At 41.7% G+C, this 144,179-nt stretch overlaps 2 protein-coding genes, 1 long non-coding RNA gene and 1 pseudogene across 4 annotated transcripts; 2 read left to right on the forward strand and 2 right to left on the reverse strand.

The window, feature by feature from the left end:
• Nucleotides 1–39,997: 39,997 nt before the first annotated feature.
• Nucleotides 39,998–93,476, forward strand: LOC148117202 (uncharacterized). Of its 2 annotated transcripts, XR_015737001.1 has the most exons (3): nucleotides 39,998–40,296; nucleotides 53,718–53,859; nucleotides 92,821–93,476. It is a non-coding gene; the product is annotated as an uncharacterized LOC148117202 (long non-coding RNA). The 2 variants fall into 2 exon arrangements; XR_015737000.1 differs by lacking the exon at nucleotides 92,821–93,476 and having other exon boundaries at nucleotides 53,718–54,681.
• LOC148117203 (heat shock protein HSP 90-alpha pseudogene) lies at nucleotides 57,006–58,433 on the forward strand (annotated as a pseudogene).
• On the reverse strand, nucleotides 75,827–77,552 carry Hsfx4 (heat shock transcription factor family, X-linked member 4). The gene is made up of 2 exons (XM_048457656.3): nucleotides 76,947–77,552; nucleotides 75,827–76,500 (listed from the first exon to the last, which is right to left on the reverse strand). Exons 1-2 carry the CDS (start codon nucleotides 77,463–77,465, stop codon nucleotides 75,898–75,900), a joined length of 1,122 nt encoding a protein of 373 aa, XP_048313613.1. The 5' UTR covers nucleotides 77,466–77,552; the 3' UTR covers nucleotides 75,827–75,897.
• A 12,986-nt stretch (nucleotides 93,477–106,462) lies between the features above and the next one.
• Nucleotides 106,463–111,949, reverse strand: LOC148117204 (melanoma-associated antigen 10-like). The gene is made up of 5 exons (XM_087902620.1): nucleotides 111,892–111,949; nucleotides 110,683–110,771; nucleotides 110,351–110,467; nucleotides 109,612–109,684; nucleotides 106,463–109,270 (listed from the first exon to the last, which is right to left on the reverse strand). Exon 5 carries the CDS (start codon nucleotides 109,201–109,203, stop codon nucleotides 108,199–108,201), a length of 1,005 nt encoding a protein of 334 aa, XP_087758746.1. The 5' UTR covers nucleotides 109,204–109,270; nucleotides 109,612–109,684; nucleotides 110,351–110,467; nucleotides 110,683–110,771; nucleotides 111,892–111,949; the 3' UTR covers nucleotides 106,463–108,198.
• Nucleotides 111,950–144,179: the final 32,230 nt, after the last annotated feature.

Consider the following 144,179-nt stretch of genomic DNA (forward strand, 5'->3'; position numbering starts at 1 on the left):
CAGGTTAATTTAACTGATAAGAGCTAGTTGGAGAAAAACCTTAGCTAAGACCAAGCTTTCATAATTAATAATAAGTCTTTGTGTCATTATTTGCAGATTGGCATTCCTATTAAAAAAAAAAGTACTACTACAAATGGCATCTAACATTCAGCATATAAATCCACATAGGGTTTTAAAAAGCTCAAAATAAAGTTTTTCGTTTTTTTTTTTACTAAATACAGAAGCTGATGTATTTATAATCTCTCAAGAATCTTTAAATCACACCTGGCTTTTATTTTTTTTAAGTTTATTAAATTATGAAAGTTTTCATTTCCGCCCCTCCTCCCAACACCCTCCCACTCCCCTCTCCCCCTCCTCCTCCCTCTTCATCCCTAAGAGAAGTCAGGGCTTCCAGCCCTGTGGGAAGTTCAAGTTCCTCCCCACTCCTTCCAGGTCCCTGAAGGTGAGTATCCGAACAGACTGGATCCCAAAAATCCAGCATATGCAGAGGAAACAAGTCCCAGTGTCATTGTCAGTGGCTTTTCAGAAAGGCTCCGGACCAGCCACATTCAGAGATCCGGCCACATTCAGAAAATCTGGTTGGATCACATGCTCGTTCAGTCCCAGTCCAACTGGCCTTGGTGAACTCTCATTAGATCAGTCCCCTTGTATCAGTGGGTGATCGCACCCCTCGCGGTCCTGAGTTTTTTTCATGTTCTTCCTTTTTCTGCCCCTCATTTGGACCATGGGTGGCTCAGTCCGGTGCTCCAATGTGGGGATCCATCTGTATCGCCATCCATCGTCAGATGAAGGATTTATAGTGATAAGCAAAATCTTCATCAGTATGGTTATAGGCCAAGGCCGATTCAGGCATCTTCTCCTCTGTCTAGAGAACAGTCTGGGGATCTCTCCTTGGACCTGGGATCCCATTTATAATCAAGTCTCCTGTAAACCCTAAAATGACTCCCTTAGTTGAGATATATTCTTCCCTGATCCCATATCCATCTTTCCTCCCTCCCCCCATTCCGGTCCACCTAGCTTTCACCATGCCTCCCCTACTCCCTTCTCTCTAACACTCTCCCCTTCCAACAACCCTCCCACCCCCACCCCATGCACCCGAGGTTACCTGGGACTCTTGTCTATTTCCAATCTCCAGGCAGATAGCTACATGATTTTCAACAGGTTCACCTTCTTATTTAGCTTCTCTAGGGTCACGAATAACAGGCTCAAAGACATTAAATTATGGTTAGAATCCACATATGAGTGAATACATACCATATTCCTCTTTTTGGGTCTGGCTTACGTCACTCAGTAAGGCGTTTTCTATTTCCATCCATTTGCATGCAAAATTCAAGATGTCATTGTTTTTTACCGCTGAGTAAAACTCTAGTGTATATATGTTCCACACCTTCTTTATTAATTCTTCTATTGACGGGCACCTAGGTTGTTTCCAGGTTCTGGCTATTACAAATAGTGCTGCTATGAACATAGTTGAACAAATGCTTTTGTGGTATGATAGGGCATCACTTGGGTATATTCCCAAGAGTGGAATTGCTGGGCCCTGAGGGAGGTTGACTCCCAGTTTCCTGAGAAACCGCCCCACTGATTTCCACAGTGGCTGCACAAGTTTGCATTCCCACCAACAATGGATGAGTGTTCCCCTCATTCCACATCCTCTACAGCATAGGCTATCATTGGTGTTTTTGAGTTTGGCTATTCTGACAGGTGTAAGATGATATCTCAAAGTTGTTTTGATTTGCATTTCCCTGATCGCTAATGAGGTTGAGCATGACCTTAAGTGCCTTTTGGCCATTCGGAGTTCATTTGTTGTGAATTCTCTGTTCAGATCAGTACCCCATTTTTTAATTGGGTTAGTTAGAGTTTTAGTGTCTAGTTTCTTGAGTTCTTTGTATATTTTGGAGATCAGACCTTTGTCTGATGAGGGATTTGTGAAGATCTTCTCCCAGTCAGAAGGTAGCCTTTTGGTCTTACTGACAGTGTCCTTTGCTTTACAGAAGCTTCTCAGTTTCAGGAGGTCCCATTTATTCATTGATTCTCTTATTGTCTGAGCTCCTGGGGTTCTGCTTAGGAACTGGTCTCCTGTTCCTATATCTTGTAGACTACTTCCCACTTTCTCTTCTATCAGGTTCAAAGTGGTCAGATTAATGTTGAGGTCTTTAATTCATTTGGACTTGAGTTTTGTGCATGGTGATAGATAGGGATCTATTTTCATTCTTCTACAGGTTGACATCCAGTTATGCCAGCACCATTTGTTAAAGATGCTTTCCTTCTTCCATTGTATGCCTTTAGCTCCCTTGTCAAATATCAGGTGTTCATATGTTTGTGGGTTAATACCCGGGTCTTCTATTCGATTCCATAGGTCGACTTCTCTGTTGTTATGCCAATACCCAGTTGTTTTCAATACTGTAGCTGTGTAATATAGTTTGAAGTCAGGGGTGGTAATGCCTCCAGAAGTTCCTTTATTGTATAAGATTGTTTTGGCTATCCTGGGTTTTTTGTTTTTCCATATAAACTTGATTATTGTTTTCTCAAGGTCTGTGAAGAAGTTTGATGGGATTTTGATGGGAATTGCATTGAATCTATAGATCGCTTTTGGTAGAATTGCCATTTTTACTATGTTGATTCTCCCAATCCAAGAACAGGGGAGATCTTTCCATTTTCTGGTATCCTCCTCAATTTCTTTCTTCAAGGACTTAAAGTTCTTGTCAAATAGGTCTTTCACTTCCTTGGTTAGGGTTACCCCAAGATATTTTATGCTATTTGTGGCTATCATGAAAGGTGATGTTTCTCTGATTTCCCTCTCTGCTTCTTTATCCTTTGTGTATAGGAGGGCAACCAATTTTTTGGAGTTGATCTTGTATCCTGCCACAGTCCTAAAGGTGTTTATCAGCTATAGGAGTTCTTTGGTAGAGTTTTTGGGGTCGCTTATATACACTATCATATCGTCTGCAAATAACGAAAGTTTAACTTCATCCTTTCCAATTTGAATCCCCTTGATCCCCTTATGTTGTCTTATTGCTATTGCTAGGACTTCAAGCACTATGTTGAAGAGGTATGGAGAGAGTGGACAGCCTTGTCGTGTTCCTGATTTTAGTGGAATGGCTTTGAGATTCTCTCCATTCAATCTGATGTTAGCTGTCGGCTTACTATATATATTGCTTTTATTATATTTAGGTATGATCCTTGTATCCCCAATCTTCCCAACACCTTTATCATAAAGGGGTGTTGAATTTTGTCAAATGCTTTTTCAGCATCCAATGAAATGATCATATGGTTTTTTTCTTTCAATTTATTTATATGATGGATTACATTGATAGATTTGCGCATGTTGAACCAGCCCTGCATCTCTGGGATGAAGCCCACTTGATCATAATGGATAATTTTTCTAATGTATTCTTGGATTCGGTTTGCCAGTATTTTATTGAGTATTTTGGCGTCAATGTTCATGAGTGAGATTGGTCTGTAATTCTCTTTCTTGGTTGTGTCTTTGTGTGGTTTTGGTATCATGGTAACTGTAGCTTCATAAAAAGAGTTTGGCAATGATTCTTCTGTTTCTATATTGTGAAATACATTAAGGAGTATAGTTATTAGCTCTTCCTGGAAGTTCTGTTAGAATTCTGCATTGAAACCATCTGGACCTGGGCATTTTTTGGTGGGGAGGTTTTTGATAACAGCTTCTAATTCTTCGCGACTAACAGGTCTATTTAGATTGTTCACTTGCTCTTGATTTAACTTTGGTAAATGTTATTTATCTAAAAACCAATCCATTTTTTGTACATTTTCCAACTTTGTGGCATATAAACTCTCGTAGTAAGATCTAATGATTCTCTGAATTTCCACTGTGTCTGTGGTTATGTCCCCCTTTTCATTTCTGATCTTATTAATTTGAGTGTTCTCTCTCTGCCGTTTGATTAGTTTGGCTAGGGGTTTTTCAATCTTGTTGATTCTCTCCAAGAACCAACTTTTTGTTTCGTTGATTTTTTGGATTGTTTTCTGTGTTTCTATTTTGTTGATTTCAGCCCTCAGTTTGATTATTTCCAATCTTCTACTCCTCCTGGGAGAGTCTGCTTCTTTTTTTTCCAGAGCTTTTAGGTGTGCTGTTAAGTCTCCAATATATGCTTTCTCCATTTTCTTTAATTGGGCACTTAGTGCTATAAACTTTCCTCTTAGAACTGCTTTCATTGTGTCCCATAGGTTTGAGTATGTTGTGTCTTCATTTTCATTAAATTCAAGGAAGACTTTAATTTCTTTCTTTATTTCGTCCTTGACCCAAGGATGATTCAGTAGTTGACTGTTCAACTTCCACACATTTGTAGGCTTTCTGGAATTCGAATTGTTATTGAGTTCCAACTTTATTCCGTGGTGATCCGACAAGACACAGGTGATTACTAATATTTTTTGTATCTGTGTAAGTTTGCTTTGTTACCGAGTATGTGGTCAATTTTCGAGAAGGTTCCATGAGCTGCAGAGAAGAAGGTATATTCTTTCCTTTTTGGGTAGAATGTTCTATAGATATCTGTTAAGTCCATTTGATTCATTACCTCTAGCAATTCTCTTATTTCTCTGTTGAGTTTCTGTTTGATTGATCTGTCCATTGGTGAGAGAGGTGTGTTGAAGTCTCCTACAATTAGTGTGTGTGGTTTGATGACTGCCTTGAGTTCTAAAAGTTTTTCTTTTACATAAGTGGTTGCTTTTATATTAGGGGCGTAGATATTCAGGATTGAGACTTCCTCCTGATTAATTGTTCCTGTTAAGATATGAAATGTCCATCTCCATCTCTTCTGATTGATTTTAGTTTGAAGTCAATTTTGTTAGATATTAGAATGGCCACACCAGCTTGTTTCTTAGGTCCGTTTGCTTGGAAAACCTTTTCCCAACCCTTTACTCTGAGTAGATGTCTATCTCTGTGGTTGAGGTGTGTTTCTTGTAAACAGCAGAATGTTGGATTCTGTTTTCTTATCCATTCTCTAAGTCTGTGCCTTTTTATAGGTGAGTTGAGTCCATTAATATTAAGTGATATTAATGACCAGTGGTTGTTGATTCCGGTTATTATTTTTATGTGTGTGTGTGTAGTAGAGTTTGTGTGTTTCTCTTTTTTGAGTTGTGGTTGTGAAGGGTCGCTATATGTCTGGGTTATTGTAGGCAGTGATGGCAATGTTGGATTCCTTGGGTTGCGATTTTCCTTCTATTACTTTCTGTAGGGATGGATTTGTGGCTACAAATTGTTTAAATTTATTTTTATCCTGGAATATTTTGTTTTCTCCGTTGATAGTGAATGATAGCTTGGCTGGGAATAGTAGTCTGGGTTTGCATCCATGATCTCTTAGTTTCTTCAGTACCTCTATCCAGGATCTTCTGGCTTTCATGGTTTCCATAGAGAAGTCTGGTGTAAGCCTGATAGGTTTACCTTTATAAGTCACTTGACCTTTTTCCTTTGCAGCTCTTAATATTCTTTATTTAATCTGGATGTTTTGTGTTTTGATTATTATATGGCGAGAGGACGTTTTTTTTTTTTTGATCCAGTCTCTTCGGCGTTCTGTATGCTTCTTGAACCTTCATAGGAATATCGTTCTTTAGATTGGGAAAGTTTTCTTCTATAATTTTGTTAAATATATTTTCTGGTCCTTTGATCTGCAGTTCTTCTCCTTCTTCAATCCCTATTATTCTTAGATTTGGTTTTTTTATTGTGTCCCAGATTTCCTGAATGTTTTGTGAAGAGAATTTGTTGAATTTGCTGTTTTCTTTGATCAGAGCATTTATTTTCTCTATGGTATCTTCAGAATCTGAGATTCGTTCTTCTATCTCTTGTATTCTATTGGTTATGCTTGATTCTGTAGTCTCTGCTCGTTTACCTAGGTTTTCCATATCCAGCCGGTTCTCGTTTTGTGTTTTCTTCATTGCCTCTATTTCAGTTTTAAATTCTTGGACTGTTTCCTTTACTTGTTTGTTTTTTCTTGGTTTCTCAGGGTATCATTCACGGATTTACTTATTTCTTCAAACTTTTTGTTATATTTCTCATCCATTTCTATACTCATTTCTTCAAACTTTTTGTTATACTTCTCGACCAGTTCCTTAAGGGAGTTATTCATATCCTGTTTAAGGGACTCTATTGCTTTCATAATGGCACTTTTTTCCACTTCATCTGGGTTAGAGTGTTCAAATCCTTCTGTTGTAGGGTCGTTGGGATCTGGTGTTTTCATGTTGTTTTTCAGATTGTTGGAGGAGGTCTTGCCTTGGCATCTGCCCATCTCTTCGTTCAAATGCTCTCTATTGGAACTTCTGGTAGCAGGTCAGGTTCCCTTGTTGGGCAGGGAGTTCACTGATAGAATGCCTACCTTTCCTCAGGCAGGCTATTGAAGCACAGGCACTCCCTCTTTCCGGTATGTGTCTACAGAGCAGGCCCAGTGTGCAAGGAAGCTGAGCTGGGGAAATTTTATGGCCCCAGTGGGAGGGGAGAAATATATAAATTTGTACCTGGATGGAAGCTGGGATGGCAGGTGGGAGAGCTTAGCAGGGTGGAACCAGCACTGCAGGTTGACCTGGGAGTCTATGGGGTCGGGGAAAGTCCGAGCTCCTCCTCGCCAGGCCCCTGCCGCTGGCCTGAAGCAAACTCACCCCTCCTATGGCCCACTGGCTGGAGGCTGGGATGGCTGGCGGGGGCGCTAGCAGGGTGGAGCCAGCAGAGCAGGCTGACCTGGGAGCCTATGGGGTCGGGGAAAGTCCTAGCTCCTCCTCACCGGGCCTCTGCCGCAGGCCCGAAGCAAACTCACCCCTCTGATGGCCCTCTGGATGGAAGCTGGGATGGCTGGCGTAGGCGCTAGCAGGGTGGAGCCAGCAGAGCAGGCTGACCTGGGAGTCTATGGGGTTGGGGAAAGTCCTAGCTCCTCCTTGCCGGGCCCATGCTGCGGGCCCGGAGCACACTCACCCCTCCGATGGCCCTCTGGATGGAAGCTGGGATCTCAAAATAAAGTTTTAATTAGGCTCGGTGCTTGCAGTGTACAGAGGCACAACTTCTTTATGTGACCCTGCTACTAAGTGTTAGGAATAAGCTAGCACAAGCTCTTTGCCAATGCAAAATCCCAATCAAGTCAAATCAAAACAAACCAAATTAAAGGATATCCAGGTTTAATCGGACTCTTGTGTTTTCCAGTGATCCCAAGGGAAATGGGAAAGCTGCCAATATGACCACGGTGGGGGGGAACCACATGTTTATTTTGGGAGGAACACTTTAAATAGCCTAGGGGAGTGGCCTTGACCTTTCCCGGGGAGGGGTCAAGGTTTGGCCTTGACCCTCCTTGGGGAAGAATTAAGGTTCAAGGGGCACAGGGGTGGAGCATCCAAAGATGGAGGCTGGAAACCAAGATTTCACTAAGCACTTGAATGGGATTTATGAGCAAGGGCAATAACTACTCTTGGCAGGAAGGTAAAAATACCTAGCAGTTTAAGATGTGCCTCATGCATCAGAGAACACTGCAAGTGCATGACTGCAGGATCTTGGTAGTCAGATTCAGGCTGAGAAAGCCTCTAGACAGGTTATGATGTACTTAAAATGTGCTTAGATGCTTAAGAGAAAAGAAAATGGGAACAAACATTCATAGAAAAATAAATAATTTAAAAATAATAGTATAAAATCTTTAAAGAGAGAGTAAAGCAATATAAAAGGAAAAGGCCATGTAAACATGAAAAATATACAGGGTATCTGGAGCCTGTATAATGCTTTGTTGACTTTGAATTTTTTAAATGCTAACGAATATAAAAAACAATAGCTGCTGGGATACATTGGATTATGGAAACTGTTAAATTAAACCAACACATATATTTTTAAGAATATCTTAAATTTAAAATGGAAGTCAGAAAATATGTTGTATTGGGAGAAGGATAAAGCCTTTGTTTCTTCAGAAAACAAAAAGCTATAGATGTCTTCAAAATTACTGAAGAACAGATTTGATTGGTGGAGAACTTCTGAGGTTCCTGACTACAGACATGAGGGAAGAAACCAAAAAAGACTACAGGACAGGTGACATTGTATGCTGATCCCTTTACATGGGAGCAGCTCTCAGACTGGATGAGTGGTGAGGGATATTCAATTACACTGTGAACCCCGCAAGCATTTGTGTTGATTAAATAAAATTAACCTTGGGTCAGGAGGTTGAGTTAATAATTACTTGACACAAAGTAATCATAGAGCATCAAAGGGCATCTGGGGGAGATAGAGAAACACAGGAAGTAGTAGGGAGGGATTTGGAATGGCACAGGTTTTTCTGGTTTGACAAAGCAGAAGCAAGGGTTTTTCAGAGATACCAACAAGGAAAGATGGATAGCTTGTTGCTGTCAGCCTCTCTGAACTAGCAGGTTTTCACCTCAGCCTTTTTAATCTTGAGTCTTATTTATAAATAGAATGATAGAGATTTAGTTAAACCTACCTTCAGTGTCAGCAACAGAGGTGGTGCCTGTGGGAAAAGAATACCCACAAGGCTACAGACTGAGCAGCCAGGCCACTGCTAGAGAGCAGAGACACTGCAGAAACACAATTGCTGGCTTAGATAGCAGTAGACTAAACTTTGGCAGCCATTCTGCCAAGGTTAAAACAACAGATGAGACATGATAAATCTTGTTGGCTATAGAATCCTCATGACAGTTTGGTTATACAGTCCAAATGGACTTATAAAGTTGACAGATGTCCTTTACCTGTTCAAACATAGAACAGAAAATCACCTTTAGCTGATTTGTATACACTGCACATTCCATACTTTTATTAATATAGATATGTCTGCTATTTTTAAAAGTTTGTATGTTTTCAGAACAAAAGAACCAAATGTGAATAAAGACAAGTAACCCATATGATCCAGCCTCTCAGAATTCCTCAGTTACAGTATCCTCAAAATTCTACATCCAGAACAACTTCAAAGCTGCTAGCTGAGATGGTTTGCCTCACACACTACTCCAGCCAGGACTTCAGATAAGCGCTACACTTTCCCATAACACAAAAACTAAACAAAAATAATACAGCTAGCACTCTCAGGACTCAACTATTATCCCAATTTTCTCAGCTTCTCCTAAGAATTCCATTGTCCCCAAACAAGGGAAAACAGTCTAGAAAATACAATGCCCATATTCCCAAGAGTTGGGATGAGTATTTTTTGGTTGGTCAATGGATTATGGATGTTTGCCATCATTTAGGAGGTTGTTTGCAAGTTATTGTTGATCATGGTCAGGGAGAAAGCTAAGCAAAGGAGATTAGATTCAGGTATTTCTTTCTGAGGGGAAGAAAGGGAAATACAGTGTACAAATGATAGGATGAATGGTAGAGTATTTAATCAACTTTAAACTAAAAAGAAACTATTAATCTTTTAGTAAATATTTTATATAGGTATGAATTTTTGTATCTTGACATAAATTTAAGGTTATTTTTGCTAAAACATTATATATGTTTTTTGTTTAGTGTATTTTTGTACATTAACACAAATTTAAGGTTATTTTTATTATACTGTATATATGTTTCTACTCTTGTTTAAGGTATTGTACCTCTGCACATCATTTAACAATGTAATATAAATTTTCAGTCCTTAAAAGCTATTATTATAAACTATTTAGGATAATTAAGTAATACAGGTTAGTAGTTAGTCATCTATAACAATCAAACTTGTAGTCACATTACATATGTTTTGAAGGGAAAACATATTTTACATAGATAGTTGGTCTTCAAACACGTCAGAGATCTACAGAATATGGCATTTAAGATGTTTTAATAATATGAAGTTTTACATGATAGTGAGACATGTCTCTTCCTGGCAGCACCAATTTATTTCAAAACAGGATGATGGGCATTAAAGAACATTCCTATGGAGTTTACTTTTATTGTAGCAAACTTAGCCACAGGACGAGAAACTGCTCTTGCCTCAAGTGTTGACAATATGTTGTCCAAATTGAATAAGCAGGGCACAAAAGAAGGTGACTGCCAAATATTGCCAAGAGAAGGTAGGACAGTCATTCAAAAAATTCCTGCTCCACAGAAAAGAATGTCAGATATTCTAGGCCCATAGGTCAAAGACAGCCCAATGTTGCAGAGGAACCTTGGGTAATTGTCCAGGCATCTAGATGTCTCTGTCATTACTCACATTTTCTGGAAGTATCTTGCAACAGGATATAATATTACCATAATTTTGGAAGATGTTTGCTCTGCACTTACTATTTACTCAGGTAATATTATATCTTTCTCAGGTCTTTGTTGGGATTGAAGAACAGATAATTATAGATACAGTTTTCCTTGTTACTAAATTCAAAAAAGAAACTAAAAAAAAGTAAAGTGCATAAGGTTGAAAGACATAAAAGCTTAAGTTTTATCTAAGAAAATATTTCTATAAAGGTATTTTTAGGTTGGTAATACAAGTTATGGTAGAAAGTGATTTAGGTATAAAATTTTGGACTCACCAAGATAGAATAGATTAAAGAGTATTTTCTCCAAAATTGCCAAGTACAAATGGACTGGACATTATGAAATTCTTACCTAACAATTATTCTTACTGTATTTAGTTTTACTGTGTTTGGAGTTAAACCCTTTCCTTTTTATTTAGACAAAAGGGGGAAATATTGTGGAATATTTGTTTACACTGTGTGACGATGTGGCACTGTTATTGGTTTAATAAAGTGCTAAATTGCCAATAACTAGTCAGGAGAGAAGAGACAGACCTTCTGAGCACAGAAAGAGATACTGGGAGGGGTAATCTAGGCTTGTGGTTTTGCCAGCAGGCTTGGAGCAAGTCAGATTGCATACTAAGAAGAGGTAAGTGAGTCACATGGAAGAACATAGATTAAAATATATGGGTTAATTAAGTTATAATAGCTAGTTGTGGAAAAGCCTAAGCTAAGGTCAAGCTTTCATAATTAATAGTCTCTGAGTCATTATTTATGGGCTGGTGGTCCTAATCAAAAAAGTACTAGTACAACTCTCTGAGTAGTACTGCCAAGAACTTCATGTCATCTATCAATACTTCCTCCAATCTTCCTAGGTTCTACAACTTTGATGCTATAACTTTTATTGGGATGGTCAACCTATGAAATGAATGGCATTGGTAACTCCAACAATGGGAAATGTGACACTATCTGTATCTACTTTGCTATGGTAACCCACAAGGCTCAGAATCTCTAGGTGATGAATAAATGACTGAAAATGAAGTGAAATTACCAGCTTCCATTTAGGGATGATAGAGTATCCCTATCTCAGAAACAAGGGATCAGAAGAAGCTAAAGAGAAAACACAGCTTAGTTAAGGTATTTGAAGTCCAAACCCAATCAGGGTCACTAGGGCATATATTCTTCCTATCTATGAAGATAAAGCCAGCAATAAACATGAATCTATATTCCAGGAGCCTCAAGGAAAAAGAGAGAAAGGTGGGGAATCTGGGAGACAGGTCAGCTCAGCATTTAGAGGAGAGAGTCAAAATGGGGAGCATCTGGGAAAGATAAAACAAGGCACAGCTGAACAGAGGCCTATAGTTTCTTCAAGCTGAGTTCACATGGCCCTGAGTCTGGCTGGAGACAAAACCAAAGATGGGGTTAGTAAGGAGACAATTCAAGAGTGCACAGATCACTCCTCGAAAGAAAGAGTGCTGGATGCCTGAGTGCCTCCCTCTAGGAGAACACACATCAGAAATGAGGGTCCCAGGCTCCAGAAGGATGGATGGTAGGGAACTCCAGGGTATTTGAGGCTAATTAAAATTCCCAACACCTACATGAATATTGAGTCAAAAGTAGCCCTACAGGACAGGCACTAAGACGTTCTAGGGACTAAGGGTAGAGACTGAAACAAGACTGAAATACAAATACACATAATGGGACTTGTGCACTGTCTGGTTTCATGTGTCATCAGAGAACAAGGAACCTCAGTTGAGGAAATGCCTCCATGAGATCCAAGTGTAAGGCATTTTGTCAATTAGTGATTGATACAGGAGGGCACAGCCGATTGTGGATGGCATCATCCTCAGTTTGGTAGTGGTTGGTTACTAAGAAAGCAGGCTGAGTAAGTTAGTAAACAGCACCTCTCCATGGCCTCTGCATCAGTTCCTGCCTCCTGTTTGAGTACTTGTCCTAACTTCCTTCAACGATGAACTATGATATGGAACTGTAAGCCAAATAAACCCTTTCATCCATAACTTGCTGTTTGGTCACAGTGTTTCATCACAGCAATAGAAACACTAACTAAAAACCCGAAGAGAATTTGGTACCAGTATACTTGGGTATTTCTGTGACAGACCTGACCATGTTTTGGAAAGGAGTGTGGAAGAACTTTGGAAGTTTGAGCTAGAAAAGCCATTGAGTGTTTAGAGCTCAGTGGGAAATTCTTGGGGACCTTGGAAGATATGAATGTTGAAAGCAGTGCAGACGATAGACCTGGCTTGGGACATTTCAGAGGGAAATTTAAAGACTCTATGAGGGCTGATTGCTGTTTTGAATTGAGATTCTGTAGTTCTGGTCAGCTGGGGCTGAAGAGTCAACTGTGATTAACAAGAAACCAGCACCATTGAAGTAAAATCTTTGAGTTACTGGGACAATTGATGTTGGTAAGCTGAAACTGAGAAATTATCTGTGATTTTAAAAAGACCAGTATCACTGAGATGAAATCGTCTGGGAACTGTTTCCTGAGAGCACAGAAAAGGTATGTTCCAGAGGCTTCCAGGTCATGGTTGTACCTCATTTTGGCAGCTGGACTTGTTAATGTGTAAAAGTCACCCAGGTGGTACTTGTTTTTGAAGGCATGAAGGGGTCATTCAGAGAAGTTGAGGCTTGGAACCATGAGGAGAGCCTATGATAGGCTGCTGGTGAAAATACAGCCAAGCTGCAGCAAGGGAAACCAGCGTTTTGGAGATTCCAGTTCCAAGGAATGACTATCAAGAACAGCAGTAGCAGTGTACTGGAGCCAGCTGGAGCTCAGAAGATAGCAGTGTGGGCTACAAAGGGCAGAGCTGGAGAAGTGACCCAAGCCATTTGGAGGAATCCAGATGATTGTGAGTGGATCCCAGACAGTGGATGAATTGAATTTGATTTCGCTTTGATTTGATTGTGACTGTGCCCTAATTTTTCCCCCTTGAAGTAAGAAGGTTATTTGACTTGTTTTTATTTTGCTGGATTTCAAAGGACTGAATTTTAAAAGAAATTGGCTATTTTAAAGGGACTAAAATTTTAATGTTTTAATTTATAAAGACTGTAGTACTTTCAAGGTTATTTATATTTTTAATGTGATATCTTGGGGATGAATAAGAAAGAAAGAGTTTGGCTTATGTAGTGATTTGTTTGTGTATCAAGTTGAGAAGGGGTCAGTTGTACTGACTGGTTTTGTGTCAACTTGACAGAAGAAGCTAGAGTCATCAGGGAAGAAGGAGCCTCAGTTGATGAATTGTCTCCATGAGATACAGCTGTAAGAAATTTTTTCAACTGGTGATCAATGGGGAGGGCCCAGCCCACAGTGGGTGGTGCTGTCCCTGGGCTGGTGGTCCTGGCTTCTACAAGAAAGCAGGCGGAACAAGATAAGGGAGCAAGCCAATAAGCAGCATCCCTCTATGGCCTCTGGATCAACTCCTGCCTTCAGGATCCTGCCTGTTTGAGTTTTGTCAATGATTAACAATGCCATGGAAGTGTAAGCTGAACACTTTTCCTCCCCCAAGTAGCTTTTTGGTCATGGTGTTTCATCATAGCAATAGAAACCCTAACTATGACAATTTGTTACATAGAATTCAAACACCACCCATTCCACTCAACAAGACAAGGGACTCCACCGAAAATGGGACAAAGCCATATCTCAAAGGAGGAAACTGGACTGAGCAAGAAGTATGTAAGGTAAGAACAGAGAAGTCGACCTATGGAATTGAATAGAAGACCCAGATATTAACCCACAAACCTATGAACACCTGATTTTCGACAGGGGAGCTATAGGTATACAATAAAAGAAGGAAAGCATCTTTGACAAATGGTCAAAAGATTTGACCTATAGAAGAATGAAAGTAGATCCATATCTATCACCATGCACAAAACTCAAGTCCAAATGGATTAAAGACATCAACATTAACCTGACCACTTTGAACCTGATAGAAGAGAAAGTGGGAAGTAGTCTACAAGACATAGGCACAGGAGACCACTTCCTAAGTAGAACCCCAGTAGCACAGACAATAAGAGAATCAATGAATAAATGGGACCTCCTGAAACTGAGAAGCTTCTGTAAAGCAAAGGACACTGTCAGTAAGACAAAAAGGCTACCTTCTGACTGGGAGAAGATCTTCACCAACCCCTCATCAGACAAAGGTCTGATCTCCAAAATATACAAAGAACTCAAGAAACTAGACACTAAAACTCTAATTAACCCAATTAAAAAATGGGGTACTGAACTGAACAGAGAATTCACAACAGATGAACTTCGAATGACCAAAAGACACTTAAGGTCATGCTCAACCTCCTTAGCGATCAGGGAAATGCAAATCAAAACCACTTTGAGATACCACCTTACACTTGTCAGAATAGCTAAACTCAAAAACACCCTTGATAACCTATGCTGGAGAGGATGTGGAGTGAGGGGAACACTCATCCATTGTTGGTGGGAATGCAAACTTGTGCAGCCACTTTGGAAATCAGTGGGGCGGTTTCTCAGGAAACTGGGAGTCAACCTCCCTCAGGGCCCAGCAATTCCACTCTTGGAAATATACTCAAGAAAGGCCCTATCATACTACAAAAGCATTTGTTCAACTATGTTCATAGCTGCACTATTTGTAATAGCCAGAACCTGGAAACAACCTTGGTGCCCCTCAATAGAAGAATGGTTAAAGAAGGTGTAGAACATTTACACATTAGAGTTCTACTCAGCGGTAAAAAACAATGACATCTTGAATTTTGCATGCAAATGGATGGAAATAGAAAACGCTTTACTGAGTGAGGTAACCCAGACCCAAAAAGAGGAATATGGTATGTACTCACTCATAAGTGGATTCTAGCCTTAATTAAAGGTCTTTGAACCTATAATTCGTGATCCTAGAGAAGCTAAATAAGAAGGTAAACCTGAAGAAAATCATATGGTTATCCTCCTGGATATTGGAAGTAGACAAGATTGCCAGGCAAACTTGGGTGCACGGGGTGGGGGTGGGGTGGAAGTAAGGGGAGATGGTTAGAGAGAAGAAAAAGGGGGAGGATTGGGGATGGCTTGGGGGAATGGAATGGTGGAAGGGAGGAAGGATGGATATGGAAGCAGGGAGGTATATATCTCAACTAAGGGAGCCATTTTAGGGTTTGCAAGAGACTTGATTCTGGAGGAGTTCCCAGGCCCAAGGAGAGGTTCCCAGATTGTTCCCCGGGCAGCAGAGGAGAGGGTGCCTGAACTGGCCTTGGCCCATAACCATACTGATGAATATTTTGCATATCACCATAGAACCTTCATCCGACGATGGATGGAGATAGAGACGGAGACCCACATTGGAGCTCACTGGACTGAGCCCCCAAGGTCCAAATGAGGAGCAGAAGGAGGGAGAACATGAACAAGGAAGTCAGGACCGCGAGGGGTGCGTTCACCCACTGATACAAGGGGACTGATCTAATGAGAGCTCACCAAGGGCAGCTGGACTGGGACTGAACGAGCATGTGATCAAACCGGATTCTCTGAATGTGGCCTGACATGGGGGCTGACTGAGACGCCATTGACAATGGCACTGGGTCTTGTTTTGTCTGTATGTACTGGCTTTTTGGTATCCTAGTCTGTTTGGATGCTCACCTTGCTAGACCTGGAGGGAGGGGGGAGGAACTTGAACTTCCCACAGGGCAGGAAACCCTGACTACTCTTAGGACTGGAGAGGGAGGAGGAGAGGGAGTGGGGGGGGGAATGGGAGGATATGGGGAGGAGGGGAGGAAGTGGAAATTTTTTATAAATAAATGAATAAATAAATAATAATAAAAAATTAAATAATCAAAAAGAAGAAGTATGTAAGGGAAACTATCAATCTGGATCAAGGTACTATAAAGTGCTGGAGCTAGATCACAAGGCAGGGTCAAAGGTGAAACCTCTGCAGAGGATGACATGTTATTGATTTCTCTCTTGAAGAAAAAATGAGAAGAGGGTGGCATTCTCCAAATTGTACAAGGAGACAAGAAGAGCAGGCACAGAGGAAGGAGGAACGATGGAAAACACAAAACCCAGAGCCTGAGATCTCCACAGCAACGTGCAAGGACAGTGAAGTGGGAGGTGAGAGAAGGAGTGATTGTGGAGATAAAAGCTGACCTTTTGAGAGACGAGCACAGAAGATGTGCATTCTTTCAAGACTCGGTCAGTGAGAGCAGCTGTGGAAGCATCTGTGAAAGAGAATATGAACCGAGGGTTAGAAAGCAGATCATTTCCAAGATTATCACTTTGTAATTCCAAATGAAAATAAAGATAGTGGAGGAATTCTAGAGTTTTCTCAAGGGCACCTATGGTAATGTTTTGTTTGTGCTTTAACAAAGTTTACATGAAGAGTAGAGCAAGTCACTAGTTAGCCATAGAGGCAAGGCAGTGGTGGAACACACCTTTAATCCTAGTACTCAGGAGACAGAGGCAGATGGATCGCTGCGAGTTCAAGGCCACCCTAGGCTAAAGGAGATCGAATCTAAGAGAGAAACAGAACTCATACAAAGGTGATTCCAGCACTTGGGATCACATGCCTTCAATCCCAGCATTAGGAAAGGGAGATAGGAGTGATATGGCTGGGCAGAGAGGGGACTATAAGGCAGGAGGAGATGGGAGCTCAGAGCATTCATTCTGAGGATTCATGGAAACAAGATCTTGTCCACTTTGGTTTGAGAATTCAGTAAAGGTAAAAGGTCTCTCTAGTGCCTGGCTTTTTAAAATTTCCTGATCTTTCAGCTCTCACCCTGATATCTGACTCTGGGTTTTTAATATTAAGACCAATTAGAATTTGAGCTACAGGTTCCCAAATGTCACTCCACCCTATCTAGAACTTGGTAAGATGATACTTTTCCAAGTCCTGCCCACCAATTCAACAGAATTGGCTTTGCCTTATTAGATGACAGAACAGTCTTCTGATGCCTGACAAGGCCAATAGGGAGTTTGTGTTACATTTTGCACCCTACTCCTAAGGGTACCCAGAGAGATCAGGGACAGCTTGGTAAAACAGAGAAGGAGACCCTCTTCAGTGCCTCCACACAGTTCCTCACTTATGATTCCCACACTGTAAGAATCTGGATCCTCGAGTACGTCCAAATTCTTCAACATTGCAGAAAACAGGAAGAGGAGTATTCCACATTCAGGGGGTGTTCCCTCACATTCATGAATTAAAATTGTTCTGTGGAAGGTATTGAGGTATTTGGCAGAAGGCAGTAGCCTTCCAAAGTAGGAGCCAAGGCATAAACAGTAGCATAAATGAAAAACAGGTCCAGTGACTTCTAAAGACTTGGTGGCTTTCACAGAATCTCCCACTCCCATGATGAAGGCCCCTCCATATGGCCTATTACCTGGAATTTTTAAACAATGATAATATTTGCACCTCACTGAAGATGAGATGGCAGTCCCTTGTGGACCCAATATTTTTTAAGAAGTTATTGTTTTCAAGGAAGCCTCCTTATAGAAATGAGTAAAAATGCACAGATTCTGAGAAAGCAGTTACAGCCTCAGGTAGGTTTCAAGTATATATTGCAAAGAACATGGGGATGGAGGACAAAATACTACCAAAGCAACGAGATAAAAGTGCCTAAATATCAGGGTTCAGACAGTGAAGGTTTATGAACAAAGGTAGCTTGGTCATGAATGGGGCAGAGATGCCTGGATTCCAGGCTAGAGTTCCTGGCCTTCTTGCAGCCTCCTCGCACTTGCCATTTTGAATTTTACCTAAGGATATGACTCACAAGTTCTGAATGCACATCTCAGGTTCTGCCCTTCTCTTTCCAAAAGATCTTCCCCACTTGAAGAACACACAGTACCATGCTGCTCCTCCTACAGCCTGATTCCCAATTCTCCCTCACCACCCACAGCCCCCACGTCCAACTCAACCTCATACCCTCAGTCTAACTGTTCCCTAGACCTTCATTCACCCATCCTATTCTAGGAATATACAGGCCCATCCTGTTCACTGACAAAACAGAAGTATTCAAAGTATTCCCCTCAATGCCTACCTCAGAACTCATAGCCCTGCCAGGTTCTGGCTTCTGCAGCCCCAGTGGCAGCTTGCACAGCAGCTGGAAAACTTTTAGATGTTGTTGACCATTCTCAGGAACTGCTTTGCATAATGACAGTAACCTTTATCACGGTCATATCTGTTGTGCTAGTTTGACTGCAATTGAGCCACACAAGCTCATAAGGAATAGCAATATTGGGAGGTGTGGTTTTGTTGGAATAGGTATGGACTTGTTGGAAGAAGTATGTCACTGTGGAGGCTGGCTTTAAGGTCTCATACATAAATAAGCTAAACACAGTATGGGGAGACAGTTCATTTCCTGTTGCCTGTGAATCAAAGATGTAGAATTCTCAGCTCCTTCTCCAGCACCATGTCTGCCTGCACAGCACCATGTCCCACTGTTTACTTTTATAAGAGTTGCTGTGGTCATGGTGTTTCTTCAGAGCAATAGAAACCTTAACTAAGACAGAAGTTGGTACCAGAGACTGAAGTATTGCTGTGATAGGCCTGACCATGTTTTTGTTCAGAGGAATTTGGACTTTGGTACTTTGGGTTAGAAAAGCAGGGGAATGCTCTAAGTATGGAATACTGAGTCATACTAGTAGGAACATGGAAGACAATGGTGCTGAGAATGACTTGAACTGTATGGGGGAGGCTAGCTCAAGTGGTTTCAGAAGAAAAGAATATTAGCATGTGGCCTAGAGACCAGTCTTGTGATATTTTGGTGAAGAATGTGACTGCCTTTTGCACTTGTCTGGAGTTTGCCTAAAAGGAAGAGATTCGGATTCCTCTGTAGGCAGAGCAAATCTCAAAACAACCTAGTATAGACATTGTTATATGGTTATTAGTAGTAACTCTAATGAAAAGGAGCAAGTTAAGCAGGGTAAATTACAAAATGTAAAATTTGAGGAGAAAAGGAGTACCAGAAAGTAGATGGAGCTAAGTCCTGTATTTAAGGAGATAAATAGGTTAAGAAATGGAATAAAGGGAAAATTCAGTCCCAGATCCCACCCACCAAAGCTTCCAACTTGTGAAAAGGAATTAAAGAAAAACTTAGAGCTGGGTGTGTTAGCAGAGGCTGCTCATTCATTTCCTTGCCACTCAGATCCAAAATAATCACACAGAAACTATATTAATTGCAATACCATTTGGCCAATAGCTTAAGCATATTTCTAGCTAGCTCTTACTTCTTAAATTAACCCATTTCTATTATTTTATATTTTACCACAAGGCTCTTGGTTTACCAGTATCGGTGCACAGAGTCTTTCCTTTCCAGTGGCTAAATGATGTCTCTTTTACTCTTCCTACTCTCTCCTCTTTTATCTGCTTGGAATTCTCACTTTGCCCTATTCTATGCTACAATAGACCCAAAGCATCTTCTTTATTAACCAAAGGTATTCACATAATACAGAGGGGAATCCCAGCATTTCAGAAGCAGAGGCTGTTGGATCTCTGAGTTTGAGGCCAGCCTGGTGTAAAGAGCAAGTTTCAGGACAATCAAACTTAGGCAGTGAAGGAAACAATTGAAAGCAGAAAATTGGTGAAAATGGAATTGAACAAGAGGAGCATGTTCTAGTCCCAGTAAGGAGCAGAACTTGGAAGCTTTGGCCTTGCGGTTATGGCTTTAAGAATAAAAGAAATGGGGGCTGGAGAGATGGCTCAGAGGTTAAGAGCACTGCCTGCTCTTCCAAAGGTCCTGAGTTCAATTCCCAGCAACCACATGGTGGCTCACAACCATCTGTAATGAGGTCTGGTGCCCTCTTCTGGCCTTCAGGCATACATGCAGACAGAATATTGTATACGTAATAAATAAATAAATATTTTTTTTAAAAAAAGAATAAAAGAAATGAATTATGGAATTTGCCTCTGTTAATAAGGAAAGTCACTGAGGCCAGGCATGTGTCAGTGGTGTCCCTAAATGGAGGCTTAATGGAAGCTTTGTGAAGTTGAAGCCTAGATTGCCTTGGAGACCCCAAAATGTTGGAGATGCAAGAGTCAAAGAATACCTCCCAAGGAGAGCAGCTCCTGGGGAGTGGAAATACTCCAAGAGAAAGAGTATGTTGCAATCAACAAAGCTGAAAGGAGTTGGAGATCTGAAGAGCATTTTGACATCAGACATGGAAATGCAGAGTTTGGAGTCTGCTGAGATGATTTTCAGTCTTGCTTTGGTCTTGTATTTCCTCACTGTGCTCCTTTCCCTGTGTTTTGGAATGGTAATGGATATCCTATAGCATTATATGTTGGAAGTATATGATCTGTTTTTAGGATTTTGATTTTACAGGGGATAATAGTTAAGAGACTGGATGAATCTCAGAAATAAAATAGACTTTTAAATAAGTTTGAGACTACTATAAATCACAGGGACTTTTGTTGTTTGCTTTTGACTCCTTGTTCTTTGACTTTCGGAGGCTCTTCCACCAACCAGCTCCCATATAAATCACAGAGAGTCCTGTTACTACTTGTAAGTGCCCCTTTTGGCTTGTTCCTAGCCAACGTTTTATCTTAAATTATCTCATCTACTTTTTGCCTCTCAGCTTTTTACTTTTCTTATTACTGTAATTTTACTTTGACTCTTACTCTGTGGCTGGTTCCTGACATCCTCCTCTCCTTTTTCTATCTTGCTCCCTCTTTTCCTCCCATATTTCTCCTTCTATTTATTTTCTCTGACTGCTAGCCCTACTCATCCTTTCTTCCACCTCACTATTGGTCATTCAACTCTTTATTAGACCATCAGGTATTTTAGACAGGCAAAGAATCACAGCTTCACAGAGTTTTAAACAAATGCAACATTAAAGAATGAATCATATGTTTGCATCATCAAAACAAATGTTCCACAGCATAAAAAATGTAACATATTTTAAAATAATATTCTACAGCAGACTTTTAACATTGAACTGAATGCATTTTTGCACTAGGATATTGCTACTAGCCTATGGGGACCAGGGAGTGGATTGTGGTAGTTTGAATGAAATTGTCCCCGATAGAGAATGGCACTATTAGGAGGTGTGGCTTTGTTGGAGTACTTATGGTCTTGTTGGAGGAAGTGTGTCACTGTGGGACTGGGGTTTGAGGTCTCCTATGCTCAAGCTATGCCTAGTGACACACTTCACTTCTCATTGCCTGTGTATCAAAATGTAGAACTCTCAGCTCCTTCTCCAGCACTATGTCTGCCTGAATGATGATGTGCCCTGCCATGATAATGGATTAAACTTATGAAACTGTAAACCAGCCCGAATTAAATGTTTTCCTTTATAAGAGTTGCCATGGCCATGGTGTCTCTTCGTGGCAATAGAACAGTGACAAAGACATCTGTTTTCAGGAAGCCTATATCCAAGGCTTAAATTTTAAGCCTTTACATCCAATGCTTAAACTCGAAGCCATAATGGTCCAGCTCCATACTCAAAGTTGGGACATCTCTGAAAGGCCATCTTGCTTCAGAACTGTTTGAGGGTTGTCTGAAGCCCTTTTGGAGTTTACATTGAGGACTGCTTTCTCTATTTTACTAATCCTGATCTCTTCCCATCCTTCTTTTCTCCCTTCTCCCCTTCCCTTTCACTAGCGTTGATTCTAGGAGCTCTAAAATACTTTCTATGCATTAATGTATTTTAGAGTCTGCTTCCCAGGGATCCTAGATCGTAGCAACAACTGACAGAAAGTTGAGAAGAAGAAAATAAAAAAAGTAGAGGAAAGTATAGGCATATTACTACCTATTGCAATGAATAAAGTAGAAGCTAGGTTTGTGGGCGGTAGTGGCATAGACTTGTAATCTCAGCACTTGAGAAGTGGGAAAATGATGAACAGCAGTTCAAGGACACCATAGTAAGCTTACAGCCAGACTGAACTATTTGAAATTCTGTCTTAACACCATCCTGCCTGCAAGAGAGAGGGAAAGAAAGAGACAATGGAGGAAGGTCAGAGAGAAAAAAAGAAGAAAAGATGGACAGACCAACAGATAAAAAAAACCAAACTGGTAGAGAGAGAAACTAAAACCAGGCATGGCAATTCACATTATAGTATCAGAACTAGGAAAGATTGGGTAGAAGGACTGATGTGAGCTTAGGGTTACTCTGAGCTGTACTGTAAGACCCTATATCAAAATAAAACAAAGAAGTAAGTAAATAATTGCTATACAGAGTTGAAATAATCAAGGTTCAGAAACATTTAAAAGATGTGGGTGTGATATACAACTGTAATTTGAGCAGTTAGAGGTAGAGATAGGAGAATTGGGAATTCAAGGTCAGGAACCACTACAGAGCAAGTATGGGGCCAAATTGGAATAGATAAGACTATATATCAAAAATGAAATAAAACAGAAAATGAATATTAAAGATATAAAGATATGCAATAAAATATTTAAGTAGTACTGTATATCTACAGAAAAACACAAAGCAAAATGACAGATGAAATAGAATTGGCCACTAGATGAGATGGTGACATTCAGTGAAAACAAAATCGGGTTTAGCCAGGCAGTGGTGACTCACGCCTTTACCACCAACACTCAGGAGGCAGAGGCAGGCAGATCTCTGTGAAAGAAAGAAAGAAGAGAAAGTGGAGTATATTCTCTGGACTAGCTGAGTGGAGATGCACAAGGAAGCGTGGGACTCTGCTCTCCTGCTGTCTGGAAACTGTGGATCTGTGCATGGACACAGCCATATCTGGGTCACATGGTTTGTGGCAGATCAGGCTGCCCTTGGCTTCAGAGGACAGTGAAAGTAAACTGTATCAGGACCAGACTTTGACCCTGTCTTCCTTCCCGAAAGGTGCATGTGCAACACATGGAACAGGAGCAGACAGACTAGGGCTGCACGGCTCAGCAGTCCTGACCTTTGCCTAGGGACCACTCCCATTCACACGTGGTGTCAAGTAGCTTCTGAGATGAGCAGCTCATGCAAAAGGCCGCACACACCCTTGCTTGCTTCTGGCGTGCACATCACCTTCCCAGTGGCCCTTCATTTGACTCTCCCCACATTCAGTACAGATCTCACCACTCTCCTCCCTCCTCCTTTCTGAGCCCACTTTTCCCTCAGGCCATTCATTGGTTCAGGAGCCAGTTGAGCTCCTAGTGGGCCAGCTGTTTGGAGCAGGCAAGCCCAGGTCTGCCAGACTAAAGCAGAGATTCTAAATGTATCCACCAGAGGACGCCAACGGACAGATGTTCAACTATTAACACTGAAAGGCAACAGATTTCCTTACTTTGTAAAACATAAGCTCAAAACCAAATATTTAAGCCGCAAATGCCTCACCAGATCTTTTGAAGTATGTCACTGTCACTAAGTGAGCAGGCTCCCTCTGTCGCCATTGCATTCTATTTTGTCTGAATGGAGGGGCTTTTCTGGTCACCTCCCTTTACTCTCTAACGTTGACCCAGGAAGGGTTCTGAATGTCCAAACTGACCTGTCTTCCTAAAGCTTCTCAGGTAAGGGCAGACACGAAGAAACTGTTGTGGAATGTGATCCTCTGGACAAAGCACGGCTTTCATATCCCCTTCACCACTGCAACTGTGTCTGTTTGCCAAAAGTTGGGATTATGAGCACACCTCTCTGTGCTGGCCTCCAAGGAGAGCCACACACCTGTGACATACACTCACAAAACATGCACACACACACACACACACACACACACACACACACACACACACAAAGTACAAATCGACCTTTAAAGAAGAGAAAGTTAGTACCTGTGAGCTTTCCCCTCTTCCTCAAGTGAATGAAGGCTATGTCCTGACACTGACACACTCAAGATGGGCCTGCTCAGGTTTCTCCCAAAAGTGGGTTTGCTGACTGACCTGTGATGGGTGAAAATGAGCTGCATGGGCCATAGTGCCCTTCCTCGCTGAGCTCAGGCTGACTCTCAAGACCACCGGCCTCTGAGCACACCTTGGGACAGCATCACTTAGCAGGGTTCAGCATGTGCTGGTTAAAGAGACTGCTTTCTGCCTTCCCTTTGCAACATGCAGCAAGTAGATGAAGCCCACATCCCTCCATTTGGCTTTAATATCTGCATGGCTGAGCTGCCAGGTTGTTGCTGAGGACATGTGAAAGTTGCTTGGTTGCATTCAAGGCTGCAGATGTATTTTTCTGTGGTGACATTCACCCACTTCTGTTCCCTAACAATTAGCAGTATGTACACTATGCCACGTATCCCTCCTCCCCCATAGGCAGCTGACCCCATGTGCCTCCTGGAGGTGAGTGTAGGAAAAACCTCTATGCCACCCTGCAGCTCAGGTGGATTCACTAAGTGACTGTGTGGGTTGAAAAATATCTCCCTGATGCTGTTCTATACCCAAAGTCTCTGTTTCTGGTTTTTGTGACTGAGTACTATGATCCTTTGCTGGTTATAACCCTGTTTGCAGCAACCTCTTTCATCCAGCTGGATGCCTTTCTGTTCAGTGATGTTCTTTAAAAAAGAAAGAAAAGAAAAAACTACCACTTTTCCACCTGACATTTTGTTCACCGTGAAAGCGCCAAGAGGTAGGAAGGGCTTAGACTCCTGTAGAAGCTCGTAGTGGTGCTTTAGGGTCCTTCTGCTTTTTGGTTGCACAGGGGAGGGCTCTAGTTTTAGGAAGAAATGTTGGATGTAAGTTCAGTTTGGGGGCCTGACTCTTTGCCATGTTTATGCTCTATCTGTAAAGTATGGGTGAGGTGGACACATGTGAGGACCTCACATGGGGCCCAAAATATTGTGCGTACTTGATGTCCAGTGAAAGGGCTAAGTTTGTGGTGCTAAGATCAGAAAGTGGAGTGTGTGTGTGTGTGTGTGTGTGTGTGTGTGTGTGTGTGTGTGTGTGTGTGAGAGAGAGAGAGAGAGAGAGAGAGAGAGAGAGAGAGAGAGAGTGCTCAAGTAGTCACAAATGTAGGCACAAGAGAAAAGCCCTTTTACAATCACCTCTGGTGGCTCAAGCTTCCTATTCCCTGGCTCTTTAACCTATGCTCCTTTGGTCATCCTGGGCTGCCTATCCTTACTCCAGGACTCTGGCGCAGGAGCCAGCAAACTTGGGAACTTCCTGCCCAGGAATTCCAGCTTTCCACCTTCCTGCTCTTTAGTCAGCTTGTTTAGGAGCTCAGGAACCCGGGATCTTACTCACATATTTGCTCTGAGCTCAAACAGCCTACATGATGAGTGAAAATACTGCTGCAGCCAAGAGCTATGAACAGCAGCTGTCTACTAAATGTTTGCTGTGTGCCAGCATTTGTGTTGGGCTCAGGATTTGGTTTTGCATGACGCCAGGCACCGCACCAGAACTGGCCAAGTCATGCAGGCTGAGTGGCACTGGCAGCTTGGCTGATGTACTTTATGAACCTGTCCATGCACCTCACTCCTGAATTCCAGTATTAACTCCCATGCTCCCATGCTGGCATCCCTTACTTTTCTGAACCCTGGGCTTTTCAACTCACACCTCTTAGCTTCCTGCCAGATGAGAATAAATCTAATCCTCTGCTAATGCCCCAGGACCCCACTGAAAACGTGTTCAACTTTGTGGTTCAGTACTGCCTTACTCTCCTGGAGAGAGAGAGAGAGAGAGAGAGAGAGAGAGAGAGAGAGAGAGAGAGAGAGAGAGAGAGAGAGAGAGAGAGAGAGACAGAGACAGAGACAGAGACAGACAGACAGAGACAGACAGAGACAGAGAGACAGAGAGAGACAGAGAGAGACAGAGAGAGAGAGACAGAGAGAGGACTGCCCCTCACCCAGTCTGCTTGACTGATCTATGGACACTACCTCAGTTAACACCCCTTTTCCAAACACAGCTTACAAGAACCTTCAAATATCCACAAAGTCACGACCTCTGATCTGATCGCTGATTGCTCAGAGGGTCATTTCAGTTTCAAGTCTTCAGAGGGGAGCTGTGTCAGCTATGATCAGATTCCAATCCTGTTTAGAGACCACCATGCTAGGTCACCCCTTATCCATCTGTATGGTGTCAAGAGGATTAGCAGATAGCTAATTATATATTATATATTGGTCAAATATATAAACTATATAGTTATAATCACATATATTATATATTGGTCAAACACTATGTACCTATAACATATATAATATATAAGACCAATCCTCCAGGATGTCATAGCAGGCTACATACACAGGAGAGGGTGATAATGAGGCATCATTAACCTTCCCAGGCCAGAAGGTAACAATGAAGTCCTGCTCAGAACCCAAATTCCAGTCTTGACCAGAAATCACATGACGTTTCCCTGGAGATTCAGAGAATCGTGGAGGCCAAGTACAGCGATGAAGGTGTAAAGCCACCATTCACTCATGAGGCAATTCCCTCCTCTTTCCTCTGATGTGGCAGTGCCACAGGACTGCAGTTACAACCCAGTTTCAATAAGATCCCGAGACAGACAATATGACCATGTGCGGATTTCAACAGAAAATCACGTAGCATCAAAGGGCAGCAGTGTCTACACTGGAGATACATATTAGCACTGTCTGTCATGTGAACTGTCAGAAAAATGCTTCACTGAGCAACAGAATCTCACTTTTAAAGAAAGTAAGACGGGGGGCAGGAGAGACGGCACAGTAGTTAGCAGTACTCAGTGCTCTTCCACAGGACTCAGGTTTGATCCCCACACCCACCAGTTAGCTCAAAACAGTCTGTAACTCCGGTTCCAGGGACTCTGACACCCTCTTCTTGCCTCTGGGGGAACTGCAAGCATGAGCTGAATATACTGATATGCAGGCACAACATTCATACATATAAAATAAAAATATACAAATAAATCTTTTTGGAGAAATAAAAACTAAAAGACCTAGTCTCAGTAAATACTAGAATGTACAGAGAACACAACTGAAAATTTAAACTTAAAAGTATGACAGCTGGGGGCTGGAGAGATGGCTCAGTGGTTAAGCGCATTGCCTGCTCTACCAAAGGTCCTGAGTTCAATTCCTGGCAACCACATGGTGGCTCACAACCATCTTTAATGAGGTCATCTTTAATGAGTGCCCTCTTCTGGCCTGCAGGCATACACACAGACAGAATTTTGTATACATAATAAAATAAATACTATATTAAAAAATTAAAAAATAAAAAAATATGACAGCTGAAGTGTGAAGACATCATCAGGAGAGGCGTCAGTAGCAGCAATGGGTAAGCAGAGTGAAGACCCAGAGAAAATATACCGAGAAAACAAGAAGGAATTTCAACAAAGTTTGGCAGTATCTCAATAATCAAATGTATACCTAATAACCCTAGAAATCCCACACTAAATGATTCACCCTAAAAGAATGAGATTGAATGGTCACATACACTAAATAATAGGGCAGAGCTTCAGAGACATGTACATTAACTATAGAGATAAATCTAATGTCTCTGTCACAGGGTCTCCAGAAGCTGAGGGTGGCAGTACTTAGCACACTGCATGGAGCAAGAACAGGAAAAAGTACAAACATTGTCCAAAGACACCTTTCAGAAGCCGAGCCAGTCTGTAGCAGATCAAACCCAAATAAACCTATAGCAAAACTACACCAGAACACTAAGAACAAAGGAAAACAACCTTCGGAGCAGCAAAAGAGGAATGATCCTATACTGACATGTCTGAAACAATTAGAGATGGGCTTCTCATCAGAAAACATGGAGTCCAGAAGGAAGGTGGAAGAGGGAAGACCCTGAGGGGAGTGGGGAAGAAGTGTCTCCCAAGTTATCCACCCAGAAGGCAAAGCACCCTTGGTGTAGGAGTTCCTTCTGTCTCTGTGTTGCTTTCACTGGTTAATAAATAAACTTCATTGGTCTCTTGATAGGGCAGAATTTAGGTAGGCAGGGAAGATGGAACTGAATTCTGGGAGGAAGAGAGCAGAGTCTGAGAGAAGCCATAGATCTGCCACCAGAGTCAGATGCAGAACCTTGCTGGTAAGCCACAATCATGTGGTGATACACAGATTAGTAGAAATGGGTTAAATTAAGATGTAAGAGTTAGCCAATAAGAAGGTAGAGCTAATGGGGCACAGAAGGTGCTCTCTTAACATGCCTCTGATCACCCACTCACCCCATCTTTAATTCTTCACAGTGAAGTTGGAGGATTAGACCAGCAGATGGCGCTATGAGGAAATGTCCTGCTCAAGACAGTGGAAAAACACTAAGTACTGGCATTTCATCCAGCAAGAGGGCCTTTCTCCCATAGCTTTCTGCGAACATCATTTCCACACAATCAAGGCCACCCTTCCTTATCATCTTGTATCCACCCTGCCGCTCCTTCTGTTTAGAGGCAGTGGGTGAGGAGACTCTGATTAAATTTAACCTTGCCTTGGATACAGTGGCAGCTCAGGCCATGCAGTAGATGCCTTCTGACTTTGCAGTAGCAGCAGCAGCAGCAGCAGCAACAGCTACTCTGGCATGTTCTGAACGCAGCAGGAGGTGAAATTAGCAGAGTCTCTTGCCCACACATTGTCGTGGGGCTGCAGCTTATCATCTCCGTGGCTCTAGCGTCATGCTCAGGGTGCATCTGAAGCACACAAAGTTCTGTCAGAGGCTGACCAGCCAAATGAGCCCAGCATCAAAATCTCATCAAGGAAACAAGTGACTATTCACCTGTACCCAATGATCGCTGTGAAACCCAAGGACGGACCTTAGTCTGGCCCACACTTCTGCAGGAATTGAAGCCCATCCGATATTCTGGCCCTCTCTGCCACCACCTTGCTTCACACATGCGTCTATTCCATCCTTGTTCCTCTCTCAGCCTCTCAAAACCATGTTGGGTTGGGCCTCCTGAAGCCTCACCTAACAAAATCCTCTAGACCTCACAAGCCAGCTGCAGTGGCCTCTCTTCTGTGAGGTCTTAGGAGCTCTCTGCCCATGAATCAGGCTCTTCTTTCTTCCATTCCTAACTCCTGCTCCCTCTGCTCAAGTCACATTATTGACAGATCAGGAGGACAACACAGTCGGCAGCCCTGTGGGCAGTGGGCAATGGAGGGGACGGTATGTACCTGCAGGGAGCATCAGACAGGATAGTGCCCACTCATCTCTCTCTGTGTTGTGTCTTGATGCTGGAAGACATGCGCTCTTCCAGCAGGCTGTGCACATCCATGCTAACAGCTCTCCAGATGTGCTGCCTTGGAAGGAGTTCCCGTCCAGACAGCTCACTAACGCACAAGGGGAGGTGGAAGCATCTTCTAGGAAGTGTGGTCTGGGGGAAAGGGCACCATGGGGAAAAGCTGAACATGGTGTATGAAGAGTGCTGCTGCGTCCTTGTGCTTCTCAGCCAACACTGACTCTCCTGTGTCCAAGCATCCCGTGAATCAGCCAGTGAGTCAGCAGTCAGTCATATGGACCCCGTGGCCTGCTTGTTTCATGTGCTAGAAGGATGTGACATCACCATCCAGGCTCAACACAGTAAGATTTGTTCTCACCTGCCTGATTGACTGGTCAAGACTGTCATGCTGGGTCCCACCCTTTTCAATTCTTCCACTTCCTGTTATATCTGTGGGAGGAGGATCTAAATAAAAACATTGCTCTAGCTCCCGAGTCCTGGACTTTCTGGATGACCCAAGGTGACACACCTGCTACCAGAGGTCTCTAGGCAAGAAGGGGTCAATTAAGGATTACTAGAGATCACCACTGAATCTACACAGGAAGCCATGAGGATTAAATGGCATGCAATTAGGCACAGGCACAACGTGGCTGCCTGGTAGCTGTACATTTTGCATTAGAAATTGGCTGTCCTGTGGAGAGGCAGAACATTTGCTGTTGAGGACATCTGGATACCTGGGACATTTCGAAATGCTATCTCCAATGACACTGGATAAGGGTGCTTTTAACATGAGGGGCCGGCTTGTTGGGGTTTCTGTCCCACCCGGTACCCCCACAACCAGCATGCCCCAAAGAGAAAATCACACACAGGACTCCATAAGGTTATAAACTGACTAACCCATTAGGTCAGGCTACTTATTAGCTCTTATAACTTATGTTACCCCATTATCCTTATCTACATTAGCCATATGGCTCCATACCTTTCTCAGCTGGGCAAGTTACATGCTGCCTCTTCGGTGGTCTGCACAGGAGTGGCAGAGGGAGCTTCTGCTTCCAGAATACTCCCAGTCTCTTTGCTCCACCCCTACTTCTTGTCTGGCTTCCCGCCTATCCTGCCTGCCTGACCAATCAGCATTTTATTAAAATATGATTGACAGAATACAGACAATTCTCCCACACCATTTCCCTCTTTTTTTTAAACAAAGGAAAATACCCATAGTCCATTTGTTGGGAATGTGGGCGTAGTATTTCAGACTACTTCCTGCTGGTTGGGGGCGCTGATGATCTTATGGGGACCTAAAGAAAATTTAGAGTTATAATCAAGTCCTGACTGGAGTACCCTGTGAGTCTTGATCATCCAGCAGTTTTGAATCTATTCTGGATGTAGAACTCTGTCATCTAGGCCATCTGTTCCTATCAGAGATTTCTCAGGTGGTCTTCTTTTTTCAAACCTGATTTTTCTTAACTCAGAATGAATCCACAGCCTCTCATTTTCTGTGGAAACAAAAGCAAAATCTCTTCTCCAAAGTAACATACCTTTTGACTTCAGTTTTGAAGCCAAGGTATTTTCAAAATACCTATCTTGGGTTAGTTCAGCATCATTTATAAACAAAAGTCCTTTAGCAGCTGTTGCTCCTTCCTCAGCATTCAAACAATTCAAAGAGAGCATAATACCACACAGTATCAAGATTCTCTGTGTATTTTCCATCTTTACGTGGCTTTATTTCAACATGTATTTCTTTTATTTTTACTTTTACTTTTTGAGACAGGTTCTCTGTATATCTTTGTCCTGGAATAACTCTGTAGACCAGGCTGTCCTTGAACTCACAGAGATCCTTCTGTCTCTGCCTCCCCAGTGCTGGGCTCAAAGGTATATGCTACCACACCTTGAATTCAGAGATCCTTCTGTCTCTGCCTCCCAGGCACTGGATTAAAGGCGTGTACTACCACACCTTGAGGTCACAGAGGTCAATCTACCTCTGTCCCTTGAAGTCACAGAGGTCAATATGCCTCTGCCTCCCAGACATTGGGATTAAAGATGTGTACCACCATACCCAACTACTCCCTTTTTTTTCCTTTTTTCCTTTTAAGAACTCTAACCTTTAGCCTTCATATATTTTTAACATACTGTAAACCATTTAGAGGTTTTCTTCCTTTTTGAATCTCTCTTTACTGTATATCTCTCTTTTTCTGACCACATGAGCCTTTAATTTACAAAGCAATATGGAAAGCCGTGGCTTTGACAGCTAGATCCAGCCCATTCCTTAGCTTTCCAGACTCATGGCAGAGGTACTGCTGGAGCCATTTTTACTGCCACAACTCTATGGCGTTTCAAGGTCCTTGCCAGCAAGCAGAGAACACACTCAGTCGGACCGCCTGCCTGAAAGAGTCAGAATTTGCCCTGGCAGGACGGCCGGCATTTTTAAAATAGCACAGCATTTTTCCTGCTATGGCTGAAAGCCGAAAAGCACGCGTTCAGCTTTTCACCAACACCGTTTAAGTGTTTTGTGGCAGGACCTGTTAATGAGCTGCAGGGTTTTGCAGCTAAAGCTGAGTTAGGAAGCCTCTCTTAGATGAGAGCATTTGCTTGCCTCTAGCAAGCAGAGCAGACCCGAGAAATTGCTGCTACCAAGAAAACATGCTTTACTCTATTCTTTCCCAAGCTTTCTCAGGCTTTCTGTGGATTCAGTTATCCATGTGGGTGCCATATGTAACATGAAGGGCCGGCTTGTTGGGGTTTCCATCCCACCCGGTACCCCACAACCAGCATGCCCCAAAGAGAAAATCACACACAGGACTCCATAAGGTTATAAACTGACTGACCCATTAGGTCAGGCTACTTATTAGCTCTTATAACTTATGTTACCCCATTATCCTTATCTACATTAGCCACATGGCTCCATACCTTTCTCAGCTGGGCAAGTTACATGCTGCCTCTTCGGTGGTCTGCACAGGAGTGGCAGAGGGAGCTTCTGCTTCCAGAATACTCCCAGTCTCTTTGCTCCACCCCTACTTCCTGTCTGACTTTCCCGCCTATACTGCCTGCCTGGCCAATCAGCGTTTTATTAAAATATGATTGACAGAATACAGACAATTCTCCCACACCAGGTGCTGGTGTCTGTGTTGCTATGGTGACCCACAGGAGATGAGTCAGGGGCTTTGGTAAGGAATTGTCACTTCTGGCCTACAGTGGTCCACATCTCAGGGATGGGCATGCAGCAGAAGCTGAAACAAATCATGCATCTATAAGGTAAATGTAGTCTTGATTTCAAACCCCTGTTAGGAAACCTGTGTCCTAGATGGAGAAGGTGTGAGTACTGCACTCCATAGGTTTCTCTGAAGCTTCTGAGCCTGTAGAAGTTGTCCTCATTTGTGGCACGATTGAGCATCCTTTGGATATATACCCAAAAGTGTTATTATTAGGTCTTGAGGAAGGCTGTTTCCTAATTTTCTGAGAAATCACCACACTGACATCCAAAGGGACTGTACCACCTTCCATTCCCACCAGTAATGCAGAAGTGTTCCCTTTACCTCACAACCTCTCTAGCATAAGTTGTCATCAGTGTTTTTGATCTTTGCCATTCCTACAGGTGTAAGATGGAATCTCAGAATTGTTTTGATTTGCATTTCTCTGATGACTAAGGATGGTGAACATTTCCTTAAGTGTCTTTCAGCCATTTTAGATTCCTCTGTTGAGAGGTCTCTCTTTAAGTCTGTACTCCATTTTTTATTGGATTATTTGTTCTTTTGATGACCAATTTATTGAGTTCTTTGTATATTTTGGAGATCAGACCTATGTCTGATGTGGGGTTAGTGAAGATCTTTACTTATTCTGTAGGCTGTCATTTTGTCTTGTTGACCGTGTCCTTTGCTTTACGGAAACTTTTAAGTTTCAAGAGGTCCCATTTATTAATTTTTTCTCTCAGTGTCTGTACTGCTGTGGTTGTATTTAGGAAGTGGTCTACTGTGCCAATGCGTTCAAGTATACTTCCCAATTTCACTTCTATAATGTCCATAGCAGCATTGTTTGTCATAGCCAGAAAATGGAAACAACATTAATGCCCTTGGACCAAGGAATAGATAAGTAAAATGTGGTACATTTACACAATGGAGTACTACACAGCAGAAAAAAATAAGAACATCCTGAATTTTGCAGGCAAATGGATGGAGCTAGAAAACATCATTTTGAGTGAGGCAACCCAGACACAGAAAGACAATTATCACATGTACTCACATATAAATGGTTTTTAAACATAAAGCAAAGAAAACCAGCCTACAAAACACAATCCCAGAGAACCTAGACAACAATGAGGACTTTAAGAGAGATATACATGGATATAATCTACATGGGAAGTAGAAAAAGACAATATTTCCTGAGTAGATTGGGAGCTTGGGGACCTTAGGAGAGGGTTGAAGGGGGGGAGCAGTAGGAAAAGGAGCAGAGAAAAATGTAGAGCTCAATAAAAATAACAAAAAAAGGGGGAAAAAAGAGAAGTTGTTTTTCTTTTACAAGAAGATTCAGTGCTTCCCTGCCCATGCTCCTGGAGGAGACAGAACTGCCTAAGTCTGATCTATACAGGGGCTTTCACTCCCAGGATTTGCCCTCCCTTTTCTCAGATTGCAGTCAACAGTGCATATTGGCTACAGAACTCGCAATGCTAAAGTCAGGAGAGTAAACAGAAAGGGGGAAAAATTCATGAAGCTATTGGAAAATCCTAGCCAGAGTGAAGTTCCAGTTCTGCAAGAGCCAAGCAGACTGGGCTGGACCTGATAGACAGGAGAAGGGAGCCAGTCAAGGGAGAAGTTGGAACAACATGCTCCTACATCTGTAGAGAGGGACCTCTACCTTGCCACACACTTGAAGAGTGCATCTGGAGATTCAGAATGCACAAGGACTGCAAGAGCCTGCTGGGATACAGGACTCCATGCTATAGGAAGGCCCTCTAGAGATCATGCAGAGTTGCTGATAGCCAGGATCTGTAAGAGTGGAGGCAACAGTGATTCTCATCAGCATTCTTGAGAGTATGTTTGGCAGATGGGAATGGAGGGGGAACATCAAGGCAACGTGATATAGTGTGCTGGAAGTTGATACAGGAGGTAAATAAAGAAGCACCAGCAGAGGAGATTTCTTTGTGGACACAAAGGGCATGTCATCAGGACCAACTAAGGAATAAGGACTGTGCAGGAGAAAGGAAACTAGCATCACTCAGCAGCTCAGCTCTCTGGTCTGTAGACCATGATGACTAGAAGGGAGTCTATTACAGAACTGACTCAGTGTGAACAAAGACAGGTCAGGATGTTGTGTCTTCTTTTTCCTCCTCTTGTCCTTTCTCCCTCTGCAGCATCAAATCCTTGAGTAAATGTCTAGGGAAACAGATTACACTGAACAGTCAGGAGGCAGGGCTTTGGAGTATACAGCACTGAGGGTAGAAGCTATATGCACATTACCCTGAAGGGAACAAGGAATGCATGGCCAGCACAGCTCCATTGCACAGTGGCCAGTGTGAAAGAGCAGAGATTCATGAGAAGGAACTTGAGCTATTGGAAAATCCTACAAGCCAGTTCTTATTCCTATTCACTTTCAGTCCATTTATCCCATTTTCTTACCTGTTACTCAGTGAGTAGAAGGGTGGCCAAGTCCCCAGGGGGATGTATGACCAACATGTCTGTGAACAATGAATGAAAAATGCTCCTGGATATTTGAAAACAAAAGTTTTTTCAGAGGAGGTCTTGGAGTAAACTGAAACCCAGGAAACATCATGGATTTACTTACACTGTATTTGAAAATGACACCCCCTTCTGCCCCAAAAGAAGACAAAACAATGTACAAAATTATAGGACAGATATATTTTCAGGAAGACAAGCTGGACAAGCAGAGACAAAGGGGTGTTGTGAGTGTAAGTAGTACCAAACTAGTTGAATGTCAGAAGGTTGGGCAGAAGCTGTGTTATTTTACCTGTCAAGAACATCTGATTAGCCTCATAAAGAGCTGGTCAGTTAATAGATGAGTAAGAGTAGATATGGTCTTGTTGGAAGAAGGGTGTCACTATGGAGGCGGGCTTTGAGGTCCCATATATGCTCAAGCCATGCACAGTGAGATAGTTTGCTTCCTATTGCTTTCAGAACAAAATGTAAGAACTCTCAGCTTCTTCTCTAGCACTATGTCTTCCTGCATGCTGCCTTGCTTCCCCCCATGACCACAATGGACTAAACCTCTGAAGTGTAAGTGAGCCACGCCAATTTAATGTTTCCCTCTACAACAGTTTTCTTTATAGCTGAAAAAATATGCCAAGTTGTATGTATATATACACATACATATACATGATATTTTCATTATTTCATTATTATTTCAGCAGTTTTGAAGACACTGAGTTGTTTCCATTTCCTAGCTGTTGTGTATAGGCCAATAATGAACATGGCTGAGCAAGCATTTTTGGAATAGAATATCTAATCCTTTGGGCAGATGCCAATGAGTGATATAGCTGTATCATATGATAATTTTAGTTTTAGTTCTTTTGAGAATTTTGTATTTTGATTTCCAAAGTGGCTACACCTGTGTACAATCTCACAAACAGCAACATCTTCTATTGGTTGTTCTGTTGATCTTAGTCACTCTGACTGCATCATATGTAAATTAGTTTGAAACTATCATATATCCTAGGAAATACAAATTTTACAGAATTTAAACACATGGTTTAAGTAAGAGTATGTGAGATCCTTGAAAGTTATCCTTGTGTGTTTTGCTCTTAGGGGCACAATACCTTGGACTGTTGAAAAAAAAAAGAAATCCAATAGTGAAATAAATGAAAAGAAAAATACTGTAAGATTGTAACTACCCAGTCCCAACATTGTCAAAGAAAAATAAAGAAGACCAAAACACAAAATAAGCTTGAAACTACTGATAAGTTTAGAAATGTAAATTTCCCTTGCATTGGAGTTTGGGTGGCTTTAGTTACTGTACCTGCCATCATGTCAGTAGTCTTTCCTCTGGATTTAATGGGAAGGCCTATAAGACCAGAATCATTGTCCCTTCTAAAATTCTAGTCTATGTTTCTGGCGCTGGAGAGATGCCTCAGCTGTTAGGAGCGTGTAATATTCCTGCAAAATAATCTTAGAACCTATGCCAGACAGCTCACAACTATCTTTAACTCCAGTTTGAGGGGATATATTTAAGATCTTCTGACCTCTGCAGATACTGCACCCATGTAGTGCACAGTCATGAACGCAAAACACCCAGACATAGAGAATAAATGTAAATAAGTCTTAAAAAAGAAATCTCTATTACAAACTCTATAGTTTGTGCTTAGAATGTTTTGCTTTTTTTTCTTGAAGAGCAACTAACACTCTTAACTGCTGAGCTAGCCCCCAAATCCTGAACATTTAAGGTACAGCTTTCAATATGAGTAAAACACTTTAGATATCAAAGAGAAAAATGCTTAACTGTTTTTTGATGAGATTATGGGGCTTTAAAGGGATTTTTTAAGTTTAAATTAGGCATAAGAACTTTGAAAAACCCTGGTTTTTGAAGAGATCATAGCTGTATAAGCACTAGCTTTGTATTTTAATGTGGCAAATAGAGTAGATTTATCTTAAAATTTAAGATGTTGGTTATTATTATTAAAGACTTAATGACATAGTTGTTTTATTATAGAAAGAGTGAGGTTACCTCAATTTTGGATGTTATTTCTTGAGATTTTATGTCTTGTACTTTTGAAAACAAAAAAGAAATTTAACATAAAAATGTTATGTTTAACATAAATGTTATGTTACATATATGCTCATCATTTTATTCATATAATGGGTTTAATTAAAAATGTTTAGACTTAACACTTGCATATGAATGTTCTTGAAAATATATCCATTGCACTTATTCCAATAAAATATTTTAGTGAAGGTTAATTTTTTTGTTATTAAAGTAAGAGAAAATTAAGAATCTTTCCCAAGTGCTGGGTGAACTCTCCCCTGAGGAGTAGAACCGACTGACATGCTGCAATATCCAGCAAGAGATAGGACCAGCCATCCCAGATCCAGTGAAGGACGATTATTTTAGGAGTCTGGGTGACCTGAAAATGAACAAGCAGCCTCCCCCAACAAATTGGTGCTCCAACGTGTGCTAGCTAAATCCACATAAAACCTAAGAGGGCTTGGAAATAAATTCTAGAGACTAAAAAGCAAAGTTTGGCCACAATTTTTTGGATGGGCTCTGCTTGCTAGCATACCACAACTTCTTTAAAAGAGGTCTCCCTGATTTAGCGTTAGAAAAAAGAAAGCTGCTCAGTTTCAAAATGGTGGTTTCCTGGTTCTCCAGCACAAATGGCTCTGACTCTTTTAGGAGGTCCGCCTATGGAGCATTTGAATGGGGTCTGTGAGCTGCATATTACAAACTGCTTAATGACTCGACATAGACCTGCTGCATACTTGGAACTAGGGCAGTGTGAGCGGCTTAAGAGAGAGACATTTGATTCTGGGGACTACTAAGCTAAACCAACATATATATGTTAAAGATTTCTTGACTTCAAAATTTGAGTCTAAGAATATGTTGACTTGGAAAAGAAATTCTTCTTTTGTTTCCACAGAAGATGAGAACCTGTAGGTCTCTCCCAGACTAATGTGCTTTGATTGACCAAGACCCCCCCCGAAGGTTGCCATGAACACCCCCTAAAATTACTTTGCCCCCCAAAAAGCAGGAAGCAGTTTGGAAAGAACTATGTCCAAATTCCCTAAATGACTATTTATAAATGTTTGTTTACATTTAAAGGGAGATATGATATAAATATGAATGCTTTGCATTGGTATGGATCTTGGTCTACTGATTCAAATTTAAGGTCAATTTTGTTACACATATAATTCTTTATTTGATGAAGGTATTGGGCTTGTGCAGCTCATTTGAAATGTAATATAGAAAGTAAGCCTGAGACAGCAAACTGTAAGTGAGCAGAGCAAGGCACAGGAGCAATGAGCTACCTCCAGGAACACCAAGTAACTAATGGGGTAACTAGAACTGTGACACTGAATGTGCCACAAGGAATAACCATTGGAGCTTTGGATTCACTGGCACCTTGAAGATTATTTAACAGAATCTCAGACAGTCCCAACCACACCTATTAGAGAAAAAGATGAATAGAAAAGGTAATATCACATGCTACACCACAAAGAGCAACACAACATCAGTAAATCCTAAAGAACCTATAACAGCAAGACCTGAACAACCAAATATGGTTGAACTAGAAGAAAATGATCTAAAAAATAACTTCAAGAGAATGTTTGAAATTCTTAAAGATGAAATGCAAAATTCCTTTTAAAAAATTGAGGAAAAGACAAACAAAGAATTAGAAGATATCAGCAAATCACTTAAAGAAAACAAAGAAAAAGAAATCAAGCATATAAAAAAACTATTCAGGACTTGAAGACTAAAATAGAAACAATAAAGAAAACACAAGCCCAAGGAATTATAGAAAGAGAAATCATGAGAAAAAGATCAGAAACCACAAACATAAGCATGATCAACAGAATACAAGAGGTGGAAGAGTGAATCTCAAGCACTGAAGATACAATAGAGGAAATAGGCTCATCAGTTAAAGAAAACATTAAATCTAACAAAAGCTTAACTGAAAATATCCAGGAAATATGGGACACCATTAAAAGGACAAATTGTAGAATAATAGGTATAGAAGAAGGAGAAGAAGTTCAACTCAAAGGCACAGAAAATTTAACAAAATCATAGAAGAAAACTTTCCCTGCCTAAAGAAAGATATGCCTATGAAGCTACAAGAAGCTTACAGAACACCAAACAGACTGGATCCAGAAAAAGTCCTTTCACCACATAATAATCAAAACACCAAATATACAGAGTAAAAATAAAGAATATTAAGAGCTGTAAAGGAAAAAGGCCAAGTAACATATAAAGGTAGACCTATACCAGATTCTCATTGGAGACAATGAAAGCCAGAAGGTCATGGTCAAGCATTATGCAGACATTAAGAGACCACAGGTGACAGCCCAGACTACTATACCCAGCAAAACTGTAAATCACCATAGAAGGCCAAAACAAGATATTCCTTGACAAATCTAGATTTCACCAATACCTAGCCACAAACATATCCCTACACAAAATACTAGAAGGAAAACTCCATCACAAGGAAGATGGCTACACCAACAAAAACACAAATAATTGATGGTCTCATAACAGCAAATCCCAAAGAAAAAATGCACAAATATCATCAATGATAAAAACTAAATTAACAGGAGATAGCAATCACTGGATCACTGGTCATTACTATCTCTTAATGTAAATGGACTCAACTCAGTGATAAAAGGTCACAGGCTAACAGATTGGATAAGAAAACAGAATTCATCCTTCTTCTGCATACAAGAAACACGTCTCAATCTCAAAGACAGACATCGTCTCAGAGTAAAGGGTTGGGAAAAAAAATATGCCAATCAAATGGACTTAAGAAATAAGCGGGTGTAGCTATCCTAATATTGAACAAAATAGACTTCAAACTAAAATCAGTCAAAAGAGACAAAGAAGTTCCTTTTATACTAGTCACAGGAAAAAATCCATCAAGAGGAAATTTCAATACTGAACGACTATGCCCCAAATACAAGGGCACCCTCATATGTGAAAGAAACACTTCTAAAGCTTGAATCATACATTAAACCCCACACACTAATAATGGGAGACTTCAACACTCCCCTCTCACCACTGGATAGGTCAATCAGACAAAAAAAAATGAACAGAGATGTAAGGAGCCGTCAGGACATTGACATTACGAAATGGCACTGGCAGTCCAGCAGCTTGGAGGTAAACAAATCCTTTTGATGTTGTCGCATGGGGTTGAGCACCCTTTGCCTGCATTTGCACAACTGAGACTTGTCCTTAGTCAATCCTGAAGCCCTGGGCTTCAGCGGACTGGTATTCACCAATCAGGACAGTATCCGACTCCCTCCACCCTAGAAAAGCAACTGCAGCTTGGCTTTCATTCCCTCTCGTTCTCCGCTCTCCCTTCAACCAAGAGGCTCCAATAAAGTGTGATCAGAGAAGAATCCTCAACTCATGGTCGTTCTTGCTTGCTGGTCAAGGGACACCCCACAACTGGTGCCAAAACCCGAGACAACATATCGGTCACCCAGAAGAGGGCAGAGAATTAAGAACTCTATACACGGAGCGGCGATGTCGGAAAAATCCTCCAGGTATGCTGATTGCTGGCATTGGTCCAGAGTGGTTTGACCTTGCATTAGAGTTAACAGTTGTGTTCGTTCTTCTCTGCTGCTTTTGGCTGCGCTGCTATTAACCAGGTTGTGAGTGTCTTTGCTGCTGCAACTGCATCTAATCAAAAGTGAAAGTAAGTCCGCAGTAGATCAAGTGGCGTTTCTCTGAAAAGAACGTAACTCCCTTATAAATAAAAAGGGGGGTTCTTTAGCCCAGGGGACCATGGGCAATTCTTATGGAACCACCTCGAGACCCACCAAAATCTACGGCTCAATCCAGGCGCTTTTACAGCAGCACGGTTTAAAGATCTCTTCCGGGACAGTCGCTATGATTGTTAAGGATATCGATAAGATCTCACCCTGGTTTGCAGCTTCAGGTGATTTAACCTTGCAGTCATGGGACAGATTAGGCAGGGATTTGGAACAAGCTGAGAGAGAAGGAAAAATTGGAAGGGGCACACTTCCTCTTTGGAGGATGGTGTGGAGTTGTTTAAAGGATGAACGTAATACTGATATATCAAAGCAGGGTCGCAAGGCATTACAGAAACATCAAGACAGCTTTTCAGAATCAGATCATAAGGAGGAAGGTAAAGATAGGCCTAAAAAGAAAAAGTAAAAATCAAAGGAACAGGATCCGGAAATAGTAACAAGAGAAAAGGGGAAGAAAAGCCCCATAAGTTTAGTGCTGAAGGAGTTTATAAATCTAGATTTATCAGAGGAGGAGGAGCTTGAAGACGCAGCCACTAGGTTTGAGAAAGAGTGAGATAACTGAAGGCGGGGCAATGATGACATGTTTGCAAAGGGGAACGGAAGACACATGGCGCCCGCCCGTAGCTTCCACCCCTCCCCCACCAATGTACTCACCGATGGTGACTGAGGGCTGCAGTTTCATAGGGAGGCAGACTTGGTCGCATCTGGTGACTGCCTTCCCTGTTTTTTTTTCTTTTTTGGAAAGTAATTTTATTAAATTATAAAAGTTTCCATTTCCGCCCCTCCTCCCACCACCCTCCCACTCCCCCCACTCCCTCTCCTCCTCCCTCTCCATTCCTTAGAGCAGTCAGGGTTTCCTGCCCTGTGGGAAGTTCAAGTTCCTCCCCCCTCCCTCCAGGTCAAGGAAGGTGAGCGTCCAGACAGACTGGATCCGCAAAATCCAGTATATGCAGAGGAAACAAGTCCCAGTGTCATTGTCAATGGCTTTTCAGAAAGACTCCGGGACAGCCACATTCAGAAAATCCGGCCACATTCAGAGAATCTGGTTGGATCGCATCCTCATTCAGTCCCAGTCCAACTGGCCTTGGTAAACTCTCATTAGATCCGTCCCCTTGTATCAGTGGGTGATCGCATCCCTCGCAGTTCTTATTTCCTTTTTCATTTTCTTCATCCTTCTGCTCCTCATTTGGACCTTGGGGGGCTCAGTCCGGTGCTACGGACCGGCTCAAGGGAGCCACTCAGACCGTAAGGGAATCAGGGCGAAGGCACAGGAGAAATCAGGATACGGCAAGGAAATTGACAGACAGTCATTCTCAATGAAACATACTGCTGCGTCTTTATTCTCTTAGTGTGAGGTATTTATATTTTTACAGACAAAGAACTTGGTAAAGGCATACATCATCAGATTATAAAATAGAAAAGATCAGCACAAAACAGTTTTACAAAGAGAATCTTTGAAGATGCTTTGGCATGGATACAAGGACTTTTGTTTCCTCATATACTGTTAAGTCAGCCCTTTTTTCTTGTTATTAGAGAGACCACTGTTCTTGAGTTAGCCCACCTTTATCAGCTTGTACCAGGTGGCTGGCTGGGCTTAGCTAAGTGACCTTGTGTGTCTGGGTGAGAAAGAAGAAGGCTACTATCTTCCTGGAAAAACTTTCTGAGACTCATTTTGTACCATTAATCTCAACTCCTTTCCCTTCCCAACTCTCAGGATCAGATGTTGTAATTAGCCTAGGTTTTCTGGCCATAAGGAAGGTTGCATAGGCCTCCTGTTAAGTTGTACATAAATGCCTAATGCTGTTTTCCTGTAGAAGGCTTCTAAGGTTTTTCTGCTAAGATTAACTCCTTTTATTTTACATCATCAAGGAATTGTCCTAACGATGATTCTGGCAATTCCCAGAACTGGCTACTTTTTAAGGCTTTAATTAATAGTGGAGCAGAATTCAAAAATGTCCTCAGCAGTCTTGTTTATATCCACAACTGCCTGGAATAGTCTGATCTGTTAGTAATATGTAAGGATCACAAAGAACACACAGACAAGGGAAAAGACACACATATGGCTCCAAGGACACCCAGGTCGAGTCAATACTAATGGCAACTCAAGTAGCATTACACCACAACTGGTTGCCAGAGACCCGCCTGGAACACACAGCTCCTAGAAGCACAAATCCCACTCCTACTGGCAATATTTGCCCATCCAGTCAGCATTTCTGCTACACTGGCGAGACAGCCGTGGATGTAGCAGTCCGGTGCTCCAATGTGGGTCTCCATCTGTATCGCCATCCATCGTCGGATGAAGGTTCCCTCTGGTCTTGCCTTCTTTACTCACGTTCTCTTTCCTTCTGCTTCTCGTTTGGACCTAGGGAGTTAAGTCCAGTGTTCCCATGTGGGTCTCTGTCTCTATCTCCATCCATCGCCAGATGAAGTTTCTATGGTGATAAGCAAAATATTCATCAGTATGGTTATGGGGCTAGGCCGTTTCAGGCACCCTCTCTTCTGTCCAGAGAACAATCTGGGGATCTCTCCTTGGACCTGGGATCCCATTTATAATCAAGTCTCCTGTAAACCCTAAAATGACTCCCTTAGTTGAAATATATTCTTCCCTGATCCCATATATATCCTTCCTCCCTCCCCCACATCCCAGTCCACCGAGCTTTCCCCATGCCTCCCCTACTCCCTTCTCTCTAGCCCCTCCCCTTTCAAAAACCCTCCCACCCCCCCATGCACCCGAGGTTACCTGGGACTCTTGTCTATTTCCAATCTCCAGGCGGATAGCTACATGATTTTCACCAGGTTCACCTTCTTATTTAGCTTCTCTAGGATCACGAATAATCAACTCAAAGACCTCTAATTATGGTTAGAATCCACATATGAGTGAATACATACCATATTCCTCTTTTTGGGTCTTGCTTACCTCACTCAGTAAAGCGTTTTCTATTTCCATCCATTTGCATGCAAAATTCAAGATGTCATTGTTTTTTTACCGCTGAGTAGAACTCTAATGTGTATATGTTCCACACCTTTTTTAACCATTCTTCTATTGAGGGGCACCTAGGTTGTTTCCAGGTTCTGGCTATTACAAATAGTGCTGCTATGAACATAGTTGAACAAAAGCTTTTGTAGTATGTTAGGGCATCTCTTGGGTATATTCCCAAGAGTGGAATTGCTGGGTCCTGAGGGAGGTTGACTCCCAGTTTCCTGAGAAACCACCACACTGATTTCCAAAGTGGCTGCACAGGTTTGCATTCCCACCAAGAATGGATGAGTGTTCCCCTCACTCCACATCCTCTCCAGCATAGGTTATCATTGGTGTTTTTGAGTTTGGCCATTCTGACAGGTGTAAGATGGTATCTCAAAGTGGTTTTGATTTGCATTTCCCTGATCGCTAAGGAGGTTGAGCATGACCTTAAGTGTCTTTTGGTCATTCGAAGTTCATCTGTTGTGAATTCTCTGTTCAGTTCAGTACCCCATTTTTTAATTGGGTTAATTAGAATTTTAGTGTCTAGTTTCTTGAGTTCTTTGTATATTTTGGAGATCAGACCTTTGTCTGATGAGGGGTTTGTGAAGATCTTCTCCCAGTCGGAAGGTAGCCTTTTTGTCTTACTGACAGTGTCCTTTGCTTTACAGAAGCTTCTCAGTTTCAGTAGGTCCCATTTATTCATTGTTTCTCTTATTGTCTGCGCTCCTGGAGTTCTGCTGAGGAAGTGGTCTCCTGTGCCTATATCTTGTAGACTACTTCCGACTTTCTCTTCTATCAGGTTCAAAGTGGTCTGATTAATGTTGATGTCTTTAATCCATTTGGACCTGAGTTTTGTGCATGGCGATAGATATGGATCAATTTTCATTCTTCTACAGGTTGACATCCAGTTATGCCAGCACCATTTGTTAAAGATGCTTTCCTTCTTCCATTGTATACCTTTAGCTCCCTTGTCAAATATCAGGTGTTCATACGTTTGTGGGTTAATACCCGGGTCTTCTATTCGATTCCATAGGTCGACTTATCTGTTGTTATGCCTATACCAAGCTGTTTTCAATACTGTAGCTGTGTAATATAGTTTGAAGTCAGGGGTGGTAATGCCTCCAGAAGTTCCTTTATTGTATAAGATTGTTTTGGCTATCCTGGGTTTTTTGTTTTTCCATATAAACTTGATTATTGTTCTCTCAAGGTCTGTGAAGAAATTTGATAGGATTTTAATGGGAATTGCATTGAATCTATAGATTGCTTTTGGTAGAATTGCCATTTTTACTATGTTGATTCTCCCAATCCAAGAGCAGGGGAGGTCTTTCCATTTTCTGGTATCCTCCTCAATTTCTTTCTTCAAGGACTTAAAGTTCTTGTCAAATAGGTCTTTCACTTCCTTGGTTAGAATTACCCCAAGATATTTTATGCTATTTGTGGCTATCATGAAAGGTGATGTTTCTCTGATTTCCCTCTCTGCTTCTTTATCCTTTGTGTATAGGAGGGCAACTGATGTTTTGGAGTTAATCTTGTATCCTGCCACATTACTAAAGGTGTTTATCAACTGTAGGAGTTCCTTGGTAGAGCTTTTGGGGTCACTTATGTACACTATCATATCGTCTGCAAATTATGAAAGTTTAACTTCATCCTTTCCAATTCGAATCCCCTTGATCCCCTTATGTTGTCTTATTGCTATTGCTAGAACTTCCAGCACTATAATGAAGAGGTATGGAGAGAGTGGACAGCCTTGTCGTGTTCCTGATTTTAGTGGAATGGCTTTGAGTTTTTCTCCGTTCAATTTGATGTTAGCTGTCGGCTTGCTATATATTGCTTTTATTATATTTAGGTATGATCCTTGTATCCCCAATCTCTCCAACACCTTTATCATAAAGGTGTGTTGAATTTTGTCAAATGCTTTTTCAGCATCCAATGAAATGATCATATGGTTTTTTTCTTTCAGTTTATTTATATGATGGATTACATTGATAGATTTGTGTATGTTGAACCAACCCTGCATCTCTGGGATGAAGCCCACTTGATCATAATGGATAATTTTTCTATTGTGTTCTTGGATTCGGTTTGCCAGTATTTTATTGAGTATTTTAGCATCAATATTCATGAGTGAGATTGGTCTGTAATTCTTTTTCTTGGTTGTGCCTTTATGTGGTTTTGGTATCAGGGTCACTGTAGCTTCATAAAAAGAGTTTGGCAATGATTCTTCTGTTTCTATATTGTGAAATACGTTAAGGAGTATAGTTATTAGCTCTTCCTGGAAGTTCTGGTAGAATTCTGCATTGAAACCATCTAATCCTGGGCTTTTTTTGGTGGGGAGGTTTTTGATAACAGCTTCTAATTCTTCACGACTGACAGGTCTATTTAGATTGTTCACCTGGTCTTGGTTCAACTTTGGTATATGGTCCTTATCTAAAAAAATGTCCATTTCTTGAACATTTTTCCAACTTTGTGGCATATAAACTTTCGTAGTAAGATCTAATGATTCTCTGAGTTTCCTCTGTGTCTGTGGTTATGTCCCCCTTTTCATTTCTGATCTTATTAATTTGCATGTTCTCTCTCTGCCCTTTGATTAATTTGGATAGGGGTTTGTCAATCTTGTTGATTTTCTCCAAGAACCAGCTTTTTGATTCATTGATTCTTTGGATTGCTTTCTGTGTTTCTATTTTGTTGATTTCAGCCCTCAGTTTGATTATTTACAGTCTTCTAGACCTCCTGGGTGAATCAGCTTCCTTTTTTTCTAGGGCTTTCAGGTGTGCTGTTAAGTCTCCAATGTGTGCTTTCTCCGTTTTCTTTAATTGGGCACTTAGTGCTATGAACTTTCCTCTTAGCACTGCTTTCATAGTGTCCCATAGGTTTGAGTATGTTGTGTCTTTATTTTTATTAAATTCAAGGAAGACTTTAATTTCTTTCTTTATTTCTTCCTTGACCCAGGGGTGATTCAGTAGTTGACTGTTCAACTTCCATGAGTTTGTTGGTTTCCTGGGGGTAGCACTGTTCTTGAATTCCAACTTTAATCCATGGTGGTCTGACAAGACACAGGTGGTTACTAATATTTTTTTTGTATCTGTGGAAGTTTGCTTTGTTACCCAGTATGTGGTCAATTTTCGAGAAGAGAAAATTGCTGCAGAGAAGAAGGTATATTCTTTCCTATTTGGGTGGAATGTTCTATAGATGTCTGTTAAGTCCATTTGATGCAATACCTCCAATAATTCTCTTATTTCTCTGTTAGGTTTCTGTCTGATTGACCTGTCCATTGGTGAGAGAGGAGTGTTGAAGTCTCCTACTATTAGTGTGTGTGGTTTGATGACTGCCTTGAGTTCTAGAAGTGTTTCTTTTACATAAGTAGGAGGCTTTATATTAGGGGCATAGATATTCAGGATTGAGACTTCCTCCTGATTAATTGTTCCTGTTATGAGTATGAAATGTCCGTCTCCATCTCTTCTGATTGATTTTAGTTTGAAGTCAATTTTGTTGGAAATTAGAATGGCCACTCCCGCTTGTTTCTTAGGTCCGTTTGCTTGAAAAACCTTTTCCCAACCCTCTACTCTGAGTAGATGTCTGTCTTTGTGGTTGAGGTGTGTTTCTTGTAAACAGCAGAATGTTGGATCCTGTTTTCGTATCCAGTCTCTTAGTCTGTGCCTTTTTATAGGTGAATTGAGTCCATTAATATTAAGTGATATTAATGACCAGTGGTTGTTGACTCCAGTTATTATTATTTTTTGTTTGTTTGTTTAATAGAGTTTGTATGTGTCCCTTCTTTGAGTTAAGCTCGTGAAGGGTCGCTAGATGTCTGAGTTATTGTAGGCAGTGTTGGCAATGTTGGATTTCTTGGGTTGCGATTTTCCTTCTATTACTTTCTGTAAGGCTGGGTTTGTGGCTACGAATTGTTTAAATTTGTTCTTATCCTGGAATATTTTGTTTTCTCCATTGATAGTGAACGATAGCTTGGCTGGGTATAGTCGTCTGGGTTTGCATCCATGGTCTCTTAGTTTCTGCAGTACCTCTATCTAGGACCTTCTGGCTTTCATGGTTTCCATAGAGAAGTCCGGTGTAAGTCTGATATGTTTACCTTTATAAGTTACTTGACCTTTTTCCTTTGCAGCTCTTAATATTCTTTCTTTAATCTGTATGTTTTGTGCTTTGATTATTATATGGCGAGGGGATTTTTTTTTTATCAAGTCTATTCGGTGTTCTGTATGCTTCTTGAACCTTCATAGGAATATCATTCTTTAGGTTGGGAAAGTTTTTCTTCTATTATTTTGTTGAATATATTTTCTGGTCCTTTGATCTGCAGTTCTTCTCCTTCTTCAATCCCTATTATTCTTAGATTTGGTTTTTTTATTGTGTCCCAGATTTCTTGAAAGTTTTGTGATGAGAATTTGTTGGATTTGCTGTTTTCTTTGATCAGAGCATTTATTTTCTCTATGGTGTCTTCAGAATCTGAGATTCGTTCTTCCATCTCTTGTATCCTTGTGGTTATGCTTGATTCTGTAGTCTCTGTTCGTTTACCTAGATTTTCCATATCCAGACAGCCCTCGTTTTGTGTTTTCTTCATTGCCTCCATTTCAGTTTTCAATTCTTGAACTGTTTCTATTACCTGTTTGATTGATTTTTCTTGGTTTCCCAGTGTATCATTCACGGATTTTCTCATTTCTTCGAACTTTTTGTTATACTTCTTATCCATTTCTTTACTCATTTCTTCAATCTTTTTGTTGTATTTCTCATCCAGTTCTTTAAGTGAGTTATTCATATCCTGTTTAAGGGACTCTATTGCTTTCATAATGGCACTTTTTTCCACTTCTTCTGAATTAAGAGGTTCAGGTCCTTCTATTGTAGGGTCGTTGGGATCTGGTGATTTCATGTTGTTTTTTAGATTGTTGGAGGAGTTCTTGCCTTGGCGTCTGCCCATTTCTTCCTTCAAATGCTCTATATTGGATCTTCTGGTACCAGGTCAGGTTCCCTTGTTGGGCAGGGACTTCACTGACAGAAGGTCTACCTTTCCTTAGGCAGTCTATTGAAACACAGGCACTCCCTCCTGCCAGGTTGCACTCACAGCCCAGGCCCAGCATGCAAGGGAGCTGCTCTGGGGAAATCTTGTGACCGGGGGAAGGGGGGAAGAGAGGAAGGTGTGCCTGGATGAAAGCTGGGATGGGATTCGGGAGAGCTCCGCAGGATGGAGCCACCACTGCAGGGTGACCAGAAAGTCGAGGGGGGCAGGGATAGTCTGAATTCCTCCTAGCAGAAGCCCTTGGGCCAGGAGCAAACTCACCCCTCCTCCAATGAATGTCTGCTAGAAGTTCACTGTCTCTTGCTGGCCAGGAATATGGCTGAGCTGACACAGGGCCTGCCTTTGCTCAGGCAGGCTATTAAAGCACAGGAACTGCCCCTGCCAGGCTGAGCCCACAGCCCAGGCCCAGTGTGCAAGGGAGCAGCTCTGGGGAGATCTTGTGGCCCCAGGGGGAAGGGGGGAAGAGAGGAAGGTGTACCTGGATGAAGGCTGGGATGGGATTCGGGAGAGCTCCTCGGGGTGGAGCCACCACTGCAGGGTGACCAGAAAGTCGAGGGGGGGCGGGGAAAGTCTGAATTCCTCCTAGCCGAAGCCCTCGGGCCAGGAGCAAACTCACCCCTTCTCCAATGGATGTCTGTTAGAAGTTCACTGTCTCTTGCTGGCCAGTAATGTGGCTGAGCTGACACAGGGCCTGCCTGTCCTCAGGCAGGCTCTCAAAGCACAGGAACTGCCCCTGCCAGGCTGAGCCCACAGCCCAGGCTCAGCGTGCAAGGGAGCAGCTCTTGGGAGATCTTGTGACTCCAGGGGGAGGGGGGAAGAGAGGAAGGTGTGCCTGGATGAAGGCTGGGATGGGATTCCTGCCTTCCCTGTTTTTGAAGAGCCACAGAATCATAATAGGTGGTATGAAGCAGTACCTTATAAACAACTTAAGGATTTGGTTGAGGCTGCAAAAAATTATGGAGTAACTGCCAATTATACCATTACCCTATTGAGAAGGATTGCTGCAGTAGCGCTGATCCCCACAGACTGGCAGGAGATTGCGAGAGCAGCTCTTCCGCCGGGGCAGTTCCTGGATTTTAAATCTATTATCCAGGACAGAGCTCAGGTCCAAGCGCGCATAAACATCCAAGGTGGCCACCCAGAGTGGACAGCCAATATGCTTCTTGGACAGGGACCATTTGCTGGAAATCAGGTTAATTATCCTTTTGAAGTTTATCAGCAGGTTAATGAGATTCATTATAGAGCATGGAAATCCCTCCCTAATAAGGGTGAAACGGCTGGTAACTTAACCAAGATTATTCAAGGTGCTGCAGAGCCATTCTCTGATTATGTGGCTAGAATGATAGAGGCAGCTGAAAGAATGTTTAGAAATTTGGACACGTCCATGCCTTTTGTCCAGCAGATAATTTTTGAACAAAGCACCAAAGAATGTCAAAGAGCAATAGTTCCAGTAAAGGGAAAAGGATTAGAAGCCTGGATCAGAGCCTGCCATGGAGTTGGGGGGCCTCTAACCAATGCAGGGTTGGCGGCTGCTGTACTTGCTGCCACTAGAGGTGCCAGGGGAGATAGGGGAAAGGCATGCTTTAAATGCGGACAGTTGGAACATTTTAAAAAACAATATTCCAATAATAATAATGCCTCAGATTCTTCAGGACCCTCAGCAGTAACATCGCAGAGGCAGCCAGGCACTTGCCCCAGGTGCAAAAAAGGGATGCACTGGGCTAATGAGTGCAGATCAGTTAAGAATATAAATGGACAACTTATTCCTCAGGCTGTTCAGTCATTGTCAAAAAACGGATTGAGGGGCCCTTGTCACCAGGGCCCGAAAATATTTGGGGCAATTCAGAGCTCGATGGCAGTTCCCAATATGACTCCATCGTCCCAACAAGAAGGGCAGCCAAAGGCTCTGCAGGGCTGGACCTCTATGCCACCTCTGGACTGGTATTAACTCAGGATATGGGAGTTCAGGTCATAGAGACAGACATGTCCGGACCATTAGAACAAGGCACTGTTGGCATAGTCCTGGGACACTCATCCTCAATTATGAAGGGCCTAATAGTCCATCCTGGAGTCATAGACCCTGCTTATGAAGGCTGCATTAAGATTCTTTGCCATTCTCCATATGGGGTAGTTTCCATTGCCCCGGGAGACAGAGTGGCTCAACTCTTGGTTCTGCCCTCGGGGCATAATCAACTTCCAGCAGAAGGGTTTGTCCTAAAGGATAAAAGCCTTGCTTCTGTGGGAGTGGATTTGGCTTGTTTATCCTTGGAGCTTGATCAGCGGCCAATTTTAAATTTGGAAATAGAAGGAAAGGTTTTTTTCAGGCCTGGTGAATACTGGGGCGGATCGTAGTATTATCAGATCCCAGGCATGGCCAAAACGTTGGCCCTTACAACAAGCCTCCCAGTCCCTTCAAGGTCTGGGATATGCACATATGCCGCACATAAGTGCTAAAGAGTTGGTCTGGAGAACAGAGGATCAAAAGGGGACTATTCAGCCCTTTGTAGTTGATTTGCCCATTAACCTGTGGGGCCGGGATGTGCAGTCCCAAATGAGACTGAGACTTACAAATGATTACTCTGATGCCAGTAAACAAATGATGGCACGTCAGGGCTATGTTCCCAATAAAGGACTTGGGAAATGTCTTCAAGGTAGACAAGATCCTGTGGAGCCCGTCTCCAAATTGGATAGGAAAGGCTTGGGTTTTTCATAGGGGCCACTGAAGTCGTAGCTTCCAGACAAAAGATATTGCCCATCCCTTGGCTAATAGATAAGCCGGTGTGGGTCCCTCAGTGGCCCCTTTCCTTGAAAAAGTTGGAAGCTGTAAAACAATTAGTACAAGAACAGTTGGAATTAGGACATTTAGAACATTCTGTATCGCGTTGGAATACGCCTATTTTTGTAATCAAAAAGGCTTCTGGAGGTTGGAGGTTGTTGCATGACCTTAGGGCGGTCAATGCTCAGATGCAAGTTATGGGCCCAGTCCAACAGGGCCTCCCATTGCTTTTGACAATACCAAAGAATTGGCCGGTAATGTCCTTGGACATTAAGGACTGTTTCTTTTCAATTCCCCTGTGCCCTCAGGACCGGGAAAGGTTTGCATTTACTCTTCATTCTGTTAATAATGAACAACCCAATGCTCGCTTTCAATGGAAAACCCTCCCTCAGGGGATGGCCAATAGCGCCCTCATGTGTCAACTGTATGTGGACGCAGAATTGAGTCCTGTTAGGAAACAATTTCCTACCGTCAAGGTCATCCATTACATGGATGACATATTGTTACCTGCCCCCCAGCAGGGAATCCTGCAGGAAGTTTTCCAAAAGGTTACATCCCTTTTGGAGGACCAGGGACTCTACATAGCCTCAAATAAAGTGCAAACATCTTCAATGGTAAAGTTTTTGGGGATGATCATCACCCCTGAAAGTGTCAGGCCTCAGAAAGTGCTTATTCACACCTATCACCTTAAAACCCTTAATGATTTTCAGCAGTTGCTGGGGGATATAAATTGGACTAGAGAATATTTAAATGTACCTCGGTCCAAGCTTTTGCCTCTATTTTCCATCTTAGAGGGCAATCCTGATATCTGTTCACCTAGAGTCGTGACCCCGGCTGCATTGCAGGCACTTAAAAGGGTAGAGTCTGCTATTACCACAGCCCAGTTACAGCGGGTGAATCCATCCTTACCAATCCTGCTGTGTATTCTCAAAACAAAGAATTATCCCACTGGAGTGTTATGGCAGGATGGGCCCCTCTGGTGGATACATGGAAATTCCATGGGAGCAAGATCTGTCCAATATTATCCAGAATTGGTAGCTGGCTAAGCATTAATGGGAATAAAGCTTTGCTTAGCCTACTTCGCGGGGATGCCAGACAAGTTGGTAGTTCCCTATACAAGGGAACAGGTAGAGGATTTGACAGCCACGGTAGATGGCTGGGCTATCCTGCTTTGTGCATTCCCAACTGTTATTGACAATCATGTGCCAAGACACCCCTTGATAAATTTTGTGGAGAAAAATTTGGTGTATTTCCCCAGGATTACCTCGCCTCGCCCGTTGGTGGGAGCTCTAACGATCTATACAGATGGCTCCAAGATGGGCAAGGGGGCTTTGGTGGCGGGAAATGCTAAACCTGTGGTTTTTCAATTTCGGCCTGATTCCCCCCAAGTCACTGAGTGCTTGGTGGTTTTGGAGGTGTTTCAGAGATTTCTTGAGCCATTTAATTTAATTTCAGATTCACAATATGTGGTCAATGCTGTGGCCTCTCTTGAAGTTGCAGCCTCAATTCGCAGCTCAAGTACAGTGTCCAATATTCTTTTACAAATACAAGAACATATTCTAAAAGGAGAAAATCCCTTTTATATTGCTCATATTCGAGCCCATTCCCTTTTGCCAGGACCTATGGCAGAGGCCAATGCTCAAGCTGATGGTGCTACTCGAGCTATAGCCCTTGTGGCTACAGATTCACTCCAGCTAGCTAGAGATTTCCATCAGCTCTATCATGTCCCAGCGAATACACTTCGCTTAAGGTTCAAGATCTCTAGGGATAATGCCAGGAGAATAGTAAAAGCCTGTCCCTCCTGCGTGACCATGCTACATCCCCCACATATTGGAGTAAATCCCAGGGGGCTAAAGCCAAACTCACTCTGGCAAATGGATGTGACTCATATCTCGGAATTTGGCAGGCAAAAATATGTTCATGTGTCGGTGGACACATGCTCTGGGATAATTCATGCCACCCCCCTAGTGGGGGAAAAGTTAACTCATGTAAAAATGCATTGCTTAGAGGCCTGGGTGGCTTGGGGAAAGCCAACCTGTCTTAAAACTGATAATGGCCCGGCATATGCCTCACAGGGCTTTAAAGCCTTTTGCAAGCAATTGCAAGTTGAACACACCACTGGCCTACCATACAATCTGCAAAGTCAAGGTATTGTAGAGAGGGCAAATATAAACCTAAAGGAAATTCTCCAAAAACAAAAAGGGGGAACAGCTGAAGCAGCGTCCCCCAGAGAAAGGATCTCCCTTGCACTCTTTACACTTAATTTTTTAATTCAAAACAATGCTGGAAAAACAGCAGCAGACAGGCATGTCCTGCATGAAAGCTCTACGGAGCAAGATTTGGTCATGTGGAAAGATGTACTGGATAACAAATGGTAAGGACCAGATCCGGTGATTACCAGATCCAGGGGAACTATTTGTGTTTTCCCCCAGAATCGAGAGGATCCAATCTGGGTGCCAGCAAGACTGATCAGAGAAGTGATGGGTGCTGCAAAGGATGAAGATGATCCAGTGGATGCTGAATGCCCTACTGTGGACAATTCATGCGGAAGCAGCAAGGATGACCCTCTGGGTGGTAACAAGAGCATCTGTTTCGCATTATCACCTTAAGCAGCACCCGTGTGCAGCCTCTCACCTTTGAGCACTGCCTTTTCCTTTCTTAAGGAATGGGTGAGAGTAGGAATATTTTTGGTATGCTGCCTAGGTGGATGTGCGGTATGTCTGTGGTTGGTGTGCCGTCTGCAAGCCCAAATGTGGAGGGACAAGGTCGTTGTAGCACAGGCCTTGGCTGTCTTGAAATGTGGATCCTCACCCCAGATTTGGCTTTCAGCCTTAAAGAGCTCGTAGGCAATATGCCATGCATAGCCTTTGCACCCTCTAGGGACCAGATAGTCCCATTGCACAGAGGAAGGTATGCATAGGCGAGAGTGTGTAGATACAGCCCTTGCACTCCCAGGGAACAATTTGTCTCATTGCACGGGAAGGGTGTATCTTGCTTTTTCCTTTCCCTCAATCGATCCACATATCGTGAGGTGGGGACTTGATTGGGAAATAGGTTTTGCCTTATTGCTCTACAAAAACAAAAAGGGGGAGCTGTAAGGAGCTGTCAGGATATCACCATTACAAAATGGTGCTGGCGGTCCTGCAGGTTGGAGGTAAACAAATCCTTTTGATGTTTCTGTGTGGGGCTGAGCACCCTTTGCCTGCATTTGCACAACTGAGACTTGTCCCTAGCCAATCCCAAAGCCCCGGGCTTCAGCAGAATGGTATTCACCAATCAGGACAGTATCCGACTCCCTCCACCCTAGAAAAGCAACTGCCACTTGGCTTTCGTTCCCTCTCATTCCCCGCTCTCCCTTCAAACAAGAGGCTCCAATAAAGTGTGATCAGAGAAGAATCCTCAACTCGTGGTCATTCTTGCTTGCTGGTCAAGGGGAGCCCCACACAGAAAAATAAGAGAACTAACAGATTTTATGACTCAAATGGACTTAACAGACATCTATAGAATATTCTATCCAAACAGAACAGAATATACCTTCTTCTCAGCCCCTCAGGGAACCTTCTCAAAAATTGACCACATTCTCGGTAACAACACAAACTTCAACAAATACAAAAAAATTGGAATAACCCAATGTATCTTATCAGATCACCATGGCATAAAACTAGAAGTCAATAGCAATACTAATTCCAGAAAACCCACAAACACATGGAAATTAAACAATGCTCACCTGAATCATCAATGGGTCAAGGAAGAAATAAAGGGAGAAATTAAAGACTTCCTAAAATTCAATGATAATGACCACACAACATACCCAAATTTATGGGACACAATGAAAGCAGTGTTAAAAGGAAAGTTCATGGCACTAAATGCCTACATAAAGAAGCTGGAAAAATCCCACACCTGTGAATTTACAGAACATTTGAAAACTTCATAACAAAAAGAAGCAAACTCACCTAAGAGAACTAGATGACAGGAAATAAAGTGGGAGCTGAAATCAACAAAATAGAAACAAAGAAAACAATACAAAGAATCAATCAGACAAAGAGATTTTCTTTGAGAAAAATCAACAAATAGACAAACCTTTATCCAAACTAACAAAAAGACAGAGAAAGAATATCCAAATTAACAAAATCAGAAATGAAAAGGGGGATATAACAACAGACTTGGAGGAAATACAGAGAATCATCAGGTTGTATTTCTAAAACCTGTACTCCATAAAATTGGAAAACTTAAGGGAAATGGACAACTTTCTGGATAAATATCACTTACCAAAATAAAATAGAGACCAGATAAGCAAATTAAACAGACCTATAACTGCTGAAGAAATAGAAAGAGTCATCAAAAGTCTCCCAACCAAAAAAAAAAGCCCAAGACCAGATGGTTTCAGCTCAGAATTCTACAAGACTTTCAAAGAAGAACTAATACCAATATTCCTCAAATTATTCCACACAATAGAAACAGAAGGAACATTGTCAAACTCTTTTTATGAGGCTAAATTACCCTGATACTCAAACCACAGAAAGACATTACTAAGAAAGAGAGTTCCAGGTCAATCTCACTCAAGAACTTTGATGCAAAACTACTAAATAAAATACTGGCAAATTGAATCCAAGAGCACATCAGAAACATCATCCACGATGATCAAGTCAGCTTCATCACAGAGATGCAGGAATGGTTCAACATACAAAAATCTGTCAATGTAATTCACCATATAAAGAAGCTTGAAAATAAAAACCACATGATCATCTCATTAGATGATCAAAAAAACATTTGACAAAATATGAAATCCCTTCATGATAAAGGTCTTGGAGAGAACAGGAATATAAGGAACATACCTAAACATAATTAAGGCATTGTGCAGCAAGCCAACAGCCAACATCAAACTAAATGGAGAGAAACTCCCGGAGATTCCACTGAAATCAGGAACAAGATAAGGTTGTCCACTCTCTCCATATCTATTCAATATAGTTCTTGAGGTCCTAGCTAGAGCAATGAGACACAAAAAGGAACTCAAGGAGATACAAATTGGAAAAGAAGTCAAACTTTCACTGTTTGCTGATGATATGATAGTTTACATAAGTAATCCCAAAAAATGTACCAAGGGACTTCTACAACTCATAAACACTTTCAGAAATGTAGCAGGATACAAGATTAACTAAAAAAAATAATCAGTAGCCCTCCTGTACACAGATGATAAAAGGTCTGGGGAAGAAATAAGAAAATCAACACCCTTCACAATAGCCACAAATAGCATAAAACATCTCAGAGTTACTCTAACCAAACAAGTAGAAGACTTGTATAACAAGAACTTTAAATCTATGAAGAAAGAAATTGTAGAAGACAATTTTATGAGGTGGAAAGATCCACCATGCTCTTGGGTAGGCAGAATTAACATAGTAAAAACGGCAATCTTACTAAAATCAATCTACAGATTCAATGTAATGCCCATCAAAATCCCAGCAAAATTCGTCAAAGACCTCAAAAGAGCAGTAGTCAAGATCATATGGAAAAGCAAAAAACCCAGGATAGCCAAAACTATCCTGTACAATAAAAGAACTTCTGGGGCATCACAATCCCTGACTTCAAACTGTACTACAGAGCTACAGTACTGATTAACAGCCTGGTGTTGGCATAAGAACAGACAGGAGGACCAGTGAAGCCGAATAGAAGACCTGGATATCAATCCACACATTTTCGAACACCTAATTTTTGACAAGGAAGCAAAAAAATATCAAATGGAAAAAGAAAGCATATTTAACAAGTGGTGCTCGCATAACTGGATATCAACATGTTCTGTTGAAGGGCAATTGGAATTCCGGGCCCTCCTTTTTGTCCCAAGGCATGCTCCTTTTGACCTGTTTGAAAACAGAAAGAAAAAGAACAACATCAAGTTGTATGTGCGCAGAGTTTTCATCATGGATAACTGTGAAGAGTTAATTCCTGAGTATCTGAATTTCATTAGAGGAGTGGTGGATTCTGAGGATCTTCCTCTAAATATCTCCCGAGAAATGTTGCAGCAAAGCAAAATTTTGAAAGTTATCAGAAAGAATTTGGTCAAGAAATGCTTAGAACTATTCACTGAGCTGGCAGAAGATAAAGAAAACTACAAAAAGTTTTATGAGCAGTTCTCAAAAAATATAAAGCTTGGAATTCACGAAGACTCTCAAAATCGGAAGAAGCTTTCAGAGCTGTTGTGATACTACACATCTGCCTCTGGAGATGAGATGGTTTCTCTCAAAGATTATTGCACCCGAATGAAGGAAAACCAGAAGCACATCTACTTTATTACAGGTGAGACCAAGGACCAAGTCGCTAATTCGGCTTTTGTGGAACGCCTCCGAAAGCATGGCTTAGAAGTAATCTATATGATTGAGCCCATTGATGAATATTGTGTGCAACAACTGAAGGAATTTGAAGGCAAGACCTTGGTGTCAGTTACCAAAGAAGGACTGGAGCTTCCAGAAGATGAAGAGGAGAAAAAGAAGCAGGAAGAAAAAAAGACAAAATTCGAAAACCTCTGCAAAATTATGAAAGATATTTTGGAGAAAAAGGTTGAAAAGGTGGTTGTATCAAACCAATTGGTGACATCCCCATTCTGTATTGTCACAAGCACATATGGGTGGACAGCAAACATGGAAAGAATCATGAAAGCTCAAGCCCTCAGAGACAACTCAACGATGGGTTACATGGCAGCAAAGAAGCACCTGGAGATAAACCCTGATCACTCCATTATTGAAACCCTCCGGCAAAAGGCAGAGGCCGACAAGAACGACAAATCTGTGAAGGATCTGGTCATCTTTCTGTATGAAACTGCACTCCTGTCTTCTGGTTTCAGTCTGGAAGATCCCCAGACACACGCTAACAGGATCTACAGGATGATCAAGCTTGGTCTAGGTATTGATGAAGATGATCCTACTGTGGATGATACCAGTGCTGATGTAACTGAAGAAATGCCACCCCTGGAAGGAGATGACAACACATCACGCATGGAAGAAGTAGACTAAGCTTCACCAGAACTATATGTTTGCTTACTATCATTCCTTCTGATAATATATTTCCCAGGATTTTTGTTTATTTTTGTTAACATTTAAAGCATCTGTGTGGCATGAAAACTAAGGGGAAGATAAAATTTCTTTCTACTTGTGTGATACTATAGGTTTGATTCAATAGGTTGGTAGAACGTTTGTTGTAAGACGTAATGTAACCTATTAACTTTGTGGTCTGAAGTGTTTAGCTGTCAAGCTGGATCCCTTATTAGACCAAATAATTTCACTTGGAAGTGTTCTGAAATAGCATCATGTTTAAAAGAAAAAAATTAAGATGGCTTAAGTTTCATCTTAAAATTTTTCATCCCCTATAGTTCTGCATGTACTAATCTTAGAAGTAAGAACACAAGCTAAAACAGGAACCCCATGTGGCTTGTTTTCCAAAGTACCAAGAACAAAAACCTAAGCTTCCCTAGGTCTTGTAACTCAGCAAGGCTTGTGAGTGGAAATACAGTGCCCAATCACATTCTGCTTTAAAAGGTAAATACAGATGAGAAAAAAAAAGAATGAAAATAGACCCATATCTATCACCATGCACAAAACTCAATTCCAAATGGATCAAAGACCTCAACATAAAGCCAACCACACTGGAATGCAAACTCGTGCAGCCACTGTGGAAATCAGTGTGGCGGTTTCTCAGGAAACTGGGAGTCAACCTCCCTCAGGACCCAGCAATTCCACTCTTGGGAATATACCCTAAAGATTCCCTAACATACTACAAAAGCATTTGTTCTACTATGTTCATAGCAGCACTATTTGTAATAGCCAGAACCTGGAAACAGCCTAGGTGCCCCTCAATAGAAGAATGGTTAAAAAAGGTGTGGAACATATACACATTAGAGTTTTACTCAGCGGTAAAAAAACAATGACATCTTGAATTTTGCATGCAAATGGATGGAAATAGAAAACGCTTTACTGAGTGAGGTAAGCCAGACCCAAAAAGAGGAACACGGTATGTATTCACTCATAAGTGGATTCTAACCATAGTTAAAGGTCTTTGAGCCTATTATTCGTGACCCTTGAGAAGCTAAATAAGAAGATGAACCTGATGAAGATTATTTAGCTATCCACCAGGAGGTAGGAAATAGACAAGAGTCCCAGGTAACCTCGGGTGCATGGGGGGGTGGGAGGGTCGATGGAAGGGGAGAGGTTTAGAGAGAAGGGAGTAGGGGAGGATTGGGGAAAACTCGGTGGCCTGGGATGGGGGGGAGGGAGGAAGGATGAATATGGGATCAGGGAAGAATATATTTCAAATAAGGGAGTCATTTTAGGGTTTACAGGAGACTTGATTATATATGGGATCCCAGGTCCAAGGAGAGATCCCCCAGATTGTTCTCTGGACAGAGGAGAGGGTGTCTGATTCGGCCGTGGCCCATAACCATACTGATGTATATTTTGCTTATCACCATAGATCCTTCATCTGGCAAAGGACGGCGATACAGTCGGAGACCCACATTGGAGCACCGGATTGAGCCCCCCGAGGTCCAAATGAGGAGCAGACGGAGGAAGAACATGAAAAACGAAATCAGTACTGCGAGGGATGCTATCACCCACTGATACAAGGGAACGGATCTAATGAGAGTTTACCAAGGCCAGTTGGACTGGGACTGAACGAGGAGGTGATCTAACCAGATTCTCGGAATTTGGCCGGATTCTCTGACTGTGGCTGGCCCGAAGTCTTTCTGAAAAGCCATTGACTATGATACTGGGACCTGTTTCCTCTGCATATACTGGATTTTAGGGATCCAGTCTGTTTGGACACTCACCTTCCTGGACCTGGAGGGAGGGGGGAGGAACTTGAACTTCCCACAGGGCAGGAAACCCTGACTGCTCTAAGGAATGGAGAGGGAGGAGGAGAGGGAGTGGGGGGAGTGGGAGGGTGGTGGGAGGAGGGGCGGAAATGGAAACTTTTATAATTTAATAAAATTTACTTTAAAAAAAAAAGCCAGCCACACTGAAACTCATAGAAGAGAAAGTGGTAAGTACACTTGAACACATTGGCACAGGGAAACACTTCCTAAATGTAAGCCTAGCAGCACAGACACTGAGAGAAACAATTAATAACAATTAATAAATGGGATCTTCTGAATCTGAAAAGCTTCTGTAAAGTAAAGGACACAATCAACTAGACAAAATGACAACCTACAGAATGGGAAAAGATCTTCACTAACCCCACATCAGAAAGAGATATACAAAAAACTCAAGAAATTCAACACCAAAAGAACACATAATCCAATAAAAAATAGAGTACAGACCTAAACAGAGAACTCTCAATAGAGGAATCTAAAATGGCTGAAACACATTTAAGGAAATGTTCACCATCCTTAGTCATCAGAGAAATGCAAATCAAAACAATTCTGAGATTCCATCTTACACCTGTAGGAAAGGCCAAGATCAAAAACACTACTGACAACTTACACTGGAGAAGTTGTGGGGAACAGGGAACACTTCTGCATTGCTGGTGGGAATGCAAGGTGGTACGGTCCCTTTGGATGTCAGTGTGGCAATTTCTCAGAAAATTAGGAAACAACCTTCCTTAAGACCCAGTAATACCACTTTTGGGTATATATCCAAAGGATGCTCAATTGTGCCATAAGGACATGTGGTCAACTACGTTCCTAACAGCTTTGTCATAGCCAGAACCTGGAAATGACCTAAATGGCTCTCAATCGATGAATGGATAAGGAAAATGTGGTATATTTACACAATGGAGTACTACACAGCAGAAAAAATTAATGACATCTTGAATTTTGAGGGCAAATGGATAGAGCTAGAAAAAAATATTTTGAGTGAGGTAACCCAGACCCAGAACGACAGTTATCAGTGTACTCACTCATAGGTGGTTTTTAAACATAAAGCAAAGAAAACCAGCCTATAAACCATAATCCCAGAGAACTTAGATGACAATGAGGACACTAAGAGAGACTTATATAGATATAATCTACATGAGAAGTAGAAAGTAGAAAAAGAGAAGATCTCCTGAGTAAATTGGCAGCATGGGGTCCTTGGGGGAGTATTGAAGGGGAAAGAGAGGCAGGGAGGGGAACAGAGCAAAATTTTAAAAAAAAGAAAAAAGGAAGAAAAAATTAATATATCATTAAAATTATAGGTTAATAGATAATCATCTATAATAGTCAAGCTTCTTGTCATGTTAGTTTTTCTTGATATATAGAGATATATTTCAGTTATACAGATATTCTTCAAATCTTTCAAAGACTAAAGAATTGGAAATTAAAATGTTTTAAGAACTTAGACTTTTCATGACAGCAAGATACATCTGTTCCTGGCAGCACCAATTACTTCAAAAAGATGATGGGGCATCAAAGAGGCTTTTTATGGACTTTGTTAGTCATTTGTGCAAGAAACTGCTCTTTCCTGGACTGTTTGATTTTATGCTGTATGAGATGAACATACAGGACCCACAGAGAAATGACTGCTGAACATGCCTTAAGGTGAGACAATTCTTCAGAGTTCCTGCTTTATGAAAGAGTCTGCCAGAAATTCTACAGCACACAGAAGAAAGTTACTGACAAACTGCCAATAGATGAAAATGTCTTTGAAATTTCCTGCTTCACAGAAAAGTCTGATTGATACTATGGGCCTGTAGGCTGAAGATGGATGCCCCAATGGTACAAAAGAACTTTGGGTGACTGTCAAGGCAGCAAGATGTTCCTGCCAATTCTAGAGTTTTTGGAAGTTGCTTGCAATGCACTTCCTGTTTACTTAGATGATATTATATCCTTCTGGAGTCTTTAGTGGAGTTGAAGAATACATAGTAATAATTATAGTTTTCCTTAGTTATGATGAAAGATAAAGTAGATATAAATATTGTAACTGTGATTCTTGCTTGATACCTGTTTTGCTATATCTAACTTTACTATGTTAAAGTCAAAACTTCCCTTTCTATTTAGATAGAAAAGGAAAGATAATGGAGGAAGTCCTTCTGTAAATGTGTTGCTTTTATTGGTTAATGAATAAAGAAACTACTTTGAGCCTATAGCAGGATAGAAAAGAGCTAAGTGAGAAGAACTAAATTGAATGCTGGGAAAAAAAGCAGAGTCAGGAATATGTCATGGAGCCTTCAGAGGAGAAAGACACAAACTGACAGCTGAAACCTTGCTAGTAGGCCACAAGCCTTGTGGTAAAATATAAAATAATAGAAATTGGTTAACCACAGTATAAGTGTTAGCTAGCAATATGCTTAAGCTTTTGGCAAAGCAGAATTTTAATTAATATAGTTTCTAAGTGATTATTTTGAGAGTCTGGGCACCCGGAAAATGAACAAGCATTCTTCCCCAACATGAAGCCTTCTCCAATTTGACCCACCTACTCCACAAGCCTTTTTGAGTCATCTAAGAAATCTCCATCCTGTCATGCATCCCACAGCCCTGTCCCTATTTATACAAAACTACACATGGTCTACCCACAAATCCTACCTGTGCTCAAATATTCTAAATCCCTTCCCTTTTTCTGCAACCCAACTCCAAATGCCTTAAGATAAAAAGCTCTCTCCTGAACTTCTCTCAGGGCCACCCTACTCTGGCACTAGCAGCTTTGCTTTTCCTCATCTGGAAACCCTGAGAACTCTTGCCAACTTCTACCTCAGCACACACTCCTACTCAACTCCTCCAGCAGACACCTTCTATCTATGTCAGAAATCTTAGCAATGAAGTCCAACACCTCCAGCAGTTCCTCTCCATATTATATCAGAATTCTATGCAAGGTTCACTCACACTTCCTAGGTCCCATCCTGGTGCTCCCTAGATTTTGCCCACTAGGTCAGTATTCATAATGCTACCTTCAAATCCTACCTCACCACTACAGCTCTAACCCCAGTTTGGTACTCTATGTGTCTGCCTACCTAGGACAGGATTCACAGCTGTGACTCCAATTCTTACCTCAGAACTCAGGGCCCAGCTCTACTTGTTCCTCAGCTCTTTCAATTCTACTTTCGTACCCTCAGTCCCAGCCACATCCTAGCTTTGCTATTTCTATCTCTCTGCCTACCAATGTCAGTGTCTATTGCAGGAGAGAGCTGCTTGTTCACCCTGCTGCCCAGTTCCCAGCCCCAAAATAATCACACAGAAACTGTATTAATTAAAACACTGATTGGCCCATTAGCTTTAACTTCTTATTGACTACTCTTACATCTTAATTTAACCCGTATCCATTAATCTGTGTATCACCATGAGGTCATGGCCTACCAGCAAAGTTCTGGCATGTCTGGCTCTGGTGACAGCTCCACAACGTCTCTCTGACTCCACCATTACTTCTCCTAGCATTCAGTCCAGTTTTGCCCACCAACCTAAGTTCTTCCCTATCAACAGGCCAAGGCAGTTTCTTTATTCATTAACCAAGGAAAGCAATACACAGACAGAAAGACCTCCCACACTATTTCCCCTTTTCTGTTTAAACAAAAAAGAAGGCTTTAACATAGTAAAATTCTAGCAAGAATTACAGTTACAATATTTATATCTCCTTTATCTTTTATCATAACTAAGGAAAACTATAATAATAACTATCTATTCTTCAACTCCATAAAAAACTAAGTAAATAGGAAGGGTATTGTAAACAACTTCCAAAATTCTAGAATTGAAAGAGACATTTTGCTACCTGGACAGTCACCCAAAGTTCTTCTGTACCATTGGGGCATCCATCTTCAGCCTACAGGCCCATATTATCCAGCAGAATTTTCCACAAAGGATGAAATTTCAAAGACTGTTATGCCTATATTGCAGTTTGCCAGTCACTTTCTTTTGTATCCTGCAGAATGTCTAGTAGAGTTTTTTCTGAATCAGGAACCCTGAAGGATCATCTCACCTTTAGGCAAGTCCAGCAGTCATTTCTCTGTGGGTCTACATGTCCAGTTAAGCAGTCCAGGCAGGAATAGTTTCTTGCCCAAATGGCTAACTAATTCCATAAGGAGCCTCTTAAGTGCCCATCTACCTCTTGAAGTAGCTTGGTGCTGCCAGGAACAGATGTGTCTCACTGTCATGAAAAGTCCTAAATTTTTAAAACATTTAATTGCCATATTCAGAAGGTCTCTGAAAGATTTGAAGAAAACCTAACTGACTGAAATATATTTCTATACATCTAGAAAATCTAACTAACATGACTAAAAACTTGACTATTATAGATGATTATATATTAACTTATATTTCTTAATTATACATTGCATTTTAAAATAAACTAGACAAACACGATACCATAGTCAAGGGTAGAAATATACATATATGGTATAACAAAATTTACCTTAAATTTATATCAATAAACCAAGATCCATACCAATGCAAATTATTCATCTCTATAGCATATCCACCTTTCAGTGTAAACAAACATCTATAAGCAATATTTGGAAATATGGGCATAGCTTTGTCCATACCGCTTCCTGTTGACTGGGGGCACTGTTAATCAGGTCTTTTATGGTGTATCCTGTGTGCTAGTTTCTTCTCAGTCAGCAGTTGGGCATAGTAATTTTTGAGGAGTGTTCAAGACAACCTTTCAGGAGGTCTTATTCCATGAGACCACATCAGTCTGGAAGCAATCCACAGGTTCTTATCTTCTGAGGAAACAAAAGAAGAACCTTTTTTTCAAAGCAACATAATCTTAGACCTAAATTTGAAAGTCATGATTCCTTTACAAGATACATGCTGGTTTAGCTTAGCAGCCCATACATTAAAATGTCTCTGTGTAGTTAGGTTCTTTACAGTCAAATAATTTAAAGATAACACAATAATATACTTAATCCAGCCTCTCTGTGAATTTTCCATATTTATGTGGCTTATTTTTCCTTACTCCTTTTAATCTATGGCTATCTGTACTCTGTCTCTTTAAAGATTTTACCCCCTATTTTAAAAAACCATTTACTTCTTTTCCTACTCTCTATACTCTTTTTCATATCTCTTTCAAGCCTATGTACCACACCAGTGCGGGCTGGAACCAAGAGTCTCGGTGGAGGGTGTCCAGGTTGAATGAATTCACAGAGCACGAGGTTGAGGTGGAACAGCTTCTTTATTGTTCTGCTGGGGCTAGCTTTTACACCACGGCACCAAAAGAGGAGGGGGCTGCAAAGGGACTGTCACCTGACCCCAGCAGGGACTGTCACCTGATCCCAGCAGGGATCAAGGAATGATCACATGCACTCAAACTTCCTTTCCCAACTCCAGGAGCAGAGGGAAGTTATTATGTTTTCTTTGCAGATAAGCACCTCAAATGGGGGCAGAGATATGTAACTCGGGGCTGCAATTCCCACAATTCCCCCTACTTTATTTTATGATGAGGGTTCCTGTTTTAGGTCCTGCGAGGGAAGTACTTTCCCTTACCCGTCATAGGGCCCCCAATGCCCTGTCTTAGGTGGGGGGTCTCCTCACAGGTTGCCCGTCCTTGAAGACCCTCATTTTTTCAGCATCTGCAGTCATACCTCATGACTTCTGGGAGAGTCATGGGTCGAACTGAGTAACACCTGACGGTGGACAAGCTCAGTCATGTTTAGGACTCGTTTTAAGAGGAGCAGGCCTACTGCCACCCCTACTAGTCCCAAGATCCCCAGGGACAAGGCACCTCCCCATCACTGTGCCCAGCCCCCAATCTGGGTCATGGTATTCCATCATCCCTCAGCAGATACAGGTTCAACACTAGTTTCATTAATTGCAATAATTTGATGTACCAAAGAGTGGGTAAAGTTTACAAAGGAATCATTCCAAGGCCCCCTAAGGTAAGCGTTAAGGCGTTGCACTTCAAAGGACATATTTTTCACGTCCATAAGGGTCACACAGGCAGAATGATAAAAATGAGAACAAGAGGCTTGTTGCACCATCCACAACACATTAATCTGTTCCTGCAATAAGGCTGTTTGCTGATTTAAATTTAACATCCCCAATTGAATATGTGAGTCAATGGTATTTTGAGTCTCTAAGGCCTGGGTAACACGAGCAGCAAGATTGTTAACAGTCTCTGCAGTAGCTGCATTCTGGGACATGGTGATTCCCGCAATGGTGGCGGCTATGGCTGGTATGGCAATAGCTGCGATGACTGCGGCGGTGATTCCAAAGTCTCTTCTCTCTCGATACAATATAAGACCCATCATGTGGGTCTTCTACCACCAGGGGAACCAGGACAGGAATTCTCACCATCAGTACAGATTCATTTGTCGGGGACCAGTAGTTGCTCAAAAAGCAGGAGCTAGAAGAACAATTAAGGACACCATCCTCCCTGACCGACCCATTAAAGGAGACAAACATAAAGGGAGGTAGAACACAAGCTAGGCTGACAATAGAGAAATTCATTCCCGCTGCATAATTAATCTGGAGGGATGTTTCAAAGATGTCTGATGTATTCCATTCAGTTGTAGCATTGAAAGCTAAGCCCCTTTGAAGGGCTAAAGGCCTAATATCTGTACATACACGAGGGCCGCAGAGAAATATGCCTGTGAACGTAGGTGAAACTCCTGCCATATTTGGATTTCTATAGGAATAATCAAAGGTCCCTCTCAAGGAGTTTTTAAAGGTAGGTCGGTGACCAAACCACCATAAATATTTATCTCCCTCCAATTTCCATGGTTCCTTAGGAGCACAATTTTCCCAAGTTAACGGTAAGTACAATCTGAAGGATTGTGGCATCTTCCAACATAAGGGAGCTAGTCTTGGAGGGGTTGGAAGTCCAGAAACATTTCTTTTAAAATTTATTGGGTAAAAGATATCTCTCAATCCATGTAACATGAGGGGCCGGCTTGTTGGGGTTTCTGTCTCGCCCGGTACCTTACAACCGGCATGCCCCAAAAGGAAAATCACACAAAGTCTACATTAGGTTATAAACTGATTGGCCCATTAGGTCAGGCTTCTGGTTAACTCTTATAACTTATATTAACCCATTGTTCTCATCTATGTTAGCCATAATGGCTCCGTACCTTTCTCAGCTGGGCAAATTACATGCTGCCTCTTCGGTGGTCTGCACAGGAGTGACTGAGGAACCTCTCTGCTTCCCAGAATTCTCCTGTTCTCATTGCTCCACCCTTACTTCCTGTCTGGCTTTCCCGCCTATACTGCCTGTCTGGCCAATCAGCGTTTTATTAAAATATGATTGAGAGATACAGACAATTCTCCCACACCAAATGCAAAACAGGGATGTCCAGAAGAATTAGAAGAAAAGTCTCTCAGAGAATAATTACTAAGGACCACGCATGGTCCAGAAAGAGAGATACTAGGCATCTCTGAAATACTGCTAATCCTTCAGAAGCAGAGGGCATGGGATATATCAAACGTTAAATTACCCAATGAAGATCTTTCTAATGCTGTATTTGCTGCAGGAACCCCCAAGGTATAATTAGTAGAATAAAAGGATGGAAAAACAGAGCTTATTTTACTTACTGGCATCAGTATGGGTGGATTCCTCGCCAGTGCCCATCTCAGGCCTCCCTCGATGTTCTTCAATTGAATCCATATTATCAGAGCCAGTAGGGCCTAGCTCCACTGGCCGAACATTCCGCTCCGGCACCCAGATGGGTTTTTTGGTTCCTGTTTGGAAGACACAAATGGCTCCCCTCACCCTAGCCAACATGGGTGTGGGTGATTGCCATTGTCCCATGATACTATCCTTCCATATAACTCAACCCAGAGATTGAGAAGGTTTCTGCCAATGTCTCTCCATTGCTGATAGACCTTATTTATCTATTGTTAAAAAATTTAAAATGTATAAAATTGTAGATAACTGGGTATTTGGGGAGGTGATATACTCCCCATTCTTTATTTTACAAAAAAAAATTGTTTAAGGGTAGCATGTGTGTGCTCCACTATGGCCTGTCCTGTGGGATTATGTGGAATTCCAAAGGTATGTGTAATTTGATGTTCTTGGCAAAATTTTGCAAACCATTGGCTAGTATAAGCCGGTCCGTTGTCTGTTTTGAGAAAATCTGGGATGCTCATATAGGCAAAAGCCTGTAGACAATGGGCAATAACGTCCTTAATCTTTTCTCCTGAATGTAGGGAGGCATAAATTACCTTGAAATAAGTGTCTACAGAGACATGTAAAAATTTAAGTCTGCCAGCTTGAGACAAATGGGTAACAACCATCTGCCAAAGTTGGTTAGGACAGAGGCCTCAAGGATTAACACCTTCATTGGGGTCATTCTGCACTGGAGCACAAGCTGGACATTGGGATATGATTTGAGTAGCTGTGGCTAGAGAACAGCCAGAGTGAAACTTTAGAGAAGAGGCATTTAAATGATACTTTTCTTGAAGATGATGGGCTTGTTGTTCCTCAGAAAGGAACAATGCCATTGGGTGGGTGAGGGAATCTGTAAACTTATTTCCCTCTGCCAAAGGCCCTGGCAGATCAGTATGGGCCCGAATATGGCCAACAAAGGCAGTAAACACTCTTTGGCATATAAGACTTTGCAGCTGAACCAAAAGGTGGAAAACCTGAGAGATAGGTAATATGTATGGCGAGGTTTCCAATGGACCAACAATCCTTGCCACATATATACTATCAGTATACAAATTGAAGGGTTGATCCTTGAAAAGAGAAAAGGCCATAAGGCAGGCCATGAGTTCTGCAGCTTGGGCAGAAATTGGACCTAGGGGCTGCTTTTCTTTAATTGAACCAGAGACCACCACTGCATAGCCCTTGGAAGAACCATCAGTAAACAGCGCACTCCCTTAAGGGGGGAAGTTTTAGTAATTCTTGGAAAGATAACAGGATTATTCTTAAAAAGGGAAATTAAATGGGAATCAGGATAATGGTTATCAAAAATGGCTCCAGTGGTTGTGATGAACAAGGTCCATCCATCTTGAACCCTCTGTAGCCTTGTTATTTCCTCTTTTTGATAAGGGATTAGAAATTTATTTGAGATCCTGCCAAAGACTTGTAAACTAAAATCATATGCCTTCCATAGGAGTTGTAGCACCATTTCATAATATGGGGTCACTACCTTCTTAGGGGAAGCAGGTAAATGTAGCCAATAAATGGGTCTGGCTTGCCAAAAAAACGCCAGTAGGTAAAAATTGTGAAAAAAAGACAATGAAACAAAAAGGGCGGGCATAATCGAGGCAGCAGAGATGTGCTTGCTCAAGAGCATTAAGCAAGGCATCTAGGGTTTCTTTCGCTGCTGGATTCATGATCCTGGAGGACACAGGGGAAGGGTCCCCAGGCAACATGTCATAAAGGGGCTTAAGAGCTCCTGTAGTAATGGAAAAGGAAGAATGGATCCACTGAACATCTCCCAATAATTTCTGCCAGATTGTACTGAATTTGTTGTTGGATGGTCCCAAAAGCACCTGTCCCTGCCAGCATGTCCGTATTTCTTTGGAGTTGCCCATGCAGCGCATTCTGAGCAGCAGTCTGGGTACATCTATCCTGAAACTCTCCTCTCCATATAAGAAAGTCTCCCCCACTAAGTGCAACGTGGCAGAGCTGCTACCAATCACTTGGGGTGATATTAAGAGCCCGAAAAGACTCCATAAGAGATAACGTAAATGGGGCTTGGGTGCTGTAAAGGCTGGCAGCTTCCTTTAATTGTTTTAAGTCCTTAAAGGCCAGAGGTTCCTGATGGCGGAAAAACCTGCCCTGGATTGTTGGAATCTGGAATTTCCATAACAGGGGCAATAACTGGGTAGCACTTAATGCCTCTGCAGGGAGCCTCCTCCCAGCCCAACCAAATGGAAGGAGCCAGAGAGGTCCTGATTGCAACAGAAAGAGGATAGGGAGGGGGCTTGTCCTTCTCCCCAGAGGTCCCTTTTGTCTTTTCTTTTAAACAGGCCCTGCGTAATTCCCGCTGCAGTGCTGAGATTTCTCCCTCTAAAGTTTCTTCTTCTGAGTCTGTTGATTCCTCCAAGCTCTCTTCAAAATCAGATAAAGAGGGATAGAGGCATGTTTGCACCGAAGAATTTTGCTTGGGATGAGCCCCTAAATTCTGAGAGGAAACTCTGTCCCGTGACTCATTTCCCTCCCCTCTGTCTGGAGGTTTTTTCTTTTTAGTCTTACTCCCCTCTACCTTAGCAGGCTGAGAGAGCGGTTCCGCCTCCGTGTCGGAGTCAATATCAGAGCAAAGGGAAGCCTTAATCTCACTATCTTGAATCTCAGATAACACCTCTTTTGTTGCTTCCAAAGCCTGCTTAACCCGGACTTTCTCTTTAAGCAAAGCATCCCTGATCAGTCTCCAAAGGGAGAACACAGCGATTGGCAGGACTTAAAGCCCCTCCTTTCTCAAAATTTTTTGAAGATCCCCACTTACCTGTTCCCATTCAGAAATATTGAGGGCTCCACTGGTGACAAACCAGGGACTCCACATTTCTATAGCTTTAAGAAAATCTTCTAAAGTCTTAATTTTTACAGTTGTTCCCTGTTCTTTCAACAATCTCTTTAACTGAAACTTTAACTCTGATTTACCCGGGATATTCTCCATTTCTTAATTATCTCTTATAATTATCTCTTAATCCCCAATGCGTCATGGCTGGACTACAGGATGACCCGGTCCACTAACCTCTCTTTCTGATCTCAGCTATCTCAGTGGAGACCTCCAGTTACCACGCCAGAGCAGGCTGGAACCAAGAGTCTCGGCGGAGGGTGTCCAGGTTGAATGAATTCACAGAGCACAAGGTTGAGGTGGAACAGCTTCTTTATTGTTCTGCTGGGGCTAGCTTTTATACCATGGCACCAAAAGAGGAGGAGGCTGCAAAGGGACTGTCACCTGACCCCAGCAGGGATCAAGGAATGATCACGTGCACGCAAACTTCCTTTCCCAACTCCAGGAGCAGAGGGAAGTTATTATGTTTTCTTTGCAGATAAGCACCTCAAATGGGGGCAGGGATATGTAACTCGGGACTGCAATTACCATACCTATGTACATTTATCTAACACTGTGACCCATTTATATATCTTTTTATCTTGATTTGTCTTTATTGCCTATTTGTAATTATTTTTTGACCAGAAGCACTTTTTAAAATGCTAAGTGCTTAAGAATCTAGGCTGTGACATTACTAGGTCAAATATGGTACTACCTGCTTGCCCTGCCCAGTCTAAAACTTAAACAGTGCCATTACTATGATATATATAGTACTGCCTGCTCACTCAGCACAATCGCTCAACACAGTCCAGCATGGCAGAGCTACTGCTGCCTCTGAGGCAGTACCCCATCTCTAGGTACACAGCTGGTCCATCCCCCAAAAAATGAACTATGGATATTTTCCTTTGCTTAGAATCTTGGTTAGAAGTTATTATGCATAATTGTTAGGAGAAAAGCTAAACAAAGGATATTAGATTCAGAGTTCTTGTTTTTTTTATTTTTAAAGGGGGGAAGAAGTGCTGTGGGGCAATGTCACTTATATTTTAAATATAAGTACCCTGTCACTGGTATTTTAAATAAATGCCGATTGGCCAGTAGCCAGGCAGGAAGTATAGGCAGGATGATGATGCAGGAAGTAGAGGTGGGGCAATGAGAATTCTGGGAAGAAGGAAGCACATTCTGAAGTCATGATCCAAACACAGTGCAAGCAAGATGTGACTGCCCCACTGAAAACGGTACCGAGCTGTTTGGCTAACATAGACAAGAATAATGTGCTAATGCAAGTTATAAGAGTTAATAAGAAATCTGAGCTATTAGACCAATCAGTTTATAACTAATATAGACCTCTGTGTGATTTCTTTGGGGCTGAATGACTGTGGGACCAGGCAGGACAAAAACTCAGACAACAAGTGTCAGTTCCCCACCACAAGTTTTTATGTCATTACTCAGAGATCCACCTTTACTTTATTTCAACAAATCTTACAGGGCTAGTACTCCTATAGGACCCCAACTGTTCTGAGCACTCATTGGCCTGCCTAGCTCCTTCCCACCTCCCAACTCATTACTTAAGTCTCACAACTTTCCTTTGTTCTTTTCCAGGCTTTTCATCAAGGCCTCAACACTCTAAGTCCAACTGGTGCATGGCCTCACTCCAACCAGTTAGTCCTCTTATTTTTTTTCTCAATTTATCTGCTTCCTGGTCCTGTGCCTGAGACCTTACTCTAGCATTGATTAATCAGAGCTCCTCAGATTCTGATGAGTTCAACAGTGTCTTCTAGTGGCTAACCCAGTTTAGTGCATGGTTACACACATGACTTTCCAGTCCTTGATGCAGCAGTGGTGGGTTGGGGCCTAATTGGCTTCATACATTGCTGTGGTGGGCATGAACTTATGTGTAGGTACAGATGTGGCTGTATGTCAGTTTATACCTCTTGTATAAGAGACACCAGAGTTTGGGCAAAAGCCTTGGAGATTAAGCCTAGGAATAGCAGACAACTGGGAGTAGCCTCAGAAATCCACATCAACAGTAGTACAATGTGGACTGAACTTCACCATATATTCTCACCAATAGCTCTGAACATTCACTTACCTGGGTGTGAGAGACAGCTATCCTTGTATTGAAGATCTGACTGGGAAGCCTGGAGGTGGAAGACTGTGATGTCCATGACCAAAGAGAGCTTGATTCCCCCATAAACTTGCCTCTTGCTTTAGTTCTTACTATTGTGTAACTCAGTATCCATGGATGACGGGTCAGAGGCCACCCTTGCCAACCCAAGCCTCCTGCCAGCCTATTATGGCCTGTCTCCTTCTAAGTGTGGATGTACACAGATAGAAAGCCTGGACCCTTCTCCACTTAAACCAGGCTCTCTTTGCCCTTAGGTTGTGAACTCACCAAGACACAAGGCTGTGAGGAATGAAGGTCTGTGATCTGTGATACCATGTTGTGTGTGGTTTGCCAATTACATGAAGGACAGTGGGATTCAATACACCCAAACCCTTGTCTGCAACTATATTGGAAGAGATGTCATTAATCTGGGAAGATGTAATCTTTTGCCTGTTAGATCCTACCTACTTTGTATAATAGTTCAGTCTACTAACTAAACATATTTTCTGATCCACTGATTGTTGTCTCTTGTGGTTCTTGAGCCAGATAAGCAAGAAACTTCCCCTGACCATGATGAACAGAAGCAAGTCATGAGTGAGGCTTTCATTTTTGTTCCTCAAGGAGTATGCTTTTATATCTCTTCTGGTGAGCTAAGAGTATTGGTGGCAGTGACAAAGACAAGTATGAGACACAGAGGATCCAAGAATGTCCCTCTATACTAAGTACCAACTCACTCAGAAAAAAAAACCCTAATTAGGCCCAGGGGGGCCTCTGTCCTGTGTATTCCTCTAGGGAATGGTGACCTCTTTCAGCACTGACAACACATTGTACTCTTGATAACTGTCTCTACAAATCTATCCTATTCTGAGAGGTTCTCCAAAATTCCACAGATTGATACCAGTTATCTCAATCACAGCCCTTAGCATTGAATTTGTCACTGAATAGGTAGGTAACCTTTGAAAAGGAGAGGCAGTAGGCCAAGTTCAATGGAGTTTCAGATGACATAGAAAATGTTTCTGAAACTGAAGGGCTGGGCTGTGATGTGTTTCTCTGTTTGGAGCCTGAGAAAGTATCCGAGAAAGATAAGGTTTGCTTGCCCCTCTTTCCAGCAGTTTTATGGTTTTATGTTGTTTGTCTTATAATGGGCCAAACTGTGACTTGTGTTTGTGTTCTATGCTCAGTACCTACCAGAAATGTACCATCAGCAATCACGATGAACACTATGAAAAATGGTGTAGAAGAATGGTGCTGTGGGAGCTCCTTCAGGCAATAGCTTTTAAGATACCAGACCACTTGGGTGTGGTCTCTTACAATATAAATGCCAAGGTAAAGTGCAGGCTCACTCTCTCTCTTCCAGCTGATGGATTCAGTTCTTGTTTCCCATTCGTGCAGAAGACTGTGATCTATGGGTCTACCCCTAAATAAATAACCCTTTATTATACTCTATTATAAGCTAGTGTGATATTTGTTTATAGTGTCCATCTTCAGAACATGCTGTGAATGACACCAAGGAAATTAAGGCCTTGCCTTGGCAAGGATACAGACTTGACAGAGCAGTGACAGGTGTTTCATGAAGGTATGTAGAATATGGTGCTGACACATTAGAGAAGAGACCTTAGGATGCCACTCAGTACATTGGTATTTGTTTTGGTGTGAGCTGAAGGATGAATGCTGAACTTTCTTGAAACAGCACTCTGTCTTTAGGCTCACCAGAGGAACTGGGATATGGTAAATAGGACAGGGTTCCTCAGACTCAGGTAGTTACTTCTCCACTCTAGTTCTCTGGTCCTATTTATGGTCTGAGAGCCAATGTCAGGAAAGAGTCTGTTTGTAGCATTGCTCTGTGTGTTTCTGATTGTGTACAAATGGCAATGCTTGTGACAGGCAGCACGGATACCAAGTGACTGACATGGTTTCTAGAGCTCAATCCCTGGCAAAGGAGGGTGTGACCACTATAGGCTCTGGGGGTGGGGTGTAATGGTGCTGAGAAGGTATCTAAATAACACCTCATCAACTCACCAACTCACCATCACAGTGTAGACTCTAAAGTCAAAACAACATTGAGCCACCAATGGCTTGCTGAGTGAGCAAGATGCACTATGGGCTGTCCCCAGCTCCACCCAGACTGCTATGCTCTCATGAATGGGACGTCAGTGAGGACTTTCCTGTCGCTGTGCTTCTGTAGCCTTAGTACCTTGGCCTTCAGGGGAAAAGAAAACTACCAGGAAAAGACTCTATTACTTTGGTTGCCTGCTGTTGCCTGGATTGCACATAAATGGTGTTTAGTGTCCTGGGGCCCCCATGTGCTTTCCCATGGTGTCCTTTCTGTCAAAACCTAGGAAGTTCATGCACAGCATCCTGGGGACCAGGTGGCAAGCCTGGGGCCAGGCACTGAGTTGCCACCAATGCCCTGGGAAATCTGTGATGAAGAGGGAAATCAAAAGAAAAGCCCAACGATGTCGGGTCCTCCCATGGTGCAAGAGCTCTCTGGAGAGGTTCCTCCAGGCAAGGAAGGGTGACTCTCACCCAGCCATTTCTTATCTTAAATGTCCTAAATCTAGCTCTGACTCTTTGAGGTTGATTAAGAAAGGATAAGTGGGGGACATTTTGTAGCAACATTTTGCAGGTTCTGTTGCAAAGTTTCTAGTATCTGTCTTCCTTTTGTATCAGGTAGTTTCCCACCCCCATGTGCTGAGAGGAATGGTCTGTATCTCAGGGACCAAGGCATAGTAGTGCTCACCCCTTAGCAGATGGGCATCTAGTTGAAGGCATGCTCATACAGGGCTAATGGGTTCTTGATAGTAACCCTCAGCTCCTGATCAGAAATTTCCTGATGACCTCTGTTGGGGGTGCAGACACAGGACAATGGAATATCCTGAACAATGTGAGGTGATGCTAGTAGCCAATAGGCAAGTGCCAGGGGAGCATATATTTTCAGGCTTGCTTTCCACCCTCCTGGGAAGAATGCTTTGCTGAGATCTCAAAAATATTGCTGGTTCTCCTAAAAAGACAAAGTGAATCCAAGATTGGGGAAGCCAAGCATACAGGATGGTACAGAGGGTAAGATATGATTCTGGCGTCTAGTTTAGATTATTTATTTGCCATCATGGTATTTACATTTTTGATGCCAAAAGTTGATATATTCTTAGGAGAAATTTTCTACTGGTCTTCAGGGACCTGCGAGTTCATAAGCGTGGACTATTCTTTATGGGTTCACAGATTACACACTTGTAATCTGAGGAGCCCTCCTGCTCCTCATCGGGAGATTCATTTGTTGGCCTTCCTAAGAGGGTAGACAACAGGGCAGAACAAGAACTGTTGTACAGAGACATCATAGAACCTAAAATGGGTTGCTCTGATGAACTAGCACTTAGATTTTCTTCTGTGCCTTGAATTCCAGGAGCATTTGGAGGCACACATATAACAGTACCTGAGGTATCATCTGCAGTTGGATTACTTGACTCCCTAGGAGGCTGCATTTTTAGGGAACATGGAGGAATAAATTTCATAGCCCATACAGCAGAGAATACAAAGCCTTGATTTCCTTTGTGTGCCTGATCATTGGAGCTTTTCTTCTTGGCATCTTCACAATCTTCCTCAGGTTTGCAGTAGAATCGTGGAGAATATCTGGTAGGTGACTTCTTCTTTTTTGAAGTTGGCTCTTGAGAAGATCTAAGTGGAATGGGTACAGAGAGAGCTTGGTGGGCAAAATTTTTTAAGTCTTCTTTGCCCCAGATATACTCAACAAGTCCAGGCTTATCTCTCTGAAAGTTGAAGTGACGGTACATCTGAAACAAAATGAACAGTTTAACTATCCTGAGATGAAATATGTATTGATCCCCATAGCCCCTTTCACCACCAGTCACATTGTCCTAGTTTGTGATTTAAAAATAACAAGCTGGCAATGATCCTTAAACAGTATGTAAGTTAAGATTATAATACATATATACATATAGACACACAGACACAGACACACAGACAGACACACACACACATACACACTGGTGTACATGCATGCACCACTATATGGCTTTTCATAGCCATCCTTCTTGTTTGATTACTTTTAGGTGGACCCTATGTAATTTACAAACAAAGCCACTACATTCAAAATCTACTTTTTGACACTTTTGTGACCTCCTGCTAAAATAGAACTGACATCATTTATGGCATAGATTGGGGGAGATATGCGTGTGCTTCTGTTGTTAAATTAGGACAAAAATACTTTGTACATTACCATTATTCTCTTGTACTCTTTAGAGAAAGCCACAGATGTCTCAGGGTATAACTTTCTGAATCCATACATGTTGAGCTGGCGAATAAAAGTCTTCAAACTGTCTGTTTCAAAAATCTTCTTTGCCCCCTTTAGATGAAGGACCTCTTTCTGGAAAAGGTCTACCTCAATCATTATGGCGTCTCCTTCCTTAGTCCACTTCATTGACTTGAATGCCTCATTCTGCACAATGGACCAAAGCTTCCTGGGGAAGGGCAGACTGAAGAGGTTGGTGTTATCTTCCTCACTGGCTAGAGGTTGGCTCTGGTCTTCAGGTAGTGCGCTCTCTTCATAGGCTTGATCTTGTATGACATCTTGATCATCTTGTCTCACCAGACCCTCTCTTGAATCTGTTTCTGAATCATGTGAAGAATTATATATATCAAGAGCCTCGCTTTCAGGTTCTTGATTAACAACTGGGCTCACATTGATTTCACAATTCTCTTCTACACTCTGACTAGCCATGATGCTATATACATCCATCAGGAATATTCTGAATAGCAGACCACAAGTCCCTGTCCTAGTAAGTCAGAGTGTTGGTTCCAGTGGGAACACCCAATAAATAGTGACTATAAAATTCTAGATTCTCAGAAGGCATCTGTTGAAGTCATTATTCTCTTTGTTTGTCATGTAATGTCACTAAGATGGCTCATAGTCAGTCTGGAGAGGGAGGTCAGACCAAGTATATGTGATAAGCAGATATATAGGTAGGAAGGCTCAAGTTCTTCTCTTTCCTATTCTAAGATATAGTGTAAATTCTCAGAAAAAGAGTCCTATATGATGAGACATATCTTGCCATGGGACCTATATGAGTTGAAAAGCACAAGCACCTTTGACTCTCTCAGTCCTCAAGATTGGGAATGGTTGTTACTACTCTCTCTGTTTAGCTCAAGGACCAGCCCTTAGTTAATACAATCTTGGGTCTTGGGTATTAGGATGAATGTATATATATATATATATATATATATATATATATATATATATATATATATATGTGTGTGTGTGTGTGTGTGTGTGTGTGTGTGTGTGTGTGTGTGTGTGTGTGTGTTTGTATACTCATATATACTTATATATACTTATATATCATCTTAGGCAAAGTAGTCTAGCTTTGCTTATACCTTATACTTGCACCCATCCCACCCCATCTTATTCTTGCATTGATTTCTTCCAACCACTCCTCTGATCTTCATATAGATCCTGATAAGTAACTCATTTTCCTAAAATCTAATCAGCTTGTCCCCCTAAGTCATGTTGTGTGCCCAAGTAGGATGAGATGAGCATACTCCTCTGATTAATTGATGGTAAGATTTTTCTGAGCAGTGTTGTTTGGCCACATCCTCATTGGTACTTTGAATTTCCATGTACACCTAGACTTGCCACCAAATCACTTTGTTCTTTGGGTCAAAACAGAATTACTAGTCACTTCTGTTTATTTCCTTTCTTTCTGTGCCTTTCCTTTCTCCAACCCCCTTGTTCCCTCTCAAATTGTGGCCCCTTTTTCTTTGATTGTTACTATTACTATGCACAAATTATTTCATATACATAAATAAATATACAAATAAAACCATATAAGTCCATTTAGTGTTGCTTGCATGTATATGCTTTTAGGCTGACTGACTTCTTATTGGGTAATCAATTGGGGGCTAATCCCTGAAGAATGGTAACTCTCCCATTGCCAGCATTCCTTAGTTGCCTATAGTTCTTTGTCTATGGATATGGATCTGGTGAAATTTTCCCATTCCATGTATTGGTATTGTCCTTGTGCTTGGTTTCATTGAAACCTATCTTAAGGAAAGTTTCAATCCGTTTATCTAGACACAACTGAAATAAGTCAAACTGATATATCCTACTGTGTATTTGAAAATCATTTACACAGTTGTAGTGCTTTAGCTGTGGTAGAAGGTGAATTTCTTCTTTAATTTTAATGATATATAACTTATATAAATATATAAATAATTATATAATGAGTATAAATATTTGTAATATTTATAATTATATATCCACATTTAAATACAATCTTATGAGTTCTTTTAATGTTTGTCATATGGATTTGTGTTTAGGGCTTACTACTTGGGATTAGAGAACCTATCATGGGTCTTGTCCATGGAGAAGACTGAATCTTCCTCTCTCAGAAGTCTTTGATTGCCTGTAGTTTTTAATCTAAGTATGGAGCCTTGTGCGATTTCCCCATGTTGTTATTGTGCTAATCTTATTTAGATAACTGTACTATTGAGATTTCACAGGTGTAGAATACAAGTTATATACATAAAATGCTATCTCATAGTAGAAATCCTTGTCCTCTGAATCTTACAATCTTTTTATCCCCTCTTCCATGATGTTAACTGAGCTTTGGTTGTAGGGTTGTATTTTAGATGTATTTTTTAGAGTTGGGCACTCCACAGTAAGTTTCTCTTTAAATTTTGACCAGTTGTGGATTTCTGTAACAGTCTGTGTTGAAGGTAACTTAGAGGAATGTAAGCAGGCGGGGGGAGGGGGGAGGCAGGCTCCCTGGGATGGTGGCTTCTTTTTCCCAAAAGACTCTGAGAAATATCTGGAATGCACAGGGACATATATCTAAGCAGGGTTAGTGGGAGAAAGGGAAGGACCAAGGGAGCAAATAAAATACCCAAGCCAGCACCTGTTTAATAGACTTCAAGCCTTAGGCTTCACCTATCCTAAAGGAATAAGACTGTTCATTTCCTTTTCTCCATGACTATAATTTTCCCTATTGTTCAGTTCTTTGTTTATGCAAGAGAGTTACATGCCAGTAATTCCATAGAAAATTGCCAACCACACCCCTCCTAGTTATACATGGCACCCTTTTCTTTGCAGTTTTACATTAATTTATTTATTGTGCATATGCAGGTAAAAATAAAGGCCATGGAACCCCTGTCAGAGGACAGCTTATGAGAGTCTGTTTTCTTCTATCAAGCAGGCTCTGAGGATTTAACTCAGGTCATGCAGCATGGCAGCAAGGGCCTTTATCCATTGTATCATCTTGCTTGTCCTGAATTCTTACATTTTTTCCTTCACCCTTTAGGGCCACATTTTACACCCTTCCTTTCAATCTTATTTTTAAGATTTTTTCCTAGGTTGTTTTAGATCATGTGCTGCTACTCCAAGGCCTGTTCTTATGACTGTTTTCTTTTGTCTTCATGACACACTAATTGTGTATGGGAAGAAGTGACTTTCCAGTGTTCTTGGAGATATACTGTGTTACTTGATCTCCATTTGGTAGTTTGTAGTAACCAGGATAGAAACCAAGGAAGCATTATTTGGACTTTTCAAATATTTTAATCTTTATTCTTCTGATACTTCAATCATTATTTAAAGAAATCACAACCTCTGTAGATTGCCAGAGCAAGGCCTTCAAATAACATGACACAGTCTAGGGACCCTGTGCTTCTGTTTTTTTTTTTTAATATGATTCAGGATTGTTGGGGTTGGCAGGATATAGAGGACAAGTTGCCAGCCCATCATCATGATTTCTAATAAATCAGTTCAGTGTACTCACTGCAGAAGGTCCATCCAGTCTCTTGTATACCTGCAGATTTACTCTGGAAACTTTTAGAAGTGGTCATTTCATGGATGTGAGAGGGCTTTTTTACTTTGGGTATATTATCTCATTTTTATTTTCTGTGCAGTTTTATTTCACTCAGTTTATGCTATTTAATATTTTGATTTGTATTTTCCATTACATTTAGCATTAGTTTGTATTCTGAAATTTTTCTTTACAGAAGTAACTTGACTTCTCACTAGATCTGCAGCCTAATATAGAGTATACTTGTTCACAGTTTCCACGATGTGGGATTCCTCTCAGTATGCTATGAATATGTTTTATTACCATTGGTTAATAAAGAAGTTGTTTTGGCCTATGGCAGACCAGAATATAAGTAGGTGAGAAAACTAAACTGAATGTAAGAAGAAAGAAAGCAGAGTCAGGTAGACACCATGTAGCTGCAGAAGGAGAAAGATGACAGAACCTTACCAGTAAGCCACAGCCTCATGGAGATACACAGATTAATAGAAATGGGTTAATTTAAGATGTAAGAGTTATCCAGAAATAAACCTGAGTCACCAGTCAAATAGTATTGTAATTAATATAGTTTTGTGTGATTATTTGGGTCTGGGTGGCTGGAAAATGAAAGTACAGTCTCTGCTTACAAATGATACCCAAATATTTGGCAAGAATTTCTACATAAAGTCTGAGAAAGCTTTACAAAATTGCTTTTAGACCCACAAAATAGGAGTCAATTGTAGCTTCTTGGTAACTACATATTTTCAGATAGGCTCTATTTGCTGACAGTGAACAGAGGCACTGCTCCTTTAAGGGATGACTTCCTGCCTCAGCATTAGCAGCAAAACCTGCGGGGCTCCTTTAAGAGACAGCTTCCTGGTTCAGATTTGTGGTACAAATGGATCTGGCTTTTTCAGGGGGTCTTGTTATAAAGCACTTGAATGGGGCTTGTGGGCAGTGCACTGTAAGTTGTTTGATGGCCTTGTGGGCCACCTACTTCCGAAAGTTGGGACTGTAAACACAGCTCTCAAAGTTGATAGTAAATGAACCTCTACCATGTTGCAAAGCCAAGCAGGGTCTATTCCTTCAAGGTGCTGATGATCTTGCCTTTATAGGCCTAAATAATTCTTTTGCATTGTGCATCAGCATTTCAAAAGACAGGGATTCAATCATTATTGGTCCAGCTTCTGAATTTTATATCATTTCATTTACCGCTGAAGTCAATCTTTGTAAGAAATTGGTGAAGGTTTCTTTTTGGGCCTGTATGGCTTTAGTAAATGACTCAGTTTTCTTTCCTACTTATTCAGTTCTTTTCCAGGCATTGAAAATTGCTGCACAACATAAAGCCAGGGTTTGTCCATCATATACAGATTGTTTTTCTATATTAGCATAATCTCCTTCTCCAAGAAGTTGGTCTTGGAAGATTTCCATACTGCTAGTCCTACTTTGTTGCTCAGTGGTCTTGACCTCATATTTCTACCAGGTCCTGCATAGTAATCGGGGTCGAGGCTCCAAGACTGCTGTAACCAGGTTTTTTCAGTCTTGAGTGATAATTCTATTGCAAGTTGAGCATGAATTTAACACCTGCTTCACAAAAGGTGAACACATGCCGTATGAGACCATCACTTCCTGAATGTCCTTAAATCTAAAATTTCCATAGGATTCCAGTGAACACTTAAACAGCCTTGGAGATATCTGTCATTTGGCAGTTCCTTTAAGGTGATTGGATATATTAAGGTTGCTTGTTTGAAAACCTTCGGCTGTTGTTCCCCTCTAACTTTATAATGCAATGCTGGCATTGGTTCTCCTTTAAATTCCTCTGCCTGGATTTGAATATCTCTATGATCTGTTTTAGTAAGTTTTTCTAAAGCCTGTATCTTGGCACTCATATCAAACAACTTTTATAGAGATAAACCAAGAATTATCAATATGATAATTAACATTATGATAAATCCCAGTTAAGCTGATTATCCTTTCATTTAATTGATTCAATTGTTCCAATTTTAAATCATAAATTGCATAATCATACAGAGACTTGACTCTCTCTTTTGTAATAGTATTTCCCATCTTTTGATGTGGGAAAAAAACTCTCTCTTTTAACTAATTTCCCCCTTTAAGAATTCCCAGTTGCCTCACCAAATCTGAGGCCAATGTTGATTCAGATGACAATGAAGTTTGAGGCTGACTGCTGCTGCCTAGAACAGGAGAAGCCCAAGCAGGTTTCAAGGCAGCCACCTAGTTTGGCAGCAGCCAGAGTAGGAGGTCCAGGGAAGGCCCACAACCCACCAGGAGAAAAGAAGCCAAAGAGACAGCTGTCTGCTCTGGGGAACAGCAAAAGCAGCCAACTCCTGTGGCATTTGGAGAGCAAGTGCCTGTGGAGTTTGCCACAGAGAGGCTGTAAGGGAAAAATTCAGACCCACTCAGCTGGCTTGGGGAAAAGAGGAAAGAGAAACCTAGGTGCTGGGCAGGGACTCTGGCTGTGTGTAGCTCCAGCCTGTGTCGGTGGCTGCAAAGTCACAGGCAAGAGGTTTTTTGTGAACTCGAGCCGCAAAGTTGGGTGCCAAATGTAGCATGAATCTACTCGGTCTTAATAATAAAAACCCAGAGTCAAATATTAAGGGGTGAAAGCTGAAAGATCAGAGAAGCAGAGCAGCCAGCCACTAGCTCTTACCTCTATGAAATCCTCAGATCTATCTCTACAAGTCCTCAGACTGAATGCTGTTTTTATGAAACCTCAGACTGAATCCTGAGCTCCTGTCTCTTCCCACCTTAGGAAATGTCTCTGTTTCCTGCCTAACAAATGGGAAGCCTGAGAGGAGGCCAGGAATCTGTATGTACCTGTAGCCCAGGCAGTTCTCGCCCCTACCAGACCAAGACCATATCTCTGTCAAATACAGGGCTCTTCCTGGCTCTTCATAAACTCTTATCTGTTTTACTATCATCAGCAAAGCATCTGCACCTAAACTACTGCAATTCCAGCTACTGACTGCGGCTCTGCAATCACCCCACCACAGTTCAGGCCAAGGCCTGGCAGTGAAACAACATTTGGTGGCCAATGTAGGGGCAGGTATGCCCAAGCAAAGATCCTGAGAAAGCTGAGAAAATTTCCAAACATGGAGCCTGGACACACCTTCCTTGCAACCCCACTCTCTGAGGTATGAGGCTCAGCTCTCATGGAAGGGCAAACAATGACTGCATCCCAGAACAAGTAGAGTAGCCTACTGGACAGATCATAGCCAGCAGTCGACTGTGTGCTAAGCAGAGCCACAGAAGGAGACTGCTGATACACAGATGGGCAAAAGGAACATTTTCCTGTAGCCATGGTAGGAAGATGCCTCAGTCTCGCAGGCAGGCTTATGGATGTTTACTGCATGTGCCATCCCTTCCTGTCAGGTCAGTCACAGTGGGTGGCCTGTCCTTTTAAAATTTGGTTCACTTGGTCAGAGACTGGTTGCATGCATTCAGAAAGCCAGGTCCTGACTGTGAAAAACTCTGAACATGTACCATATGGTTGAAAATATGCTGAGGTGATGAAGAAAAAAAAGAAAATGGGTATAGACAGTCATAGTCATAGGAAAAATATTTGAAAATAGCAAAGTGAAGTCCTTAAAGAGAGAGTAAAGTAATATAAATGAGTAAGTCATTTAAGGATGGAAAACACCAATAACACAGAGCATTTGAACCCTGTATTGTGCCTTATTAACTTAAAAATTTTTAAGTGCTAATGAGCTAAAAAAAAAAAAAGCAGCAGCTTAGAGACATGGGATTATAATGTGGGATTTCCTCTGTATGCTGTGAATATGTTTTATTACCATTGTTTGATAAAGAAGCTGCTTTAGTCTATGGCAGGGTAGAATATAGCAAGACAAACATCCAAGCAGAGATACAGGAGGAAAGAAGGTGGATTCAGATAGATGTCATATAGTTGACAAAGGAGAAAGACACCCAGAACTTTACCAGTAAGCCACAACCTTGTGGCGATACACAGATCAATAGAAATGGGTTAATTTAAGATATAAAACTAGCTAGGAATATGCCTGAGCCGTTGACCAAACAGTGTTTCAATTAATATAGATTTTCTGTGATTATTCAGGTCTGGGTATTCGGGAAATAAATTATAGTCTCTGGTTACATAATTGTGCCCAAGCGTTTGTGGCTAACCCACATGGCTGGCCACCCGTTTTGGTCCTGGTGCTTATAAACCTGCTCAGGATTAGGAGGAAAGCAGTTGAGAGCACACCAGCAGCTCAGCACTTGCTGCCTAGGCAACCAGCTGGATCGGGTCTGCTAGGCAAGCACAGGCAAGAGAGCAAGGCAGATTCCCACTGCCATATACAGAGACATTTCCAGGCCGCACAGCACACTACATAGCAGGTTTAGTTTTTACTCAGAATAAAAGGGGGGTTTATGTGTCTCACATTGCTTCCCAGAGTAGAGGTGGTGAGCTTGGCTCCCACATGGCGGTCCCAGAGCTGGCAATGAATGTACCTCTGTCAAATTGAAAAGCTGAGAAAGGTGCTGTCAGCATCTAGGGCTGCAATAACCACACCACTTACCTTTTTTTTTTTTTAAAAAGATCCATTCCTGTGAGAAAAGGATTCCAGACCCACAATAGGACGTATTCAGACATAAAAGACCTATAAATGAGACACTGTGAGTTTAAAAATTATACATAGGCTTGGGAGGAAGAGGAAAAAGACAGTTATAAAAAGAAATAGTTTTAAAAAATAATACAAAGTCTTTAAAAAAACAGTAAAAATAATATAAAACAAAAAAGCCATATAAAAATGGAAAGCAAACAGAGAGTCTGGATTATGTACATTATAGTATTTTCTTTGAAATTTTTGACTGTGAATGAGCTAAGTACAGAAAGATAGTTTATTGAATGAGCTGCTAAGAAACCAACATATAAATTTTAAAGGTATTTTGATTTCAAAATTTGAGACTAAGGATATGTTGCTTTGGAAAAGAGATTCTGTTTTTGTTTTCACAGAGGATGGAATGGGAGTCCTATGGATTCCTTCCAGGCTAATGTTGTTGATGGAACAAGATCCCCCAAAAGGTCTCTATGAACCCTAATAATACTTTGCCCAACAAACAGCAGAAAGCATTTGGAGAAAACAACACCCAAATTTCCAAAATGATTGTTTATAAATGTTTGTTTTCATTTAAAGGGGGATATGATATAGAAATGAATATTTTAATTGGTATGGATTTTGGTTGATTGATACAAATTTAAGATTAATTTTATTATATGTATATTTCTATTCTTGTTTAAGGTATTATTTTCATACCACTCATTTAAAAATACAATGTATATTTTAGAAATACAGTCATCTATAGCAATCAAACTTTTAATCATGCTAGTTGGGCTGTTTCTAAATATACAGAAATATATTTCAGTTAGATAGGTAATCTTCAACACTTTAAAGACCTACAGGGAATGGCATTTAAAATCTTTAAAGAACTTAGATTTTTTTGACAGTAAGACATGTCTGTTTATGGCAACACCAATTACTTCAGAGAGGTTTATAGGCATTGAAGGAGCTCGCTGTAGAATTTGTCTTCAATGTGACGAGGCTAGCCATTTGGGCAAGAAATTGCTCTTGCTTGAACTGCATGATGGTGTGCTGTATAAACTGAACTTTCAGGACTCACAGAAAAAAAATGACTTGCCTAAAGAAGGTGAGATGGTCCTTCAGGATTCCCATTTCATGAAAGAGTCTGCCAGACATTCTACAGGACACAGAGCTAAGTGCTGACAAACTGACAGTATAGGCAAAACAGTTTTTTAAATTTCCTGCTTCACAGAAAAATCTGTTATATGCTCTGGGCCTGTAGGCTGAAGATGTATACCCCAACACGACAGAAGAACTTTGAGTGACTGTCCAGGCAACAAGATGTCTCTGTCAGCTCTAGAATTTTGGAAGTTGTTTACAATGCACTTCCTGTTTACTTAGGTAATATTATATCCTTCTGGGGTCATTGATGGAGTTGAAGATGGACAGTTACAGTTAAAGATTTCCTTAGTTATAATAAAAGATAAGTTAGATATGAAACTTTAGACTCACAGAGAAATATTATAACTGTAATTCTTGCTTGATACCTGTTCTATTTTATGTAATTATACTATGTTCAATTTAAAACCTCCCTTTTATTCAGACAGCAAATAGGGGATGATGTGCAATTCCCCTCTTGTGCTGTGAATATGTTTTATTGCCATTGGTGAATAAAGAAGCCATATTGGCCTATGGCAGGGCAGAACATAGCAAGACTGGAAATCCAAGCAGAGGTAGAGAAGGAAAGAAGGTGGAGTCAGTCAGATGCTATGTAGCTGCTGAAGGAGAAAGACACCCAGAACCTTACCAGCAAGCCACAACTCTGTAACAATACAGATTAATAGAAATGGGCTAATTTAAGATATAAGACCTAGCTAGGAATATGCCTGAGCCATTGGCCAGTGTTGTAATTAATATAATATTGTGTGATTATTCAGATCTGGGTGGCTGAGAAATGAAATTGCAGTCTCCAGTTGCAGGATTATGTGAGAAACTGCTGAAATAAGCCAATTTGTATGTTTTCAGAATGTCTTAACTTCAGAATGGAAGTCAGGATATGTGTTCCATTGGGGGAGAAGTTATGCCTTTTTTTCTACAAGAAACAAAATCTATGCATTCCTTCAATATTGATAAAGATCAGATTTGAGCAAGGAAGACCTCTTGAAAATCTTGGCTACAGATATGTGGAAAGAAACCAAGAAAAAGCTGCAAGACAAGTGACATATATGCTGCTCCCTCTGATTGGGAACATTTCAGGGAATAGATGAGACATGATAAATCTTGTTTGCTACATAGTCCTCTTCACTTTTTATTACATATCATCTTTTCATATGGCATGGATAGAGCTTTGGTTATACTGTCCAAACAAACTCATAAAGTTACCTGCTCAAACAGAAAACAGAAAATCACCTCTTGCTGACTTGTGTACACTGGACGTTCCATACTTGTGCTAATGCAGATTTGTATGTTAACCTTTGAAAGTTTGTATGTTTTCAGAAAAAAAAAGGACAGGGATTTGAACACTGTTATCTAACCTATAAAAGATGTAAGACAGTGTGGATGTAAAAAAAAAAAAAAACAAAAACAAACTTTAGTTTGGGTCCAAGTTCCCATAAATAAAGCTGAGTTCTCCTACTCTCTGAGTGCCTGCTTGGTTCATTGTGGCTCAGTATTTTGTAACAAAATCAGTGACTGTAAAGGGGGTTGTGGTTTCCAATTCCTTTTCCCCTGTATATTCAGTGACTCCTCAGAAAGGGGGAGGATGGAAGCTGTGGAGTTCACAGTGGCTACAGCATGTAACTGCATCTACATCAACCAAATGGGTGATGGCACTTTAAAAACTGTGACTTTCACAATTCCTTTCTGCACTACCCATCCCTTCCTACTCAAGAGACTAAACATTCTATGTGATTAGTCAGAAGAGTTCATAAGATAGTGCTGTAGGCCTGACAGTAGTGGCATATGCCTTTGACATTCACATATGGGAGGCAGAAGCAAGAAGATTTCTGTGAGTTCAAGACCAGCCTGGTCTGTAGATTGAGTTCCAGGACAGTCAAGGATCCATAGAGAAGACCTGTCTCAGGAGAAAAAAAAATAATGCTATGGTCTTGCAGCAGTCCATCCTAGGAAGTTCTTATTTTTTATTTAATTAAACGAGTCCTTTGACAATTTCATAAGTGTATCTAGTGCATTCTGCTCATGTCCATTCCCTACAAACACTCTCTTATATCTCTCCCACCTCTGTCATCCCTCTCCTTCCTACAGGTCCCTTTCCCACATTCATGACCATTTGTTTTGTTCTGCAACCTACTTGTCATAACCAGGACCCTCTTTGTGGTCACAGGTTTGGAAATATCCGATGGAGCATGGTGGTCTCAATGTTTGATATACAATTGAAAGCAATGATTGCCCCTCCAACAGGATACATCAGATGCCAATAGCTCAGCAGGGAGCAGTACAGTCCTGTGCTGGCTAGTTTTAAGTCAACTTGACAAGGCCACAGGCACCACAAATGAGAAATATCCCCTTAAGATCCAGCTTCAGGCAAGCCTATAGGACATTTTCTTAATGAGTGACTGAGGGAGAAGGACCCATCCCATTGTGAGTGGTGTCATCTCTGGGCTGGTGGTCCTGGGTTTTATAGGAAAGCAGGCCGAGCAAGTCATAGGGAGAAAGCCAGTAAGCAGACCTCTCCATTGCCTCTGCATCAGTTCCTGCCTCCAGGTTCCTGTTTTTAGTTCCTGTCCTGACTTCCTTCAGTGATGAACAGTAACTTGGGTGTGTAAGCCAAATAAATCCTTTCCTCCCCAAGTTGATCCTGGTCATGATGAGTCAACACAGCAATAGCAATCCTAACCATGACAGAGATTTTGTGCCAGGCGCAGGATATATCCATGACAGACCTGAACATGCTCTTTTGGGGGAGGATTGTGGGAGAACATGGGTACTTTGGCAGTTGAGTGTTCTAAGCTTGTTCAGATGTTTTTGTGGGAGCTTAGAAGATAGGAATATCTTCTTTAACCATTCTTCTTAGGGATGGAGAGGGAGGAGGAGAAGGAGTGGGGGAAGTGAGAAGGTGTTGGGAGGAGGGGCAGAAATGGAAACTTTTATAATTTAATAAACTTTGAAAAAAAAGAAGATAGGAATATTAAGAGAAATTCCGAGGATGGAATCATGGCTTGTGAGGGTCCAGAGAGAAGTCAGAGTGTCAGTTACATAAAGGCTCTCTCTATTGGAGTCATTGCATATTTTGACTTAAGAATCTGTGGTTCTGTTAGGCTGATGCAGAAGAATTAGCTATGATTAATGAGAGACAAGTAACACTAAAATGAAACCTTTGCTATGTTGGGATAGTCAATTCTGCTCAGCTGGAACTGAGAAATTAGTAGGGATTAAGAAGAAACCAGCCTCATCAATGATGAAATCTGGGGAAATGTTTCCTCAGAGTTAGCACGCAGAAGCTGTGTTCCAGAGGCAGACAAGGCTGTACCTTGTGCTTGCAACTGAACTTGGTAGTGTAAGAGTCAACCAGGTGGTACTGGATTCGAAGGCATGGAGGGGGTGGGTCATGGAGAACAGCCGAGGCTTGGCACTGTGTGGCAGACCTGGAATTCCTGAAGAGAGCCCAGAGAAGCTATTATTGGTGAAAGTGCAGCCCAGTTGCAGCAAGAGATTCCAGCGTTTTGGAGATACCAGTATCATAGGATGATCGGTAAGAACAGTAGTAGCTATGGAGCAGGGCCAGCCAGAATCTAGAAGACAAGAGCCAGAGAAGTGACCCGAGCCTTTTGGAGGAGGCTGTAAGATTGCTGTATGGATCCCAAACATTGGACATTGGGTTATTTGCACAGTTGAAGTTTGTTTTGGCTTTGTTCAGATTGTGACTGTGCCCTGGTTCTTCCCTCTTGAAGTTAAGAAGCTGTATTGTCTAGTCTTATGTCAACTTGACACACACACTAGAGGTATCTGAAAGGAGGAATCCTCAATTGAGAAAACAACTTCCAAAGGACCAGGCCATAAGGCATTTTCTTAAGTAGTGATTGATGGGGGAAGACCCAGCCCATTATGGGTAATACCATTCCTGAGCTGGTGCTCCTGAATGGTATAAGAAAGTGGGGTGAGTGAACCAGGGGCAGCAAGCCAGTAAGCAGCACCCCTCTGTAGTTGAAAGTTTCTGTCCCACCCTTCCTGTTTCCAAAGAACTGGCAGTCACATCCCAAAAACTGGTTCAGAGACTTAATAGAAATTACAAATGTTCAGTCGATAGATAGTTCATGCTTGTAAGTAGCTCACTCTTGCATTTTAAATTAACCCATATTTCTTGTCTGTGCTTTGCCATGTGGCTCATGGCCTGTTACCTCGTTTTGTACATGTCCTGCTTCCTGAGTGGCTGGCTGGTGTCTCCCTTGATACTGCCCTCATTCTTCCCATCATTCTCCTAGTTTGGTTGTCCTGCCTATAATTCCTGCCTGGTTACCAGCCAATCAGTTTTTTAAAAGTCAATCTGAGTGACAAATCTTCACAGCATACAAAAGAATCATTCCATAGCAGTGCTCCACGGCATGTGCATCAGCTCCTGCCTCTAGGATCCTGCCGTGTCTGAGTTCCGGTCCTGACCTCCTCCAGTGATGAACAGTGCTGTGAAAGTATAAGACAAATAAATCCCTTCCTCCCCCAAGTTTCTTTGCTCATGGTGTTTCATCACAGTTATAGAAATCTTAACAAAGACAAGGATTTAACTTATTTTTGATTTAATAGGCCATCAAGACAGTAAGCCTCATTCCTCTGTGGCCTCTGCATCAGCTCCCACCTCCAGGTTCCTGCCTTGCTTAAGTTCCTGTCCTGATTTCCTTAAATGATGAACAGTGGAAGCTTTAGCCAAATAGACCCTTCCCCCACCAAGTTTGTGCCTTTCCACACTATTTCATCACAGGAATAGTAATCATAAGGAAGACAAGCCCCATGAACCCCTCCCCAATCCAAGGTTGGCTGCTGACAGGCCCAGTCTCACAAAGGCCCAGTGCAGACAAACCACAGCCACCATGAGATCTTGTTTGCAATTGCTGTGTCACAAGCTGAAGAGAGAATTTTACATCATCATCTGGCTCTGATATTTCTCTGGTCCCTCTTCCTCAATATCCTGGCCCCCTCCCTTGAGCTTCAGGTGGGATGGTATAAAAGACCTGTTTAGGGCTAAGCATTCGACCATTATTTATTCTGGACATCTTGAGGAGCTGTGCATGTCTATATTCAGTGACATTCACTGCAAAGAGAACCTTCTCTGATTAAGGTCAATGAGAGTAGCATTTGCCTATGGGTACAAACATAAATATTTAGACTGAAATTTGGCAGTCTTTATATCTTTAAAGCATCGGATTTTATTTTAGTTTTTTATTTTAAATTTTTTATTCATTTTACATACCAACTGCAGTAGTATTTCATTTGTATTTTAATAAATAAAGCTTGCCTGAAGATCAGAATGCTAAACAGTCACACTAGTTTAGCCAAATAGACCAGGCAGTGGTAATGCACCTCTTTAATCCCAGCACTAGATAGAAATATAAGGCAGGATGAGACAGAAATTCGCTCTCTTTCAGTCTGAAGGTTTTATAAACGCATGAGTTCCCGAATGTCTTGGCCGCTTTGCTTTTCTGATCTTCAGGTTGGACCCCAATATCTGTCTCTGGGTTTTTATTATTCGTGCTACAGCCAACTACATGTCCCCCTTCCTCCCTACCTACCGCTCTCTCCACACCCTCAACCCACTCCCTATGCAGTCCTCTGAAAGGGTAAGGCCTCCTCCTATGGGGAGTCAACAAGGCCTGGCACATTACATTTAGGCAGGACCAAGCCCCTCCCAGCTGCATCAAGGCTGAGCAAGGCATCCCACCATAGTAAAAACTAGTTCATGCACTAGGGACTTTAGAGAGAGGAATTGTGGGACCTCAGCCCACTGTGTGTGTTCTCTTTTCTGTTTTGCATTGTGAGCAGTTAGTTCTGTCAGGATGTGTCATCCTCAACAGAGGCCCCCAAACATGGGAGCTAAATAAAATTATTGTACTGAGACACTGCCTCAGGCATGTCCTTTCAGGAACAATAAGCGGAATTGTCCAGATAGCAAGGCCAGGACAAACTATCATTCTCAGTCTTAAGAATGTTTGAGTGTATGTGTGCACACCTGTTTGTATGAGGATGTGTGTATGTCTTTGTGTATGTGTGTGTATGTGTGTGTGTGTGTGTGTGTGTGTGTGTGTGTGTGTGTGTGTGCATGTGTATGTGTGTGAAGAAATATAATCCAAGAAAAAGTGCTTACCATCTTGATAGTTGGTGCGGGAGAATTGTCTGTATTTTGTCAATCATGTTTTAAATAAATGCTGATTGGCCAGGTAGGAGGTGTAGGTGGGAAAACCAGACAGGAAGTGGAAATGATGCAAGGAGAGCAGGAGAATTCTGGGAGGAGGAAGTTGATTCCTCCCACTCCTGCCCAGATCACCGAAGCAGCAGGATGTGAGCTACCCCACTGAAAAAGGTACTGAGCCACATGGCTAAAATAGATCAGAAAAATGGGTTAGTCAAGATGTGAGTGCTAGCTAATAAGTAGCCTGACCTAATGGGCCAATCAGCATTATAACTTACAGAGTCCTGTGTGATTTTTCTGTGGGACTGAACAGCTGGGGGGCCGGGCAGGACAGAAACCCCCAACAAACAAGCAGGCCCTTCATGTTACAGAATGGCGCCCAAGATTTTGCTTTTGTTTCCACAGAAAATGAGAGGCTCTGGATTTATTCAGAGTTAAGAAAAATCATCTTTGACCAAGGGAGACCACCTGAGCAATCTCCGGTAGGAACAGATGGCCCAGATGTCTGAGTTCTTCATCCAGAACAGGTTCAAGACTGCTGCCTGAGATGATCAAGACTCACAGGGTACTTCAGTCAGGACTTGATTATAACCCTAAATTTTCTTTAGGTCCCCATAAGATTATCAGCGCCCCCAACCAGCTGGAAGTAGCCTGGAAAACTACGCCCACATTCCCAAAAAATGGACTATGGATATTTTCCTTTTTTAAAAAAAAAAAAAAAAGAGGGGGAAGTGGTGCGGGAGAATTGTCTGTATTCTGTCAATCATGTTTTAAATAAACGCTGATTGGCCAGGTAGGAGGTGTAGGTGGGAAAACAAGACAGGAAGTGGAAATGATGTAAGGAGAGCAGGAGAATTCTGGGAGGAGGAAGTTGATTCCTCCCACTCCTGCCCAGATCACTGAAGCAGCAGGATGTGAGCTACCCCACTGAAAAAGGTACTGAGCCACATGGCTAAAATAGATCAGAAAAATGGGTTAGTCAAGATGTGAGCGCTAGCTAATAAGTAGCCTGACCTAATGGGCCAATCAGTATTATAACTTACAGAGTCCTGTGTGTGATTTTTCTGTGGGACTGAACAGCTGGGGGGCCGGGTAGGACAGAAACCCCCAACAAACAAGCAGGCCCTTCATGTTACAGATAGTGATTAGCCTGGGAGGTGTTTAAGGGAGAGTTACTGAAAGCAACTGGAGGGAGGAGAGAAATGTGATTCTATTTAAATTTAAAACATTTTTAAAAAGTAAAAAAAAATCAAGAAAAACAAGCAAAGAATTTGTGTAAGAAATTGGATATTGCTCTGTAATGAAGGGACAAAGTTTGCTTAGGAGAAATCTATTGAATCTAAGCCACCTTCAGAGATATTCCGAGGACATTATTTCTTACCTCCTAATTCCAGGATCTTAAAGGGAAATACATTGACACACTCCTCCCACCATGTTGGTTCAGTCTAGAGAATATGGATTTCTCCAACTTGACTGTACACGTTGAGGCGTCTTACCAGCCCCAGAAACACAGCTCTTAAGTGAAGGCTAAGGAAGACTGTATAAGGATGTGACAATGGAGCAGGTATGAACCTAGTCATGAGGCCTGTCTCATGTCTAGAGAGCCCTTAGGATAAAATGCACCTGTGGAGGATCTTCTTCAAGGTCTCATTCTGTTCTTTGAGATAAAGGAGAGAAAAAGCCCTCTTTGTCATGCCCCTAACAGGCAACTGACCGTGTATGCACACGCAGGCGTGGGCGTGGGTGCAAGTGCGCGCTCGCGGGCGGGCGCGCACACACCCACACACTCACACACACCCACACACCATCTTGAAACAATGGGTTCCCCCAAGCGAGGTCCAAGTGTACCATATAATGGAAAGAGGTGCAAAACACCGTTTCAGTCTGTCATTGGAAGTCTGTATCTCCCTACATAGATTGATACTAAAGACAAGGTGGCTCCATGGTGTCTTTCATCTGCTGTGGAAGGTGACTTTCAGTTGAGATTCGCACCCTTCCTCACACAGAGACACTCATCTGATCAACATATACATCTCGATTCCTTTCAAGTTTGAATTTTTATAGCCATGTGTAGCTAAACAAGTAGAATGTTTCCTGGGTATAGAATATGGTTAAATCAGACCTCAAAATCAAGTGTGCCATGGAGCATGAAAACATCATATTTGCAGAAGAGATGGAAAAGACTGGCAGTTCTATTGTGATCCACAGAACAAGAAGATTTGGTGACAAGCCTAGGTGCCCATGGAAATCTAGAGTACATGTGACCTTTTAATCATATAACAGGGTTTAGAATATAGTACACCTGGATATCCTACTTGGGCACAGGGGACAAGCTCATTAGGTTGTGGAGAAACACATTCCTTATTAGGACCTATGTGAAGAGACACAACCAGGCAGAAGGAGCAGTTGGGAGAGACCAAAGCAAGATCAAGATAGGGTTGTGTGGCGGGTCAAGTAGAAGGCAAAAGCAAGGCTAGACCACGCTGCTTTGGAGGTACAGTCCTCTAGCAGCCTTCCTTACATGAGCAGTCCTGGTATTTCCGAAGCTTGGACTAACTGCAGGCCGGCCCCTGAGTAAAGCAGGGACTTAAGAAACAGCCCCCTGCACTCCTGCCTTGAGGAGTGGTGAAGAAATGGTATGTGTTTCTCAACTGATACAGTGTGGGCCAAATGTGCCTGCCAGGACACAAGAGACTATCTCCAAAATCTGCACAATTTGTACACTTCTTAACCTCTCCACCTCTTCACTGAAACAGAACTCCTTCCCCAGACTGGCTGTGGGCCACCTGTGACATCGTGTGACAAAGAGTATGATGACCTCAGCAGATGGTTGCCCGACTACTGATGCTAGAACTTAGTGGTCACTCATTGTTGGGCGTCCCTACTTGAAGCAAAGGTAGTTTGGACTATCTTGAGGGGATTTTAATAGTCCAAAGTCCAGGATATGCCTGATGGCCAGTCAGAGTATGGGTGGACTGTGTCACCAACCTGTTGGGCAAGAACCATGAAGAGAGACCCCATCCAATTCTTTATCTGAGTCATGGGGGTATTCAAGAAAAAGTTTGATGAGGCAAGGTGACCAAGTCGGGATTCAAGATCAAGCCATCCAAGAGAGCCTCGAACCTGAAGACCAAAGCCAACATGTGGTCAGTGAGGAAGATAACACCAACCTCCTCAGTCTGCCCTTTGTTAGGAAGCTGTGAACCATAGTGCAAAACGATGCCTTCCACTCTGTGAACTGGGGTGATGACAGAAACAGTATCATGATTGAAGTAGATCTGTTTCAAAGAGAGATCCTTCACCACAGGGGCACAAGGAAGGTTTTTGCAATGAAAAGACTGAAGAGTTGTATTCGTCAGCTCTACAGGAACGGGTTCAGAAAGGTTCGCCCTGAGGATTCTGCTCTCGACTCTGTAGAGAACAGGAAAACAATGGTAAAGTACAAAGTTGTTCTTTGTCTCCCACTTTTTGTGATGAGAACATCTTCCTATCTGCACACCCAGGTGTGCTTTAAGTTCCTTGTTAGCAGGAGATGTTGTTCACTGAATGGTGAAAGTAATAGACTTGACATTGACTCAGGGTAGCCCCTTAGATGTCTACAGGCAGGCAGGCAGGCAGGCAGACAAGACAGACAGACAAGACAGGCAGGCAGGCAGGCAGGCAGACAAGACAGACAGACAAGACAGGCAGGCAGGCAGGCAGACAAGACAGACAGACAAGACAGACAGGAAGGCAAGCAGTCCTCGAGAAGCCAGGTAGTGTCACCACCTTCACCTAGAAATCATTTCTCTTTACTGGGGTCCTGCTGCAGCAGATAACACCTCTTGCCAGCCACTTCTGTCAGACCTCATGGTTATAAATAATCATCTTAAACTTGAGCCTGGAGTCTGTGTGCTATGTTATCTGACCTTGGGCACTTTTCCCCACGACCTTGACTTCCATACCCTTGGGTCAGCCTTGCCCTTTCATGAACAGCAACAGCATTTTCATGCCCTCAGCAAACTTGTGCAGAAGGGTACTGTGTCACCTCACACTAGTCGGGTATCTCATTCCATGAGTTTTCATTTCCCTGGGTCTGCAACAAGCAGACATCACCAAGAGGTTTCTGTGCAGGAATATTTGAAGGTCACTGCCAAACATTCATTAGCCCTGTATAATCACACCTCAAAACTAGCTTTCTATCTGCTAAGGGGTGAACATTACTGTGAGAATCAAAGCTATGAGTTTTAATCACTCTGCCCCAGAGGTCCATAAAACAAAATAAAAGAAAACCACAACAATGAAATACCTGCGTCTAACTTGTAAGCCCCTTGCCCAATGACAGATACTTCCTGAGATGCTGGAGGCTGTTGTTCATATACAATAACAAGCTACATGTTTCCAATTTCCTAATCAATTTTGCATGACCCAACTGCACCTGATATACTCAGTCACAGGTAGGTGGGAGGTATGTAGGCAGGAAGTAAGTCAAGAAGTATGACTGACCCCATTTGGACAAGGTGTGAGAAATATATGTGTTTGTCTTTCTAAGCCTCTGCGAAACGTGATTTGTTGCCATTATCTGGAAATCCCTGAATGGACATATCCAGAGTCCATCATCCTGACTAGTATTTAATTAGAACTTGCTTCAAATCTGGCTCAAAATTGTGGTAGATGTCTTACTCTCACCCAGTGGAATGGACAACTACTATGCCCCTGTCCCAGAGATACAGGCCATTCCTCCAAACTGGGTGGCACAAAAGGAAGACAGACACTAGACACTTTGCAACAGAACCTGCAAAATGTTGCTACAAAATGTCCCCCACTTATCCTTTCTTAATCAATCTCAAAGAGTCAGAGCTAGATTTAGGACATTTAAGATAAGAAATGGCTGGGTGAGAGCCACCCTTCCTTGCCTGGAGGAACCTCTCCAGAGAGCTCTTGCACCATGGGAGGACCCGACATCGTTGGGCTTTTCTTTTGATTTCCCTCTTCATCACAGATTTCCCAGGGCATTGGTGGCAACTCAGTGCCTGGCCCCAGGCTTGCCACCTGGTCCCCAGGATGCTGTGCATGAACTTCCTGGGTTTTGACAGAAAGGACACCATGGGAAAGCACATGGGGGCCCCAGGACACTAAACACCATTTATGTGCAATCCAGGCAACAGCAGGCAACCAAAGTAATAGAGTCTTTTCCTGGTAGTTTTCTTTTTCCCTGAAGGCCAAGGTACTAAGGCCACAGAAGCACAGCGACAGGAAAGTCCTCACTGACGTCCCATTCATGAGAGCATAGCAGTCTGGGTGGATCTGGGGACAGCCCATAGTGTGTCTTCCTCACTCAGCAAGCCATTGGTGGCTCAATGTTGTTTTGACTTTAGAGTCTACACTGTGATGATGAGTTGGTGAGTCAATGGGGCATTGTTTAGCTGCCTCTCATCACCATTAAACCACCCTGTCCCTAAGCCCTCAGTGGTCAAGCCTTCTTTCTCAAAGGGAGGAGAAGTCCACTGGAAATGTATCCTTGTCCCATGTCCTAGGTATGTATTTCTAGTGCTTTGGCATCTGAAACAAGTTTCTGGTGCTTCAGCTACAGCTTGGTTAGCACAGCTTGAGTTTCCAGGTCCTCTATGTCATAGGCAGCTAAGAGTTCCACTCACTGCAAAGACTTCTCAATTGACAACAAGCCAGGAATGCCAAGACAGTGGCTTACAGTGGTTTCTGTTCCATTGTATATAGCACCGCTTCACTGTGGCAATAGGGTCACCAGGATTCACTTGTTGGAATCGAGGCAACATTGTCACCAAAATGATGGCAGGTAATACGTATTCTTCTCACTGAGCACTGAGGACCTGACACCTGCAACTCTGAAAATCCAGCATAGGAGGTGGGGGAAACACAACCCAGAAAAGAAGGCTGTTTCCCCAAACCTGCGCACGTAACTTTATCTAGGGAGATAGTATTGGCAAGCTCTGCTCTAGCCTCACTCCTCCCATTCCATACCCTGCCCCTCAGAAAGTGTGCCAAGGGTCAGTTCCTCCCCCCCACAGCTGACCAATTCCACATCTATGGGAATTTAAGACCCAGCCCATAGACCTGCCCTGTGCTTTGTCTCTTCTGCCTTCCTGAAATGCTTCACTCTGCTCTGTTTATTAATTCTGAATTTATTAATTTGTTCTGATGGGCTTATTGCACTGGCAGAGTACACAATAAGTGCGGATCCAATACTTATCACAGAGAAAATGTATCATTTTTCTCCTGTCGCATTCTGCATGCTTGTCCTAATAACTATGTCACTTAAGAAAATGGATTATCTGCCCAGATGCATGCTACTTCCTGTGGTACTTCACCCAGAGGGAAGGAACCTCCCACTGCTCTGATGAGCAGAATCAAGCCCTAAGTGAGGTACTCATTTCTGTTCCCTGTGAGACCTGCCCCCCTAGCTCTTCTGGGGAGTCAATTTTAGCCAGAATGCACTTAGTCATATCTTATCATGGCTGTGCATTTTTTAGTTGGCATCACTGAGTCAGGATTACTGGGAACCTATCTTCAAAATTGGAGTCAGAATGAAATGGCTGGTGGGTACCTGGTATAAAACTGAATTTCTTTAGCCATCACATTCTCCCCTGAACTAGATAATATGAACCAAATAATTGATTCACATTTATGTAGAGCTTAAAGTTCATATATTGATTGTGTTGCCTTTTTTAAAGTTCATATATTGATTGTGTTGCCTTTTTTATACATGTAAGTAGCCAGTTTATGATACAATGGCCTATTAACATCCAGGTGTAACAAAAGGACAGGATTTCAGTCACTCCATTCCGCACTATCTCTAGGAGATAGAGTTGGGGAATTTATTTGTAGGGTTCCTGGTATCTACAGTGTTTGACATTGGCATTTACAGATGCTGCAGAAAGTAGTGAGACTGGGAAATTAAACATTTGCTTGACCCAGGTAAAATTTGGCAACCATGAAGTAAGCCATTCAATCAGTTCCCAGCCCCCATCATGAATAGCCCTTCTTGGAAGGTTTGTAACTCTTTGATCTTAACAGGTTTATAATACTGAAGTACCTGCAGGCCAGCATGAGCTATGTTGTGCATCATTTGTCCATTTTGCCAGAGAGAAGGAAAGTGACTCTTTCGTAGAGAGGAACTAGTTTCCCTTGCTCCTAACATCCCATCCTTTTGTTAATCAAAAAGGGCCATGTAATCTTTTCTGTAACTGCTTCTCAGTTGAAATTAGGTGCTTCAGGGTTAGTGTTGGCAGCAGTGTCTTCAACAGGCAAAACAATCAGGGGATCTAAGATTCAGTCTCTGTGTCTGCATACACAGCTGTAATACCTTGACAATGCCAAGGGGACCCTTCCTTCATTGTGTTTCCTTTGGTCTGGCCACTTTTGTCACTACTATCTTGTGGGTGCCTTTTTCTAGATGCCATTGACCATCCCTGTCAGACATGGAGTCTGTGTGATCATTGCACCATGCTTCCCTGGCCACTAGGAGACGCTATTGGAGCCTGCTGGCCCTAGGGCGCTATATGGAGTTGCAGTGACAGTAATAGGCAGGGCTTTGCTTATTGAGATTGCAAGTGAGAGCAGAGCCATTGCTGCATTAGGAGTCTAGAGAGGAGCCTGTGTGGGAAGGTAAGCATTGTTGGTAGGGTTGTTGTGCTAAAATTGAGGCTGTGCATGTGTTGGTAGTATAATAACTTGCCTTCCCAGTGAGAAATCACTCTGTACAGTTAGAGGTTAATAAAGGAAAAACCATTTACTAAATCCCTGACTGGTTGGGGATAAGGCCCAAATAGCAACAAACCTGGACTCATAGGGGTGCACAGAGACAAAATGGACAACCAGGGAGCCTGCATGAGACTGACCTAAGCCCTCTGCATATATGTTACAATTGAGTAGCTTGGTCTTCTTGTGGGACTCCTAACAGTGAGAGCAAAGGCTATCTCTGACACTTTTGCTGGCTTTTGGGACTCTATTCCCCACACTGGGTTACCTTGCCCAGCCTTAATACAGGGGGCAGTGCTTAGTCTTACTACAACTTGATCGGCAATAATTTGTTGATTCATGGGAGGTCTGCCCTTTATTGAACAAAAATAGCAAAAGAAAGGATTTGGGGGAATCATAGGACAGGTGAGAGGGCAGGACTTGCAGGAGAGGAGGGAGTGGAAACTGCAGCTGGGATATAAAATTAATTAAACAAAAACAACAAACAAAAGTCAGCCTAGAACAGAATATCTTACTAACTTATGTATACTTTAGGCTTATACATTCCACAAACACTGTCAACTTTAAATATCTTTTGGGTTCAAGTCCCAGGTTACACTGCAAACAATTTAAACAGAGACAGACTGCAAGTCTGACTGCTTAGGCAGATGGCAGATTCACACAGCAAAGACATTAAGATATTACATATTGCCAGAATTAAGTGCACCAGTGTGTTTTTAAAATTTTTTTGAATAGTTGTACTGCTGTGTTTGAATAGGAATGGCCTCTGTTGGGAATATTATTTTCAGGTGTGTTCCTTTTGTTTATGCTGCATTTGATTAACTGTGAAGCTGAGATTCTGTGCCTGTCTAAAACACCTAATGGTCTAATAAGGAGCTGAATGGCCAATAGTGATGCAGAGCAAGGATAGGAAGGGCTGGCAGGCAGAGTATAAATAGAAGAACTCTGGGAAGAAGGAGCAACAAGAGAACAAAGAGAGGAAAACATCAGGGGCCAGTCACCCAGCTACACAGCAAACCACAGAATAAGAAGTAAAGAAAGATATATAGAAATAGAGGAAGATAAAAGCTAAAGCCAGGCACTCATAACTAAGAATAAGCTTCCATGTGTGGCTTATTTGGGAGCTGAGTGGTGAGCCCTCCAAAAAGCCCAAAGAATAAAACATCATACAACAGGCCTCCATAGGCTTATATATTTGAACGATCCATTATTAGCCATTTGCATATATGTTACAGTTGAGTAGCTTGGTCTTCTTGTGGGATTCTTAACAGTGAGAGCAGGGACTATCTCTGACACTTTTGCTGGCTTTTGGGACTCTACTCCTCACACTGATTTGCCTTGCTCAGCCTTAGTACAAGGGGAAATGCTTAGTTTTACAGCAACTTGATATGCAACAATTTGTTGATCCATGGGAGGCCTGCACTTTTTGAATAGAAATGGAGAAAGAAAGAATTTGGGGGGACAGAGGAGAGGTGAGAGGGAAGGACTTAGTGAAGAGAAGGAAGAAGAACAGTTGGGATATAAAATTAATTAAATAAAAATTAGCAAGCAAAACAAGAGTCAGCCTAGAATGAATATTTTTATAACTTATATATACTTTAGGATTAAACAGTCTAAAAACCATAATTGTGGTAGCTAAACAACACCCCAGCAATGTACCAACTCACCATCACACGGCAGACTCTAAAGCCAAAGCAACATTGAGCCATCATTTGTTGCAAGGAGGCCGCTTGTTCTTCCCTGCATGCAGAACAGAAATAATCACAGAAACTGTCTTAATTAAATCACTGCTTGGCCCATTAGCTCTAAATTCTTTTGGGGTAACTCTTACATATTAATTTAACCCATTTTTATTAATCTGTGTATCATCACGTGGCTGTGGCTTACTGGCTAAATTTTTTGCATGTCTGATTCTGGCAGCTCCATGGCTTCTTTCCTGCTCCACCCTTCTTTCTCCCAGCCATCAGCCTAGCTTTCCCTGCCTTCCTAAGTTCTGCCTTGCTATAAGTCCAAAGAAGCTTCTTTATTCATTAATGGTAATCACAGCACACAGAGGGGTCTCCCGCATTGCCTCCCTTTTTCTGTTTAAATAAAAAAAGAAGGTTTTAACTTTAACATAGTAAAATTACATATAACAGCCATCTAAATCCACTTAAAAACTTGAAAGAGCTTGAAAAGGAATTCTAGACACAAAAATACAGAGTTTAACACAGCTTCTTGCTGTTTGCTGGCAGCATGCAGCAGCTTCTTTAAGAGAGATTTTTCTGAAGCAGTGATAGCAAAAGAAAAAAAAAAAGCCATGCCATTCTGAAATTCCGGCTTTCTGGGCCATGCTGCCAGCATGAACTCTAACTCTTTCTCTGGAGGTCCTACTATGGAGATTTGACTAGGGTTTGTGAGCAGACTGCTGCAGCTTGCTAAATGGCAGCATGGACTGGCTGCGTGCCTGCGAATGGGGCAGTCCGCACAGCTCAGAGGTGTGAGCAGCTCCACCATGCTGGACTGGGTGTGGCAAGCAAGCAGTAGCATATGAACCCTAGGAATGGCGCAGTTTAAGTTTCAAGAAGTGCTTAGCATTTTAAAAAGCACTCCTGGACAATAAAGAATTACAGACATGCAATAAAGACAAATCCAGATGAGTCATAGTGTTGGATAAATTACTTAGACTTGGGAGAGAAAAGAAAAAGAGTATAGAGAGACATAAAATAAAGTTAATGCATTAAAAAACTTTAAAGAGACAGAGTACAGACAGTCATAGATTAAAAGGAGTAAAAAAAATAAGCCACATAAAGATGGAATATACACAGATAGTCTGGATTATGTATGCTATTGTGTGTATACATGGTGATAGAGAGTACTAACTAATTCTAGAAAAAGGCTTTTTCTACCTTCCTGTATATGATTTCAGGTTTGAATCTCTATCAGTTTTCTGAAGTGAACCATGAGCACACATAATAGTAATCTTTGAAGTCTCCAAAAGAAAGATGGGGCCCCACAAAGACAATTTCATCAGGATAATGATAGCACCACTAAGCTGAAAAACATCACCTAAATATCAGCTTTGGACTACAAACTGCTCAGGATAATTTCAAGGTAGCTAATTGAGATGGTCCAGGCTCACAGATTACTCTAGCCAGGACTTGGGACAAGCTCTGCACTTTCCCATTATGCAGAGACTGGACAACAAATGATACAGCTACCCCCTCAGGACTTGACAATTAACCAAATTTTTTCTTTTCAGGATCCCCTCATGATGCCATTACCCCCAAGACAGGAGAAAGTAATTTTAAGAATGCAGCGCCAGCATTCCTAAGAGGTGTGGTGGTAGTTTTATGCCATTCAGGGATTATGGATATTTGTCAATGGTCAGGGTTTGGATACAAGTTGCATCCAAATTGGTAATGATCAAGGAAAAGGTGAAACAAATGTATTTAGATTCAGGGTTCTTGTTTTGAAAAGAAAAGGGGGAATAAAGATATGATAAGATACAAGGGAACATTATTGACTCTACTCTGAATTTTAAAATGGGGCTATAGAAATAGATTAAAAGGTACATTATTGAATCTATTTTTTTTTGTTTTTAGAGAGAGGGTTTCTCTGTAGTTTTGGATCCTGTCCTAGAACTAGCTCTTGTAGACCAGGCTGACCTCGAGCTCACAAAGATCCAGCTGCCTCTGCCTCCCCAGTGCTGGGATTAAGAATCTACTCTTAAACCAAAGACACCACTACTAGTTTTAAATATTTTACATAGATATGGATTTTTATATATTGACACAAAGTTAAGATTATGTTCATCAGAACATACTGTACATACATTTCTAATCTTGTTCAAGGTATTGTACCTACACAACTCATTAAACAAGGTAATGCAAACTTTTAGCCCTTGAAAGCTATTATTACCAACTATTTAGGTTAATAAGGAAATTAACCTAAATAATTTATTATTATTAACTATTATTATTATTATTAACTATTAACTATCATTAATAATAATAATAATATTAACTATTAACTATTATTATTAACTATTATATTAATAGTTAATAATTAACTATTTAGGTTAATAAGGAAATTCAGGTTAGCAGTTAGACACCTATTATATTTGAAATCGTACTCATGTTAGGCATTTTTTCAAGATCTAAAAGATAATGTTTTAGGTAGACAGGTGGTCTTTAAACACTTCAGAGATCTGCAGAATATGGTATTATAGATATTTTAATAGCATAGTTTTTTTATGACAAAGAGACAGACGTGTCTGCTCTTGGCAGCACCAATCTACTTCAGAGAAGATGGTGGGCATTGGAGAAACTTCAAATGGAGCTAACTTTCTTTGTAGCAAAAGTAAGTTACTGATCAAGAATGCACTCTTACCTCGACTGCTGACAGTGTGTTGTTCAAGTTGGACAAGCAGGACACAAATGAAAGTGAATGCCAAACCTTGACATGACAAGACTGGACAGTCCTTCAAAAATCCTGCTTCATAGAAAAGTCTGGCAAATATTCTAGGCCTATAGACTTAAGATGAATGCCCCCAACGTTACAGAGAAACCTTGGGTGATTGTCCAGGTAGCCAGCTGTTTCTGTCATTTCTTACAAATTTTGGAAGTCGCTTGCTTGTACTTCATGCTTACTAGGTTAATATTATTTCCTTCTCAAGTCTCTGAGGGAGTGAAGACTAGATAGTCATAGTTAAATTTTTCTTTGTTTACCAGACTCAGAAAAGAATTTCACTAAAGTAATATAAAGTGTATAAGGTTGAGAGACATTAAAAAGATATTTTTCAGTTGGTAAGGTGGTGTCTGAGGTTACTGTCCCATCTGGTCCTGCAGTCATTCAATCCCAAAGAAACACACAGCAGCCTACATTAATTATAAACTTATTGGCCTATTGGCTCAAAAGCTTCTTATTAACACTTATAACTTATATTAGCCCATTGTTCTTGTCTGTGTTAGCCACATGGCTTGGTACCTTTTTCGGAGAGGCAGTCACATCTTGCTTGCTCTGTGTCTGTCTTGCTCTATATCTGAGTGACGACTGCAGACTGAAACTTCCCTCTTCCCAGAATTCTCTTTGCCCCGACTCTACATCCTGCCTGGTTACCCCGCTTATTCTTGCTGCCTGCCTACTGGTCAATCAGCGTTTACTTAAAATACAAGTGACAGGGTACAGACCATTGTCCTGCAGTAGTAATGCACGTTAGAATAAAAAGTGAATTATGCACAACACTTTGGACTCACCAAGATGGGATATGTAATGGAATATTTTATCTGAATTTGTCAAATGCAAATGGAATAGACATTGTTGATGTACTTATTGCATGTGTGTATTTTATATAGCCATTGTACTTATTGTACATAGTTTTTTGTATATTTGTTATAACATTCTTTTTCATTTTAGACACATAATGGGGAAATGTGACGATTTTGTTTGTACTTTAACAAATAAAGCTTGCCTGAAGATCAGAGTGTGGAGCCAGTTACACCTGTTAGCCAAAGACGCTAGGCAGTGGTGGTACACACCTTTAATCTCAGCCCTCAGAAGATGGAGGCTGAGGGATCTCTGTGAGTTCAAGGCCACTCTGGGCTACGTGAGATTGAATCAGCATAAACGAGAAACAGACCCAAGCAGTGGTGGCTCACAGCTTTAATCCCAGGACTGGAGAGGCAGAAACAGGAAGGGATATGGCTGGGCGGAGAGAGGAATACACAACAGGAGGAGACAGAACTCAAGGCATTCAGTGTGAGGACTTGTAGAGAGACGATACCCCATTCAGTCTGAGGATTTTGTAGAGGTAAGAGCAAGTGGCTGGATGTTCTGCTTCTCTGATCTTTCAGCTTTCACCCCCTAATATCTGACTTTGGGTTTTTATTGTTAAGACCAATTAGAATCACATGACGATTCCCAATGCTGGGAGCCTCGGGGTTCCTCAGCTGGTTAATGGGATGCCCATCAGCATAGCCGGAATATGTGTCTTGCAAGTAAAAGCCCTGGTGTGAGTAGCTTGAGTGAGGAGAACTATAGCGAAAGGTGGACCTGGGATAGCTATGGAACCAAAATGATATTCCATGAATAAACATCACTAAGTCCTCCCACTCACTGGACACATGTTGAAATCTGGGTTGCAACTACACTAGAGATAAGTGAGCTAAAATGCAATCTTAAGGCTGGGGAGAAGGATCAGATGATAAAAGTGATAGCTGCTCATGCCTGAGGATATCATTTCCTTCCCTGCAACCTGCAACATAGTGGGATGCAGCAGGGTGCACCTGTAATCCTAGCACTACTTTGTGAAGCTGCAGGGCGATTGGTAAAGAAAAGTCCCCAGACTATCTTGATACAAAATATACAGTTTTAATAAACAGAAGTAAGACTTACAACAGCTTACACCAGAATCCAACCTATCCGTCCGGACGCAGGAGCCAGGCGAAAAGAAAGAGCTAGCAGAGCGCACTTACTAGGTTTATGGGCAGGCTTTTGCCTGAGGGCGGTACGCCCCGAAAACAGAATATGATTGGCTGAACTCCCCTATCAACTTTGGTGGGATTGTGAGGAGAAGCAAAATGGGTCAGAACCTCAAAGGTCAGCCAGCCTTGACTACACACTCCAACAGCAGCAACAAGTGAGATCTTGCCATCACAAGGTGGAAGGAAGAGCCAACTTGATGTATGTCCTCTGGCATCCCCACCAGCACTGAGTGATGCGTGTATACACCCTCACACTCATGTATACATAAACAAATAATTTTTTTAATTTAAACTTGTCTGAGGCTGGAGCTTTGACTACGAACTTGCTGTTCTTGCAGAGGACAAAGGTTCAGTTTCCAGCACTCACATGGAGACTTGAAATAATCTCTAACTCTGGTTTTATGAAATCTGGTGCTCTCTTCTTTCCTCTTCTTTCCTCTGAGGGTACCACCTCTTAACATGCAGGCACAACACTAATACACATTATAAGCATTTAAAGTTATTTTGGTAGTCAGCTCTGTCTCTCTTGACTAGGGATGCAGAAGAGGCCCTGCCTAGGAGTTCTAGGCCTCACATTCTCGTAATTGTAACACATGGGTCAGAAATTCCTTGCAGAGGGTGGGGGCAAACCATGCTCGACATGGGCTGTGTTCATCTGTAACTCTAGCACCAGGACATGATTACTCTCTGGACATTGTGAATTTGTTTGAGGGGATGAGGATGCAACCCCCCAGTTGTGTTATCCAAATGTTCAATCACTGAGTGACACCCCAGACTGAGTCCATGCCAAGTCCACCAGCAACAGTGACGGCTCAGAGGAGTTTCACTTCTCTCAGTTCTAAGTCATTCACACCTCCCAAGGGCCTGGTCCTGCCTATTATTTCTGAGACCCCCTAAAGAAATGTCTTGGCTTACACCACTGACTACTCTCACCCTAGGGGACCTCTTTGCAGAGTTCTTGTGCTTACATTTGTGATCTAAAGGGAATTCTCCCTTTCTTTCTGACAGGGTTGTTGCTGTTGAACTTGACTTTTTCACAGAAAAGGATGGATAAGCCTTTTCTTAAGTCTCATTTCTAACACAGGTCCTTTCACAGAGGAGGTGCTTGCTCAGTGAAGGGATGGGGAAGAGACTGCATTCACCTGACTTTAACTCTCATTTTCACAAGTTAACCAGAACAGGAAGCTAAAACTAGTAAGGCAATCAAAAGTAATTTTATTCTTTCTTTCATGAAAATCCCAAGTTCTTTCCCATTGAGTGGGTAATCCCAATTAGAATGCCACAGTATCTTGAGACATGTTACAAGTTAGATATGAGTCATCCTCAAGTGTTTACAGAATGACAAAATTCTCCTAATCAGCGTTATCAATACATGCTTTACTAATTCCATTTGTAAAATGAAAACATCTCCAGCTAACGAACCTTGCAGTAAAAGTAGCAACATTTTGAAATACCAAGATTGCCCAAATCACGCAGTCAGAACAAGAAGAAAAGGTTCCCAACTCCTCCGACCAGCACTTCAATGAGGGTGCAGTTCTTAGATCTGACTCTGCCCCCACCTGATGTTGGTTGGAAACTGCCAGTGCACTAGAATGTGTGCTGGTCAGGGCAGGAGGGCCACTGTTTGGGGGATCGTGACCTCAGATCTCTCAATCTCATCTCTCTGCATAGGGAAAACATAGGATATGGGATCCTGCTTAACAACCCTGGCAAAAAACTTCAAGACTTCCACCTTGGTGGTTTCGGCATGTGCTCTCGGGCCCCACAGGAACTCATGGCTGGGAGGATCGCTATCTGTCACCTGCCTGTACTCCAGATACCCTTCCTGCACAAAATGCTCAGTGATGAGTCTCCTGGGCTCCCCGCACAGGAAGTGATCCCTCCCGGCATAGAGCCCCATCCTATTCAATATATGCCACAACACCTCCTCACTGACACAATCGTCCTCTATGAAGATGATGCACAGTATGACTATTACCAGGCCTGTCTTGGGTATGCCTGGGGAACCATGCTGCATCCCATCATAGGTGATCCCAAGAGCATGGACAAGAGAGTAGGAGCAGACAAGGGGGTCCCCAAGGGAGTTACTTTCTATTATCTCAAGGCCAAACATCAGTCGCATGCAGTCAGCGGCCTTCTTCAAGATTAAGGAATAGTGTGCCTCATGATCTCCGATGACCATGTGCAGAATTTCTGCCCTAGTTGTTATCTCCTTCCTCCTGTACTTGACGAGCAGGAAGAGAACCAAATCCACGATCTTGCTATTGAGCGCATTCTGCAGTGGAGGCTCGGGGTTAGCCACATGGCTAGCTTGATTGCCAGAGGCCTGAGCAGATGGTGCCATTGCAATTGAGCCCATGGCGGTGGGAGAAGAGGAGGCTCTCTGAGCACTGTGAGGAGAACTCAGCATTCCTCCAAGGGACGCACACCCCGAGGTGGTGGCAGTGGCCTCCTCCTCCCCCTCCTCTGCTATGGGGACCGTGGCAGTGGCCTCCTCCTCCCCCGCCTCTGCTATGGGGACCTGGACTCCCACCAGACCCCTTGCCTCCCTTTGGAATTGAGCGCTGTCAGGGAAGTGGAGGCCATGGCTGGTCTTGGTAGGATCCATGCTGAGTTTCCTTGGGAACACAGGCAGGACAGGCAGGTGTGGGTCACAGAGATGAACACTCACAGGCCTGGGGGAGGAAGGGAGAGGTTGAGAGGACTCTGACAGTTATTCCCTGGGCAACTCTCAAAAAGCACCTGTCACAGGATTTTGCCTGGGGAGTGCACTTAGGGCCAAAGGACTCTGGTACTTCTTGTGCCTCTGAGAGGCTGGAAGAAGAGGAGCCCCAAATCCCTGGGTGTGTGCTTCTCAAAACAAGTTTCTGTGGCTCTGAGAGGGAACAGAAGGCAGTGAGGGCACCTTACACCTCCTGACACCTGTTCGGTGAGTGGGGCTTGGGAGAGCTAAAAGAGCTAGGTCGATTCAGTGTGGCTCATTCGGGCTAGAACAGGCCACAAGCCCGTTTCTCACCTTGATCAATGGCTAGTTCCAGAAGCGTCCCCGTGATCCCTGGATCCCAACTCTTGAAGACAAGAGACTATGCCTGTAAGAAAGAAGAATGGGAGACTGAAAGGAATCCAGGCAAGGTGCCTCCGTTTTCCCACAGCCTTCAGGAAGGCAGGTAGGTAGGCAGTACTCTCTGCTTTTAGCTGATGGGACTCTCTTAACTCTCACAAGGAATCCTCACAGACCCGAGCCTCCCTCTGATGCCCCAGGCCAAGGTGCTCTTAGCAGGCCCTTCAGCTCCCTTAGACTATTGGCTGGAACCAGGGCAGAGGGCTCAGCCCTGCAGCCCCTCCCAGGACTGTCTGTGAGTCAGGGATTCAGGGAAGTCCTTGGAGGGACCACTTTCTCCTTCACTCGCCTCCTGAGATCCTTTACTGGAACTTCCCAGGGCCGACTTAACCAAGAACTCAGTTCAGACAAGATCTCCGACTCTGGTGAAGTTCCACACCTGGCGGCCCTATAACCATCCTCTCAGGAGAAAAGAGCCGGTGGCACAGACGTTAACCCCTGCGGGGGAATGGCTGTGATGCCCACGTGTGCTCATCTCTACTGCGACAGGAGTCCCCTACGTCCACGGAAAAGCATCTTTACCGTCCTTCTGGAGACCCCTGCTTCCCAGAAGAACTCCCACCTCTACAAGGACTCTGACGTGCCGAAGAACACAAAGCCCTTGGTGTCCCTGAGCATGGACTCTGGGTCGTACCCAGACAGTGAGGTCCTTTGGCTCTCTGCTTCAGATTTAGTCCTCAGAGAAGGTCCACACTCTGCAGAATCCCGCTGCTCTCCAGACGTGGCCGCCACTGCTGATCTGATATCAACCCTAGGAACAAGGTCATCATTCCCAGTAGAGTTCTCAACCCAAGTCATGCAGTCCAAGGAAGCTAGGCACAGAAGCCCCCACTTGCACCCTCCCACCCTCCCACCCACCCACCCCCCCCCCCGGCATGAGAAGAGGGGCGCACATGCTTTAAGCAGTCTTCTTGATTGGGATATGAGGCCCTCTTTGCATGTTCATTTCCAACCGTGACAGCTTACCTGGAGTCCTGATGGAAAGTGGACTCTGGCGAGCAGGCCTGCTCCCTTCTGGGCTGTGGTGGTCCCCGACACTGAAAAGGCTCACCGCCCTGAGAGAGGACACAGAAGTGAATTTGTCTCGACTCTGGATATGCCAGGGCCTGAACTGCTCAATATGGGCAAAGGGGCAGACCCTGCCTTCTCTCACACATTCTGAAGCTTTCCTTCCTCTTTGTTCCTCACAACACCCTTCCTGACTCTCAGATCCATCTTTCAGGTCCAAGTCACCTGTGAGCCCCCACCTCATCCCCTCAACCCCAAGTCAGAGGTGACACCTGTGTTCCACAGTCGACCCCCATAGCTAGTCTGTGTTGACAGTAAGGGCTTATTTTTATATCTTGTATCAGAGGTCTGACTGTTTCCTCCTTGGTGGCCCTGGATCCTTGCCACTACATCTCTGAGGCCTTACCCCAGGACAAATCCCCTCCTCCTTCACATAGCGCAGTAAAAGGAAAGGCACAGCACATATAAGGAGGAAGGAGGGGGAAACATGTTAATTCCTCCAGGTACACCACAGTGGAAATACCATCTGGGTACCTTCTAGTCAGAGTGACGCTTCTTAAGTCCAGTAGGGTCCCACAGACATGCTGAATGCAAAGCCACTGTCAGGTGTAACAGGGCCCCTTAAAAGTCACTCCTCTGAGAGGAGCGGGGGTGGTGGCACAAGCCTTTCATCACGACCCTAGCAAGGCTGAGGCAGGCAGTTCTACTGACTTCGGGGCCACACTAGTTGACACAGTAACAATAGGACATGGCCATCACCCTTCCAGTCAGGTCACAAAATGGCTCCAGGCTCCCTATTCCTGGGAGCAGGAAGAGTCCTCTGACTGACTCCCAGGCACCACAGCTTAGGACTTGAGCCCCCAAGGTGCCCAATGTGGCACGACATACCTGAAGGTCGCCCTCCCGGGAACCTCACAAAATGTCTCCGAGGCCCCCATCCCTGGATGTAGGAAGACTGGCCTGAAGGTCTCCCTCCCGGGAACTTCACAAAATGGCTCAGAGGCCTTCAGGCCCCATATGCAAGGGCGTACTTTGACCCTCACCCTTCTAGGTCCTTCGGAAAATGTCTCCAAACCCCCATTGTCTAATGCCGGAAGCACCTCGTCCATCCCTCATACCCTTCAGGCCCCTCAGAAAGTGCCTCTGAGCCCCCCAAAGCCCGGATACCTGGAGTGCGTTGTGGCCGACACCCTTCTGGTCCCCAAGGAAGATGGCCCCGAGCCCCACTAGGTCCCCGGATGTAGGAAGACCAGATGGCTGCTGGGTCCTTCCCGAGCCTCACAAAATGGCTCCGAGCACCCCCCTCCCAGCCCCGGATGTGGATGCTGCCGAAGCTTGAGGGGGCTTCTTCCCACAGTCACTCTCACCTTGGGTGGAGGACTGTCTAAACAAACAGTCGAGCTTGACTCTAGACCTGTGTGCTTCAGCTGGGCTTCTGAGACTCCACGTCCATTCAGCTGGGCTCTGGGACCCCACGTCCATTCAGCTGGGCTTCTGGGACCCCATGTCCATTCAACTGGGCTTCTCAGACCCCACGTCCATTCAGGTGGACTTCTGAGACTCATGTCCATTCAGCTGGGCTCTGGGACCCCATGTCCATTCGGCTGGGCTTCTGAGACCCCATGTCAATTCAGCTGGGCTTCTGAGACCCTACATCCCTTCAGCTGGGGCTTCTTAGACCACATATCCATTCAATGTGTTAGATATCTTACTTACTGTAGGAATGAATCTTCTGGGTCATTTGAAGTTTGTTCTGTCACAGTGCCGGAGATCAAGAAACTATATATATTTTTAAAATGTAATTAGCAGTAAGTTGAAATTTTAAAAAGTTTTTTTGTTTACTATTTTGTCTGAGTGTTACGGTAACTAAAAATGTTAAACATAATTGCATGTTTCTAAAATTCCTTTGATGCCAAAAGGGCTAAACCAAAATTACAGTATATAAAAGTGAAATTATTTCAAGTTTTTCTCCAATATTATTTTTGATATAACCTCAAAATCTGTTGCATCAGAGTGTCTTGTCTTCACAATGAAATAAATATTAAATCTTTTCAAATGTGCCTTACCCTCTCCGAGGAATGGATGGGGTAGGAAAGATAGGTAGAAGGAATGGGAGGAGGGGAGTGCTGTGGGACAATGGTCTTTTATCCTTTCACTTGTATTATTTTTAATAAAATGCTGATTGGCTAGTAGCCAGGCAAGAAGTATAGGCAGGACAACAGCAACCAGGCAGGAAGTGGAGGCGGGGCAATGAGAATTATAGAAAGTGGAAAGTTTCAGTCTGCAGTTGTCACCAGGACACAGAGGAAGCCAGACACAGAGCAAGCAAGATGTGACTGCTGAGCCTAAAAAGGTACCAAGCCACATAGCTAACACAAACAAGAATTATGGGCTCATATAAGTTATAAGAGTTAATAAGAAGCCTGAGATACTAGGCCAATCAATTTATAATTAATGTACACGTACATGTGTTTATTTAGGACTAAACAGTTGTGGGACAAGACTGAGCAATACAGGAACCCATGCCAACAGGTGAGGGAGAGGGAACTGGGATTAGTATGTAAAATGGAAAAAGATACCTTTTTTATTTTTAAAAATAAAATAAATTAAGCTAAAAAAGAAAAAATTAAAGCTTTCCAACAAATTTTTCTTCTATGAAACTTTTATTCTATAATGCTGTTTATAATTTTGTTTCATTTCCAGTATCAACTATATATAAATTTTCATGTTTTTATGGAAATAACAATTTTTTCTCCTTCAAATTTTCCTTTCATTATTTCTCAGGTCCTTCTAAATATTCTGATATTTCACAGATGTGTTATTGAGCTCAAAATTAAAGTTTTCCTTTATTAGGGTTTCTATTGCCATGGTGAAACACTTTGACCAAAGGAACTTGAGGAGGGAAACTGTTTATTTGTCTTATATTTGCATAGCACTGTTCATCATCAAAGGAAATCAAGACAGGAACTCAAACAGAGCAGGATCCTGGATGCAGGAGCTGATGCAGAGGGCATAGCAGCATGCTGTTTGCTGGTTTACTTCCTATGGCTTGCTTTGTATAGAATGTAGAACCAGCAGCCCAGGGATGACCCTGTCTATATGTGCCAGACTCTCCTCTATTAATTGTTAATTAAATGGGTTTGATTGTTTCTTTTAATTTTTATACTTCCTCTGGTTCTATTAAATGATCAATCATTGGCAAATGAGGTAGTTAAAGAAGGCTATACTAAAAGCAATTTTTATGTGAAATAAAGACATTATTTTATTCCTTCAGTGGAAGGAAATGACTGATACCTTTTCACCCAGAAAGTGGAGTAAATGTTGACTGACAACCTGGTGATCTTTTGCTATTCTATGGAACCAACCTTCCTCAATCCCCCAATATCCTGGACATAGTTTAGGCACCAATTCTGAGTCTTGTCTCTCAGTGGATAGAACCCTTTCTTTTGAAAGAGGTCCCTCCTCTACCAATAGAATCTGTCCTCATGATTATTAGAAATCCTTCTCTAGGTCAAAGCACTGAGGTCTGTTTTTCACCCAATAGAAGGCATTCTTAGTTGTAAAAGTTGCAGGTGCTTTGTTGCTTTGCCAGGGAGATTCTATGCCTGTTGTAAAATAATCTTTTGTATACTGTAAAGATTTGTCACACTGATTGTTTTAACAAAAACTGAATGGCCAATAGCTAGGCAGGATTTTTGGAAGAGGGAGAATGTTGTGAAGAAGAAGGAAGAATTGCTAGGTAGAAATGGAGGGAACAGGAAAACAAGATGCACAGTACAGGGTAAAGGTAATAAAGCCACAAGGAAGAAAGTAAATTAATAGAAACGCGTTTAGTTATAAGAGCTAGTTAGAAACAAACCTTAGCTATTGGTCAATCTTTCATAATTAATAATAAACTTTCACGTCATTTTTTTGTGCACTGGTGACCCAAAAAGAAAAGTTTCCCTTCAAATGGCATCCTTTGGTGGGTGCATATTTCCACATATGACCTGAAAAGGCTAATTTTAAAAGGTTCCAAACACACACACACACACACACACACACACACACACACACACACACACACAGAGAGAGAGAGAGAGAGAGAGAGAGAGAGAGAGAGAGCGAGCTCAAAAGGGAGCTTCCTGGTCCCACAATCTCTCATGCAGTCCACTAAACACATTAGAGTCTGTTTAGCAATATGTATAGGCTTAATAAGAAAAGAAAAAGGGTATAGACAGTAATAAAATGAACAGTTTAAAAATAAAGTCTTTAAAGAAAGAGTAAGTAATTTAAAAAATAATAAACCACATAGATATGAAAAATACACAGGGAGTCTGGATCCTGTACATTATTGTGCTGTCTTCGAATTTTTTGATTGCTGATAAGCAAAGAACAACTACTGATTGACATGGCATTGTGAAAGGGACTGTTGAAATAGAGCAGCCTAGAAACTTTAATGTCTTCACTTTAAAATAGAACTCAAAGACATTTATTGCTTTGTGGGAGAGGTTATGTTTTTGTTTTCATGGGAAGTATAAGGCTGTGAAATCATTCAAGGCTGATAGAGATCAGATGTCTCTATCTGAAAATCCTGGTTACAGATATAAAGAAATAAATGTAAAATAACTACAAGACAGGTGATGTATATTTTCCCTGCTCAAATGAAAAACAAAAATCATCATTGGCTGACTTGTGTACAATGCATAGTCCATACTTGTGTTAATGCAGATATGCCTGTTACCTTTGAAAGTGTGTGTGTTTTCAGAGCAAGGTGACAAGACACCAATAAAATGGGTGCTACAGGTGATCCAACAGAGTGCCTCTGCTACAGTTGCTTCAGAGTTGTACATTCCAAACTGCTTCAGGCTTGCTAGATAAGATGATCCAGCCTCATAGACTACTCCAGCCAGACTTCAGATAAGCCTCACATTTTCCAATTACACCAAGACTAGATAACATTTAGCGCTCCCAAGACTTCAATATGACCCCAATTTTCTCAGGGTTCCCTGAAATATACCAGACAACAGGAAACAGTCTAGAGAACATGGTGCCCACATTCGCAAGAGGTGGCGTGGTTGACTTTTGCTCATTCAGTGGGTTATAGATACTTGTCATTATTTAGGGGGTTGGTTACAAATTGTTATTGGTTATAGTCAGAAAAAAATGAACAAAGGACATTAAATACAGGGATCTCTTTCTAAAGAGAAAAAGGGAGTATATAATATAGAAATGATGATCAAAGTGTTAGTTGTTGAATGTACTGTTGAACAACCTCTAGTTTCAAAGTTTTTACATTGATTTGAAATATTGTATAATTAATACAAATTTAAGGTTAATTTTCTTATACTGTATATATGTTTCTTCTACTCTTGTTTAAGGTATTGGACCTATGCAGCTCTTTTAACACTGTAACGCAAATTTCTTGTCCTTGAAAGCTATTATTATTAACTATTTAGGATAATAAAGAAATGCAGATTAGTAGTTAGTTACCTATAACAATGAAACTTGAAGTCATGTTATATATGTTTTGAAGGTCAAACATATAGACATATAGATGGTCTGCAAACTCTTCAGAAACCTATAGAGTATGACATTTAAGATGCTTAACAACTTAGAATTTTTATGACAGTGAGACATCCCTGCTCCTGGCAGCACCAACTTATTTTAGAGAATATAGATGATGGGCATCAAAGAAGCTCCACATGGAGTTTGCTTTCAATAAGACAAAACTGGCCATTTGGGAAAGAAACTGTTCTTGCCTTGACTGCTGACAGTATACTGTACAAACTGGATAAACAGGACATAAAGGAAACGGTTATCAAACTTTACTAATAAGCAGGGACAGTCCTTTAAAATTCCTGCTTCATAGAAAAGTCTGCCAGATATTCCATAGGACACACAGGAAAGTGACTACTGAGCTTTGCCAAAACAAGTCCTTCAAAATTCTTCCTTCACAAAAAATGTCTGTCCAATATTCTAGGCCTGTAGGCTGAAGATGGATGTCCTGACATTACAGAAGAACCTTGGGGTGACTGTCCAAGCAGCCAGATGTCTCTGTCATTTCTTGGTTTTGGAAGTGGCTTGAACTGCACTTGCTGTTTACTCGGGTAATATTATGCCCTCTGGGATCTTTGATGGAGTTGAAGACTAGGTAGTTATAGTTGAAGTTTTCCTTAGTTATGATAGAAGGTAAATTAGGTGCAGAGCTTTGGAATCAAGATAGAATAAATAATGAAATTTTAAAACATATGCCAAACACAAATGGAATGGATCTTGCAAATATAATTCTTACCTCATTACTGTTTTTATTAATAATACTTTTATTATGTTAGACTTAAAGCATTTCCTTTTTATTTAGACAAAAGGGGGAAATATGGAATAATCTTTTGTACACTGTAAAGATTTGTCATTCTGATTGGTTTAATAAAAAGCTGAATGACCAATAGCCTGGCAGGATTTTGGGACCAGAGAGAATGCTGGAAAGAAGAAGGGAGAGTTGCCAAGCAAAGATGGAGGAAGCAGGAAAGCAGCATGAATAATACAGAGAAAAGGTGATAAAGTCATAATGCAGAAAGTAAATTAATAGAAATGAATTAATTTAACTTATAAGAACTAGTTAGGAGCATGCCTAAGCCATTGGCCAAGCTTTCATAATTAATAAGTCTCCATGTCATGATTTGGGAGCTGACAGGAAAGACAAAAAAATCCGCTTATATATGTCTAAAGCTTTGTTGTAATCATGTTCATGTGGAGACTTTCTCCCCAAAGTGTTAGTGTGTTTAAATGTGTAAGAAGAATAATTCACACCATCAGATTCTCTGTAAGTCTTATCACTATCCAAGTCTGGCTGTACTGAGTTTTCATTCTCAACTCTTTGTGTTTCATTTCCATGTCGGTGGTGATACCTGCAGGAACCGCTCAGCAAACCTCCAAGTTTCAGATCCCACCATGTGCATTATATGTACAAACTTAAAACATGTTCCATAATTTTCCTTTTCTTCCCTTCTTTATCTGTAAAGCCCAATCTTTTAAAATCCTCCCACATTGAAAGTGCTTTAGCTGAGTGTGGTGGCACACACCCTTAATCCCAACACTTAGGAGGCAGAGGCAAGCAGTTGAGATCAGCCTGGTCTATGGAGTGAGTGCCAGGACAGCCAGAGCTAAACAGAGAAACTCTGTCTTGAAAAAAAACAAAAACAAAAAAACAAAAAAAGTGTCTTAAATTCTTTAATGGGACTTATGCATATGAACTAGAGACATGGGATTATTTCACAGATACACTATGGTCTGTTCTGTTGGTGACAGGAAACTGTTGAATATGTAACCAGTTGTAGAATCAAGTGGTTTTAATCATCTGGTCTGTGTCTGTCATTGGATGTTGAAACTTTCATTTCTCAACAAGGCTGATTTTGAGATCTCTCCATTGACCTTCTTTTCTGTAAAGAGGTAATCTGAAAATGTACAAGGAGTTTAGGGATTTTCCTGGCCTCCATCTGATAATGAACCCCTGAACATGGTCCTTTCTCCTACCAATCCCACCCCTAAAGCAAGGTAAAGGTTGCCTTGAGGAGCCATAGTAGATTCTCAGGCAGAATCATCATAGGATATATTGTGTACATTTATGCATTAGTGATTAACTCTGAGTCACCAATGAAGTGTCAGTGTGAAATTAAAGAAAGAAATGAGGGCCTTTCCCCATGGAGTTATTAAACCAAGAGCAAGCCCAGATTTGAATTTTCTGCTCTACTATGTCTGTGTCTTCTGTCCTTTCTATCAATTGTATGGGTGTGAATCTGTGTCTGCCTGGATGATGTCTTGTGAGAATTTGTCTATGTGTCTGTGTGCATTTTATTGTGTTTGTCCTAACAAAGGGCTTTGCTCTTCCTTTTCTTGAGCAGCACAGAAAGCACAACATGGAGAAGGATTGGTGTTTACTTTTACAGAAATCTTTAACAAGTGAATAAGTCACTGACCCCAACTGATCCAGATAACAATTAGTATTATGAACATCATTGTTTACCACTCAATATCTGAATGCTACCTTCAACTTTTATTGCAGATCTTCATTATATAATGCCACTTACAACTTATTTTCTGTTTCCCAACAATGATTATCACAACACAAATGCAAACACATGTGTATAACTCTTGAATCAAGGGCATGGAAGGTTTGTAATTTAAAATTACAGGTATGCTTTAATTTAGGCTGTAAAAATTGGTTACTTAGGAAATCCAAAGAAAGCAAGTAATGTTAATTTAATTGTTCCAGTGTTCTCTTAATGGCATGTTAAACAGGCTTAGTGTACATTAGGATAATAGTTTTATTATGTGACCTCAAGGTATATTATTAACTCTGGCTGTGAGGTCCAGCAAAAGTTCCAGTCTCTTAGACTATAAGAGACAGTTTTATCATTGTGAATTGCCACAAGATATCACTGAGTCAGCAATGAGAGGAGCAGAGTTGATAAGAGATTGAGAATCAGGATGATTTAATGAGATGATATTTCATGTATCGAAGCTTCAGTTAATGTGGTCCATATCATTTAGCACCAATCACAGAAAGTTAAGCTACTGTGAGTTTTATAAGATAGTATATGGAATTCAGAAATCTAGGCTCATAGGACACAGAATTAATATGGAGGCAAATTAAATCTGCTAACTGATTCCAGTGAGAAATCATTACCATTCCTCTTTATTACCAGACCTAATGCCCAAAGCCTTCCACCTTCTTGCCACTGTATAGGAGTCATTTTGAAGGTTCTCAAAGAAGAGAGGTTCAGGCCTCTTTGTAAGTCAAGGTGAAATCTTGAAATAAGTCATAGAAGATGCAACTTAAACAGAGATTACCCAACCCCCCAATGCTTCCATTGATAACAAAAGAGTTCCAATGTTCTATGAGAATCAGTCCCTATCGATCCTTCTACATCCACATCAGATGACTTGAAGATATAAAACCAGTTTTTGATTTTCCTGGAGGGGAGACAGCCATCTATGCCCCTTCCTGAAGGTGGACTACAGACTCCTTCTTGAGAGAGGATTCTTAATGACTGTATCCTGGTCCCAAGTGGGGCCTACCTAGGAATTACACCCTTGAACTTGAGATCTCATGAGGACCTGTATACTTCTTTCAACCCTGGGAGACCTTGGGAGAGAGTAACCAGACTCACTGCAGCTTTGTGTCAGGGAGAACCAGCCATTTCCCTGGGAGAGTACGGCCTCAGATCTGCTGAGGTAAGTGACCAGGACCCCCAAGGAGGAGCAAGGAGACCTCTGATATAAGACACTTGAAAGCTGTTTCTAAAGTCAGCTTTGGTTCTAGGGACATCTGTGGCCCAAAGCTTTCTCCTCTGACTTGTTGTTCAAAAGATTAGGTGAGGATCAGAAGTGGCATTTGCCTGAAAGATATATCTGGTTCACCAGATGCCTTGTGAGGAGTTAATACAAAACTTTTCAGAATCTCCAGGACAGAAGAGGACCCTTGCTCCTTTTGCCAGTTTTCAGAAACAACCTAGGTGTGTTCAGGTGTGCTCCATCTTTACATTTTTTTTGTCTCTCAGGAAGGTGAGTTATGGTGTGCTGTAAGCAAAGACCTGTATTTTGATACCTGTATTTTGTTAATGCCATCTAAATTCACAAATTAAGATATTCACATTTGCAGGGCAAGTTCCGGGCCTAGGAAATTAACCTAGTGAGACCTGCAAACCCCAGACTTTAGAAACAATTAGCATTTCCTTTGTTAGTAAAGAGTCGCAGACCCTCAGTATTTCCTTATCAGCTAGGGATATCTCCAGACATGACATTGCAGTTAAATCAATGACATTCCAGCAGACCTGACACCCTCCCCTTCCCCCTACCTGTTTGCTATATAACAGCTCCTGAGAAATAATAAAGTGGCAGCTTGATCAGAAAGCCAGACTTGCTGTCATTTCTTGTGTCTCTTGCCCCTCCATTTCTTCCTCCTCCAGGTTTATCAGGGACCCTCTGTTCATATTCCGCTGGCCAAAACAGTGGTGTGAAATATTATTGGAAAAGGACAAAGGGAGCCCATTACTCTTATCAGAGGGAGTGTCTAGTATCTACCAGCAATCCAAGTAATCTAGCATGGTAGGAAGAGAAGGTGTGGTGGAGCCTAACATCCCCTGAAACAAGGGGCCACATAGAGCCCATCTGCCCCTGTTCTGATACTTAGAAAGCCCCGAAAGGGTGAGGGTTGTGGCTGGATCTCCTTTCTGCCTCAAGGCTTGGAACAGGAGGTCTCAGGAATGTGACAACCCTGGTAGTAAGGTCTTCAGAGGGTGACCAAAGGTAAGGGTCCCAGAAGGAGCCAGATTCCGGATAGGAACCTCTCGTGATGATGGTATGTGTCTTTAGCCCAGAAATAAGGGACTATGCTATCTGGCTGTGCCTGGGACCAGCCCTGTGGGGAACTAAGTGGCAAACTTATATGAACTACATCTGGCAGGAAGGTTGAATGTTATGAGTCTGTAAGGACAAAACCTAGATGAGTCTGTAAGGACAAGTCTGGGGCAAGTCCAGGAGAAACGGCACTAGGAGAAAATGTGTGCAGTGATGATAAGAGTGACGTATAGGCAGACAGGAGTGTTAATCTGGAGTGTGACACAGGGAAGAGTGAGGTAAGGCTGAAGAATAGTATAAAAAGTGAGGCAAACAGACAGAAAGCATTCTCAAGATGATCTGCTAGAGACTCTGTCGGAGAGGCGCCAGAGAAACTCTACAGCATCAAGAATCAATCAATCAATCAATCAATCAATCAACAAGACATTGCACTGGAGATCTTCCAAGAGCCAGAGAACAAGCTCTTGCCTGCGGATCAAGACTTGCTGATCCAGAGGTCTACGTCGAGAGCCATGAACCATCATCAGGTTGTACACCCCAATGCCTTATTAGATAGAATATAGCAATGCCCTACCTAGGGTTTAGAAATGTATGATAGGATTGAAGTCGGAATGAATATGCACTTGTGTCATAATGTGTATTTGTTTGTGATAGTGATACTTGCTTATTGGCTGTGCCAGAACAATTATAAGATCTTGATGTGCCTATACAATAAACTTAGTTCGGACAAAGTAGAGAACTGCAATCCTGAGTGTCATTTACTTGCAGACCTCCAAGTAAGGCCAGAAGGCCCACTCAGCAGTGCTCGTGACATTGGGCCAATCTTAGGAAAGAGGAGTTCTAGTGTAAAGGGAGCCTGTCAGAGAGGACATGTCAGATGAGCATACTGCACTCAGCAAGAGAAAACTCTTCAACATTTTGGAGGCAACTGTTACTGAGAAAAAAGTTTGTCTAATTTTCTATTTAGGTTCCCTCAGTGAGCTGAAACCTACCTGAGATGTTCTGAGAAACACAAAGTAAATTTCTATAGAAGAAGAAACTCCTGGAAACACCTGACAGTCAGTCAATAAGTACCCCATATGCCACTTATTGTGTCAGGTGTTTTAATGCATTTGTACATTATACCCCCATCCAGATAAAATTGTCTATATAGCACATTTTACATATGAAAAATCAACTGAATCTTAAAGACTTTTGAAATTTCCATGGATTCCTACCTATTTATCTAAACACTATACTGTTCTCATTCTTCCCTGCCCAAGGCAGTCTTGTGTCTCTTAATTTAATTCTCTTTTGAGTACTGTACAATGCCTCTCAGAATTTAGAGTGATCCATTCTGAGTCTGTTGCACTGTAAGACAACCTAAAGTAATAACATGAAAAGAATCTTGTGACTATACCCTAGAGCCAGTGGAACCATTCAGAAGCACCTTCCTCCCCCTGACATTCACAAACATTTTTTGTTCACTATGGAATCCTTCTAGCAATAATAGGACTTTTCATATAAAGTTCATTTTAAAACACCATATTTAGACATGTAGTGATATGTCCTGTGAACATTTGAAAAAAATACTACTGTGTTGAATGTGCTAACTCTGATTTTGCAAGGAAGCTTTAAAAAAATCATTCTTCTACTGCTATTTATCTGTGTGCCATCACACAGGAAATATCATTTTTTAATTTTTTAATTCATTATGCATACCAACCACAGTTAACCCTCCCCCTCCCCTCTTCCTACTTCCTCCACCCACTCCCCAGAAAGGGTAAGGTCTCCCATTGGGAGTCAACAAAGCCTGGCATATCAAGCTGAGGCAGGACCAAGCTCTTCACCTCCCTACATTGAGGTTGAGCAAGGTATCTCTCCAAAGAAGTCAGTTCATGCACCAAGGATAGATTCTGGTCCTACTGCAAGGAGCCCTACAAATAGATCAAGCCACGTAACTGTCATCCACATTCAGAGGGTCTAGTTTGATACCATGCAGGATCCCCAGCTCTTAGACTAGAGTTCATGAACTCCCACTAGCTCAGGTAAGCTGTCTATACTGGTTTCCCCATTATGATCTTGTTCCTTAGAAACCTGGGAATCAATTTCCCTCATATACCAAAGGATGCTCAATCATATCACAAGGACTCATGCTTAACTATGTTCATAGCAGCATTATTCATAATAGCTGGAACCTGGAGACAGCCTAGGTGCCCCTCAACTGAAGAATTGATAAAGAAACTGTAATACATATACACAATGGAGTATTACTCAGTTGTAAAAAATAATGACATCATGAAATTTGTAGGCAAGTGGATGGGACTAGAAACAATTATCCTGAGTGACATAACCAAGACCCAGAAAGACAAACATGGCATGAACTCACTTATAAGCATTAGTTGTAAGACAAGGGATAACTAGGCTACATCCCAGAGAAACTAGTTAACAAAGAGAACCCTAAGAAGGACACACATGGAGGACTCCAGGATAGGGAAATTGTTAAGATCTCCTGGGTAAACTGAAGGTGAGGGAAGACAGAATAAGAAGGGGGATGAGCATATGAGGGAACAGGATGATCCTGTTGGAGGAGGGAAGGAAAGAGAAAGCAATAAAAGAGAGATCTTGATAGAATGCACCATTGTGGTGCTAGGTACACATCTGGTGCCAGGACAACTTCCAGGAATCCACAAGGATGACCCCAGCTGTAATAGTGGAGAAGGTGCCTGTATTGGCCTTCCTCTGTAATCAGATTGGTGACTACCTTAATTGTCATCATAGAACCTTCATCCAGTAACTGATGGAAGCAGATGTAGAGATCCACAATCAAGCACTGTGCTGAGCTCCTGGAGTCTAGTCAAAGAGGGAGAGGAGGAATTATATGGGCAAGGAAATACCTTTATTCACAATATGCCTAATGGCACTGATACAGGTGCTCATTAAAGTCCTTTCATGTAAGTGACTCACAGGTATATATTGGTCATTCATACAAAAACAAAACAAAAGAATCAAAAATAACTCCACAGATCTCACATTAAAGGTAATAAATGGTAATTTATTCCGAGCCAAATGAGTGACCATGACCCAGTAATATGGATTAAGTTGCTCTGAGTAAAACGTTCTAACATGGAAGTAGTTACACGAACCTCTATAACTGCAGAAGAAAAGAAGGCCATAAACCAAAGTACTTTTCAAATACATTGGTAGAAACTCTTTAAGTAACAGGTTACAAGACAGAGAAATATCTACTGTAGGTTTTAGATAGTATTTGATGACATTCTTAGTCGTTGGGGTTGATGAAAACTAGGACCTGTTAAATTACTACATTCCAAGGATTTTATCTGACATTTAAAAATATGGTAGGTCAGGCAGAAAGGTATCAATCTATGGCTACCAAGGGGACACAAGATAGCCTAAGGTAATTTGATAAGATATCTGCAACATTCCAAATGTCTACAGTCATAAGCCCTAATCAATCAATGAGCTTTGTAAAAGCTTTAGCATAAGTGCTGCTTTGGGAAGGGGCTTTATTTCACAACTGTGAACAATAAAAGGGGTGAGAAAACATTGTGCTAAGAGCTTAATGTAAAATTATAGAAAAGTGCCATTGAATTAAAATGAACCCCTTCTATTGATGTTTTTAGAATAATTTGAAGTAAGGGATTGTTTTTTGGTTTTTTTTTTGTTTTTGATTGTTCTTGTTAGTTGTTTAAAAACAAAGTGTCATGTAGCCCAGGCTGGCCTCAAACTATCTGTGTAGTGGAGGATGACCTTGAATGTCTTATTCTTCTGCCTCTACCTCCATGTATTGAGATTACAAATGTATACCAATACATTCAGCTGTAGGGTGATTTGAAAACTAGGAAGTTCCCCACTGTTGTGATCACAATCAGCCTCCACACTAGCTCAAAGTAAGATGCCTGCTAATGTGAAGATGCAAATATCATTTTGTGGTGCTGTTGAGGGTTAAACCACTCTGGGAAAATTGAGCACCTTACCAGGGTGACTATTAAGCTTTGCTTTCTGAGGTTGATCAGAAAGATGGAATAAGAGTATCTTGTAAGTCACCCAACAAGTCTTCTAGGATCAGGCATAGTGTTCCCATACGACCATGGCATTCCCATATGTGAGCTTCAAGTAGACTAAAAGCGGTAACAAATAATGGAGTAGTTGTTATCATTCATAACATGGGTCCCCTGATAGATGGGAGACTCACAGATATATCCTGCAGAGAGAGCTTGGGTATAGCGTTTATTTAGTGGGTTGTGGAGGGGGAGGAGAGAGGATGAGAAGGAAAGTTGGGGGAGAAGGGAGAGGGACAGAAGCTGTCTCTCCAGAAGATCGAAAAGAGAGAACGGGCTGAAGAGGATGTGGGAGATCCCTCAGCAGGGAAGGGGGAGATTGGGAGTGGGCGGAACTTGTCTCTAAAAAGAACAGGGTAACCAGGTGGCAGACCAGGCCAGCAGATTACAACATTTCCACCTTTCTCTTATAATAAAATGACAGAGAGATAGGCATGGCAGATTGAGGGGACTGGGACCGTGCATCTCAAGACTCCTTCCTGCTATTTGTGGGCATTGAAGTCTTTTGGGGGTACCTGAGAAAACTGGGAACTGGTTATATCCTGAGATAGCTGATTAGATTTATTCCTGTCCAAGGTTTGTGGTGTGGAACTGTTCAGTTTCTCTTGGACTTGGCAAGGTGTTGGCAGAGCAGAGGATAAAGTTAAGTTTAGGCAAAAAAAAATTCAGGACAAGGGAATTGAGAGGTGTTTATCTAGCCTGTTTAAAGCAAATCTTTCAATTTGGCTCCCTAGAACTTACAAGAATTCTTTGAGTTTGTGAAAACTTAAGTTTTAGACACATACATTATATAAACAATAGCATATATATGTCAGAATGGCTATAACAGATGTTTTTGCACAAAGACAAGTATCTTTAGAAAGCAACCAAAGAATTTAAAATCTTGATCTTGTAATAGTGGTAGGGGTAGTACCCTGCAGAGTTATATTAATAGTTTATCAGCATTTTATTGATAATGTTTAGACTGTGAAAGGCAGCATGAGAGAGAAATTTAACTTGCTTTGTCCTCAGACCTTTATAACTTGCAGGTACACATCTTAATAACTTGCATTTGTATATCTTAAAACACCTTTCATTTAGGACATGTTCAGAAGTTATACTGAAACTTGTTTGGTGAGGTTGTCCTTTTAAACTGACAAAACCTCTCAGCAGTCAAACTGCATCAGAGATCTTTGAGAAGGATAAATTTTTACTTGAGTTATTGGTTAAATATGACAGAGAACTTACTTGATTGGCTACCTAGAGCCACTCCTCAGGGTCCTTCATGGTCATTGAGAGCAAGGGCATTAGGACTATATTTGTCTTCTGTTGTTAGAATCAGGGCCTGCCAGGCTTTAAAAGATCCCGTGGGTTAGTAAAATCTGTAGGAAGACAAGTCTACCTTGACCTGAGAAGCTAAGCTGTCAATTCTAGCAATTTTGTCTACTGTCTGGAGATCTTCAGGAGTTTAGATGCAGTTTTTCCCAGTAATTAGCATTTTAACTTGAAGAAGCTAATTGTGGATGGACATTGTTTTGTGCTCATCTGTCCTCAGTCTTCTTTGGAGGAAATGGATTGCTGCCACAAGGAGCCAATCTGGCTCTCTGTTATGAAAAGTCTTTTAATAATTGAACATTTAGAGCTCAGCGACATTCCTGGCCAGCAAGGGGTAATGATCTTCTAGCAGACATCCATCTGAGGAGGGGTGAGTTTACTCCTGGCCTGCGGAAGAAGCCAGCAAGGAAGAATTCAGACTTTCCCCGACCCCCTTGACTCCCTAGTCACCCTGCAGTGGTGGCTCCACCCTGCGGAGCTCTCCCGCCTCCCATCCCAGCTTTCATCCAGGCACACCTTCATCTCTTCCTTCCTTCTCCCTGGGGCCATAAGATCTCCCCAGCTTGGCTGATTTGCGCGCTGGGCCTTGGCTGTGGGCGCAAACCTGCAGGAGGCAGTTCCTGTGTTCTGATAGCCTGCCTGAGGACAGGTAGGACCTGTGTCAGATCAGCGACATTCCTGGCCAGCAAGGGGCACTGATCTTCTAGAAGACATTCATTGGAGGAGGGGATTTCCCCAGCTCAGCTGCCTTGCCCGCTGGGCTGGGCTGTGAGTGCAACCCTGCAAGAGGGAGTGCCTGTGTTTCACTAGCCTACCTGAGGAAAGGTAGGCCTTCTGTCAGTGAAATCCCTGCCCAACAAGAGAACCTGACCCAGTATCAAAAGATCCAATAGAGAGCATTTGAAGGAAGAGATGGGCAGACGCCAAGGCAAGAACTCCTCCAACAATCTGAAAAGCAACTTGAAAACACCAGATCCCAACGACCCTACAATAGAAGGACTTGAACACCTTAATCCAGAAGAAGTGGAAAAATATGCAATTATGAAAGCAATAAAGTCCCTTAAACAGGATATGAATAACTCCCTTAAAGAATTGGATGAGAAGTACAACAAAAAGATTGAAGAAATGAGTAAAGAAATGGATGAGAAGTATAACAAATAGTTTGAAGAGATGAGTAAATCCATGAATGATACACTGGGAAACCAAGAAAAATCAATCAAACAGGTAATGGAAACAGTTCAAGAATTGAAAACTGAAATGGAGGCAATGAAGAAAACACAAAACAAGGGCCGGCTGGATATGGAAAATCTAGGTAAATGAACAGAGACTACAGAATCAAGCATAACCAATAGAATACAAGAGATGGAAGAACAAAGCTCAGATGCTAAAGATACCATAGAGAAAATAAATGTTCTGATCAAAGAAAACAGCAAATCCAACAAATTCTCATCACAAAACATTCAAGAAATCTGAAACACAATAAAAAAAACAAATCTAAGAAAAATAGGGATTGAAGAAGGAGAAGAATTGCAGATCAAAGGCCCAGAAAATATATTCAACAAAATTATAGAAGAAAACTTTCCCAACCTAAAGAATGATATTCCTATGAAGGTTCAAGAAGCATACAGAACACCGAATAGACTTGCACAAAAAAACATCCCCTCGCCATATAATAATCAAAACACAAAACATACAAATTAAAGAAAGAATATTAAGAGCTACAAAAGAAAAAGGTCAAGTAACTTAGAAAGGTAAACCTATCAGACTTACATCGGACTTCTCTATGGAAACCATGAAAGCCAGAAGGTCCTGGATAGAGGTACTGCAGAAACTAAGAGACCATGGATGCAAACCCAGACTACTATACCCAGCAAAGCTATTGTTCACTATCAATGGAAAAAACAAAATATTCCAGGATAAGAACAAATTTAAACAATTCGTAGCCACAAACCCAGCCTTACAGAAAGTAATAGAAGGAAAATCACAACCCAAGGAATCCAACATTGCCAACAATGCCTACAATAACTCAGACATCTAGTGACCCTTCACAAGCACAACTCAAAGAAGGAAAACACACAAACTCTACTAAACAAAAAAATAAAATAAAATGAATAATAACTGGAGTCAAAAACCACTGGTCATTAATATCACTTAATATTAATGGACTCAACTCACCTATAAAAAGACTTAGAGATTGGGTACGAAAACAGGATCCGACATTCTGCTGTTTACAAGAAACACACCTCAACCACAAAGACAGACATCTACTCAGAGTAAAGGGTTGAGAAAAGGTTTTTCAAGCAAACGGACCTAAGAAACAAGCGGGTGTGGCCATTCTAATTCCCAACAAAATTGACTTCAAACTAAAATCAATCAGAAGTGATGGAGATGGACATTTCATGCTCATAACAGGAACAATACATCAGGAGGGAGTCTCAATCCTGAATATCTATGCCCCTAATATAAAAGCACCCACTTATGTAAAAGAAAAACTTTTAGAACGCAAGGCAGTCATCAAAACACACACACTAATAGTAGGAGACTTAAACACTCCTCTCTCACCAATGGACAGGTCAATCAGACAGAAACCCAACAGAGAAATAAGAGAATTAATAAAGGTAATGAATCAAAAGGACTTAACAGATATCTATAGAACATTCCACCCAAATAGGAAAGAATATACCTTCTTCTCTGCAGCTCATGGAACCTTCTCGAAAATTGACCACATACTCGGTAACAAAGCAAACTTCCACAGATACAAAAAAATATTTGTAACCACCTGTGTCTTGTCGGATCACCATGGAATAAAGTTAGAATTCAGTAACAATTCGAACACCAGAAAGCCTACAAACTCATGGAAGCTGAGCAGTCAACTACTGAATCATCCCTGGGTCAAGGGAGAAATAAAGAAAGAAATTACAGTCTTCATTGAATTTAACGAAAATAAAGACACAACATACTCAAATCTATAGGACACAATGAAAGCAGAGCTAAGAGGAAAGTTCATAGCACTAAGTGCTCAATTAAAGAAAACGGAGAAAGCACACATTGAAGACTTAACAACACACCTGAAAGCTCTAGAAAAAAAAGAAGCAGACTCACCCAGGAGGAGTAGAAGACTGGAAATAATCAAACTGAGGGCTGAAATCAACAAAATCAACAAAATAGAAACACAGAGAGCAATCCAAAGAATCAATGGAACAAAAAGTTGGTTCTTGGAGAAAATCAACAAGATTGACAAACCCCTAGCCAAACTAATCAAACGGCAGAGAGAGAACATTCAAATTAATAAGATCAGAAATGAAAAGGGGGATATAACCACAGACACAGAGGAAATTTCAAGAATCATTAGAAGAATCATTATATCTTACTACGAAAGCTTATATGCCACAAAGTTGGAAAATGTACAAGAAATGGACTGGTTTTGAGATAAATAATATTTACCAAAGTTAAATCAAGACCAGGTGAACAATCTAAATAGACCTGTTAGTCGCGAAGAATTTGAAGCTGTTATCAAAAACCTCCCCACCAAAAAAAGCCCAGGACCAGATGGTTTCAATGCAGAATTCTATCAGAACTTCCAGGAAGTGCTGATACCTATACTCCTTAATGTATTCCACAATATAGAAACAGAAGAGTCATTGCCAAATTCTTTTTATGAAGCTACAGTTACGCTGATAACAAAACCACATAAAGACACAACCAAGAAACAGAATTACAGGCCAATCTCACTCATGAACATTGACGCAAAAATTCTTAACAAAATCCTGGCAAACCGAATCCAAGAACACATTAGAAAAATCATCATCCATGATGATCAAGTAGGCTTCATCCCAGAGATGCAGGGCTGGTTCAACATATGCAAATCTATCAATGTAATCCATCATATAAATAAACTAAAAGAAAAAAACCATATTATCATTTCATTGGATGCTGAAAAAGCATTTGACAAAATTCAACATCCCTTTATGATAAAGGTGTTGAAGAGATTGGGGATACAAGGATCATACCTAAATATAATAAAAGCTATTTACAGCAAGCCAACAGATAACATCAAACTGAATGGAGAGAAACTCAAAGCCATTCCATTGAAATCAGGAACACGACAAGGCTGTCCACTCTCTCCATACCTCTTCAATATAGTGCTAGAAGTTCTAGCAATAGCAATAAGACAACATAAGGGGATCAAGGGGATTCAAATTGGAAAGGAAGAAGTTAAACTCTCGTTATTTGCAGATGATATGATAGTGTACATAAGCGACCCCAAAAACTCTACCAAAGAACTCCTACAGCTGATAAACACCTTTAGTAATGTAGCAGGGTACAGATCAAATCCAAAAAATCAGTTGCCCTCCTATACACAAAGGATAAAGAAGCAGGGAGGGAAATCAGAGAATCTTCACCTTTCATGATAGCCAGAAATAGCATAAAATATCTTGGGGTAACTCTAACCAAGGAAGTGAAAGACCAATTTGACAAGAACTTTGAAGAAAAAAATTTTTTTTGAAGAAAGAAATTCTTTGAAGAAAGAAATTGAAGAGGATACCAGAAAATGGAAAGATCTTCCCTGCTCTTGCATTGGGAGTATCAACATAGTAAAAATGGCAATTCTACCAAAAGCAATCTATAGATTCAATGCAATCCCCATCAAAATCCCATCAAAATTCTTCACAGACCTTGAGAGAAAAATTATCAACTTTATATGGAAAAACAAAAAAAAACATGATAGCCCAAACAATCTTATATAATAAAGAAACTTCTGGAGGTATAACCATCCCTGACTTCAAACTCTATTACAGAGCTACAGTTTTGAAAACAGCTTGGTATTGGCATAAGAACAGAGAAGTCGACCTATGGAATCGAATAGAAGACCCAGATATTAACTCACAAACCTATGAACACTTGATTTTTGACAAGGGAGCTAAAGGTATGCAATGGAAGAAGGAAAGCATCTTTAACAAATGGTGCTGGCATAACTGAATGTCAACCTGTAGAAGAATGAAAGTAGATCCATATCTATCACCATGCACAAAACTCTAGTCCAAATGGATTAAAGACCTCAACATTAACCTGACCACTTTGAACTTGATAGAAGAGAAAGTGGGAAGTAGTCTACAGGAAATAGGCACAGGAGACCACTTCCTAGGTAGAACCCCAGTAGCACAGACAATAAGAGAATCAATGAATAAATGGGACCTCCTGAAACTGAGAAGCTTCTGTAAAGCAAAGGACACTGTCACTAAGACAAAAAGGCTACCTTCTGACTGGGAGAAGATCTTCACAAACCCCTCATCAGGCAAAGGCCTGATCTCCAAAATATACAAAGAACTCAAGAAACTAGACACTAAAACTCTAATTAACCCAATTAAAAAATGGGGTACTGATCTGAACAGAGAATTCACAACAGAAGAACTTCGAATGGCCAAGAGACACTTAAGGTCATGCTCAACATCCTTAGTGATCAGGGAAATGCAAATCAAAACAACTATGAGATACCATTTTACACCTGTCATATTAGCTAAAGTCAAAAACACCAATGATAGCCTATGCTGGAGAGGATGTGGAATGAAGGGAACACTCATCCATTGTTGGTGGGAATGCAAACTTGTGCAGCCACTGTGGAAATCAGTGTGGCGGTTTCTCAGGAAACTGGGAGTCAACCTCCCTCAGGACCCAGCAATTCCACTCTTGGGAATATACCCAAGAGATGCCCTATCATACCACAAAAGCATTTGTTCTACTATGTTCATAGCAGCACTATTTGTAATAGCCAGAACCTGGAAACAGCCTAGGTGCCCCTCAATAGAATAATGGTTAAAGAAGGTGTGGAACATAAACACTTTAGAGTTCTACTCAGCGGTAAAAAACAATGACATCTTGAATTTTGCATGCAAATGGATGGGAATAGAAAACGCTTTACTGAGTGAGGTAACCCAGACCCAAAAAAGAGGAATATGGTATATTATCACTCATATGTGGATTCTAGCCATAATTAAAGGTCTTTGCGCCTATTATTCGTGATCCTAGAGAAGCTAAATAAGAAGATGAACCTGAAGAAAATCATGTAGTTATCCTCCTGGATATTGGAAGTAGACAAGAGTGCCAAGCAATATTGGGTGCACGGGGGTAGGAGTGGATGGAAGGGGAGAGGGTTAGAGGGAAGGGAGTAGGAGAGGATTGGGGAAAGCTTGGGGGAATGGGATGGGAGGGAGGAAGGAAGGATGGATATGGGAACAGGGAAGTATATATCTCAACTAAGGGAGCCATTTTAGGGTTTACAAGAGACTTGATTCTAGAGGGATTCCCAGGTCCAAGGAGAGATCCCCAGATTGTTCCCTGGACAGCATAGGAGAGGGTGCCTGAACTGGCCTTGGCCCATAACCATACTGATGAATATTTTGCATATCACCATAGAACCTTCATCTGGCGATGGATGGAGATAGAGACAGAGACCCACACTGGAACACTGAACTTAACTCCCTAGGTCCAAAGGAGAAACAGAAGGAGGGAGAGCGTGAGCAAGGAAGGCAGGATCAGAGGGAACCTACACCCGATGATGAATGGAGAATGAGACAGAGACCCACATTGGAGCACTGGACTGAACCCGTAAGGTCCAAATGAGGAGCAGAAGGAGGGAGAACATGAACAAGAAAGGCGGGACCGTGAGGAGTGCGTTCACCCACTGATAGAAGGGGACTGATCTAATGAGAGTTCACCAAGGCCAGCTGGACTGGGACTGAACGAGCATGTGATCAAACCGGAGTCTCTGAAAGTGGCCGAATTCTCTGAATGTGGCTGGCACAGGGACTGTCTGAGAAGCCATTGATATTGGCACTGGGACTTGTTTCCTCTGCATGTTCTGGATTTTTGGGATCCTAGTCAGTTTGGATACTCACTTTACTATACCTGAGGGGGCGGGGGAGGAACTTGAACTTCCCACAGGGCAGAAGCACTGACTGCTCTTAGGACTGGAGAAGGAGGAGAAGAGGGAGTGGGGGGAATGATAGGGTATTGGGAGGAGGGGCAGAAGTGGAAACATTTATAAATTAATAAAAAAATAATTGAACATTTAAATGCTACATACCCCAGATCTCTAAGCACTTGAGGGCTATTTATTGGGTCTAGACAAGCTATAATTACATTATAGGATCTGCCTAGAGAGCTGAGTTCAAGTTTGACTGTGCTGGTTTTTAACTTAACAAATGAGATTTATACTTGTGAAAAACAAAGAAGAAAAACTGTTTGCAATAGAAGCTTAACAGTAGAACTGACAATAGTGGAGAGCAGTTTATAGGAAAGGTTGTAGGCTAGCTTTTAAAACATTTTTTAACAGTAAGTACATGTGGTGTAGGAGTTCCTTCTGTTTGTGTGTTGCTTTCATTGGTTAATGAATAAAGAAACTGCCTTGGCCTAGTTGATAGGGCAGAACTTAAGTAGGTGGAGAAAACAGAACTGAAAGCTGGGAGGGCGACGGGCAGAGTCAGAGAAGCCATGTATCCTCCGCCTGAGACGAATGCCAGTTAGAATCTCTCCCAGTAAGCCACAGCCATGTGGCAAATCACAGATTAATAGAAATGGGTTAAATGAAGATGTAAGAATTAGCCAATAAGAAACTAGAACTAATGGACCAAGCAGTGTTTTAATGAATACAGTTTCTGTGTGATTATTTCGGGTGTAAGCTAGCTGGGCAGACAGGATGAACAAGCAGGCCCTTCCCCTACAACATACATGTGTAGATATACATAATCGAATTTAAGCTTTATATACATATATACAGAGTTAAAGCTAACTTATGTTCAAACAAAGTTAACTCAAAAGTCATATGCATGCATACATACATATATTAAACAGGAGCTGGGTGAAGTGAATTCTTTGAAGGGCCCTACCGAAAGCATGTTACTGCTCAAAACACACATGTAAAACAGTAAGAAGAATTTAGTGACAATAACATAAGCAAGCTAGAAGACTAGGCAAAGAATACCTCAGTAAAGATGGCAAGTTGGTTACCTCACTTGCCCTTAGTCAAGATAGTGGTAAAGTCATCTGACCTACCTTTAGTCAAGATGGTGGAAGTCACATGTTGCATGAAGAACCCATGTTTTCAGAGCCATGACAAGAATTTTAAACAGATACAAATAACAAGAGAGACATAGAGGCCGTGTAGAACATACATTTAAAATAGAATCATATCCATGTGGCCACACCATTCACACATCCTTTCATACATGAAGTAAATAGAAAAATCACTTAGTGCTGCCAGTCACCACACTACCAGCCACTGAGGGGGGGGGCTAGGGCTGAGAGTGAAACAACCACCTTGCACAACTGGCTAGTTTTGCTGGTTCCTGTGGGACCAGAAGTAGCTGTAGCAGAGACAGAATAGAAGTGAGAAAATGCATAGAAGTGAGAAAAGGGGCATTTACAGGCAGGTTGGGGGGCTGCCCAGTAAAAGGAAAAGCAAATGGATGTGAGATACCAGTTGGACAAAGTTAAGCATAGGTGGATAAAAACTTTTTAATCTGCCTTTTTGTTGATAGAAATTAGAAAGCTCCCACTTTAGGTTTTTACTTAAGGGCACATAAGCCACTTGTTAGTGCAAAGGCAGGTAAGGTTAGGAATCTCTAAGTAAGACATTAAACTTAGAGGATTTAGTGTCTGTAAAAGACTTTCCAGGGGGGAGGTTGGACTGATAGCTTTAGGAGGTTTATTCCCCATGATCAAGAAAGTGAGATAGGCAAGATCAATGGCTAACTATCTGTAGATGTCTCTGAGAAAGAGTGAGGGTTGAGTGATTGATCGGTCAGGTCAATTTGAGGTCCTTCAGCACAGGAATTGAGAATCAAGCAGGGCCACTCTGAGTGGTCCGAAATGAGGACAACAGTCCAAGATGAGAAACAGAATCTCAGTCCTCAGCCATGGGGAATCACCAGAGATGAATGTCAGTGAAAGGTGACATGGACCTTACAATTTAGTTGGCAGGTGCAGCGATGGAACAGGCACAGGAAGTTGGAAAGTGGTTAGAGTCCGGGGTTTCTGTGTGCCTCAGGCTGCTCACCCATGGGCAGGAGATAACACATAGAAAATCTGGCCAAGTTGTTGAGGTGCAGCCCCAACATAAATTATTTCTTGGACCAGTGTGAAGGTATGGGAATATTTGAGGCACAGTTCACATAACAATATCAGGAGGGAGTCTCAGGGTTCATTCAAATCCTGAAGAACACATCCTGAAAAATCATCTGCGTTTATTCTTCAAATAGCTTTTATACCAAAATGTAAACTGAGGGGAAAATTAATTAGTCTTCTGTTTTCTAGGTAGCAGGAGAATGACTATGGTCACGTCCACACTTTTCTATGCTCATTTTGTCACATCTTCCTATATATCTCCTGCTCTGTATGTCTGCTCTATTATGTAGACTGAATTAATACCTCTTACCCAGGTGATCTCCCAAAAAAAGAAGGAGCAGACCAACATTAGCATATCCTGACCCTTTGTTTAGAATGGTGTCAGTTTGTCTAAAAGGCTAGGTGAACACCTTCTATGTGGCAGGTACAAACTGTGACCTGAAATTCTGGTTATCATACAATGTAGAAATATGGGCCTATATAATATGGCCCTACAATCCACTCTTTCTTATTAATTTTAATAAAACCTGTGCTTCTGCAACAGGACAGATGATCACATCTGCCTTAGGCAAAGACTTCTTTATATACCCAAATTTACTCGTCTTTGGAAACAAGCATCCTAATTATGCAAGCTCCTGTCTTAGGCATCTGGGGAGAAGAAACTTTAAACCTGTCTCTGACTGCTGACCTCTGTGAACAAAAGAGATTAAGGGAGAGAAATACCTTGGATTCTGTGTCTTGAAGCCATAATAACTTGTCTGAAGAAATTATATTTGGTGAATAATCATGCTCCTAAAGACTATAGTCTCTAACAAGAAAAAAAGAAAAAAAAGACTATAGTTTCCCAATTAAAGGAGAGGAGGGTCACTTGAGTTGAAAATATTTTTTGGTTGGTCTAGAGAATCTCTTAAATTTTTTACACTGTATCAAAATCTAAAATTCTTAACATACTCATTAAACCTAAACATTTACAGTGTGTATCAAACTTTTCTCAACATCTTATAAGCAATTACAAACATTATCAGGTCAATACCATTATTCTGGAATGGGAATTAATAATAAATCCACAATTTAACATATCACAATATTTTAATATTCATATTAATCAAAAGACAAGAAAAGCTTTTTTCATGGGTGAGAATACAATGATATTGCTGTTATCAAATGCCAGTTCCAGTCTCTGAGCAGCAGTTAAACCCTTAGGCTGCCCCCCTCTTAAGTCCTCTTTCCCAAAAGTCACGCACCAAAGTTATTCATGATGTAGGTCATCTGAGGCTAGTTCCATGAGGGATAGCAATGGGTCACCTGAGGCTGAGCAGGTTCCCTGGAGGATGGGGGAGGAGGAGGAGGAGAGGAGCTGCCAGTGAGCCTGAGTTCAGATGAATGGAAGGAGCAAACAAAATAGATGCTTCCACTTTAACTAAAAACAAAACAAAAAAAACCCTCTTCTCATAAGAGGTACAGGGCAGGTTGGAATGACTAACTAAAAATGAATGAATGAGAGGAATACCCCTAAAAATACAATTGAATGGTGGGGTCTGATCAGGTAAGTAAGGTTGTTCTCCTAACCTGACAATAGGGAAACTAAAGGGAGAGGTGAGGTAAGTCCCCAAAACTTCCTCAGTACCAAGTATATGGCTCCAGTGTCCAAGAGAAAGGAAATGAACCATCCTGATGCCATGATATTCATCTATGGCTCCATATTACAGATAACAGTTGTAGTCAGGTCACGGGAATCCAGGCACCCTCAATTGTCCATGCCCTAACCTAGAAGGTTGGTTTGGGAGTTGTCTGGGTCTGATATATCCATGCCACAAGGTTGATGCGGGAGATGTATTGTGTCAATTATATTTTAATAAAACGCTGATTGGCCAGGCAGGCAATATAGGCGGGAAAGCCAGATAGGAAGTAGGAGTGGAGCAAAGAGACTGGGAGTATTCTGGAAGCAGAAGCTCTCTCAGCCACTCCTGCGCAGACCACCAAAGAGGCAGCATGTAACTTGCCCAGCTGAGAAAAGGTACGGAGCCATTATGGCTAACATAGATGAGAATAATGGGTTAATATAAGTTATAAGAGTTAACAAGAAGCCTGACCTAATGGGCCAATCAGCTTTATAACTTACAGAGATCTCTGTGTGTTTGATTCTATGGGACTTGCCGGTTGTGGGGTACCGGGCAGGGACAGATACCCCAACAAACTGGCCCTCATATTACATATGGCGCCCAGACGTGGATAACTGAATCCACAGAAAGCTTGAGAAAGCTTGGGAAAGAATAGAGTAAAGCATGTTTTCTTGGTGGCAGCAATTTCTCGGGTCTGCTCTGCTTGCTAGAGGCAAGCAATGCTCTCATTTAAGAGAGGCTTCCTGACTCAGCTTTAGCTGCAAAACTTTGTAGCTCATTAAGAGGTCCTGCCGCGAAACACTTAAATGGTATTGATGAAAAGCTGAATGCATGCTTTTCGGTTTTCAGTCGTAGCAGGAAAAACGCTGCGCTGTTTTAAAATGCCGGTTTTCTGGGCCGTCCTGCCAAGGCAATCTCTGACTCTTTCAGGCAGGCAGTTCGACTGAGTGTGATCTGTGAGCAGAATGCTGCAACTTGCTTTCTGACAAGGACCTTGAAACGCCATAGAGTTGTGGCAGTGAACACAGCTCTGGCTGGTATCTCAGCCATGAGGCTGGAGAGCTAAGAAATGAGATGGATCTAGCCGTCAAAGCCACGGCTCTCCATATTGCTTAGTAAATTAAAGGCTCATGTAGTCAGAAAAAGAGAGATACAGTAAAGAGAGATTCAAAGAGGAAAAAAAACCTCTAAATGGTTTACTATGTGTTAAAAATACATGCTGGCTAAAGGTGAAAGTTATTAAAAATAAGAAAGAAAGGGAGAAATAGGGTATGGTGGTACACACCTTTAATCCCAATGCCTGGGAGGCAGAGGCATATTGACCTCTGTGACTTCAAGGGGCAGAGGTAGATTGACCTCTGTGACCTCAAGGTGTGGTAGTACACGCCTTTAATCCCAATGCCTGGGAGGCAGAGACAGATCTCTGTGAGTTCAAGGTGTGGTAGCATACACCTTTAATCCCAGCACTGGGGAGGCAGAGACAGGAGGATCTCTGTGAGTTCAAAGACAGCCTGGTCTACAGTGTTATTCCAGGACAAAGATATACAAAGATCCTGTCTCAAAAAGTAAAAGTAAAAATAAAAGAAATAGAGGTTAAAATAAAGCCACATAAAGATGGAAAATGTACAGAGAATCTTCATACTGTATGCTATTATGCTCTCTTTAAATTGTTTGATTGCTGAGGAAGGAGCAACAACTGCTAAAAGACTTTTGTTTATAAATGCTGCTGAACTAACCCAAGATAGGAATTTTGAAAATACCTTGGCTTCAAAACTGAAGTCAAAAGGTATGTTACTTTATAGAAGAGATTTTGCTTTTGTTTCCACAGAAAACGAGAGGCTCTGGATTTATTCAGAGTTAAGAAAAATCACCTTTGACCAAGGGAGGCCACCTGAAAAATCTCCGACAGGAATAGATGGCCCAGATGTCTGAGTTCTTCATCCAGAACAGGTTCAAGACTGCTGCCTGAGATGATCAAGACTCACAGGATACTTCAGTCAGGACTTGATTATAACTCGAAATTTTCTTTAGGTCCCCATAAGACTATCAGCGCCCCCAAACAGCAGGAAGTAGCCTGAAATACTATGCCCACATTCCCAACAAATGGACTATGGGTATTTTTCTTTGTTTAAAAAAAAAAAAGAGGGAAATGATGCGGGAGATGTATTGTGTCAATTATATTTTAATAAAACGCTGATTGGCCAGGCAGGCAATATAGGCGGGAAAGCCAGATAGGAAGTAGGAGTGGAGCAAAGAGACTGGGAGTATTCTGGAAGCAGAAGCTCTCTCAGCCACTCCTGCGCAGACCACCAAAGAGGCAGCATGTAACTTGCCCAGCTGAGAAAAGGTACGGAGCCATTATGGCTAACATAGATGAGAATAATGGGTTAATATAAGTTATAAGAGTTAACAAGAAGCCTGACCTAATGGGCCAATCAGCTTTATAACTTACAGAGATCTCTGTGTGTTTGATTCTATGGGACTTGCCGGTTGTGGGGTACCGGGCAGGGACAGATACCCCAACAAACTGGCCCTCATATTACACAAGGTGCATGAGGACAATCAATTGCCTAATATGTAACATGAGGGGCTGGCTTGTTGGGGTTTCCGTTCCACCCGGTACCCTACAGCCGGCAAACCCCAAGGAAAATCACACACAGGACTCCATAAGATTATAAAGCTGATTGGCCCATTAGGGCAGGCTACTTATTAGTTCTTATAACATATATTACCCCATTATCCTTAGCTACGTTAGCCATATGGCTTGGTACCTTTTTTAGTGAGACAGCTTACATGCTGTCTCTTTGGTGGTCTGTACAGGAATGGCGGAGGGACCTTTCTCCTCCGTAGCCTTATTCTATTCTCATTGCCCCGCCTCTACTTACTGTCTGGTTGACCCACCTATACTTTCTGCCTGGCTAATCAGCGTTTTATTAAAATACATGATTGACAGAATACAGATAATTCTTTAAAAAAGAGGGGGAAGTGGTGCGGGAGAATTGTCTGTATTCTGTCAATCATGTTTTAAATAAACGCTGATTGGCCAGGCAGGAGGTGTAGGTGGGAAAACTAGACAGGAAGTGGAAATGATGCAAGGGGGGGCAGGAGAATTCTGGGGAGGAGGAAGTTGATTCCTCGCACTCCTGCCCAGATCACTGAAACAGCAGGATGTAAGCTGCCCCACTGAAAAAGGTACTGAGCCACATGGCTAACATAGATAAAAAAATGGGTTAATCAAGATGAGAGAGTTAGCTAATAAGTAGCCTGACCTAATGGGCCAATCAGCTTTATAACTTATAGAGATCTCAGTGTGATTTTTCTCTGGGACTAAACAACTGGGGGTATCGGAAAGGACAGAAAAGCACAAACAAATAGGCCCCCTCATGTTACACTAATACCCTTCCCTATGGCAATTCAGACATGGTCTCAGGGGACTGATATGAGGATTAGGACACACCTGGGCCCAATGTCCATTTTCTCCAAATCTGATACACAGGACTGGTGGCCCTCAAGACCCAGGAGAAAGGGAGTGACATAGGCAGGACAGGTAGTTGCCTTGGCCAACAGGTTAGATGGCCTTGGCCAGCATTTGACACTTTTGTTAACGGCTCCTTTAAAGTAATTCTTGTAACTCCCACAGCTGCCAAACTTGAGGGCCTTCCTCATTGGACTCACCTATACCATCTCAAACCTTTTACTTTTCCAGCTCAGGACACCCTCTTCTCATATACAGTAACTCGAACAGGGGCCCTGCTCCCTTAAGTTTCAGAGGACAACAAGATCAGCTGTTTTGTCTCCACTTCCAGAAGAATAAAGTCTCACCACTGTACTCAACTCTTCTGTACTAGAAACTCCATATGCTCTCATTTCCCATTCATTCTTTTTTCTTCATTGCCTGTCTGCTTTACCAATTTCTCTGTATTTCCAATGACATACTCAAATTTCTAGTTAACTATTCAACTGTTGTTACAGGGACCATCATTAGACACAGAGCCAGAGGTGGAAAGACTGTCAGATGCTCAGGTGTAAGAAACAATAACAGTCTGGGGACATTCACACCCACAGACTCAAAAGGGAGACTCACAAGACAGATTTTAATATAACAGGTTTATCATTGACTACAGCAGTGTCTCCTGGGCATTAAGGCAATACCATGATGCGAGAAAAAAAAACAAGTGTTATGTGCGAGTCCCCTCTGTGTGCTGTGATTACCACTAATGAATAAAGAAACTGCTTTGTCCTGTTGATAAGGCAGAACTTAGGTAGGTGAGGAAAACTAGACAGAATGCTGGGAGAAAGAAGAGGTGGAGAGAGATGTCATGGAGCTGCCAGAGACAGACGCTGGGAACTTTACTGGGTAAGCCACAGCCACATGACAATATATAGATTTATAGAAATGGGTTAAATTAATATAAGAGTTAGCCAATAAGAAGGTAGAGCTAATGGGCCAGGCAGTGATTTAATTAATATAGTTCCTGTGTGATTATTTCAGTTCTGGACAGCCAGAACAAACAAGTGGCTCTCCTCCAACATATTGTTGCCAACGTGGGTAACTACATCCATGTAAAACCTGAGAGGACTTGAAAAGGAATTCTAGACTAATAAATACAAGTTTAACACAGCTTCTTGATGCTTTCTGGTGTCATGCTACAGTTCCTTTAAGAGTGGTTTTCCTGACTCAGCAGAAACAGCAGGGAAAAAAAAGCCATGGCATTTTGAAATGCAGGCTTCCTGGGATGTGCTGTCAATGTGACCCCTGGTTCTTTTGGGAGACCAACAATTTGAATGGGTTTTGTAAGCAGAGTGCTGCAGTTTGCTTGATGGCAACTTGGATGGGCTGTGTGCCTGGAAGTGGGGCAGTGTGTATGGCTCAGAAGCAGAAGTGGCTCCACCATGCTGGACTGGGCGGGGCAAGCAGGCAGTAACTTATTTGACCTAGTAATGTTGCAGCTTATATTATTAAGCACTTAGCATTTTAATAAGCACTTCTGGTCAGGAAATAATTATAAATATGCAATAAAGACAAATCTAGATGAGTCATAGTGTTGAATAAATTTATCTAGGCTTGGAAGAGAGAAGAAAAGGAATATAGAGAGTCATAAAATAAAGTTAATGCTTTTTTTAAAAAAGTAAAGTCTTTAAAGAGACAGAATACAGACAGTCAAAGATTAAAATTAGTAAACAAAGAATAAGCCACATAAAAATGAAAAATTCACAGAGAATCTGGATTATGCATATTATTGTATTTTCTTTGAATTTTTTTGAATGTGAATGTAACATGAGGGCCTGCTTGTTGGAGTCTCTGTCCTGCCTGTTCCCGCAGCTGGTAAGCCCCAAAGAAAATCACACAGAGGTCTACATTAATCATAGACTGATTGGCCCATTAGCTCAGGCTTTGTATTAACTCTTATAACATATAGTAACCCATTATTCTTATCTATGTTATCCACGTGGATTGGTACCTTTTTCAGCAGGGCAGGTCACATCTTCCTTCTCCTGTGTCTGGACAGGACTGCAGAAGAATGGGCTTCCTCCTTCCCTGAATTCTCCTATTCTCCTTGTTCTGCCTCTACTTCCTGTCTGGTTATCCTTCCTATACTTCTTGCATGTATACTAGCCAATCAGTATTTATTTGAAGCATAATTGACATAATATAATCAAGGTTTATTTAAAACATAATTGGCAGAATATAGACAATTGTCCTGAACCACGTGAATGAGCTAAATACAGAGAGACATTTCATTGTATGGGCTGCTAAGCTAAACCAACATGTATTATAAAGGTATCATGCCTTCCAAATTTGGGTCTAAGGATATCTTGCTTTGGAAAAGAGGTTCTCTTTTTGTTTCCACAGAAGATGAGAACCTGTGGATTGCTTCCAGACCAATATGGTTTCATGGAACAAGGCCCCCTGAAAGGTTGCTGTGAACATCTCCAAAAATAAAATACTTTGCCCAACTGCTGACTGAGATGAGCCTAGCACACAGGACACACCATGAAAGACCTGATTAACAGTGCCCCCAAACAGCAAGATGTAGTATGGACAGAACTATGCTCATATTCCCAAATAGTGTTTATAATTATTTACATTTAAAGGGGGATATGTTATAGAGATGAATAATTTGCTTTGGTATGGATCTTGGTTTATTGATACAAATTTAAGGTAAATTTTGTTATACTGTATATGTATATTTCTGCCCTTGATTGAGGTATTGTGTTTGTGTAGTTCATTTAATAATGTAATGTATAATTTAAAAATATAGGTTAATAGATAGTTATCTATAATAATCAAGATTATTGTCATGTTACTTAGGTTTTCTAGATATATAGAGATATATTTCAGTTAGATAGGTATTCTTCAAATCTTTCAAAGACCTTCAGAATATGGCATTTAAATGTTTTAAGAACTTAAGACTTTTCATGACAGTGAGACACATCTGCTCCTGGAAGCACAAGCTACTTCAACAGGAGGATGGATATCAAAGAGGCTCCTTATGGAGTTGGTTAGCCATTTGGGAAAAACTATTCTTACCTGTACTGCTTAACTGGACATGCAGGACCCACAGAGAAATGACTGCTGAACTTGCCAAAAGGTGACATGGTCTTTTGGGGTTCCTGCTTCATAAAAGCGTCTGAGAGACTTTCTGCAGGATACAGAAGAAAATGACTGTCAAACTGCCAATATAGGCAGAACTCTCTTTGAAATTCCCTGCTTCATGGAAAAGTCTGCTGGTTACTATAGGCCTGTAGGCTGAAGATGGACGCCCCAATGGTACAGAAAAACTTTGGGTGACTGTCCAGGCAGCAAGATGTCTCTGCAAATTCTAAAGTTTTGGAAGTTGCTTACAATGTACTTTCTGTTTACTTAGGTAATATTATATCCTTCTGGAATCTTTGATGAAGTTGAAGAATAGATAAATAGTTATAGTTATAGTTTTCTTTAGTTATGATAAAAGATAAAGTAAATAGAAGTGTTGTAACTGTAACTTTTGCTTGA

Source organism: Myodes glareolus, chromosome X, assembly GCF_982192425.1.
Source record: "Myodes glareolus chromosome X, mMyoGla1.1, whole genome shotgun sequence".
NCBI lineage: Eukaryota > Metazoa > Chordata > Mammalia > Rodentia > Cricetidae > Myodes > Myodes glareolus.

What these genes read in the sequence shown, in the direction of transcription:
- LOC148117204 (XM_087902620.1), bottom strand. Translation starts at nt 109,203, where the DNA reads ATGGATCCTACCAAGACCAGCCATGGCCTCCACTTCCCTGACAGCGCT.
- Hsfx4 (XM_048457656.3), bottom strand. Translation starts at nt 77,465, where the DNA reads ATGGATGTATATAGCATCATGGCTAGTCAGAGTGTAGAAGAGAATTGT. An exon ending in AAGAGTACAAGAGAATAATG is followed by an intron (nt 76,501 to 76,946) that starts GTAATGTACAAA and finishes ATTTTGTTTCAG; the next exon opens with ATGTACCGTCACTTCAACTT.